This window comes from Fusarium tjaetaba (genome assembly GCF_013396195.1).
Source record: "Fusarium tjaetaba strain NRRL 66243 chromosome Unknown NRRL66243_c0000014, whole genome shotgun sequence".
NCBI classification, from domain to species: Eukaryota; Fungi; Ascomycota; class Sordariomycetes; order Hypocreales; family Nectriaceae; genus Fusarium; species Fusarium tjaetaba.
In genome coordinates, this window is record NW_023501210.1 from 70,524 (window position 1) to 190,818 (window position 120,295).

General features: G+C 48.8%; 34 protein-coding genes across 34 annotated transcripts; 17 read left to right on the forward strand and 17 right to left on the reverse strand.

Annotated features, from left to right (window-relative positions):
* Positions 1-4,049: 4,049 nt before the first annotated feature.
* On the forward strand, positions 4,050-6,037 carry FTJAE_535 (uncharacterized protein; the record flags this gene model as incomplete). Its single annotated transcript, XM_037351847.1, has 2 exons — positions 4,050-4,334; positions 4,394-6,037. The coding sequence occupies 2 exons, from the start codon at positions 4,050-4,052 to the stop codon at positions 6,035-6,037; spliced, it is 1,929 nt and encodes a 642-aa protein (XP_037212329.1).
* A 703-nt stretch (positions 6,038-6,740) lies between these two features.
* FTJAE_536 (importin-alpha export receptor) lies at positions 6,741-9,978 on the reverse strand (the record flags this gene model as incomplete). The annotated part of the gene is made up of 7 exons (XM_037351858.1): positions 6,741-7,368; positions 7,421-7,724; positions 7,773-9,168; positions 9,229-9,399; positions 9,459-9,626; positions 9,689-9,831; positions 9,909-9,978. The coding sequence occupies 7 exons, from the start codon at positions 9,976-9,978 to the stop codon at positions 6,741-6,743; spliced, it is 2,880 nt and encodes a 959-aa protein (XP_037212330.1).
* A 1,778-nt stretch (positions 9,979-11,756) lies between these two features.
* FTJAE_537 (tuberin) lies at positions 11,757-16,655 on the forward strand (the record flags this gene model as incomplete). Its single annotated transcript, XM_037351869.1, has 1 exon — positions 11,757-16,655. The coding sequence occupies one exon, from the start codon at positions 11,757-11,759 to the stop codon at positions 16,653-16,655; it is 4,899 nt and encodes a 1,632-aa protein (XP_037212331.1).
* Positions 16,656-18,512: 1,857 nt separating this feature from the next.
* On the reverse strand, positions 18,513-19,738 carry FTJAE_538 (beta-n-acetylglucosaminidase; the record flags this gene model as incomplete). The annotated part of the gene is made up of 2 exons (XM_037351880.1): positions 18,513-18,522; positions 18,576-19,738. The coding sequence occupies 2 exons, from the start codon at positions 19,736-19,738 to the stop codon at positions 18,513-18,515; spliced, it is 1,173 nt and encodes a 390-aa protein (XP_037212332.1).
* A 2,912-nt stretch (positions 19,739-22,650) lies between these two features.
* FTJAE_539 (Centromere I protein) lies at positions 22,651-25,163 on the forward strand (the record flags this gene model as incomplete). The annotated part of the gene is made up of 8 exons (XM_037351891.1): positions 22,651-22,723; positions 22,774-23,149; positions 23,197-23,268; positions 23,317-23,401; positions 23,491-23,661; positions 23,713-23,976; positions 24,024-24,141; positions 24,190-25,163. 8 exons carry the CDS (start codon positions 22,651-22,653, stop codon positions 25,161-25,163), a joined length of 2,133 nt encoding a protein of 710 aa, XP_037212333.1.
* A 369-nt stretch (positions 25,164-25,532) lies between these two features.
* FTJAE_540 (ATP-binding protein cassette (ABC) transporter) lies at positions 25,533-26,396 on the reverse strand (the record flags this gene model as incomplete). Its single annotated transcript, XM_037351903.1, has 1 exon — positions 25,533-26,396. One exon carries the CDS (start codon positions 26,394-26,396, stop codon positions 25,533-25,535), a length of 864 nt encoding a protein of 287 aa, XP_037212334.1.
* Positions 26,397-27,065: 669 nt separating this feature from the next.
* On the forward strand, positions 27,066-28,739 carry FTJAE_541 (DNA polymerase delta subunit 2; the record flags this gene model as incomplete). The annotated part of the gene is made up of 4 exons (XM_037351914.1): positions 27,066-27,112; positions 27,168-27,477; positions 27,532-28,465; positions 28,519-28,739. The coding sequence occupies 4 exons, from the start codon at positions 27,066-27,068 to the stop codon at positions 28,737-28,739; spliced, it is 1,512 nt and encodes a 503-aa protein (XP_037212335.1).
* Positions 28,740-28,921: 182 nt separating this feature from the next.
* Positions 28,922-30,598, reverse strand: FTJAE_542 (uncharacterized protein; the record flags this gene model as incomplete). The annotated part of the gene is made up of 1 exon (XM_037351925.1): positions 28,922-30,598. The coding sequence occupies one exon, from the start codon at positions 30,596-30,598 to the stop codon at positions 28,922-28,924; it is 1,677 nt and encodes a 558-aa protein (XP_037212336.1).
* Positions 30,599-32,413: 1,815 nt separating this feature from the next.
* On the forward strand, positions 32,414-33,488 carry FTJAE_543 (L-serine dehydratase; the record flags this gene model as incomplete). Its single annotated transcript, XM_037351936.1, has 2 exons — positions 32,414-32,499; positions 32,549-33,488. The coding sequence occupies 2 exons, from the start codon at positions 32,414-32,416 to the stop codon at positions 33,486-33,488; spliced, it is 1,026 nt and encodes a 341-aa protein (XP_037212337.1).
* Positions 33,489-33,675: 187 nt separating this feature from the next.
* On the reverse strand, positions 33,676-34,137 carry FTJAE_544 (apoptosis-inducing TAF9-like domain protein; the record flags this gene model as incomplete). Its single annotated transcript, XM_037351947.1, has 3 exons — positions 33,676-33,860; positions 33,920-34,043; positions 34,105-34,137. The coding sequence occupies 3 exons, from the start codon at positions 34,135-34,137 to the stop codon at positions 33,676-33,678; spliced, it is 342 nt and encodes a 113-aa protein (XP_037212338.1).
* A 1,327-nt stretch (positions 34,138-35,464) lies between these two features.
* FTJAE_545 (membrane-associating domain protein) lies at positions 35,465-36,427 on the forward strand (the record flags this gene model as incomplete). The annotated part of the gene is made up of 2 exons (XM_037351958.1): positions 35,465-35,895; positions 35,983-36,427. The coding sequence occupies 2 exons, from the start codon at positions 35,465-35,467 to the stop codon at positions 36,425-36,427; spliced, it is 876 nt and encodes a 291-aa protein (XP_037212339.1).
* Positions 36,428-36,970: 543 nt separating this feature from the next.
* Positions 36,971-40,340, reverse strand: FTJAE_546 (uncharacterized protein; the record flags this gene model as incomplete). Its single annotated transcript, XM_037351969.1, has 7 exons — positions 36,971-37,757; positions 37,807-37,936; positions 37,986-38,295; positions 38,348-39,220; positions 39,269-39,357; positions 39,405-39,544; positions 39,598-40,340. 7 exons carry the CDS (start codon positions 40,338-40,340, stop codon positions 36,971-36,973), a joined length of 3,072 nt encoding a protein of 1,023 aa, XP_037212340.1.
* Positions 40,341-41,017: 677 nt separating this feature from the next.
* Positions 41,018-41,905, reverse strand: FTJAE_547 (uncharacterized protein; the record flags this gene model as incomplete). Its single annotated transcript, XM_037351980.1, has 3 exons — positions 41,018-41,347; positions 41,402-41,819; positions 41,880-41,905. The coding sequence occupies 3 exons, from the start codon at positions 41,903-41,905 to the stop codon at positions 41,018-41,020; spliced, it is 774 nt and encodes a 257-aa protein (XP_037212341.1).
* Positions 41,906-43,599: 1,694 nt separating this feature from the next.
* On the reverse strand, positions 43,600-45,527 carry FTJAE_548 (acid phosphatase; the record flags this gene model as incomplete). Its single annotated transcript, XM_037351991.1, has 3 exons — positions 43,600-44,359; positions 44,424-44,789; positions 44,839-45,527. 3 exons carry the CDS (start codon positions 45,525-45,527, stop codon positions 43,600-43,602), a joined length of 1,815 nt encoding a protein of 604 aa, XP_037212342.1.
* Positions 45,528-54,408: 8,881 nt separating this feature from the next.
* FTJAE_549 (HFB30-like protein) lies at positions 54,409-56,475 on the reverse strand (the record flags this gene model as incomplete). Its single annotated transcript, XM_037352002.1, has 2 exons — positions 54,409-55,844; positions 55,893-56,475. 2 exons carry the CDS (start codon positions 56,473-56,475, stop codon positions 54,409-54,411), a joined length of 2,019 nt encoding a protein of 672 aa, XP_037212343.1.
* Positions 56,476-57,427: 952 nt separating this feature from the next.
* FTJAE_550 (CAX4) lies at positions 57,428-58,191 on the forward strand (the record flags this gene model as incomplete). Its single annotated transcript, XM_037352014.1, has 2 exons — positions 57,428-57,481; positions 57,532-58,191. 2 exons carry the CDS (start codon positions 57,428-57,430, stop codon positions 58,189-58,191), a joined length of 714 nt encoding a protein of 237 aa, XP_037212344.1.
* A 429-nt stretch (positions 58,192-58,620) lies between these two features.
* On the reverse strand, positions 58,621-60,643 carry FTJAE_551 (uncharacterized protein; the record flags this gene model as incomplete). The annotated part of the gene is made up of 5 exons (XM_037352025.1): positions 58,621-58,673; positions 58,802-59,735; positions 59,781-60,157; positions 60,209-60,369; positions 60,423-60,643. The coding sequence occupies 5 exons, from the start codon at positions 60,641-60,643 to the stop codon at positions 58,621-58,623; spliced, it is 1,746 nt and encodes a 581-aa protein (XP_037212345.1).
* Positions 60,644-64,339: 3,696 nt separating this feature from the next.
* Positions 64,340-66,230, forward strand: FTJAE_552 (serine threonine kinase; the record flags this gene model as incomplete). The annotated part of the gene is made up of 2 exons (XM_037352036.1): positions 64,340-64,432; positions 64,506-66,230. The coding sequence occupies 2 exons, from the start codon at positions 64,340-64,342 to the stop codon at positions 66,228-66,230; spliced, it is 1,818 nt and encodes a 605-aa protein (XP_037212346.1).
* A 613-nt stretch (positions 66,231-66,843) lies between these two features.
* On the reverse strand, positions 66,844-67,622 carry FTJAE_553 (C-8 7 sterol isomerase emopamil-binding protein; the record flags this gene model as incomplete). Its single annotated transcript, XM_037352047.1, has 2 exons — positions 66,844-67,034; positions 67,091-67,622. 2 exons carry the CDS (start codon positions 67,620-67,622, stop codon positions 66,844-66,846), a joined length of 723 nt encoding a protein of 240 aa, XP_037212347.1.
* A 3,675-nt stretch (positions 67,623-71,297) lies between these two features.
* Positions 71,298-71,690, forward strand: FTJAE_554 (glucose repressible grg1; the record flags this gene model as incomplete). Its single annotated transcript, XM_037352058.1, has 4 exons — positions 71,298-71,339; positions 71,398-71,442; positions 71,500-71,534; positions 71,603-71,690. 4 exons carry the CDS (start codon positions 71,298-71,300, stop codon positions 71,688-71,690), a joined length of 210 nt encoding a protein of 69 aa, XP_037212348.1.
* Positions 71,691-75,683: 3,993 nt separating this feature from the next.
* FTJAE_555 (uncharacterized protein) lies at positions 75,684-76,976 on the forward strand (the record flags this gene model as incomplete). The annotated part of the gene is made up of 6 exons (XM_037352069.1): positions 75,684-75,751; positions 75,828-76,179; positions 76,238-76,396; positions 76,457-76,512; positions 76,583-76,699; positions 76,793-76,976. The coding sequence occupies 6 exons, from the start codon at positions 75,684-75,686 to the stop codon at positions 76,974-76,976; spliced, it is 936 nt and encodes a 311-aa protein (XP_037212349.1).
* A 10,471-nt stretch (positions 76,977-87,447) lies between these two features.
* Positions 87,448-88,494, forward strand: FTJAE_556 (uncharacterized protein; the record flags this gene model as incomplete). Its single annotated transcript, XM_037352080.1, has 1 exon — positions 87,448-88,494. The coding sequence occupies one exon, from the start codon at positions 87,448-87,450 to the stop codon at positions 88,492-88,494; it is 1,047 nt and encodes a 348-aa protein (XP_037212350.1).
* Positions 88,495-90,325: 1,831 nt separating this feature from the next.
* Positions 90,326-92,978, forward strand: FTJAE_557 (Las1; the record flags this gene model as incomplete). Its single annotated transcript, XM_037352091.1, has 13 exons — positions 90,326-90,684; positions 90,740-91,258; positions 91,574-91,628; positions 91,679-91,721; positions 91,783-91,870; positions 91,924-91,995; positions 92,065-92,081; positions 92,160-92,345; positions 92,409-92,500; positions 92,550-92,684; positions 92,736-92,762; positions 92,812-92,894; positions 92,957-92,978. 13 exons carry the CDS (start codon positions 90,326-90,328, stop codon positions 92,976-92,978), a joined length of 1,698 nt encoding a protein of 565 aa, XP_037212351.1.
* Positions 92,979-93,296: 318 nt separating this feature from the next.
* FTJAE_558 (hydroxyacylglutathione hydrolase) lies at positions 93,297-94,361 on the forward strand (the record flags this gene model as incomplete). The annotated part of the gene is made up of 3 exons (XM_037352102.1): positions 93,297-93,329; positions 93,735-93,928; positions 93,989-94,361. The coding sequence occupies 3 exons, from the start codon at positions 93,297-93,299 to the stop codon at positions 94,359-94,361; spliced, it is 600 nt and encodes a 199-aa protein (XP_037212352.1).
* Positions 94,362-94,951: 590 nt separating this feature from the next.
* On the reverse strand, positions 94,952-95,776 carry FTJAE_559 (translation initiation factor 4e; the record flags this gene model as incomplete). The annotated part of the gene is made up of 2 exons (XM_037352113.1): positions 94,952-95,265; positions 95,314-95,776. 2 exons carry the CDS (start codon positions 95,774-95,776, stop codon positions 94,952-94,954), a joined length of 777 nt encoding a protein of 258 aa, XP_037212353.1.
* Positions 95,777-97,154: 1,378 nt separating this feature from the next.
* FTJAE_560 (kinesin) lies at positions 97,155-99,202 on the reverse strand (the record flags this gene model as incomplete). The annotated part of the gene is made up of 2 exons (XM_037352125.1): positions 97,155-98,746; positions 98,809-99,202. 2 exons carry the CDS (start codon positions 99,200-99,202, stop codon positions 97,155-97,157), a joined length of 1,986 nt encoding a protein of 661 aa, XP_037212354.1.
* Positions 99,203-99,656: 454 nt separating this feature from the next.
* On the forward strand, positions 99,657-100,241 carry FTJAE_561 (AT hook protein; the record flags this gene model as incomplete). The annotated part of the gene is made up of 3 exons (XM_037352135.1): positions 99,657-100,056; positions 100,108-100,151; positions 100,209-100,241. 3 exons carry the CDS (start codon positions 99,657-99,659, stop codon positions 100,239-100,241), a joined length of 477 nt encoding a protein of 158 aa, XP_037212355.1.
* Positions 100,242-100,486: 245 nt separating this feature from the next.
* FTJAE_562 (aprataxin) lies at positions 100,487-101,224 on the reverse strand (the record flags this gene model as incomplete). Its single annotated transcript, XM_037352146.1, has 1 exon — positions 100,487-101,224. One exon carries the CDS (start codon positions 101,222-101,224, stop codon positions 100,487-100,489), a length of 738 nt encoding a protein of 245 aa, XP_037212356.1.
* Positions 101,225-101,736: 512 nt separating this feature from the next.
* Positions 101,737-105,845, reverse strand: FTJAE_563 (helicase; the record flags this gene model as incomplete). Its single annotated transcript, XM_037352157.1, has 2 exons — positions 101,737-101,987; positions 102,047-105,845. 2 exons carry the CDS (start codon positions 105,843-105,845, stop codon positions 101,737-101,739), a joined length of 4,050 nt encoding a protein of 1,349 aa, XP_037212357.1.
* Positions 105,846-107,052: 1,207 nt separating this feature from the next.
* On the reverse strand, positions 107,053-109,066 carry FTJAE_564 (importin alpha SRP1; the record flags this gene model as incomplete). The annotated part of the gene is made up of 3 exons (XM_037352168.1): positions 107,053-107,967; positions 108,019-108,528; positions 108,833-109,066. The coding sequence occupies 3 exons, from the start codon at positions 109,064-109,066 to the stop codon at positions 107,053-107,055; spliced, it is 1,659 nt and encodes a 552-aa protein (XP_037212358.1).
* A 1,132-nt stretch (positions 109,067-110,198) lies between these two features.
* FTJAE_565 (protection of telomeres 1) lies at positions 110,199-112,375 on the forward strand (the record flags this gene model as incomplete). The annotated part of the gene is made up of 4 exons (XM_037352179.1): positions 110,199-110,340; positions 110,391-110,524; positions 110,569-111,562; positions 111,618-112,375. The coding sequence occupies 4 exons, from the start codon at positions 110,199-110,201 to the stop codon at positions 112,373-112,375; spliced, it is 2,028 nt and encodes a 675-aa protein (XP_037212359.1).
* A 435-nt stretch (positions 112,376-112,810) lies between these two features.
* FTJAE_566 (cohesin complex subunit SA-1 2) lies at positions 112,811-116,412 on the reverse strand (the record flags this gene model as incomplete). The annotated part of the gene is made up of 3 exons (XM_037352190.1): positions 112,811-115,657; positions 115,715-115,923; positions 115,977-116,412. 3 exons carry the CDS (start codon positions 116,410-116,412, stop codon positions 112,811-112,813), a joined length of 3,492 nt encoding a protein of 1,163 aa, XP_037212360.1.
* A 764-nt stretch (positions 116,413-117,176) lies between these two features.
* On the forward strand, positions 117,177-118,166 carry FTJAE_567 (urease accessory protein; the record flags this gene model as incomplete). Its single annotated transcript, XM_037352201.1, has 1 exon — positions 117,177-118,166. The coding sequence occupies one exon, from the start codon at positions 117,177-117,179 to the stop codon at positions 118,164-118,166; it is 990 nt and encodes a 329-aa protein (XP_037212361.1).
* A 1,572-nt stretch (positions 118,167-119,738) lies between these two features.
* On the forward strand, positions 119,739-120,249 carry FTJAE_568 (rna polymerase iii rpc4; the record flags this gene model as incomplete). The annotated part of the gene is made up of 2 exons (XM_037352212.1): positions 119,739-120,162; positions 120,218-120,249. 2 exons carry the CDS (start codon positions 119,739-119,741, stop codon positions 120,247-120,249), a joined length of 456 nt encoding a protein of 151 aa, XP_037212362.1.
* Positions 120,250-120,295: the final 46 nt, after the last annotated feature.

Here is a 120,295-nt window from a genome sequence, read left to right on the forward strand (position 1 = left end):
CATATACAAAGTCATACAGTACCTAATCCCGATATGTGGACCTGTATTGACTTATCTTTTCGGTGCCATCGATGCTTCTCCTCCTTGGCTTCCTTTGAGCCCCTGTCGACACATGGTGAACCGTGCATTATAGAGCCATGCACGCACTCCGTGGAGACGCTAAGACCCTGACGGCTGTTCCCCCTGACGTTGAGGCATCCATGGTTCACGGACAACGTGGGCACCAAGACGGATGAAGAGCAAGACCGAGGTAGAAAGCAAGGGCCGAAGTGGAGGCAGAGTTGATTTTGTTGAGAGGCATCTGGACATCCTAGGAGAGGAAAGAATACTTTTTAGGACCTTAATCCTAAATGATAGAAAGACTTGGGTAAACTTGTGATGAGTTACGGTCAGCTTAGGATGAGTTTAGGACGAGTTTAGGATACCCTTTGCCGAGTTTATTTTGTTACCTTATTTCAAGGTCTGATGTTTTCTTGCTGAGGACATCGTAGCATCTGAATAGGTAAGGTAAGGAAGCTGAGCAAGTGTCAATCAAAGATGTTGTTGAGGCGGCAGCCTGTCTTTCAGCAGTAAGAAAGGGGTCATGGGGAGAAATCTTCTCGATTTTTTTACGTTCTGAACACTATCGCTAGGCACCGTGTCATCTAACGATGATACATGGAGGAATTGTCTCCTTCAAGAGGATGAAGAGAAAAAGCCCAGAGTGATGTCGATGCCACCTTGAGACCCCTGGAAATATCCCGACTGGATTTGATGTTTCCATAACCCATGTTTCCATAACCCCTGCTTAGTGGACCAGGAACGGCCGCCAGAGGGCTGGGCATTCGATTTTCACTGTATGTAATTGTGTTTACTGCTCCATGTCTGCTTACCTGGTATTGTACTATGCAACCTGATGCTCAGCCTGAAGGAACAGTCAGCACTATCAAAGAGTGAGGGCTATATTATTTCTATGTTAATGACTTTCACTACATTGTTGATCCTCCAACATTGAAGCTGAGTAGTGGACATGAACGCCAGTCTACCGTCGGAAATATTCCGTGTTGAGGATGCTTTGGTTCACCATACTACATCAGTGCAAATGCCTTGATGTTACCTTGGTAAAAGATTTGGAAATCGTGGCGGGATGGGCCGGCGCCGCGTGTAAAATGGGCGACGGACTCTGCCAGTATGTCCATCAGGTAGATACCACAACAGACTACGGATACGGAGTTCAGAGTCCCGGATCAAACAATAGTTAGGGTAGTCTCTTGAGTATCTTTGATGGAGCCCCTAGAGCCCGTGTTGGTAGCACGGTGTTAAAGCAACCAGAAGTGCTGACCTTGGCCACGTGCTGGCTCTTTAGGTACCGGCGAAGCACTTGAGATCGATCGTGATTGAGCCTGTGGTGTTCCGAAGATCTTCAATCGAGGGCAAAGGTCTTTCGATGAGGTTCGAAGCTCTTGCTTCTTTCCTTTTACTTCAAAGACCAGAAGGTAGCGGCTACAACTCGGCACACTGATATAAGGCAGGTCTTTGCTTTTTCGATCTTGGGGCATCCCTGTAGATGACATACCGCACTCCGTGCATTACCGTGCGATGAGAAACATCCAGACGATCCAGGCATGGGTTAGTTATGATTAATGGCTCAAGCGTCAGTATGGGCACGGCTACTTGGGCACGGAACCCATGAGCGAGGGAGTTTGGTCTTCCATTTTCGGTTTACGACCCTCATCATATCGTTTGTTTCTCAGATATAGTGTGCACAGACATGGTTGCCAATTCTCCTAGGACCGATGAATGTCGGGAATATCTGAAAACATGATTGAGCGGCCACGCGAGTCTGGAATTGACATCCGTCTCCCATGGCGGTTTAGAGGGAATAACCGGCAACCAGACGGCGCAAGGTCAAAATGTAGCTGGGATAATTAAGGGTGTTGAAGGTGCTGGAACAGAAAGCATCCAGCGGCGACATCGGCTCATCAAGTCGTCACTTCGTGGCTTGCAAAGGTGAGGTGAGCATTCAGAGAATAGGTAGGGTAGGCAGAATAATGAATGTGGCCGCAATCTTGCCAGAAGCGCTAAGGTATCCCGAGTCGTGCTCCCTGCAGGCAAACAGGTTGGTACGATATCTTAGGTACCCTACCAAGCTTAGGTACATGAGGGAAAGTCTGCTCTGCAACTTCCAGTTCTACCTTAGTATAGTTATCTACCTGAATTTGCTTGCGGATTTTGCCCATCGAGACTCTATTTTCCTACAACTTACTCCGTACTCCGTAAGAACTGAGGGAAAGGAGAATTTGATTGTCCCCACGTCTAACAATGCCCCTCCTCCAACCTAAGTTAGGTAGTAAGGAAGTCAGCACAGGGGTACATACCTGGCTACCTGGTAATAACTAGTTGTCAAATTCTCCTGGCCTAGAGTAACATGGTCGATCCACCAGGCTTACCCGAGTCAGTTTCATCTGGGATGAACTGTTTGTTGACCGACTAAACGCCTGGTTTCTCAGAAGTTATCCGTAATTGGGAAATTTCCTGACATAAATGTGTTCGGTTCTTATTTTCTTGTTCCCCGAACATTGTTATTGCCAGATCTCAGGTAATACGGTCAGACAACACTTAACTTTTCTTCAAACTTTGTCAGATCTCAATATGATATCTGCGCTCAGTCCTCCCACCACAGACAGAAAAGAGTTAGAACCAGCATTGTGCCTTAAAAGTTTCAGGTAGCTACGTACCTAAGGTATCTGGGTACCTACCTAAGTTGGGTACTGTGGTCAGCGGGTAGGGGACTTACTGCTATAAGTTGCCTAGGTCTTGAGATAGGTAGGGACCTAGTAGTAATCAAGGTGGTCAAAGATTGTGTTAATCACGTCTTCCTTTCTTCCACCGATGCTGTCGACTTCCATTCAGACAAGATTGTATGGACCTGCCCGGAGCCGGGCAAGTTGTGTTCGCTGAACTGTAAGGTAGGCACGTAAGGTATCTGGAGAAACCACTCTAGGTACCGGTGCAGCGGTGTTGAGGCTGTTCCTTCCATTTCTGTTCGAGACTTTTAGTTCATTTCGCCTGACTCCTGGCTGTAACGCATCCTCCTCCGTACCTGCCTTAGCACCAGTCCACCCGCATCGACCCTCGCGCCCCCCGGTCTTCTCAAAGGTGGATCCTGTCCACTGTAAAGGCGAACATCGTGCTAACCATGCCTCGTCCACGGGCTGTCCAGGATGGATTAGGTCAAGAAGCTGAGGCCATCTCATCATGGCCCCCCTCTTCCCGCATCCATCCCATCTCCAACAGGGGCTGGTGGAGGTCGGTTAAGAGAAATCCAATCCGATGGAGGAAAGAGGACCTCATCAGACGGCCAGCCAACGAGCTGAACTAGGTAACCAATGTTTGTGTCTCTCTACCTTAGTAGTAGGTACAGTTAAGTAGGTAGGTAGTAGGTTAGGAGGGAAGTAAGCCGCCAACGAAAACTCCTTCTTCTTCAAACAGCCATCCCTTTTAGGCTTCCTCTTGTATCCTCATTCGACTTTCTGAGCAGGACAAGACGAGACACGGGACGGTTGTTACCTTCCTTTTTACCTACTAACCTCCTTTACTGTTTGCACCTACCTAAGCCTACGACTAACTTAATTTTGTCCTGAGTACCTCTTAGTAGGGTACCTTAATTGGCTACTCCGATCTGCCCGTCCCGTCTCCGAGCAGCTGCCGAACCTTCCATTATCCGGCCGAGTCCCCTTTAGTTTGCTTCTGTCCGGTTGCCACAAACATCATTGGATCTTGCGACTCTTCTAATTTTCTTCTCTGCATTCCAACTTAACGGTTTCCCAGTCTCGTCTTTCTGCGCTCAACTTGTTTTCGATTAGCCATATTTCTGAGAGCTTTTTTGTTTTCTGCTAGTCTAGGCTTGTCGGGATACTCTATCCCTCTATTGGCTTCCGTTGATGATTCAGTTCTCATGATGCGATTGTGATCCCACTTGCTGGCTTCTTTTGGCATCAATCAATCCATCCGACTTGACATTGTTTCCATGGTTTGCGTTGCGCACATTCTTATCGTACTCACTCGCCATGGATAACTTGGAAGGGATGCTCCTGGTCCCTCCGGATCGAGGCCAGATACTTGGAAGAGCTGTTTGGAAGGTCAGTCTCTTTTATCCCGCTACTCTATTTGTCACCCGAACTCACAATCATCTGAAAAAGCTGCGATATGTTGTCGTTGGTAGACGTAACACCAGAGGTGGCCCTAGTCAGTCACAGTTTATCCCCAACGGTCGCAACAACAGTCTTGGGGGCGGTAGATCTTTCCCCAAACTACCAATAGAAGAATCCTGCATACTCATCTATAAACACAAGGTATGAAGCCCCTGAGTATCTTGCCCGATGTCTTCCAGCTGACCCTATTGCAATTTCAGGACGACAATGAGCCAATCCAGCAATGGCCAGTGAACTCTATCACCGATTGTCAGGTCCAGCAGATCAATCATCGCAAACAGGGTCCCGTTCTTCCTACTCTCGTCATCTCCGTTGCCGACAAAGAAAAGAAACGACGTTCGAGCCGGGCTGCCGGTCTCATATCATCGAGCAAAGAAGCTAGCGCAACGACCCTGTGGTTTCGCACGCCTCCAGACGATCATCATGTCAGTTTACATGAGTGGGCACGCAACATTCTTGCTCGAAAATCTCCGATGAGTCCAGAGAGCCCAATGTCACCCCAGTTCTCCAATCCCTTTGCCTCGATGTCTCGCGATGCCTCCGATTATTTCTCCCGGCCGACTAGTGGTAACAAGTCTGGCCGCTCTGATCCACGGAGTCTTCAACATAAGAGCTCTATCAACACCCAGTCAACAACTACTACAAACACCACCACAAGAGAGCGGCCCCTCACATTCAGTTCCGAATCCCCAAGTTTACGATCAAAACGCAGTGATGTCTCGTCTCCTTCAAGCAACAACTATCCAATTCAGCAGATGAATTTCCCGATTCCTGGGCAGCACTACACTACGGTCCTTCCAACTGATTTGCCATCCCCTGTCAACACTACAGGAGATTATCAGGGGGAATTCATCGAGGGGTGGACCTCTGCGCAAGGAAGATCATCCACAATGAGCTCGCCAATCCGCGGTCGCAGCAGTATTGGTTCTCAACCGCCACATCCATCTATCGCTGCGATAGAGTCAAGCTCTCCGCCTGGGCCACGTGAGACCATCTTGGACAGAGCGTTTCAGATGCGATGCATTCCTGGCTCAGAGCGAGAGGTGCCTGGCGAGGAGAAGTTGAGCTCGCTAGCTCGATTTGATGCATTGATGCGAGAAGCTGACGACAAAATGAAACAGAGGGCAGAGGCCGAACGAGCCCAACAATTAGCAATGCGCAGTGCTTTCGAAGCCTCTGACAGTTCTAGCCAGGATGATGATAGCGATTCGGACGATTTAGATGAGGATGCGTATGGAGGGGTCCCTGATCGACGAGGTCCGGCCTTGATACCTTCGACAACACAGAGGGCATTGCAGTTCATTGCTGATCGTCGTGACCCAGCACCGTTATCGCCATCTAGCCGTTCTTCAGTATCGAGGACTCCGATAATACCCCAGTCACCTCCTATACGACCGCACACTGCACATGCTAAAACGAGGCCGAACCCCACACAGAGGACCAACAGCACCCCTCAAATGATTGCCAACATGGCCAGGCTGGAATTGACTGCACCCCCAAGCAAGGTGTCTGATGATTCCTCACTGAGGTCGAACGGAGACAAGCGTCTCTCTACTTCAAGCACCGCTACTAAAAGGTTGAGTTTCACCGAATTTACCAAAAGACTATCGAGCACCAGCAGCTTACTGTTCGTCCAGACGAACGCTAGTGGGAGGAGTTCCCGGAGAAGCAGCGAGATCGACCTCCAGCCCTCGCCCCTACCATGTGGGACACTAAATCCAGAAAGACTTGCAGTGCCCATGCGAGATCGAGATCGAGATCGAGACCAAGACTCTGGTGATGTTATCACCAGATGTGGGTGGCGCAATAGTGTTGGCGTTGTCAGCAGAGATGGCACCTTCTGAGATCGCCATTTCCAAGAAACAACGAGACCATATACTGAGACGATCCCACAATACTGGATCCCATGGCTGAAGTCCTTGGCGATTCCGGAGCGATATCTAGTTCTGAATTTTGCTGTTATGCAACTGCACATGATAAGGATATGGGCAGTTTTTGGTGCAGCCTAGCTGCTTGTATGATTTTGATACCAAACGATGGCATCGTCACGACTCTTATGACGGAGATAAGGGGCCATTAGGTACGTGGCCCCAGGCGTTTACTTTTAACGGATGACTTTCTGTCTCCACAAGCATTGCTCGGTGTCTTTGGATTCTGATGGACATTGGCATACATTCCCATAGACATCATACCAGGGTCATTCAACGGCCAAAGCATCAGCCATCTAATACATTTTTTAACTACTTTTGACGTGATAGCATTGTGATAAACATAAAATCACTGGGAAATGGTTCTCAGGGGCTGGAGCTCAGAATTCGTCCTCACTTGATGTGGGTTCTTCGCAGCCCTCTATTCCTATAGCTGGCTTGGGTGCTCAGCTGTCATGCTTTTGTCTCGCGTGTCATCCATCAATTGTATTCGCGAACCCCCCTTTGGGTCCTGGTATTCTTCGTAAAGCCCTGTCGATATCATTCAACATCCATAAAAGGATGTCTTTGGCCCCCTTTTCATCTTCCACATGCATCGTATCACGTCCCTCTAGTCTGTCTATTGGATATATTTGGCGATGGCTTCTTGCTCCTCAGGGCTCAATCGCTCACTGACAAAGCGCTCAATTGCGCCGCCATGTCGCTGATTGGCGCTGGCCATGTACTCCTTTACCCATTTGGTGACGTCGAGAATCTCGGGGAAATCATCCTTAGCCAATCCTCTGCAAGTGTTGAGTGCAGTAAAAGACATGCCGAAGCCAATGTCATCAACATCTGCTTCCGCAACGACCTCATCACCAGCGCCAGCAGCGACAGTAGGGGGGTTAACAAGTAGTGAAAGAAGCTTGCGACAACTGTTGGCCCAGCCCTTCGCGAACTGTTGAGCAAACGCTGACGAGTCACACAGAGTCTTGGTAAGAGAGACAACTGCAACCTTTCGATCAACTGGACGTGCAATTTTGTCTGTTTCACCAAGGACAAAAGTAGGGTAGACCTTGGTGAAAACGCCGTCTTCTACTGAGTTTGACTGCTGGATGAAGTAGTCGGCTCCATAGCCAGCCTCAAGACGAGCAGATACAAGATGGTAGAAGCGGACAAAGCGGAGTTTTAGAGACTCGGCAGGTGTTCCTTGAAGCTTCGTGTACACTAGCCTGAGAATTGTGCCAAAGTAATCATTGAGGACAGCTCTACAACCAAAAATTAGATCTCAATACAAGCGTGTGAAGATGAAAGACTTACGGCTCAAAGCTCTTCACAATGGAATCCAAGATGTCAAAGGCAAGTACCTCAGACTTTTTGCCACTGAGCAGCTTCTGGAAAATTCCAAGAACGGGCGCAATTTGTCCCTCAGCCTGAATAGCCTGGGATGCCCGAGGAATGACAGCCGATAAGAGACGTGTGCACGCAGGAACGTTTCCTCGAGTCTCCCACAGTGTGGGGTTTAGGAGAGGAACTAACAGTGCCTTGTAATTCTCCGAGATGGTCTCAGAGGGGCTAGATTCGAGAAGCTGCGCAAGAATCTGGAAGACATATTGCATGAATTCTGATGGGATGTTAGCAGTGTTCACAAACTTGGAACTGCGTGACCTACCCGTGACATCCTCGACCAAGATTTGATGGAAGGGTCCCCACAGCTTCTCGTTGAAAAGAGCAGCATTGCTAGGGGCACAGTATCGGACAAGAGCACCAATAGCCTCGAAATGGTAATAATAGAAGCGGGGGTTGCTGGGGTTTTGCTTCATCACATTGGTGATGAGGATGAGATGGGTCAACACATTGTCCAGTAGAGGGATAGCTCCGTCTTTGATAACGATCAAAATTCTCATAACACAACGCATTAAAAACTCATTCTCCTGTAGCTTGGCGGGGCTTGATTCCTTTTCAATGAGCTTGAAGAGATGGCCGAGAAGATCCTTGGCGAAGGGCTCAATGTCTGCACGGGGAAACATGGGGTTGCCCAAATCGTCGGTGAGAAACAACACCCTCTCCACTGCGATAGCAGCATAAGAGTAAACGACGTAGTTGTCTGAGTTCAGGTTTTGGATCAGTGGGCCCAGAGCCACCTTCCACTGCTCTTTGGACAGCTGACTTCGGAAAGTGTAGAGGTACTTAATGGCGTCAACCTTCGAGATTGGTTCAATACCTTGTGTGCTAATAAGATCTTGGGCAATGTGTTGCTCAAAAAATTCAACGACGTTGACAAGGGGGTTAACAGTCTTTACACCTTGAGCAGCAGTTACCGCACCCTTGGCAGCAATAGACAGGAAGAGATAGATAGCAGTATCCTTGGACTTCCAATCACTGCTTCCTTGAGACAAGTAGTGAGTAATATATTTGGACACCACCGTTGTCACAGGCGCTTCAAATCGTTCCTGAAGCTTTCGAAGAAAGTCGGTAGCAGATCGACGACGGGAGTCTGTATCAGACCCCTCCAGATCCCTGCGAATGAATTCAATAGGCTCGTCCTCAAAGAGCTCAATATCCGATTCGCGGAGCGCCACGTTCGGTAGAATAACCTTCTCGACAATCTGTGTCAAAACATCCTCGCTATTGAAGATTCCTGAATGTTGTGCAGACGACGCAATAGCGGTAAGGAAATGCAGGGCTTTGCTGACAATGAGGTCGTATTTGGTCTCGGGGCCTGTTGAAGACAAAAGGTTCCACGCTTTCTCAATGAAGGGCTGACAGTACTTGGAGAAATCCTCATCGTATTTGACGGTGAAGAGTTCAAGGATCTCGCAAATATCAGCCTTTACGGTATCAACTATGCTCGTCTCGGTGTCGTCATCAGTCTCCAACAGGGGGTTGGAGTAGGTAAGGTACTTGTGAAGAAGTTCGGAGATGCTGCCGAGATTCTCCTCAAAGATAGGAGGTAGATCATGACAAGACATGTCATGGAGAATTTTGATTTGAAGGTCCAAGGCCTCGAACCAGCCATGCAGCACTTCCTTCTTGTCGTTGTTCTCGGCAATCTTCTTATCGGTTGTCTAATGCGCCAGAAACCATGAGCACGAAGCAGACAAGAGTATTCACTCGCCATGACTTACCACGAGAAGCTGAACGAAAGCTTGTCCAAAGGTCTCAATCACATGATTGATCTCCATATAAAGTTCGTCTGTTCGAAAGAGAGGTCGCCATCTAGCAAAGATAGAATGTGCAACCTCGAGAACACCGACGTTGACCTTGGGGTCAGTAGCGGAAAACCGGCTGACGAGTTCCTACACCAAAAACCGTCAGTACATTATATAGTAAATGGCCGTCAATATCGCGAGCTCACCTGGGTGAGGGTATCCCATCGTCGCCAGAAGTCAGAGTCTGCAATAACGCTGATAGCGTCACCAAGCTGGGCCTGGATATTGGGGGGGGATGAGATCATGAGGCCAATGAGGCGCTCCTTGATGACTTGAACTTCATCTTGAGGTAGCTTATAGTTGCCTTCCTCGTCCTACACGGAGTTCGCGGTTTAGTATTCTGGGTAGGTTCGGTCGAGAAAAAGGCAAGACGGACCACATAGTTTGTTCGAATAAAATTCTTGAAGGCCAATGCAGCAGCGAGTCGAGTCTTCGGCGGTAGGGTGCCGGAGTTGACAATGTTGAGAAGGCTGAGAGAGTACTGAGGTTTGGTAGCCTCTTGCTTGAGGGCAGTCTCAGCTGTTGGTGATGATTGTTTATTAGTTTCCAAACCCGCGGGGCAACGAAGTAGTGGGACAGGGCAACGGATCAAGTACCTTTACGATGCTCTGTGGGATCAAGAGTTGCGTCAAGAAGTTGAGCGATCTGGCCAATATCGGCAGCCATGGTGAGGATGTATTAATAGGGGGACTCCTAAGAGGGAAGCGTAAAGGACGAAGAGAAGAAAGAAATGAGCGGTGGTGATGGGGAAGGACAAGTTTGGAGGTAGGTAGGACTGGTAACAAGAGCTGAGAGGTTACAAGTTCAGGTTGACAAGCAAATCAAAGCTCGGGCGGCTCTAATTTTTTCTGGGTCTCCATTGGCGAGATGCTATTGGCAGTAAATGGCTTCGAAGCCTTCAGCGGCGAGCTAGCCCAGGCAGTCGAGCTACAGTTAATGGGCTTTGAAGCTAGTCACGCTAAGAGCTCCAGGTCAATACTCAAGTTACAAGGGCCAAAGGGCTTCTGTTTTTGTCTTAGACGACAAAAAGACTAATGTAAGCCTAGTATAGATCAGGGAAATCTCAGTCTCATTATTTTTGTCGCCTGGCTTTGCAGTCAAGGAGTTTCTTTCCAAGGACTAGGTAGGCTATCGTTCGCATTACTCTACACCAGTGTGGCCTGGTAATAGAACTAGAAGCTAGGTAAGACTGACCTTTCGTTGCATCCGTGAATAACAACTCTGACTCTGTCCCAAAACGATAGAAAGACAGTATATCTCATTGACTATTCGCTCGACTCAATGACGAAATCAAGCCATCGAGATCAGCGTCATGATCTGTCACCCAACTCGGCGACGGAACCCACACCAATACAATCGTAGCAAAGAATACTGCAGGTACGCTGTAGCTAATAAACAAAATATTATTCTCTACAGACTCAGGGTCCATTCACAGTTCCAGATTGGCGCGATGGGCATGCGGTACCTTACCGCCTACAGCTTGGTGCCATGGCGTCCATAGGAAACCCTGAGCTGTTCGTGTGCTCCAGGAAACAATGGAACCCATTCAATTGTCACCAGGGGGGTCATCTGCTAAGCTTAGTAAGGAAATGTTGCGTTTCCATTAGCTACCCGGTACCTTGGGTGGGCAAACGATCAGTATTATACCTTACGGGAAGTACCCTACTGTATTGATCTACCTTGTCATTGCATCTTCCCAGAGTTAGGTGGGTGGTATTCACCAAGCACAAACTTTACCAACTTATTAATGGTAATCTGCCAACATCGTCTCCCATTCTTCAATATTCTCTCATCCCTTCAGCCTCATAAAATCAAATCGCTTCATACATCCATCATAGCAACTTGGTCAGTGATCAAGCACCTCGCGCACTAGCCAGTGTGTCCTTCTGCGAGTCCTGGCCTCTTTTTCTCACCTTTGCATCCCGCCGATCTGCCCGCCGTGTGGTGCCATCCCGGATCCACGTCCACCTCCGCGTTATTGGATCACATTTGTCGTTATCATCATTCCTTCTGATCCCTGACTGAATCTGCACGATACACATTCTCGCAGTCGAAGCCCGATCATCTATAACCTTCATTGACCATTTAATGAACACGCCTTATCCCGTGTATACACACAACTTCTTACAGGCCCATTTCAGGCCTAGGTAGCACATGTTTCGCCGGTGAGACTCGCTTGCGCCGTCTGTCCATTTTGAATTTGCTCTGCACACTGCATCCGAGACGCCGTTCCGTTTGTCGTACTTGCGACACAAGACAATTCAGCTCATTTATCTTGTCTAAACGCCTCGTCGAGCTCTTGAACTTGCCCGATATCTTGCGTGCCCATCACCTTATCGTTGCGACTCTTTTGACGCCCCATATTGCTATTTTGTGTCGATTGATTCGTTCTGCCTTGCCGATGACAAAGTTTCCAATGCACAAGTTTCCGTATCTTTGCTAACATGTTGCGCCGATTAGCCTCACTTAGTCACCAAGACTCCAACGAGACTTCACACGAGCACATGTCACCGCAGCCAGGAGATGGTCCATCATCCCCAGATACGTCCCGTCAGGGTGGCCTTGCCCATGTCCTTCGGGGTCTGACAAGTTCTAAGCTCTCCAAATCTTCGCCGTCTATAGCATCACCCTCTTCAGCAAACGCCCAGCCGACCGCCGAGTTCGTCCATGCTCCAGCACCAGCCGTCTCCACAAACCCACCTCATGGGCTGTCCTCTGGTCACATGGAGTCCTTTGAGCTTCTCAAGAATGGCTCACCCAACGACCGCATTGCTGCCGCCAACTCGTTGAAATACGCAATTGCCGAGTACCCTCTCAATCCTGTCTTGGATATTTGGTATGCTGCGAAAGACCTTATCGATCCCGCAAAACCTGCAGCAGCACGGGCAGCTGGCTGGGAGCTCCTTACGGAATGTGTGAAGCATGAGGCCTCTTCTGACCTCGAACGGCAAGAATATTTCACAACCCTATCAGCTCCTGCAAACTCGGAAGATTTTCACCTACAGTTGGCTGCTCTTGTTGACCTAACCCGACGCGGCCGAATTTTGACAGGCTTCGATTATGAGCTTCTTCCTCTTTTGACTGATTGGCTATGGGAATCCTATAACGTGGTGCGTGCAGCTAGAAGGAAAGCGTCTCGGAGTTCAAAGGGCGCTGCTCGAAATCGTGCTGTCGCTTCTGGCGAAGAAAAAAACCTCGCTCAGCTATTCAACTTTCTCATCGACGTCATAAAGTTCAGCTTCAACAATGCAGATGAATCTGCTGTGACAGGACTGATCGATCGACTACTGTCAATTTGCATGAGCACAAGCGTGGAAGAGGATCTCAGATCGAGCATAGCGGTCATTGATGCAATTGTAACATTTGGATCTATACCAGAAGATAAGCTCAAAGGCTGTGTTCAAGTGCTTAGCTCTATCTATTGTATGGTGGGAAGCCTTCAAAAAGACTCCTGGAACACGCTCTCAAATCTGCTCAAAAGCCATAATGGACAGGCGACCATCCGCATCTTATTGGATATTCTACGAAATAATCCTACAGATGGGGCCAAGGAGAAGGATGTTAACCGAGAGATACGCGGCGCCCTTGCTGTACTGCAAAAGGTCCTGTCCAAAAGCCCGGAGAACGGCTATCCGGGGATACCTTTCGCATTGCTGGCGGACGGTCTTGCCATAGTTGCGAAAACCGGGACTTCCATCAAAACTTCGACAGCTATTCTTCAGTTGCTTAATGCTCTATTTGACGATGGCAATGGTCGTATACATCGCTTAATCCTCGACGAGGACTGGTCCGTAATACTCGAGGCTGCCGCGACATGCTCCAAACGAGCAATACCTGGGCCGCGCGACTCTGATGGATACCGCAGCCCTGTCAGAGACGAGAAGCTGGAGGAAGCTCTGAGCCGAGAACTTATAATCCTCATCAAGCAGCTTGATGTGCTCATTAACCAAAAATCGGATGTGTTTATTCCTCGGGCAACCATTATTTCGTTTCTAACCGAAGTCCATCAATTTCTCCCTGATGAAACTGCATCGTCTGTCTTGAATTACTTCCAGCAGTTCAGATGCTGTTCACCTTCAGATCTCCAATGGGAAGAAAATCTAACCTTGGTTCTAAAAGGATTCTTTGGCAACAGAGATCGGTCCTCACAGATTAGACTTCGAGCCTTGGAAACCATTATGGACGCCTACGAAGTCGTGGATCTAGTGGGCGATGATCCCGAAGAGAGCTTCATCCCACAACTGGCTAAGAGCATCCTTCAAGATGTTTCTGAAGAGACGGATGTGCTGGTTCTTGAAGGAATCATGTCGCTCATGGTTTCAGTTGTAGTATCGTGTGACATGGAGTTATTCGACTATATCGTCGATGCCCTCCGAGGCATCGTTATTGGCGACAAGCTCAAATCACCGATTTCATCGTCAGCATCTCATAGTCCGTTCGCTCAAGGATCTTCCGAAGAACATCTGCCACAAGGACAGTCGCCATCAAACGTGGTTGCCAAGGGCTACGTAAAGATATTTGTGCACACTATGGATTATGACAGTGCGAAATCCTTGAGACTATATCATGCGCTGATAAACATTGTGAAGTCGAGTCATTGCGAGGTCGATGCTCGGTTGACCGCTATGAAGCTCTTGTTCAGGCTGCGTGCCGATTGGGCCAACCGAATTTTCATCGCAAAGACACTTGAGACTAATTTTGTTGCCGCCTCCTTGTGTCGAACTCCTGAAACATACGCCAAGAAGCAGGCTGAGGAGGCCGTACAGTCTATACGCTTATTAAGAAATGAACATGGTGGGTCGTCCAGGTCTGCTCGCGGCATTTCGTTCAGCCAGGGGCAAAGCCATGAAAGAGGCATGCCAGTTCGCTCTGCAAGTGTCGCTGCTGGAAGTGGCCTGCTTGGCAGTAGTGGTAGTGCAGCTCGCTATCACCAGCTTTGGAACCTTCCGGACCCAGAGGCTCTACCTGACACTGTGACCGGCGTGTTTAGTCCAGTTCTAGTTTCTCACAGCCCTGGCTCCGCTGAACTCGTGATGGATGAAGAAGTCCAAGAGACCAAAACGAATATTGAGACTACTGCCCTCGATATTGCCGCTTGGCTCGAGGCTGTCCTCGGTTTGTTGCACGGTTGCGACTGGGAGGTGTACAGTTTTGCACTGGTTCACCTTCCATCACAACTCAGCAACCATGCCATTTTTAGAGACGCAATTCCCCAGATTCAGGAGCTGCGAAGACTCATTTGCGAGCAAATCCGAACCAACTCCTTCCAAGAACCTCCAAATGCCTCGGGGTTGAGGCGAGCTGATGTGGCGATTTGTCTCTTCCACAGTTTAACGATGATTCTCAGTTACCATGATCACTTTCAAAAGGGCGATGAGGATGAAATAGTCAAAACATTTGTACATGGCATCGCCACTTGGGAGCGGAGTGCAAAATGCTGCATCCATGCCTTGTCCATATGCTGTCATGAATTGCCACTCTCAACAAGCAAGTCACTGGTTCAGCTATTGACCAAAATGTCTACTATCATCACCCAGCCGCATGTCTCCATCCATATCCTCGAGTTCCTGGCTTGTCTGAGCCGTTTACACAACGTGTATGTCAACTTCAGAGAAGAGGAATACAAGATTGTGTTTGGGATTTGCATTCGCTATCTGCAATCTGTGAGGGACAAAAAGGCTTCCAACAGGAACAGTCATGCCAGCGAACCATCTACCCCAGCAACCGCAACGGGTAACCTTTCGGATGCCATACACCCGAGCGCAACAGACGATTTACCACAGTACGTGTATGCATTAGCATACCATGTGATACTTTTCTGGTTCCTTGCGTTGAAACTGCCAGACCGTGCCACCTTGGTTGGTTGGCTTGTCAGAAACATATACAACGAGATTGAAGATGCGCACACAGATAACGAACAAGCACTTACTTCGATCGACTTCATGCAAAGGTATACATACGCTGACGTGGAGGAATCATCCCAAGATCCTCTCTTTACATCGGATCGATTCGGAGAGATCATCAAGAAGAGATGGTTGGTTGGTTACAGCATCGTCACCGTAAATCAGGCCACAACCACTGGCTGGGCTCAAATTGTCAAGAGACAGCCTTCAGGCACCTCGGCCTTCACGATTCGAGAAACGTTTGATCCACCACCTCCGCATCAGACACCCAATTACGTGGACATTAGCAGGGAGGGACAAGTCTCAACGAATACTATCTTACCCAGTCACATCATGGTACAACTGATGTCGTCCATCCCTCAAGGTCATGATCTAGCGCGACCTATTCCGCTCCCCGAGGATGATGCTGTTGAAAGGGCCATTCGAGTCTTTGATCGAAGCTCTACTGTTGATGGGCACAAAGTTGGTGTCATCTACATCGGAGAGGGACAGACTGATGAAGTGGAGATTCTTGGGAATGTGTCTGGTAGCAGCGATTACATGGAGTTCCTCAATAATCTTGGCACATTGACCAAGCTCAAGGGGGCGACGTTCAACACTCATGGACTAGATCGCGAATTTGACTCTGATGGCCAGTATACCTTTTGCTGGCGAGATCGTGTCACAGAAATCGTGTTTCACGTCACCACACAGATGCCTACGAACCTGGAACATGACCCACGTTGCACAATGAAGAAACGCCATATTGGCAATGATTTTGTCAACATTGTGTTCAACGATTCCGGTCTGCCTTTCAAATTTGATACTTTTCCGGGCGACTTCAATTTTGTCCATATTGTCATTACACCAGCATCAAGGGCTTCGTTTATTGCTGCTAGAGACGCTTCCAAACATAGTCAGCCCTTTTATCGCGTTCAGGTCTTGAGCAAGCCTGGATTCCCAGAGATCTCGCCCGCTTCAGAGATGAAGATTGTGTCACTTAAGGCTCTCCCAGGTCTGATCCGTTTGTTGGCTCTTAATGCTTCGGTGTTCTCTCACGTCTGGGCCAACCGTGAGGGCGGTGAGCATGTCAGCTCGTGGAGAAGTCGCCTCCGTGCTATCAAAAGGCTTCGGGAGAAATACACACCTTCAAAATCCGGGCAAATAACACCATCGGCCTCACAGAATTCATCTCTTGGAGGCGCGCCTACGTTACACCAACAGCAGCAGCTCCTGCCACAGGGAGATATGTCGTCGTCGCGACCAGCCAGCACCGTCCGCGATAGCTTCACGAGTCTACGTCGCACAAGTGTAGCCACCTTTTTCACAAGCACAAGTGAGCAGACCTCACATCGATCCTCAATGTTGTCATCATCTACAACAACAAACGACACTGAGATTGGTCCGTTTCACGGGCAGGATTCCCAGACTGACACCGTCGACTTTTCCAAATGGGCCTAGAAATGTGCTATTAAATGGGGTGCAGGAAACGTGAAGCAAGGAGTCCTTCTAGTAAAGTCATTCTGTTTTTCAAAAAAGGGTGGAGGCGTCTGTCTATATATAAGGTGTCATGGGGGGGGAGGGGTTCAAAAGTTTTTGCTCTAGGTCACACTTGATGTTTGTCTGTTCTATCCTATTTCCAATCTGTTTTCTGTCTATTTCTGCTTACAGCCCACCTCGATATACCCTGGAGCTGTGTCTCGCTCGAAGTAGAACATTATTAGACTGCTAGAAGACATTTAATGGTCTTGCCAGTATTACTTGATAGTCCTCGCCTTAAGAAGGTGGTTGGTTGATGGAGCAAATCGCTTTTCTGAAAGCCTGCAGGCTTATGCATACACGTACAGAGCTCATCCGACCTGATCAGCCGACAGAAAATATTCCGTCGTACAACGCTGCGTAGTTGAGAGGCTGCTGTGTAACCAACGCTCAGACTGCTTAAACCCGCCTATCAAAACCCCATATCATTTGGTAGACTTCGGTGTCTCGTTGTCACAATCCGCCTACTTGCATGACTGCCCGGGGTGTTTGTAAGCCCAAATGGGCTGGCTCATGTTGATCCACTAGCAGCAAGTTAGGTCACCGTTACACAAGTGCGGCGCGTGTAGTAGTTGCGGCCAAAACCTCATCCAAAAGCAGTAGGTAATTCATAAGCTTTGGCTATTGTTTGACACAAGAAGCTAGGTGGTAGGGCGGTATACGAGATGTGACACAGGATCAGAGGTTGGGCTCATTTGTAAGCAAATGAGAGCTCAAGGATAGTGAATGAGTGAAAGAGCCAATAGGGTTTATAAGATGCATGCATTAAGGGGTTGTTCTGCGTTGGCAACGTAGGGACAGTAGGAGCACTGCAGGCAGATCACACCTGGTGGTTCGCTATGGCAGGGCTCCGAAGTTGGATGGCAAAATCCATCGTAGTTTGTCGCACGTCAGCCGCTGATAGAAACGCACAATCCAGAATCGGTACATTCTGCTAGATACCCGGTAATGTCCTAGGCGTGAAAATAGGTTGTGGATTAAAACGAGACTTGTTGGCAAACAGTTGCTCTTGCATAGTGGACTTGCGCCATGGTATACCTTAGGTAGTCAAACAGTATGCTGCTGTTCATGGTAACCTGTTGGATCGTATCGTATCGTGATGTCTTTGGATGATGTAGAAAGGCAGTATATAAGTTGTAACTCTACGCCAAGTGTCGCAAAAGCCAGATAAAAAAGATTGGTACCCAAGATAGAGTTGCGAGAGGCGCGTCCTCGGGAGCTCTATTTTGGATTTCCGTTCATAACAAATTCGTTGAAGCACACGTCTTCCTTTTGCCGGCTGTTTTTGGCAGAATTGTTGACCATGTTCATGTTGTGTGGCCCCTGGTTTTATAGAGATTCATTCCTACCTTAGACTTTGCGCCAAAGCTCTTTGTATTCTGCCCATTTGCAAAAGCCTGCCAAGTCTCATTGTCAGCTTGTAGTAGCTGCGAAAGTCCTGGGAATCCTACTGACCTAAAGACTGCAGCACATTTTCGTCAGATCTGCTGCCATCAATAAACATCCCAACCATTCCTCTTTCACTCAGAGTCTGCCGACAAGCCAGGAGCAATCTCGTGGCCACAGAGTCACGGCGATTGACCATATCTGGGTCTTCATCTAATCTAAGAGTCAGTCAATGTCAGATAACACGGCTTGGATCATGGCCGACCTTTGATGCAGATGCATGAAACTCCTCCGATGCTCTGTCCGATTGAGGCGGGCCATGGAATATCTGCGCCGCAAGGGCTGCCATTATTTGGAAAATATGTTATTGCCGCAGCAACCAGATTTTCCCCTTCAAGCCCGACTACAATGTCATTCATATAGCAACTATCCATAGTTTTGGCGTATTGGTCGTACCACCCAAACCCGTATCTCTTCTGTGACTCCTTATTTGCCATCTCGACAACCTTCTGGTAATCTGTTAGCTGGCATGGCCTGAACGTCAAGCCAGCGGAGGCCAGATCAGGAACTGGATGGTCGGCAAATCTCAAGAGCCAGTCGAGCACACGCCGCCCGTTTCCAGGTGTGGACTCCTTCATGTTCCACCCTCGTTTTTCGAACCACTCCGTATCGGTTTCTGGTGCGGGAAGACCGTAAAGCAATCTTGGAAATGTGCTTCCAAGTTGAATGATTCCGACACCTCGAATCTTGTTAAGTTTGCTCACAACTTCGTCGTGGAGGAAGCGCCCAACACCTTGACCCCGAAAGTCTTTGTGAACGATGATAGCAGCTACTGATCCAATCAGTCGGTCGCCACTGCTATCCGTAAACGTTGTGAATGTTGCACAAAATCCAATGGCCTGCCCTTGATTGGGTTCTCTGACCATGTAATGCATGGCATATCCATCGCGTTTCAAGAGAGAACCAAGAGTTGAGCGATCTAGATGGAATTTGGAAGGTAAACATGCTTCCCATAAAGCGTGAGTTTCTGGGAGATCTCTGTCGTAGTCCCATTTCAGGAGCGACCAAGTGGGAGGAGGAGGAGAGTTCCCGGCCGTTGGCGTGGCCTCTGTTGTCGGTCGTTCACTTGTCAAAAGAACGGCGACGGCTTGTAAGTCTGCCGCAAAGTACCCCGGACACTGAATGATGGTTGGGAAACCATACTCGCAGGCCCCCTTTTCCGAAACTTCACAACAGGCTACAAGCACTAAGGGGCGTTCTTCACACACCTCACGAGCAACCTCGGCGAGTTCAAGCTGAAATAAACCCTCCTCTGTCGAGAAGCCAGTAAGCACGAAGATAACGACTCGTGCTCTCTTGATGAATGCCACATGAATGCCGGTAATGCCACGCTCCTTTGTATAGGGAACATGCCGGATCCATGGATGTGTGCGCGCAAGTGCTTTACCGAGAGGCTCGAAAGGGTCACTTGCATTGGCAAGACTCTGGTCTATAGGGACGACAGCAGGTGTTAATAACAAGACCAAATCCTCATCACCTAGGTTCTTTTGGAGAGGAATCAAGTCTTGGTGATCCCATAGCAAAGTAGCCGGTGAACTCTGGCTTTGTATAGTTGACATGATTTTCAACTGCGTGTAGTATCGAAACTGACGATACAGTTACATGGCTGATTTGGAACAGTCGATGAAGCTACTCGTCTCGGTTAAGTGCGTAGTCTCCACAAGAACCCAACCCCCTTGGGCATAAATCAAGCTTCCAAATAGTGAGTATGAAACAATATTGGATGACGGTTTGACAGGCGTGGAGAAGAAAGATGCGTCGAATTGTTGAATTTGTCGTGAGCGGCTCCGCAGATAGGGAGGCCGGCGAGGTTGGACTAACTTAGTAACTAGAATGGCTCAATGATGGAAATTCAGAATCGAGGCCATCTGGCTGGATAATAAGCTCACGATGGAGGAGAAGAGGATAGATATGCTTTGATAATTCGAACCTGGAAGGGTAGGATGATAAGCAATAGCAAAGCAACAGCAACAGCAATAGCAATGAGTGAGTGAGTGATCTATAAATGCGGGTTTTGTGACGACGATGGTCTTAGGGCGCCAGGTTTGCTGGGGTCCTGCGACAGTCCACCATCCAGACTGCTGGGACTGGGAGGAGGGTTTAAATGAGTGTGGGGTTAGATGGGACGAAGGCTGCGACACCAATTGGTACAGACAGTCAAGTACTGTACTATGTACAAGCAATCAGCCGCCTCGAAGCGCCAGGGCTACACAAAGTTGTCGAATTGCCAGGATGTGAAGGGCATCGGTCAGGATTACCTGATCAAAAACATGAGCCTCGGCCAAGGCCGGTAGGAGGTCAAGGCGGAGAGAACATCCAATCCGCGTCGATGAGCTCCAGAAAGTCGACGAAATGGGATTGCCGATGGCGAGGATCCGTCAAGACGGCGGAAGACGCCCATGAGAGGCTGTCTGTCTGATGGTAACACAAAGACGCACGTCGGCAGAACCGGGTGAGCTACTTGCAGCAAAGTGGCATGGATAGATGATAACGCCCCGGCACGAAGTCCAAAAACATGTTTGCCTGCCATGACTCACGGCAACCGGTTTTGAGAAGAGGAAGGAGAATAAGATAAAAGGAGACCTGGGTGCAGTGCAGCAAAGACGTAAAAAGGCGTGTAAGAGGTGTGTGTACATAGAGATTGCTCTGTCAGTCCTTGGTATACGGCTTGACACAACCATTCCAGCCTGGCTGACCCTTGTCTTTGTTGACTCTGGAAAAGAGGCAGCAAACTATAGGGTGAAGCCCCTCTATTCTCATTCGGGCTTATTAGGGACATTCCTGAGCGATGTGGTTTGCTAGGATAGGTAGTCGACATGTCGGGTCCGTTGACTAGATCGGGGAATAACGAGACCACGATGATATGCGGGCGGTTGCACAAGACTGTCGCACTAGATAATGTGGGAGTTATCGTATAGGCCGGGGCTGTAGCCTGACCGCCATGGCCGCCATGGAAATGTTGTTTTCTGGTGTCAGCAATCGTTTGGCTGGCCTATTGACAGCCAGCCAGGTTAGAGATGTAGGCTATTGGAGCATGCCGTAGTGGTTGTCGAGGCAAGGATGAGGAGAGACTGGTAGGAGATCGAAAGGAGTTGCATGACAACAAGTCAATAAATGAGTAAATAGATAAGACCAAATGAACCCTGATCTTTTGTGCCAAGCATCTAGCAATAACCTCAAATGATGAGTTGAGGTCGTAACTTCAATGTCAACAGAGTACTAAGGAATTAGAAATATAAGGTAGGTAGGTACCTAGATAGTGGCTAGAGTGGTTAAGGGCAATCAATGTCAATGAAAGTTACAGCAGGGACGGGCCGTTTCTACCTTGTAAGGGTGTAGGCAAGCTTCAAAAATCAGGTAAATCTGCCACACGCAGTGTAAACTCAATTTACCACACCTTGATAGATCCAATGACGGTTGTCTGCCACCTCAACCTACGGCCCAAGGTTGGTGTAACCGTGTTACTGATGCCGCGGCAAATGGGGGCCAGGCAAGTTTCTACATACCTACATGTACTCCGTACCTTGGGATAGAAACGTGGATATGTCATAGCACTGCGCGCCTGAATGATTAAAATGCATAGCGAGATATGCTCAGTAAATATGAAATGAGAGAACAGGAAAATAAAACATCGAGCTATTATACTGAAGTATATGTGGATCTGCCATAATAAATTTCGGGGTACACGTCTATATCAACATCGTACCTGGGTGCTAGCGCAGAATGAATACCAGTAGAACCTACGGATATCAAGGCGTTGCATCAAGGCCTGACGTCGAGAAACGTCATGTTAAACACAATATACACCCCGTCTTAGGAAGACAAGGTCCTGAAAAACGTTGAACACATTGTTCAGAATTGAGGTTGAAATAAGCTTCGTTCATATGTCTCCATTTGCCTAACGTTCAACGACTTTGAGGAAGTACCTGGGTTTTAAATAGATTCTAAGTCAACATGTCAGCAACCTCAATATTTAACAACTAGCCAATATCTCTTCATATCTACTCAATCCTCCGCGTTGTATTGTATATCTACCTAGGTACTCCTCGAGACCAAGAAAATATCAGACCTCCACATAGGGTATCAAAACAGCCTTACCAAAAGTATCCTAAACTTAGCAAAGATATCCTAAATTTAGCCAAGATAGCCTAAGCTTATCCTAAACTTATACTAAGTTACCCACGTCTTTTCATCCTTTAGGATAGGTCCTAAGTTTTCTTTCCTCCATTAGGTACTCCGTACTATACATGGACCGCGGACCTCCACTACAACTTGATGCCCCGCTCCGAACGAAACCCACTCCAACCCCGAAAACCGTAAACGCGTCTTGGCCGACGCGTCTTCCGTTTTCCGGGGGCGTCCCACTCATTCACTCTCAACCCAAGGCTGCCGCTCGGCCCCGGAGGACCGCATGTATGTCTCTTTGCCTGACATCTACTGAGTACCGTAAACTCAGAAAGTTCGCCAGCATATGGAGACGGATATAGATCCTGCCTCGGCGGGTCACCAGGAGATTCGTCTTCTCGTGGATGAGGTTATTGAATGTGAGGCTGCCCGAGCAATGTACAAAGGCTTTGACTTATATTCCGTGTAGCATCCAAAATACCCGCCAAAACACGCGCGACCAATGTCAAGCCTACTATTGCTAGCCTTACCTCACTCTCATATGAATGGGGCCTTTTACCTGAGACCCTTGACGATCTCATCATTCTCGTCACAACTCCAAATCACCTTGACCAAGCAAGCCAAGCTGCTATCATCCGAAACCTGTATCCCGTGGCACCTATCTCTCGAAAGTCTGTTCTTCAAGTCATCTCGTGCCTTGGACACGGAGCCCTCAAGCCATCTCTTACTCTACAGGCTGCTCTTCTCAAGTGGCTCATTACAGTGCACCACACTTTGGAGTCACCACAAACGCTTTCTCAAACCTACGCGGTTCTGTTTAATCTTCTCGATACCGCAGCCATTCGGTAAGTTTCCCTTTCTTTGTCGTGAGTAGTTCACTAACTCTCACCAGACCTAACCTTAGCCACCTCCTGGCTCTCATTACCAGACGCAAACATGTTCAGCCTTTTAGAATACAGGCCTTGTAAGTATTGTAGATGAAGACCCCTGGTCAGTCGTTTACAAATCGCAGGCTCAGCCTTTCCCGGCAAACTGGACATGATCCGTCCTTGATCGGCCTTCTAAGAGTTTTCAAAGACTATTACCCCGAGGTTATTGTAGGAGACGCGGTTCGGGGCAAAGCATCCTCCTTCAAGGCTCGTTTTCACATGTCTTTTCACTACTGCTCTTACTGATTATCTAGTAGCACCCCGATCCACAATGGCGAGCAAGGCTGGACGAAATCCAGGATGCACATTTTCATCAAACAGAAAAAGGCACATTACGGCCTCGAGATGGCTTCCGTGTCCACCGTCCTATAGGGCGGAGTACTAAAAACAGAATGATCCCTGTAGTCCACACGTCTTATGTGTCAGAGGTTCGTCTGCAACAACGTGCAGTGCTGAGTGAGCAGAACTAACGCTGCTAGAATGCGGTTACATTAGAGGAAATCGAGAATGTTGCTGGGTTTGTCAAGAATCTTGACAAGCTCGAACTCCCCAATCAACTAGTGGCTGTTCTGGCAGATCCTTTGTTGCAAAAGCTTATGCTTCTGAGGCCAGACAGCGAATCTGAACAGAGACGGGCCAACTGGCTCAATGGGGTTCTGCAAGATGTTCGTGACGGCGATGCAGATGAAGACACCTTATTCGACATGCTGGACATCCTGCGGGAATATGTTGTATCTATCAAGGTATGTTTCTTGTTGGCTTGGCCAAGGATAAATCTGACCAGGCCCAGAATCTTCCTCCTCTCCTACTCGACTTCTTTGTACGCTTTCTTCCACTTTGGGATGGCTCTGGACGTCGCGATGCCATGTTTGAGATCTTATCTTACTCCCCATTACTGGACTTTAAAGGTCAGTATAAGCCGCTCCAGCCTACCTCGCTACGCTAACACTCTCCAGAGCTGTACAAACACATCTTCCAACCCCTTGAAGCTGCAACCCTTGATAATACCCCGGAGTCTCTGCTAGCGCTTCTCGCCCTGTATAAGAACCTTCTTCACCACTGGACAGTCCTGCTTGAATCTAGTGACACGGTACCAGACCATGCCAGTGTTACTATCACGGCCTTGGTGCGACACGTTAATCCACTGGCCCTCACACTCTGCCAAACATGTCCTTCTGTCTCATCACGTTCTGCAATTCTTGACTTCTATGAGCAAAACGCCAGACTCGTTAGCCACCAGGTCCTCAAGCACTACATTTGCATCGAACTACCCCCTTCATCCCTCATCTACATACTCTTCTTCAGCAGTTCTGCGGCCATTGTCTCACGTATGTGTGCTATTCTTGCCTCTTATAAGAAAGGCTTCGAGATGGCCATGCTCACCAGGCCGGATCGTGAGAAAAGCAACCGCATTGACTCCTCATCATATAACAGGACTTTTGTCGGCCTTTTCAATGGCTACCTTATGGACATGTGCAATTGCTTTTGGCGTGGCAGGGCTTTTACTAACAGTGACCCCAACGCACTTGGATGTATGATTCCGAGGAGCCTCGTGCCTGTTCTGTCGTCGTATGTGACTTCTTTGGACGAAGCTCAAACTCTAGCATCTCTCTTCTCATTGTCACACTCCCCACTCCTGAGCCTACAAAGCAGACTATGTATTAGAAGTCTAGAGGATGCCGAAGTCGAACGCGATTCTTTGCGCATCAGGCATGAAGGACCGCCGACGCAGAGTAGCCTTGGGCAATTGGCAAGTTCCGGGGGTTTACGCATCTCGTGGCAGGATTATAGGGTCAAGGTGCTCGAGGCGCTGACTGCTAGAGAACTCGGCGGCATTACAGATCTTTTGAAGAACACGATGACCGTTCTGAGAAAAGCAATAGACGGCGAGGGCAGCTCCAGGCCAACCACATCGCAGTCATTTCAATGAATCATGATAAGAAATTTACTATCTTGTGCTTTGTGCCATATGTTAAATTATGATCAGCCTGGCCTAGTTTGGCCAAAAAAAAAAAGTCCGCGCTCTTGGTTGAAATTCACCGTGCCGTATAGTTCCGTCGTCATGCATCAAGTGTTGAAAAGAACAAGCGCACAGAATACAGGGTTGAGAACTGTTTCCCTTTTGAGTTGAACGCCATGCATGAGTGACCAATGCCACCGAATTCTCCCCCTATTGCGACCCTACGCCGAGCAGTGCAGTTGAGTGCTATCCGTCTTTCCGAACTCCAACCCGAAAACAAATGAAACTCGGGGCGATTGTTAAGAATGCTCCGAAGTAAGAACCTCCATATGGAACAGTCTAGGCTTCACGCTGCTTCGACTCGTCGCCATAACCACCGATCTGGATGCCTCCAAACCCGTAGGTCTTGCCTTCAGGGCCACGTTTCATGTTGCTCCGTGGCCCTCGCTCCTTCAAGTCCTCTCGAAGCCAGCTCAGGACGAGCTCTCCGAGACGGCTATTGCCAGAGGCACCCACAGTACCATCGATGGTGGCGAGCATCTTGTCAGCCTCGTCCCACTCCTTGACAGTACCAAGGTGCATATGGGCAAGATGAGTCGGCCAACCGGCAAGGTTATCCAGAATATGAGTGGCGTAGACGATGGTGCATTCTCGAATCTCCGTCTCACGCTTGAGCCAGGCTAGAAACTCGGCACGGCTCAGAACGTCGAGGTCGACAGTGATCTCATCGAGGAGTAGAACCGTCCACGGCCTCAGTAGACCCATGGCAAGCTGGACTCGGCGGCGCTCACCATCTGAAACAGCATGCATACGCCAATTAGTGTCGACGTCAAGCATCGCGACGAGCTCGTCTCGTCGATCAGGGTATGCATCGCCACCAACAGAGCGGAGCAACTCATTGACGCCGATGTCGGTTCGAACAATGGGGTTGAGAACCCATTCCAGACCAAGATAAGTGACACCCTCAAGACCCTCTTTGAAAGGATCTACACCGCAAATAGAGATGGTGTCACTGGGCGCAAGACGTTTGCCGGCAAGAAGACGAAGCAGAGTTGTCTTACCAGCTCCATTAGCACCGATCAGAAGGGTACGAGACCGCGGAGGGAGATCCAAAGTGATGTTGTTGACACCAGTCGAGTAGTCGGGAAAAGTGTATGAGAGGTTGTTGACTTCAACACGGGGAGGCTTAGGTGGAGGTGTCATGATGAGTCCAAGATGTGGTGACGCCTTGAAGGAGAGGACGGGAGGCAGAAGGATAGCCAAATTGAGAGGTTGGGATAATGGGAGGAGGATTGAAAGAATCTCTGGAACATAAATCTGAGAGGATATGATATTTATATAATCAGATAGTACGTGTCATGAGAATTGCTAGTCAGAGATTTCTGTTTCCCCTCCAAATTAGGTACAATACGAAGAAGATTGGTTACCTCAGCCGGTGACAGGCGGGATCCGTTGGACATGAGGATTCCTGCCTGCCGTCTTGAACCCCGCTATCCATCGTTTATGGGCGCACTCCACTACCTATCGTTATCGTTTCCAGTTAGTGAACCCTCCGCCTGAGATCCAGCACGTCATGACACCTGAGATACATCGAGTCCCTTATTAGTGGAACTCTTACCCACTAACGGGCCCTATCAGTCCCCTCATCCGTTGCCTAGCCACTTTACGCCAATTCGCGTCTAATCGTGGACCAAAGCTTCTTCACGCGTTTTCAACCTGTAGCTGGAAGCTTCAGTTTGACTCTTTGTCAAGCCAATTGCACGACGACGATACAAGACAAACCTTGTCACTACCTGAAACGTCCAGGACTTCCTTCAGACGCTTCATTTGCACCGTCGACCTGCAAATACCCCCATTTCTGGGCCACTCAACATGGTGACCCTCAAGGATGTCGAAGGAAGCCTCTTGCGAAAGCCTTCGTAAGCTGTGTTGAGACTCATTCAAGCAAGCATTGGACTAATTCGAATTCCTCAGCGAAACTTCCCACCAATTCCCTACCCGGAGTGCCTCCGTTTACAAGCCCCTACAATCCTTTGTCCTCGACAAGCAACGCTCTTACCAGCAGCAATATGGCGATATGTACTTTTTGCGCCTCACCAAGATAAAACCAGCTGTCGATAAGGTAGCCGCAGAAGCCTGGAAAGGCACAACGATTGGAGAAGAGGAGGCACAGAGAGTCGAACGGGTGCTTGATGTCCGGCAGGGAGAGCTGTGCTGGGTAACTGGCACCGTATACATGGAGATGCCACTGAAGCCGAATATTCTGGAGGACGTGTCTAAGGATGTATGCCATATTAGTCGCCGATCGACTATGAAATGGATGCTAATATGTCTGTAGCGTTGGATCTCCGCCCCTATTCTGACACCGAAATATTTCTCCCAAGACGACCAGGTCATGCTGGAGGATGAGTCGGGCCGCATCAGGCTGGTTGGTGATGTGCTGAAGACCGTAAACTTGGTCACTGGATGTATTATTGGGGTTATGGGCACCGAAAATGCCAACGGCGAATTAGAGGTCATTGACATCAAGTTCCCTGACCTTCCTCCGCAACCTGACCGTTGGAACCTTTCGAAGCCCAATTCAGAAAAGGCCAAGACAAAGGACGAGGATGAGCATATGGCCGATGCCTCTGAAGCCAAGAAGGGCAACAGCAAGATTGCTATTGTTTCTGGCTTATCTTTCTCAGGTACTGATGCTTCTCACGTCCTTGAGCTTGAACTCCTTTCCGAGTACTTGCTTGGTGAAGCTATGACCCCTTTAAGCCAGGTCAATGTCTCTCATATTAGCCGTCTTATCATAGCAGGAAACTCTATCTCGACAACAGACCGCAAACCTCCTGCTGCAGACGAGGCGCTCCCGGAAAAGAAAGCCCAGAAGAAGTACGGCTACGACGCCAGCGCCTACAACCCACTCCCCTCCCAACTCTTCGACGCGTTCATTGCCGAACTTCTCCCTTCCATTCCTATCACGATGCTCCCTGGTGCCCAGGATCCCGCGAACGCTAGTTACCCGCAGCAACCTGTGCATCCAGCAATGTTCCCTTCGGCACGAGCGTATGCCCGTGACCCAACAACTCCAGCCACCCTACCCGGCTGGTTTGACACTGTCACAAATCCGTGGGAAGCGGAGCTCGAAGGATGGAGGTTTCTTGGTACTGGTGGCCAAAATGTTGACGATGTTTTCAAGTACGTTGGCAGTGATGACCGTCTTGGCATGATGGAAGCTATGTGTCGATGGCGTTGCTGTGCCCCGACTGCACCCGATACGCTATGTGAGTAGACGATGACCCGAATTTTCATGTCTCCAAGCTAAAACATCTCGTAGGGAGCTACCCCTTCCAGGACGATGACCCTTTTGTGATGCAGACTTGCCCTCACCTCTATTTCGTCGGCAACCAGCCACACTTCTCTACCAAGGTTATCCACGGACCTGAGGGTCAGTCTGTGAGACTTGTGACCGTACCGAGTTTTGCAGAAACAAAAGAGCTGGTCTTGATCGATACAGAAACACTTGAGGTGGAGAGGGTCAAGATATCTACAACATAAGGGGATCAAAGGACGGACATGGTTAATAGAATAGGTATGGCGAGATACCCCGGACCGTAGTTGATCAAGTAAGCTAAGCTATCTGTGAGCAAGTTGATCTATCATCCATCTGTCCATTTCTTAGCAAAAGTATTCTCCTCGATTCCCCCCTCCCTCGCTGCCTCCACCAATAGAAATCCGTCTTAAGGCTCATAGTCCGACTCCTGGTCTTCCTCTTCTCCCTCTTCTCCCTCACTCTCCTCCAACTCATCATGGTCCTGGATGTGCAAATCGTCTTCATCGTCGTCAGTCGCTCCAGGTGGAGCACCGTCAGCGCTTCTCTGCTTGCCACCGTCGTCTTCGGCGCACTTCTCGCAAACCCGGCGAATGAATTTGCTGAGCTGAGCCATTCTCTGGTGGATCAGGCATAGCTTGTTGTAGCGAAATTTTCTCATCTTAGCATCCGTGTGGAAAAGGTCACTACTCTGACCTTTGACGTCTTTGTTATTGCTTTCACCCTTTCTTTCGTCCTCACGCGCCTGCAACACGAGTTGCCTCTGAAATCGCAGTTGGTGGGTACGAAGAATGAGATCAGTTGAGGAGGGCCAAGCACCATTGTTGAGAAGCTTATTCACGATCTGAACATGTATTCTCTCACAAGGTAGTGCCCTCAATGCGATCATCAGCTCCGAGGTTGGCTCAAAAAAGTCGACAAAGGTAAACTTGCCATGCTCGCGCCTGGGGCTGATGACGATCTTGAGCGTGTGGATGTTGGCATTATAAGGGGCCTTGGCAAACATCTTGATGGCATCGGCCATGAATTCCTTCGTGACTGCATTGGAGCGACTGGGGTCAGCCTTGACCGTGATGAAGCGAAAATACTGAGCGTATTTGACAGTGTCGATAGTCCCAGGCTCGTGGACTGGTAGTGCCAAAGGATTGATGTCTCTGTTGGCGATGTTTTCCTGGTCTCTCATGCCAGGCTCAGGGACATATACGTCGTCATTGACTAGGTCCTGGATATTGGCCATCCCGTGATATTGAGTAGGCGCATCCCGAAGAAGGTAGAGAAAGATATTTTCGCCATACATGACGCCTCTCGCTTCGACAAAGACTTTCTTGCACACCATGAGGATGCTGATGTCCAGGCCAGGATTCTTTCGCTGGTACACGCGCCTCCAGCTATCGTAAACAAGAATAGGGTTGTCCGACAAAAGAAGACCTCGATAGATTTGTTCACGAACCTCGGCGGGAAGGCCCATGAAGCTGAGACGTCTGGGGTTCTTGACCTTGATCCTGATAGGGAGTCTAGGTCGAGGCTCTGGAGCCGGGGAATTGCGGATAGCCCTGCGGCGACCTCGCTGAGCACGGGCTTGATAACGGGCAGCAATGGGAGTGATGTTCTTGGGCAGCAGCAGCAGAGCCCTACCTCGACGCGAACCTGGATCCCGTTGGTAGGCGTTGGGGATAGCGGGAGGGGGTGCCGTCTCATCTTCGTCAAACGACTCTTCTTCAGGAGTTGCCTCGCGCGGTCCCCAGACGAATTGACTTATGGGAATTCCATACTCCTTGGTGAAATCTTTCAAGAGCGGCGCTTCGATGATCACCTTGTTGTTGTTGGACGCCTTGACTGGCTGTGAGTCTCTGTTGGGCTGAGGCTTAAAACGCTTCTTAGGGGGTTCGTTTCTGGCGGCCATTGGGCTTCTCTTGTTTCCGATCGAGACAGCTGAGTCGCTTGAGGAAGATGGGCTACCTGGTGCCGATGAGCTACTCGAAGAAGATGAACTGCTTGGGGAGGATGAGCGGGTCTTAGATCGAATGATCTGGCCAACTTGAGCCCTGGCCATCGTTTTCTGCTTGACATTGCACGTGGGCGCCATGGTGTGCAATGTAGGTGCAGAATCTTGAGAGAGGTGGATAGCTTTGAGTGAAGCTGAGGGGGGAAATGAAACGAGTAGTGTTGAGCAGAGAAGATGTGGTGTTGTGGGGAAGATGTGAAGAGATGAATGTGGAAGAAAGGAAGAGGACTCTTTTATATTGAGATAAGGGGGCTAGTGATTCACTGCTGAGTTCCAACGAACACCAGATGAAGAGGCATTGGCTTTGATAAGTTAAGCAACCCCTATCATAATTCCAGTCATTTTTCGGCACTCTGTTTTTCGGTTGTTCCAATTTAGCTGATCGGCCCCCTTCTATGTTGAAGATGTACGAAGAGCACAGACAGGGCTTGACGTTGCTATATCGCTAGGCTGAGGCATGAAGTCGACTTCAGAACCAGGCTTTGGCGAACGTTCAGTGGCGGCAACGGGATTAAAGCAACTGACACCAAGAAGAGATTGGGCGCAATATAGTCGCGGCTGGGTGTCAGTCTTACCACTACCAAACGTTGAGAGCATAACAGGCGAATCTTGACAGAAGGCTAGATACAAGATAAGCACGATACCTTAGGTTAGAATAGACGAATAACATATTGTGAGTTTGGCATCTCAAAGACATGACACCGCACCAACTGGTGATTACAGACATAATCAAGTGATTTACCATGCCAGGGAGAACTGACAGAATCATCAAATGAGTTACAGAAGTCCAAGAGACGACACCGAGGCCACTATGGAGTGTATCAAGGCTGTAGACGACACAATCACCGACAGAGAGCTTTAGCAAGTGTTGTGAGACCAGAGCGTTGGTCTCTAGCTCATGCCCATGAAGCAGGGCCTCATGAACGCTTGAAGAGCCTGGTTCGATGATCCCTACCACTGGATGTCTTCCAACGATTGCTTCAGTGCGAAGTTCTCACTGCACTATCATAACAAACGCAGGTTTCAAAGTCGTAACGCTTCTATTTCCATATTGCGTTGGGTGAAATACGTCTGAATCAATCTTTCTAAAAGGAACCAACGATTCGAAGTTAATGGGGTCAACGGCTTTTGAACTCTTTGCATTTCTCTATAGACTATGTATTTAGTGTGAGGCGACAGCATCTCCTTTGGAATGACCGTCGCTCATCGTATGAACAAATGTGTTAATCCAGTTCGATGGTTTTAAGCTGAATTCATCCTTGTAGATATTCTAGGGTCATATTACATACCTAGGTAGGTTGAAGGGGAAGTAAACTCCCAAGGGAAGGAAAGAAAACTCAGGACCTTGATCCTAAGCGGTAAAAAGGCTTAGGTAACTTAGTATAAGTTTAGGGCCAGCTTAGGATGAGTTTAGAAGACCTTTTGCTGAGTTTATTTTGATGCCTTATATTAAGATGTGATGTTTTCTTGCTCCCTGAGGACTCACTCCTTCATCTGACTCAGACAGTCCAAGGCTAGAACCATTTCGAAGGCTTGAGATGCACTTATCACTGTGTTTGCGCCTTTCGTTTGGCAAGTGGATACAATCTAGGAAATATTTGGGGGTTCAAGCCAAACTCCGCAGTGCGCTAAAAACAGAAATTCAGTAAGACCCTCGACAGCGTCTACGGAGTCTGTCTATGTGGTTCTGACTTGACACCTATGCATCTATAAAAATAAATACGGCCTTTCTCTATTAACTCTCTATCTCTTCACATTCAAGAAACTCCGACCATAGCACGCTGTTCCCCCGAGCCACCTTTACTTCAATCCAACCTTGATTGATCATTGGAGTCAAAGTGGCAACAGGATAGCACCTCAAACTGTTAGCAAAGGCGATTCAAGCCAATCTTCACCATGGGCTCCCTTGGCTCCGATGCAAAGCTACCATGGATCCGAACACCATGTCTCTTGAATCCTCAATTGTCCCGCGTGGCAGGCTGGTGAGCTTCACCGTCACGACTTAGGTCAAACCAACTAACAGCATCTGAGCAATGTATACCTTAAGCTTGAGAATCTTCAACCCTCAGGCTCTTTCAAGTCTCGCGGCATTGGCAACCTTATGACCCAAGCGGCTGCTGCTGCCACAGGCCCGGTCCACTTCTACTGCTCATCTGGAGGCAACGCTGGTCTGGCATGTGCAACTTCTGCCCTCTCTCTGGGCCAAAAGGCGACTATCGTAATTCCTACCATCATTACTGAGCTAATGAAGGGCAAGCTTCTCGACCTTGGGGTGAAAGTACACCAAAAAGGCAGGAATTGGGCCGAGTGTGACAAGTATATGTGCGAGGAGCTATTGGCAAACGATCCCATGGGCATATATGTCCCGCCCTTCGACGATCCTCGGGTTTGGGATGGTGCAGCAACTATGGTTGATGAGATCCGAGATCAACTTGAAGAGCCCATCGAAGGGATCGTCTGTAGCGTCGGAGGCGGCGGTTTGATCAATGGCCTGATGCAAGGCGTTGAGGGCCGTCCCTGGCAAGATAAGAAACCAGCTGTCGTGGCCGTCGAAACGAAGGGAGCAGACAGTCTCAACGCAAGTGTCCTTGCCAAAGAACACGTAACTCTCCCTGAGATGACCTCGATCGCAACGTCTCTGGGCGCCACCAGAGTGTCAGAGCAGACTTGGAAATGGAGCCAGCATTCTTCGGGTACTATGAAGAGCCTCGTTGTATCTGATGCGGATGCTGCCATTAGTGCCGTGCGCTTCGCTGACGATGGGCTGCATTTGGTTGAAGTCGCTTGCGGTGCTGCCCTGGCTCCCGCTTACCGAGGGGATCTGAGAAGAGTGCTTGGACAGGGCATGTCCGACGAGGAATGGGGTAAGAAGAACGTGGTGATTGTGCTTTGTGGTGGCTCGAATGTTACTCTGGGCATGCTCAATGAATATCGGGATAAGTATCGAGGGGAATCCTCAATCAAGATTTGAGTGAGTCCATAGAACATACACATACACATACACATACGAATAGAGACATAGAGACGGGAGTAGATAAATAGACGGTTAATTATCAGAACTTCGTCGCAAGCTGCGTATCGCTGGCCATAATCTCTGACTCCTGTCGCCAGTCAGGTCCCTTTTGTTGCGCCAAACTCCCAGATGCCCTTCGGCAAATCTAACGTTTGCTTGCACCCCCTCTACCCTTTGCAGTTCCCTTTTCTGCCTTTGCCTGGTCAACAAACTCTTTCATGATCTGGTGTAAATCGGGATTCTTTCTGGCAAGAAGTAACACATCATCTGTTGTCACTGTGGACCGTCCAGCGTGATTACTGAAGCTCTCCAGATCTGTGGCAACGTTTTCTGTTTTCCAGTCAGCACCCTCCCCCGATACTAAAGTGAGAGCGGTTATTGTTGTTTACCGATTTGTGTCCAGACTAGCTCTGTGAGTGCACCGATGAACTGTGGTGTTGCATTTCGGCTACGGCGTAGAGACTCCTCATCGACAATTTGACCAACTGCGTACCACAAGGCAGCCTTGAGGCGCTACATTTGATTGATTAGCTATCCGTGGAACATTGCCAGAAATGAAGGAAGAGTTTCCTACCTCTCGATCTTCGTCACTAGTTGTGTCTGCCATTTCGATAGTTTGCTCGATGAAAGATAACGTACTACTACCTAGGCACAGAACGTGTTTAGACGCGTTGTGGGGTAGTAGCATGCTGCACCAAGCTGATGGCGGGGTACGCAACTGAACGACGACAGACATCACTGATAATTCGGCGGAAGGTATAAGTTATGAAGGAAACTCTCTGCCTGATACAACGAATACGCATTGAGAGATGAGACAAGTAGTCTCTTAGTATGGAGCTGATAGTGATGTGTTCGGGATGACCACAGATGTTGTGCATTTGTCTTCTGTATACGATTTGCCAGATAAAGCATATAGTTAGTAGACAATAATTGGTGGTGCTTCTCGAATGTCAATGTCAGGAAAAGGAAATAATTCCGGCTTGCTTGTAAAGATGTCTCTCCGCCTCCTAACGGCAAGTCTTCCTAGTTAACCAGGGACCTGACCTAGTAGGGGTGCCAGGCTCTCATGGCAACGAAGCTATAACATAAATCAAGGTTGTTGAAGAAAGAGCATGGCTAATGCAGGGACATCCAGATTCTTTAGAACCTTTAGCTAGGTAGCTAGATGGCATACCCCTGTCGTGAAGTTCGGGACCTGAGCAGTTCTTCATCAACTTTTCGGCAGTTCTTGAACCCCCCTGTCCATCTCTTCTTGTTCAGTTCTGGTTTAATTGGTAAAGCTTTCAGTAGAGTTGATCTCCCGGTTTCAGTCGTCATTGGCGTTCAAGTTTTTTCAAGGTTGACATCATCAGAAACCTGAGACTAATGATCGACAATGGGTATTCTGCTCCACCGAATATGAGCGACTATACCGGCATATTCAATTTTCCCATATTCAAGCCATAATTGAGGAAGATATCTATTAACTTGTAAGTTCCAATCCTATTCTTCCTCCTGCTTAAGAATGGTTTCCATTGGACAATGAGTAGGTAGGTAGATGAAGAAGAAGCTCTCCCCAATTCCATCTCATCCAAGCCACAACACGCCAGCGTCTCCACTAACGAAACAAAGGCTGTGCACGTGTTGCATCCAATCATACGCATGCAAGCCACACACCCAAAGTCGTCATCACCAGATTCGGCCGCCTTAGCATCGCCACTCTTAATGCGATGAACAGAAACTCGGCCACTTCCACACAATCAGATGCTTTGCAATGGCGCTGGGAGGGATCCCAGCTACGTAATAATGGATGTCTTGCGCAAGCTTAGTCTCCATACGCAAGAAACCACTTAAACCCCGAATTCCTCACCCAGTCTACCTATCCCCCTCCACGAACCTTAATCCTCACATCTTCCGTTATTTTCTTGACAATATTCGTATAATCCTAAGCAACCATGGGTGCCAAGTCAGGAACCGCTCTCAAGTTCCTTCAATGGTTCATTCGTGGCATTCAATTTGCCTGTGCAGCCCTCATCCTTGCCATTTACTCCTACTTCTTAGCCACGCTCCACAACCACAACCTTCACATCAGCGATACCATCCGCGCCGTGGAGGGTATCTCTGGTGTAGCTGTTCTCTACACTGCTGCAGCTTTGGTACTTGTCTGCTGTCTCGCTGGTCGTACACTTTCTTCTCTCTTGGCCATCATCCTGGATGTCGCTTTCATCGGTGCATTTATCTATGTTGCTGTTGCCAACAAGGGTGGTGCTAGCAGCTGCACTGGCTATCTAGACACTCCATTTGGTAAAGGAAAGGCTGGAAACACTGCCGAGGGCAGTGATGGATTCACTGCTTTGCCGAGTTACCGCACGGCCTGCAAGCTCCAGTCTGCTTGTCTAGCTGTTTCTATCATTGCCATGCAAGTCACAAATCTAGACACGACCGTACCGCAACCCAACTGACCTTTCAACAGTATTTTCTTCATATTATCCATTGTGTTGGAGGTTGCCCTTGCTCGCCACCACCGTAAGGAGAAGCGTTTCGGCCCCAGTCCTGCTAACGATTACACCTCGGGCTATGGTGCCAAGGGTGGATTCCTGGGCCGTATATCCCGTCGTCGCAAGGCTGCTGCCGCCGAAGAAGGTCATGATTTGCCGGAGCATACTCACCCTGATCAGCTCGATGCATATCGCCAGAGCCACACCACAGATCGCACCGCCGTCAACAACTACCCTGACAATACCTACAACAAGTACGATAACACCGGCTTCAGTTATCAAGACCCCAAGTATGCGCGCCAGGACGGTTATGGTCAGATTCACTACCCTGAGCCTGAGTATGGTGTCACTCAACCGCCCGCTCGTCAGACTGAGAATCCAAACTATCGCTATGAAGACGGTGTTTACGATCGCACTTAAGTTGGAACGAAAGAAACTAGAAATCCCAATTGGAAAATTGCACAGAATGATACCCGGAATGTAGCTCCCGGCAGAAATAATATGTCGCTCGCAAACGATTACATAGGGTTTGGCTAGCCCGCCTAATGATTAATTATATGCTTTTTGATCCTTTCAAAGCCGGGATAATAGTGATGAGCCATTTTCCCACTGGTGGGCGTGCAATTCAAGGCTGGGCTGCTCACATTTTCTTCTTGCCTTGAACTCAAATCTCTTAGTTTATTTTGTCTCCAGGGTCTTTCGCCGCTTGAACTACTTTATACTCATCTGACAGGCTGGTGGTGCCTTCGCTTTAATCTCTTCCATGTCCATATCATCGCAGAACCAAGCCTCAATATCAATCAGAGAGGTTGAACTGTTACATCCCAGACCAAAAAGCTGATGTAACGGGAAACTCACAAACTACGAGTCTTAACGGAAACTAAACAAACAACTCGCTGTTTGTCAATCGCCATACCAACCAAAAGCGCCCGAGCAAGAACCCCTTGGTGTAACAGTGGAGGCTTACCAGACCTCACCCGGCTCTAGTTCGCTCATGCCATCGTCGCCTCCCCCATCCGTCCAATTCAGCTCCAGCTTCTCAAGTTCTCTAGAGAAAAAGTCCTGCTCGTCTCGCATAGCAGCTCTGATATCTGGTGCGATCTTATCTGGGTACCGGCGAAGGTTAAGCCAGTGCGTTAGGCTGCGCAATGCTTGTTCTAGGGGGAGCGCTGCATCGACTTCGGCATCCACGTCACTTCCCGCAAGCCATTCGTCCTTCAGCTCCGGTCGACAGTGTAGATATATCGCCGTGATCACCCGCATGTTGCTCTGTCGCCACTTACGGCCGCAGTAGGGAACTTGGTTCTTGAACAATTTAAGTGTGTAAAGGCGTAATTCTGGTTGAGGTACTTTGAGAGACTTCCTAAGGATTGTTGACGACTTATATTGGACAAGCAGCAAGTTTCGGTGTGCTTTGTTTTTGCAAATCTTTTGCATCACTCTCAAGTAATTAATGAGGGAGAAGAAGTTGCGGCGCGAGAAGTCCGTGATAGGCTCTGTCGGCTGTTGATTAAGGGGATAGCCAAGCTCGTCTACTTCGGGTCTCGTTGAAGAAGCGTGGTCATCGCTGTTGGAATCTGTGTCATCGTAGTTTTGCGCAGTTGGTGATCGTCTTCTCCTAATTGGCGGGGGTGCAGCCTCGTCTTCACTCTCTTCTATCTCTTCGTCATCCCCTTCATCTTCTTCCTGCACCGAGTCTGCAGTTGCCTTATCTCTAGATTGCGACAACAGGTTACAGAAATGGAAGAAACTAGGAATATTAATAGACTGGTTCTCAACTCCTAAGCATTACATCATACCTATTTTCAGCGCGGTCCATTTTGCTATCGACCACTTGCTGAACATCTTGATGAGCAAAGAGCTTGAGGACGAGAGGGACGTAGTTAGAGTCCAGTAGAAGTTGCGTCATATACTCAAATTTGAGGACATCTATTTGATATCAGTAAAGCAGACAATCGAATAGACTTTGTCAACATACGAGAAACTCTCAGCCATTTCAACAGGAGTATGAGAATACCAGTCATGGCTTTGGATGTGATTTCCCGAGTCCTGGCGGCGTCGACTTCTTCTAGCGATAATTCAGGTGTCGGTGGTTTGGGGAGGCCTTGTCCGGGCAACTCCTGCTGCTGTCTGTTCGCCGAAGGACCGCCGTTCATGCCAGGATTGTTACCTCTACCCATTCCTGGCGGTGCTTGTTGAGGCTGCTGCGCGACGATTGCTGTCACGTTAAGAAGAATCGGCCGCAGCAGCACTATCACAAGCGATTGGAGGTGAGGCAGAGCATCACGCTAAACGTCGTTAGCATCTTCCCCATTTTAATGGTTCGTTTTTACCACCCACATAGAACTTTTCAACAGCAGCAAGCCGTTGCTTGTCTCGTTCAGACAACAGCTCTGGTCGAGGACCATAGTCAATCTCCGGTTCAGGAGCGACGGGATGCTTTCTCTTCTCCTCTGCTTTTGTCTGCGCTTTTACCGCCTTCAGGATCTCTTGCTCTTCTGCCGAAAGCTCATTAAGGTCTAGACCCTCGATCTCATCGTCATCATCATTGTGGTCACTGTTATAACCACGCTCGAACTTGAGAAATCGCTCGCGCTCTTCCCAAAGCTGGCGAGTCGCTCGCGTCATCCTGACTCGTTTAGAGAATAACTCTCCGGCTTCTAGGATGGAAGCGGGAATATCGCTTCCTTCCCATTTTCGGCCGACCAGAGCATGTTGAAGGCCGGAAGGGCCTTTCCCACCAGCAAAGTTGCTCGACGCATCTAAGGGAGGGTACATGAATGGGAAATTCTGGTTTGTTTGATAGTTCTGTTTCTTGCCTCCCTTTCCGTTAACAGCTGGAGAAGGGGGTGGTGACGGCGCCGGGGTTGCAATGTGTACTGGTTGGTCAAGAATTGAGGTTCCTCCACTGTGAACCTGGGGTGGCGCGGGGATGATACCGTTAGCACCGTTGTTCCTGGAAACTTGACTCGAGAGAGCGGGTAATAAAGAGGTGTTATCTGCTTCAAGTGGAATGGCTGGTCGCGGAGGTACATATGCTGGGTATTTTGAGGTAATCTCTTGCCGGAAAACGTGATAATCTAGGGGCGAAGCAGTGATGGTCTTCTTATCAGCTGCTTTGTCTCCCATCTCATTAGTAGCGTCTTTGATAGCTTCGAGCTCTTTGGTTCCACCAAAAACAAGTAGAATCGATTTCCAAAACAGTAGAAGTATCTGTTGAAGAATGAGCATCACGGTGTGAAACACGACTGCTCAACATACCTGAGTTTGGGGCATGGCATTTTGCTCATCCCATCGTAATTTCGAAGTTGCTGTAAACATGTAATCGACCATCGAGGGGTTGAGTTCCACTATTCATATCAGTCAAGGCCAGACGGAAGACGAAGAAAAAGCTTACACAGTTTTCCGTGCGTAGAGGACATGTCTTCTGGGTCGTTGAGAGTTTCCTGCACTGCAACGTACATGATGGTCATAAGATTCATCAGCTCATCCTGAGCTTCTTGGGCGCTGTTATGCTGCCCTAAGGGGTCCCCTGACCTGGAGTCTATATTCAGTTTCATGCTGCAGAAGGTACGTCATGCTATGCTCACCACTGTACTTCGAAGTTACTCCGCAGGGCTTCCCATATCACGGGCAGCCCTTCCAAAGAGCTAAGACACTCGACTCCAGCCTTGATAGCCTGCAGCTGCGGAATACTCGCAACAGATCGGCTATCCCCTGGTGTCGCATTCGGCATGGCGGTATCATTCCAACGGCCCAAAACCAGATACACCAGCTTCCCAATAGAAGCTGACCGTAGTGCAGCATCATTGGATTGCACGCCCGCTATAGCGGTTTGGACAAACCGTGCCCGAGTATCATTATCTGCATCATCCCATGAGTCCTGAGATCTCGACTCATGCTGCCAGTGCCACTTAAAAGCTCTCTGTGCAGCACTGAGCCTAACCCACTGTGGTACCTGATAGTTGAACCACTCGTCTATCTCTTCGGCATGCGGACCCATGTCGGTGTACTCAAAATCATAGGCGACAGGATCGGCGCGATTGAACTCCGCTACTATATGGCGCAATTGCTGGAGAGAGAGCGAGTCAGTCCCCGAAGGCTGGTCATTTGAAGGAAGAGGCGCCATAGGCGCGGCTGGAGGGGCGCCTTGTAGAGAGTTTCGCTCGAGGGGAGGCCGTGCTGCTGTGGGCGGCGCAGGAACCGGTGGAAGATCGGGCTGTTCGGCCTCGCCGGCGAGGTCAGCGATTTCGCCTGTATCAGTTACATCTTCTACCGGAGTAACAGGTTGCGCATCGTCCTGAGAGGCCCTCGGAGGCCAGACGTTGCTCATGGTGTTGGTCGGTTGCTCGTGAGGTTGATCTAAACAAATGCCCCGCCAAATTTGATGTTTTTCGTTTCGGTGCTTAAGCCATACTGGAAATACTGCTTGATTGAGTATTGGTGACAAGGAAAACAAGCATGCGGCTTTTGTCTCAACCGATACTTTGGGGAGACCGAAATGTATGACTATGTTGAGTGATAATGGTTGTAGACGTGGCCTGGTTGAGTTGATGGAGGAGGAGGGCACCCGACACCTCAGTCTTGAGAATTGGTAAGTAACGCCTGCCGAATATAATTGGCGGATGCTCTAAGGTACGAATGCAGGTCCTGGAAGCCCAGGCGCAACTAGGTAAAGGCCCCCCCATCCTCCTCCACCATTCATCATAATTGCGGTGGTCATTAATAAAAAGGTTAGTACTTACTACCTTACCTACTACCTATGACAGCAACTACATATAGGTATGGAGGTAAGACAAATAATTTAAGAAGAGCTCAAGTTTAACTCCGTTTTTATATTTTAAGTTTACGAAGGTATAAAACTATATCTCATAGACGTTTTAACTTAAAGGAATATTCTATATATACTTAGTCATAAATATAATTTAGAATAAGTAATATTCATGATTTGAAGCTTGTATAGTTTACTAAATAATACTTCTCTTTATCTATAGCTTCTCTGGAATTCGTTCACTTGGAACCTGACGAATCTGCATTAGAGTCATGATCCGCATCTCCCTCTTTCAATGCTTGTTTCTGTCCTTTTTTTGCTTTTGCCCTTTTTCGTAGCTTCTTCAGACGATTCATCCTCTTCTTCTTGTCTTTTACATGCTCCTCTTTCTCGGCCAGTTTTTTGACCTCGGCTGCTTTCCTCTCTTCCATTTCCTTTGCTCGTTTTCTTAAGGATATCCGTTGTTTCTTCCCTGGTCGCCGTTTTGTTTGTGCCACTTCACCCTGTGCCCGTTTTTCATTCGCCCTGGCTTTTCGAGTAATAGCGAGTTTCGTAACCTTCCAAGGAACCTGGAGGCCCCAAGCCCTGACGTGTGATCTTGCCAACACTTGATCCCCACTCACTGCTGCTACAGTATACTCATGCTTTCGTTCTGCAGAGACGTTTTTAACCACATAGTAACTGAGTGGTCGACCGCTCACAAAAGTTCCATCGCCTGTTGGTCCATGATCTTCCTCCAGAACAACCTTTTGGCTTGGTGGGGCTTTGCTGAAAAGTCGAAAAACAAATTCTTCTTCCTCATCATCCTTCGCGGCGGGAATAGCCTCTGATTCTCCAATACCGTTATCACGAGACTCTTTGCTTCCTCTTAGAGAACAGTCCTTGATCGCGACGTCAGGCGTCGGTTCTGCCAATACTTCCAGTCCCAATGCTCTTGCGATCTGTTCATTCAGTTTTGCGCGCAACTCGGCATCACAAATGCCGTCGACACTCCAATTCTCTGCGCCATCATCTGATTTGTCCAGATCTTCTCTTCGAACCCTGAAAAGCGAGTTAATGAATGGGAAAAAAAAGAGCCAGGGTAAGCAGGTCATCAATTACCTCTTTGCTTCAGGCACTTCAAACATGCTGCTCTCTCTGTGTGCCAATGGTGGATGGCCGTAGGGCAGGTTTGTCTTGATGTGAGAATAGAAACAAAGACTACGATGTTGTTGTCAAGAGAATGCCGCAAGATAAGTCAGGGAAGCAGATTAGCGGGGATCTTTCGAGGCTGGGCAACTTCCATCAAAAGCCAAGGTGCTTTAAGCGGCAAAATCTCCGTATATCAAAATTCCGCGACGCAGCGTGTTATCTTATCGCCTCTTTACGGTGCCTGGGTACCTTAAACTGTATTGGATGCGGATCGTGCCTAGTTACCTTACCTAAGGAGGTTAGTGCCTAAGGTTAATACTTTGGAGGCAGTACTCTCCCGAGAGCTTCCATTGCCTCCAATCAAAGTATTGAATATTTGTCAAAAGGGTTAGTGTTCACTGCTACAGATAAAATTCGTGATATCGTCTGATCGCCCGTTGATTGAAAGACAATCATCTCTAGTACCTTAGTTTAAGGACAAACAGAAGGCGAGCATCAATCAGTGATATTCTGTTACACTTGATCTAACATTGCCTCTTAACACTAGTCAACCTGAACTTCAGCTCTTCAGGTGAACCAATCAGATTACCTTCTGCACTTACAGAACAGATCTATTAACAAAGCCATCCCCCACGATAGCCCTTCTTAGAGGCTCAAATACGACCAGGCTATTGAGACATCGACTTGGCACAGCGCAAGCATGAGGGGGGCATGGCATTAGATGGCCCGGGCCTCGGAGGACCATTCGATGGTGCGACGTTCGTGTGACCTCAGCTATTCATCACTTATAACTATTAAAGAGCTCAAGGCCCCGAGTTTGCAATGTAGTTCTCAGCACAAGCGTTTCGTTGAAAGGACCAACCAGGGGTAGGATTATGACTACTACCTCGTACCTATATTCATTTTGCAACCCTACCCAACTATCGATTCAGACCTGCACTTCCTTCACACAAGCGATCGGTCAAACCAGTCACTTAAAAGCCCCAGGGAATTCCTTCATCACATTCCGATTGTTTTTTTTTTACTACTTCATTGATACATAAGGGACTCGAGCTCAGCGGCAACTTTTTGGACATGCCACTTGACAAAATAAACACCGCCCTATGACGGAGCTGGTACAATCCGCAGATTCATACCCGCAGGAGAAAATAAACAAGAATATTTCAACAAACAAAATCATCAGAGAAGAAGATACGCCCTTGTTTCGCCTGAATCGTCCTTTAGCCCCAGACATGCAACGGCGTCTCGAATCGTTGCAGAACCAGCCGCGCTGCATTAATGAGAGGTTTCGAATTGACCAGTTCTCATCGTTCCCCAGCGTCATTAGCCTCTAGTCATCCGTTATCAATCCTCGTGTATCAAACCCTCTTCCTTCTTTCTCCTTCGGCCAATCCTTTTCACCTCCATTAACTCTTCATCATTCTCGCCTCTGCCTCCGGCTCCGTCTACTTTCTGGTATCCATGTTTCAAATCAGTGCAAGCCGCCCAATTCAGATTGCCAACACCATCCGTCATAAAAAATAGAAAAACTCCAGTAGGTATTGTTACAAGCTCACTGACAAACGAACCAAGCGCTCCACAAGTCCAGTGGTTGTCATGCTTCTCGTTAGGCCAACATCTTTTGATGGCAACTTTTTGTATATCGTCAAACGCGAGCTTCTTAACTGTGGATAAAATAAGACATAGGAGTCTAGTTCCCATTCCAGGAATATTGATGCATGGCATCAAAAGAGCCTCTCGCGGCTCCGTTATAGACCGACGAACCCTGCGGCTGGCTCGATTCGGTCTTCGATGGCGACGATCCCGCAGGCGTACTCTTGTACTCGTCTTGAGGGAAAGGGTATGGTCGAGACTCGGCAGTGCTAGCATATGCCAGATTCGTACTATGCTCCCCAGACGCTGATGTCCAGGTGTGTGCAGGCGCGTAGTAGTCTCTTGCAGGCACTGAAGGTGGCCCAGACGTTTCTGGGTTGTAGCTGGGCTGCGTAACCTCGCTAGAACTCGAGTTCACGGGGGCATACGGGGCGTATCGATATTCTGGAGAGGCGTCGGTGTTCGCTACTGAGCCCGCACTCCTTATCGATGGGTGACTCATGTGTCGTGGGCTTTTCAACGGCCTTGGGTTATCGACGTAACGAGGGATGTTCATGGCCTGGTCATGGCTTCCGAGCGGAGTGGTGTGTATCGATAACTGCGGGGGGCCAGTCGTTGTCTGCATATTATAAGTATACTGGGATCGGACTGGTGGGTGCTCCGAATCATTCGTTACCATGGATATGGGCACAGGGGGTTCCATCGATGATTGGATGGGCATTCCTTGTGATTCGGCAGGGAAACTGGCCGTACCAGCCAGAGGGCCCATTGACGCCGCAGGGTAACTCTCTGCGCCAGAGGTTGGGATATGACCCAAGGGAACCTGGGCTGGCGGTGTCCCCCAAGTTGGATATGAGCTACAAATCAGTCAGTACGGCTCAAGTCGAGATACAACCAAAGTTGATCCAGGCGCAAACTCACTTAGATCGTATTGGGCCTAATTGTGTGCCCGGGATCTTTGGCGCGTTGAAGGTAAAGGCTGTCCGTGGGAGTTGGGCGTCAATGCCTCTTGGTTTCGCTTCCTGGTGCTTTGCGCTCAAGGGGCCCGCAACAACTCCCACTCCAGTTTCCACAAGGGCTTGTCCTCGGGATCCTGCACTGGATCCTAACAAAGGGATCTCCTTTCGAGCTTGAAAGTTACGAGGGCTTCGCCCCCTGACGACGATGGGCGCCGTGGTGGATTCCGTGAGCACAGTCTTGTTACCATTGGCCAATGTTCCAACAACTTTTAGATGGAGGACGAAATGTTGCTGAAGCTCCTTTCGACGACCATTGTTTGCAGTTGCGCTGTGATCGTATTAGCAAGCGAATGCTGCCAGTGCAGCCAATGACTTACATCCTGAATTGAAGGCGTCGCCACCCGATGGGATAAACGGCATATTCACCATCGGATTCTGTCCCGTCGTCCTGGAAAGGAATTAGAGGCAGAGACTGCGGTTCTTGATCAGGGGTTTGGTTTGTGTCTGGTGAGTTTGGTGGAGGGGTTTTCCACGGAATCACGATTAATCGGACCGGGTTGCCATCAACAGACTCAATGGCAGAAATAGTAACCTCCATGTTACTGACTGCAACAGTCTCGCCAGATTCGGTGATCACAGACAGTTGACCTCGTGGAGTAACAAGGGTGCCGCTGATTTGAAAAAGATTTCTTCGGTAACAGGTCAACTCAGGCTGTCTGAGCGAGCCATCCGATGTGTTCGCAGGCATTTCGGAAAGGAAGAACATCCCGTGGAGTTGAGCGGACAACTCTAGTTGTTGCATGCGGCCTTGCTGGTCGACAATGGTGTGTTTATCCTGTGTTCTCTTGAAGGCCAAGAGCTTGTGCTCGTGGCTGGCTGTCATCTTGGAGCTGTCATCACGGAGATCCTGGACAATTTCCTGGTAAGCAGGTGGTTCTGCTTCAGAGAAAGATCTCTTCAGGTTTGGGTAGCCATGATGTGAGACAATTTCTGGGTGCGCAGGTCTGTCGTATGCTTCTTGGTCGTCTTGGGGATATCGGCTGTAGGGGTAAGAGGGCTGATCCATCTCGGTATGATTACTACTAGTCCGTCCTGAGAGCGGCGAAGAAGTTGATGGCATGGGATCTGCCACTCGACCTGGTATGTGTACTGAGCCTCCGTAACTTGACCACATGCTTGAATGCCCTGGGTGTCCTCTCAAATCTGCCATAGTGGCCGGGTATGCCGTTGCGGTTGTCATGGGAGCATAAACTATTCAACTTTGCCGCTTCCTCAACCAGACCAAGTTGCCTGGACTTTGACCCGTCTCTAGTAACGTGGTCCTGAGAACATCAATGTCGATACAGATCAGGCCAAACAAGATAGTCGAGATAAAAGAATCTCGCGAGACGTGTTTGGCGCAAGGTGTGGTGGAAGCGAAGGAACAACACGATACTCAAGACACCGGGGAAGTGATGTTTGAGGTTGATGGTGCAAGTGTGTACTTGTATATGGAAATGGATGGCGGCCAGAGGAACGGCAGATGATGGAGGGGAGTGTTTAGTACAACACCCGGCACTGTCCCCAGGGTGGAGACCGAGTTTGACGGGGGGCTGTTTCGAGGTCCAGGCACAGGGACTTGGGTCAGTGCTGTCGACAATACCTAGTAGTATCGAGTCCAGAGAGAGTTCTTAGTATAAACTCTCACAGACAGTCATGAATGTCTGCGGGCTGGGAGACCACTTCAGCGCATGCGGCCGTTCTTGGAAGGAGGACGGGGAGTGGAGGGGCGGATCTGAGAAACAAAGCAGCCTGTTGTGATATTGGAGGCTGATTTCATGCAAATTCTTTGGCAATGCTGGGTTCTTAAGAGAAGGCAATAATCTGCTCGACAGCAGTGATGGTAGACACCAACGAAGCCTACAGCATAAAGAGTCTACGTAGTAGAAGATGAGTTTATTAAACGCTGTTTCTCTAGGAGACAAGCAATCCTGATAAGGTGGATGTATCAATGGAACTTGTAATGGAGCTCGGACAAAGCTATGCCCCAGAGACTTTCTGATAGAGAGGGTCAGGTCCAGAGAGGACCGCAAACTGCCGGATACAGGCAGGATAGCAGAAGCAAAGGACATGACCGCCGACAACGCCGGGGCTTTTGGGAGCCAGGACCTTCACACGAGGTAAGAGAAGACATCCCATCCCAGACACGCCCCAGCACGTAGCGTAGTCCCTTGCCATGCCATCCCCTCGTCAGCGTCTACCGAGGGGTTCGAGAAACACCCCTGCTCGTCAAGCCCAGCACGAAAGAGAAAGCCCATGTACTGTTGACAAGTCATGCCGCTAAAGTTTGGATAAGAGCATGGCCTGCCCAACGCAAGGTTCACGTACTGGCTACCCCCATCCATGCTGGTTGGGATGAGATGGATAGAGCAAATGGGTCGAGCGGGGACACGGGGACTATCTCTTGAGGGCCCGGCAGCCCCCCTCCCTCCTCAATCAAGCCGCCCTGCCCATAGCCAATCCTGAACCCTGACACTTGACCGGGGTTCGTTGATTCTGAGAGAAGAATCCTCCGAGGCCTAGTAGAGGTTGCTGGCCCGCAAATTTCTAGAAAACCGTTGGACAGAGCTGCTAATAATGGGGCAACCTCAGAAAGCAGGGAGGTAAGAAAACAGAGGAAAACTCAGGTTTGAAGAGTTTTGCTATTGACCAGGGTTTGCTTGTGTGCGGTTGACATTCGCCCATTGGCATCACGATCTGGCTGTGACAGTAATGCGCTATGCGGTGCTGTGCTGTGCTGTGCTGAGATGCCCTAATAGAGCATTAACACAGGGCGATATCACGCAAAAGGGTACTGACTGCAGCTTATGATCTTGCCCGGTGAACTAAGGAATGGAGGCCCGGTTACAAGCCGGAGCAAGTACTTGAGTGTGATCCGTTTTGGGATCGACCCGGGAGATGAGAATATGGAGTACCTTCTTCGTCTGGCAGAAGAGACGGCTTAGCTTATGCTTACTCAAACCCTTTGAGCGGAGAGGAGGTGGAGTGAACGGCACGGCCCCATCACCAGCATATCGGTGCTCCATCATAATTATCATCGACCAATTCGCAGCAGTGGCAGCAACAGCAACGGGCGCGCCGCTTGTATGCTATGGGATTGCAGCAAGCAGTACTGTAATATTATATGCATGTCCTCCGTATGTTCAGGTAATATCGAAAGCCCTGCAGTAATGACAGCAGCCTAGAGAAGAGCACGAACCATATGCCCATGATCTGTCTAGGATATCCATGCTAACTAGGCCTGAGTCGTGGAAAAGTGTTTGTTGATTGTGTTGTTGTCCACGAGCAAGGTGGCTAATTATTGTCAAAAGTTAGATTGGGGATGCTTGCGCCGCATGATGGAATTGAATTTGACCGAACGTGCGGAGAAGCTTGCTCCGGCATGCAGCCTTGTGTTTGATGGAGATTCAGGGCCGGGCATGGCTGGTACAGTCGATGGCTTTGGTACTTGCAAACGGTTAATAGTGTGGCTATTTTCTAAGCCATGTGGCGTTTGCTTGGACCAACACTATCCCATTTTCCTGGAATTCAAGATCCTTGTCCGTGAGACAGAGAAAACGTGCGTGCTGTGGACGATGATGCTAACTAAGAATGATGACGATGGGAGACTGTTTCGGTAGGGCTCGACAAAACGTGGGCGGGCGGAGAAACGAAACAAGGCCGGCCGTCACGTCACGACTCAGTGACTGTTGTCATAGGTGCTCCATTGCCTTCACTCTGGACTCGTGGCCACAGACGTGTGAGGGGGAAACATGCGCTTGGTTTGAGATGGGCGCCCAGTTTGGAGATGGCTTCAAAGTTAAGGATGATGTTGAATCAATGTATGGCCCTGTCTTTGGTTGGTTCGTTGGTGGAGAAAAGGGAGCGGTACGTACCTAGGTACGCAAGACCAGCAAGGTCCAGGGCATGAGAAAGGTGAGACAAGGGCACGAGGGGGAAATGCTCTGAACGAAGCAAGGAGCGAGACGTGCGAGGGGAAACTCAACCAGGTTGATAATGGCCATTCAGAAGCAATTGTGATGCACTAGAGACACAAAATAGCAGAAGCGAGCCAGGAAAAGACAAGAGCGGCCGGGGCCGTGCCCCTTCTCAACGGCCGCCCTCCTCAACGGCTTCCCCCCACAGCTTTCATGCACAGTATATCCTCTCATCTAGCACTGATCAGACTGTGATTTGTTACTTACATCACTCGGTCAAGGCCCAGGCTGCCAGGCCTCTCACCCGACAAGGCCAAAACTTCCGCCTCCTCCAGGTTTTGTATGCATACAGAGCATAGTGAGAAACCTAATCAGTCGTGGGTGTGGCATCCCCATCGCGTGTTATTGTCGTCACGATGCCACAGGGGCCGCTCCATATCAGAAAACCCCAATTTTTCTGGTGTCGAGCAGTTTCACTAATTGCTCAATCCCAAGCATATCGGAGCATTCCAGTTGAGTTAGCAAATCGTTAAAGCGCCCAGGCTCGGCCGTAGCGAGGGGCTCGCCATCAAGCTATCACTATTGCTATCACTAGGTGATCAGGGATTGTTGTCAAAGGCGCGAAGGCGCGAAATGTCCGCCTTGCTTAAACAACTTCGATGTTCCCTGACCGGGGAAGTCAAGGCCAAAACCGAGAGTCGAGACCAAACGAAGCACCAAGCTAAAAAGGGCCAATATGTTCAAGTTAAAACATCTATGACCCAGGGTTCAAGACCACACGCAGGATGAGGCCCGCTTCTTTGCTGGTTGGGGTTCCTTTGATTGTTGACTTCACGACTCTTCGACATGACCAGGATGAGGAGCATATCTCAAGAACATTAGTCGCGTCCAGGCACTTTCACTATATGCCCGCATCTCCAACCTCTAAATCCGCACAGACTGGAGCTCATGAGTCCCCACATCCACATACATACTTACATACATACGGATAGGATATTGAGCATTCAATACCGCGTCCTCCTGCGCGCAGTTCACCATACTCACATGCCTTGCGCAGTCTTGTACTGTATCACGTCCTTGTTCGGGGGAGGGTGGTCAACTATCCTCCCCATTCGTTCCCGTATCAACAGCAATACATACCACTATCTGACACTTCTAACCACCCATGAAGAATGTGTGTGTATAGCATTATCTATCGATCGAGGCTTGCAGGCAAACGAGGCTGCCAAGCCCGCGCCATGTCCTAGAACTACTGTATCCTAAAAGGCATACATACAGCTTCAAACCCCAACTCGAACAAGGAATTGAATTTCGCCGGTGAACTGTTCCTCCTGAGACACGCGCCCAGACACCCTTTGAGTGGTAGCTCCCTTATCCACAAGTGCCCTGTCCCGCCGCCAATCACTCGATGTAACCATCCCAGGTGGCCACGGCGATTTTTTGAGATCTGGCAGGCCATTGCGTCTCCTACCTTCAAAGCAACGTTGGAGTAAATGCAGATAGCTTCATTGGGATGGCTCAGCCTTTCACTGTGAAGCAGCCACCATTTTTGAGATTTTCCCTCTCGTTTCTTTCCTTCGCTGTTCTGTTTGTTGACTATACGAGCAGTTAGTTTACTCACTGTTGGCTTTTGCGACAAGTAGTCTGTTCAATCTGGCGACCTGACGTTGCCAGAGCTCAAGAATCCTTTGAGAGGCGATTCTCGTGCTAGACATGACAAATGATGAGTGAGCACTGCAAGAAACGTTGCGCAGCCTGGCATGTACACGGGATCCTCCAACAAAGGGGCCGAGGCTGCGAACTGGGCGACTATTCTGGCAATGTGGACTCCGAAATTGTGTTTCGCACATCCATGATCTTAATACACGGGTATTAAGATAGTTATCAGCAGGCTTTTGCAGCACTTGAATTGACGGGCAATATAACCGACACTTGATTGGTCCACCCGGAAAAGTCGCTAAAACGGTCCTGCAGGTGCATACTCAAAGGTGTAGGTAGGACAACCTGGTGCATCCATGCACAAATGTCAGAACCATCGTTAGGAAATCCGCCCATCGTTTGTGTCACTACGTCAGGGTCGGGTTCTGCCTCTGACTTACACTGCTGCTCAGCAGCGAGAGAGAAACATTATCGGAATGTTTCATAAACGTGGCCGTTGGAGGGGGCGGGATAAAGCTGAGACGGCAATGGTTACTGGTTCCTCAACCGCAGCGTAACCACAGACGTTGCAACGCGCCAGCAGATCGCGGCAGTTGAACGCCCACAGTGCCATGAGCTCAGGGAAGCTGACTCGATTGGCTTCCCTGCTGGCATTCAGTTTTAGCGTTGTCCTTGATGGTTGCCGATGGGTCCCGCCCCCTGCTGTCTCAAGCACAAAGGTCCACATGTCTCCGGGTTTAGGTCGAGTAAGCTGGAACTGGCGTGCCTTGGACTGCCTTGGGCCTTGTCCCTCCGGCCGGTAGTCCCTTTCGGGATGCTGATCGTCCCTCCTCGACCTTGACTGGGAGACACTTGACTTACTTTGGGCAATAGCTCATTATCCCTTGTTGGCCAGGCTCCGTCGTGAACTGAACATTAAACGCCGATCGAAGACCCGGCTCTTGATCACCTTTGTTTGAATCAGGAAAGCGATTCATCTCGGAACCATGCAAACGATGCATATGGACCGATTCAGAATCGCTCCCTGGGTGGACGAAATTATACGAATTAATGCGCATGAAGTCAATAGAATTCAGCGAGATGAGTTTGTGGCCCTGCTCCCAATTCTTCAGTCCTTGGTGCACGATCAGAAGTGCTTGGTGGCCTCGGTTCATGCTAATCCCTGGTCTGTGGCTACAACAGGCTTGAAGCGATCTCAATACCTACATACCTATTTGACGCGTTGTCGGTTATAGATAGCCAGGTAAAGTGTTGAATTGGCTCCAGTTGAGCTCCACCGGCTGTAACAGAGGCTAAGAGGCTTGCTACATGGAACTTGCGATTGACAACCGTCTTGCTGTGGTACCTCATCCTTTCATGCGCGACCCGGGGTTCGAGTGGCAGAGGGAGCAAGAAACAATTAGGCAATGAAACGAAACATTGCGTATGTACATACATATCCGTAGGTAAAGTTTACTCCCCAGCTACCGATCGGCACCTTTGTTGAGCTAACAAACCCAGACTAGCAGAGACCCTTGAAGAAATATCAATGTAGGTCTGCGTTCTCCTTGCATACTGTGACTGACCATGCAAGTACCCTAGGAAAGATACCTATCAACTTTGACTGCACAAGTTGAATTTGTGCAACTAATTATGCGGCCTTGCCGCGGGAATGAACAGTCCCGAGACTTTTCAAACATCAGGCCATTTACGGCAATAGTTTGAAATGTCGCTTCTACCTGCATCCAGAGTACAAACTCACGCTAGTTAATCGTCATTTCCCAGATGCTTTAATCAACTTTGTGAGAAGAGACATCCTTGTTATTCTATTTTGTTGGCCCACTAACTCACTGACCAGTTACTTCCGAGTTTCCATGTGCTAGAAAATCCTTGTGATATTTGTTACAGTGCATTCTGTCCAAGTACGAAAATGCCTCTAAAGGAATAGGTTCGCTTTGAAGGCCTCGCTTGATCCGTGTACCTGCATCAGCCAGTCTGCTCGACGTTGACGTGGTATCGCGAACTCAGCCCTACCGCACTTATGTCGAGACACTTTTGTTTCGTGAGCACGCTTGCGGCTCCTGGCTGGCAAGATCCGGTAGCATTGGGGCAGTGGGTGATCGACGCAACGCCCACAGGGAAGCTTTAAAGAGATCCCACGTCAGTCCGAGTCGATGAAATGCGGATGAGCTGATTTCAGTTCAGCATGTATTATGCGCTGGTCCACTACAGAAATGGGCATCTGGGCGAGAAACTAAGGGCGTATGTGAGAGCACAAAAAGGTACCTTTTAATTGCGACGAGGACAAAGAGTGACAGCCACGCATGCAGCATGTGTGCATGGGAAAGGGTCCGATCCCAGAGCAAGAACAAGGGTCTGTAGAGCTCCCGAGCCAGCCTATCCTGGGTACTAGAGGTCTCTAAACTTCATTGATGATTTCTTACCACGTCATTGGGGACAGTGATCTTGAGGCTGGATAAGGATCAGCTCTTCCTAAGGGAGACTGCCGCATGATCCAGCAGCGAGATTGCTGGCTACTGCCATTGTTACTCTCTGCTCCTTGGATACTATTTCCTGACAAGGAGAGCCAGCCGGCAAACAAATTCGATACGTTTCTTGTCATGTCTGAAACTAAGCTAAGCTGCCCGGTAGCAACAAACTATAGTAAAGCCATGGGTCTCACTAATGACTCCCATGTTCTGCGACTGTCAGCCCAGAACCCCAGGCCCGTCAACAATCACAATCATGTTATCATTGTTGGCTAAAGGTTGAGTCTACCTGCGCGCGGACTTGTGCGCACATATGCAATAGCTGTGAGCAGGGCGGCATCTGCAAGCTGCTGCACCTAAATCCCTGTTTGGTCATAGAGTTTCGACATAGTGAGCTTCATGGTCGGCAGCGACATTGCCGGCAGTTTAGAGACGAGGTCTCAAGGCAAGTTCAAGGCTAACACGGCATGTCACGGCTTATTATCCAGGCATTAACCCTTGATGCCAGCAGGTCTGGATAGGCATGTACAGTATACCAGCAGCGTTGTCTTATCAAGCAACAAAGATGGTGATCCCGTGCGACACCACGTGAACAAAAGCTCGAGCACGCTTGCGCCTTACCCTCGCGTTAGCTGCTGGACCTTCTATCGGCCGGAGCAGTGTCCGCTTGGAGAGGGTGTCTTTGTACTTGGCATCGACCGACAGGTCATCATGTGGCTAGCGGTAGGGCCTTTTACATATCCTGATCTTAATATCTAGATCTCGTTTAGTTTGTGCTATGACCTCTGGAGTCAAGCAGTGGACAGTTTATCTCCCATCTTTTATCTTTCATTGCAAATGTTCTTTTACGCGCTGGACCGTCCCGCCGTCTTGTGAAAGAAGAAGTACGTGGTTGACTTTATGGTTGTCGTCCTCGACCACCTATAGTACACGAGCGTCTACATTTTCAAGGGTCACAGTGTCGATCGGCAAGCCAGCTCACTATAGCACCAGAGGATACGGTATCAAGGCAAACATTGGTCAGCTGTCTCAAGCGAGCAAAGGGCTCTCCATTTTGGATCAAGAGCAGCCTTAAAGCGAAACAGAACAAAACAAATCAATATTTCTATGGCTGGTCGAGCTGTCTGGGATCAGGGTCGTCTGCCGAGTGAAAATCCCGACTGGCGGTCTACTTGACGTTACCTTACAATCTCCATACATGTGGAGGAGCCCACGTTTACCTTCGGTAATTGACGAAACATCATGCTTTGTCTTTCAGAATCGGAGCATTTTCCACAAGTCTAGATGAGTTCTTGTAATTTGGAATGCTAGGCATACGGCCATGTTTGAGTAATCGGCAGGTCACCCTACCAGAACAGTCTCAAGTACATGCATACATACACACTCCATACATCCAACGGTTGTCAAGGACGAATTTGGGTTGCTGCAGCGGAGCCTATCTTTGATACCGAAGATTCTCGATTGCAGCAGACACAAATCGAGAACCCGACGTGCGCTGAATGGGTTGGGGGGTATGGGTTTAGGACTAACGTGCCGATTCAGGTTGGCGTCGTCCTTTGGCGAGGAGAACTTGATTCTCGTAGAAGGATACTTGCTGTGAGTGAGGCAGCCATAGAGCCACATATGTATTGCCGTAGCAAAGCCCGGTTGACACCATCTTAGGTAGGATCTTGGTCTTGGTGGAGATGGTAGATCATGCATGCATTTGCTACAGGACACATATAGTGATTTCCTAAATGTACAGTATCTAGAGAATTCACAGTATCATTAGACCACCTTGAGTCGTGACTGCGGAGCCGCGCATTGCCATCCATACCATACATACAGCGCTTGGCGTGATCGGGAACCTGTCTGAGGACAGCTGTCACCGAATGACCCAATTACCATCATCTTCATCAGAATCACCATCAACGAGGTCCTCTTCATCGTTGAGCGCCATCTGCACAAATCGACGGACCCAGGCCTCCTGTGCCGGGTCCAGACCATCCTGGTTGTTCTCATCCTGGCCCTGTGCTTGCTGAAGTAGTTGAGGTTGTCGCTGGTTCACTCGTTGACGATTAGCAACAGCTCCCCCGCCACGAGCCCCTCCTCCTCTTCCTCGGGCTCCCGCGCCTCCTATTCTCCCAGCCCCTCTTGCGCCGCGTCCTCGCCCCGCTGGACCTCGAGGGGGGCCATTATGGCCGCGGCCCGCGAGTTGTTGCGGTGCGTCGGGTGCAGCGGGAGGAATAGCCCTTCGACCATCGCGAGCTTGATTATCGACGAGTCGTATAACGAGGGGTCCTTCACGCGCAATCTCGATACCTTGGCCCTGGCCTCCAAGCGGTCTGTTGTTGCCCTGGGCATTAGCTCCGTCCTCGCCGTCACTGTCATCAGACTCGATAACTTCCGGCAGAGGCATAAGTTCAATATCATCGAGTGCCGCGGGAGCATCTGCAACGGGACCGCGGCCACCAACGAACCCTAAGCCCACGTCGTCGCCATCGCCACCCTCGAGTTCCCACAGCCGCATGTAACAGGAAGTGACCTTGCCGCCCGCCAGCTGGTTGTAGTGCTGGTATGGATTCACCGGGTCAAGCCAGGAAGAGCATAGATAGCAGAAATGAGTGTCGCATCGCGAGCAGATCATGTGGTTGCAGCCGTGTGTCTTCTGCGCAGGGGCGTTGCATGTAGGGCATGGACTTGTGTGAAGCTGTAGGTACTCGAGTGATGCTTTTTCCTCTTCGCTGAGTTCTCCCTTATCACGTCGTGGTGCACATCGGACAAACTCTCCGTGCCATGACTGGTAGCATTGGCCACAGAAGGCGAAGCCACAGTCTTCGCAGATGGCCAAGAGATCCGCTTTGCTAAACGTTTCCTTATTCTTCCTTTTCCCAGACTTGACACTATTCCCTTCTTGTTCTTGTTCTTTCTGTTCTTCTTCAGCATCAGGCGTCTCGGCAAACTCTAAACCTTCCGGCTTCTTGTGACGTTTCGATCGGGCCGCTCCATTACACCACTGTCGTGGACAGTATATTGTGTTTTTGTCAGACTCGAGTTCTGTCTTGTACTTGAGTGTGACGTATCGCTTCACCATTTCCTCGGAGAGCCCAATCTGGAGAAGCTCGCTAGGGCTGATGGCAACCTTGTGCTTCTTTGTGTCTCTCGATGCTGCACGCTTCTTGGCGCAGTTAGGGCTCAGACAACGAACGGTAGAAAGATTGCCCTCGTTGATTGCGTCGTTGTAGAAATCCTGTAAGCATTGAATACAGAAAATATGTCCGCAGTCAAGCATTCTGTGACACTTGGAGCCCTTTTTGGGATCTATGTAATGTCAGTAGGTGAATGAGGATCCGTGATGAATATGCATACCGAGACAGACACCACAATCAAATGTCTCCTTTTCAAAAGCCGCCTTTTTGGCTTTTATATCGTGGTCCAGCACGGCTAGTTTATGTTCTGGATCAACCTGAAGTGTTCCCTCAGGACTGATGGTTCCAAACACGTCTTCAGCGGCGCGCTGAATATGGTCGATGTAAGTAAATGCAACCATATCGCGACCAATCTCGTCCCATAAGCGCGGCCCATCATCCTCAAGCCGTTTGATCGTTTCCCTCGACAACCACTGCGGTATGGTAGATACCACAATGTCTGGTGGCGCATCTGTAGGGTAACCCTCTGGGAGACAGACTCTCAACCGTAGAGGGGGCAGGTACGAGACTTCAAGAGAATCAACCTCAGGCTGGGCATTCTCAGTAGCTTGGCCAAGTGTGGTGAGTCCTGGGTGGGCGGGTGCTGACGCTGCTGGGAAATTGACGGTAACAGAAGCGGCCGGCTCAACGGGGAGATCTATCTCGAAGGTGAAGGGGTCCTTTGCGTCAGGGCGGCGGATCTCTGGGTATATGGCCTCAATAGAGCCAAGCTCTATGAGACGTGGGTCGTCGTTGTAGTCCATGGCTGTTGGGGACATAGGAAAACCTCACAGCTCCGTCAGGACACCAGAAATTCGGACTAGGCCTGAGATGATTCAGAACGCACTTGGCAGGCTCCTTGGCCAGTGTTTTCTTCTGGGCCCCCTTTTTAATAACCTTGATTCTTTTGACACTTCGAGACTGCTATGAGTTGTTATACCTTGGGAGGAGTGTATATTGTGGGCGATGAACTTCAGCAAAGACTTTGTCCAGAGTGGCGAGGCTGAGTAAGTATGTCAAATACCAAGGGCCCTCAAATTTACCAGCCCTTCTTAGTGAATTTTTGTTAGGCCTCCATCATTTTAGTCTCCTTCTCGTTCTTCCTTGTCAAGACTTGAACATGAGGTACTTTACGTAGAGAGAGGGGCGAGGAGAGGGTTTTTAAGATAGTGCCCAAGATAGATAGGGCTACTTCGGAATGGCCTGCAAGTGACTAACGCCGGATTGTGAAGAGTAAGATGCAATATTGGGCTATGAAGGAAATGGGACGATATTATTCACGCCTGATATAACATTGTAAAGTAACGTAGATGACTCTTTGGCCGTGGTTGAACGTGGTAACGCCTTGTTTCGGTATCCGGTATTCACAGCGTTGACAAATAAGAGACTCCGAAATCCGAGACGCCACGTTTATTTTTCTCCTGCTTGCGCCACATATGCAGCCACAGCCAGCGGCCTACATCGTCATCTACTGGCTAAGGCACTAACTAGAGGCTACAACACAAGCTTAAACTTGGATTTTACCTTTCGTTTGTGTTTTACTTGTACTCGTGATCGCCTCGGGCTTCTCCTGTGTTTTTTGTTTCTTCTCCTTTTCATATATACAGACTGTGCCAACCAGAGACCACGGTGGTGCCCTACTAGGAGAATGCAGCCTCTGTCTATATCCTGAATCTCTCGGATACCGCACATACCTACCTACCTAGCCAGCTCATCATGGATGACAGTTCAACTCCCCTCGCTTCTCTCTCCGTCACCCACGTCTACTACGTAAGTTTCACACCTACAACAAAAAGACCTGCAATAATGATCGCAAATAGGACCCTGACGATCATGTCTCCCTCGCCTGCGCCTACCTCGCCCTCCTCCCCCAAGCCCTATGCGTCGTTTACGCCACGCTCGTCCTTTTTACCCGCGAGGTCGAAGTCGCCTTGATGTTTCTCGGTCAACTTGCCTGTGAGGTGCTCAACTTTGCCTTGAAACGGCTGATTAAAGAAGAACGTCCGCGTCGCATACACGGCAAGGGCTACGGCATGCCTAGTTCCCACGCACAATTCGTTGCCTTCTGGAGTGTCTCCCTGGCTCTGTTCCTGCTTGTCCGCCACAAACCTCCTCGTGTACATTGTATTCGTTCAGAAAGTAGCTTGCACCGACCGTGGAGCGTTCTTGAGAGAGTTGCTGTTAGTGTAGCTGGGGCGGCGATTGCGGCTGCGACGGCATGGAGCAGAGTATACTTGAACTACCACACCCCTAAACAGGTCGTTGTGGGTAGTGTTGCAGGTGTCATAAGCGCTCTCGGTTGGTTCATTATTGTTGCTGCCGTGAGGCAAACCGGCTGGCTAAAATGGGCTCTAGAGACGCCTTTGGCGAGAGCTTTCAGAGTTAGGGACCTTGTCATTGAAGAGGACATGTGTCAGGCTGGTTGGGAGAAGTGGGAGAAGAGGAGAGCTGCTTCTCAAATGATAAAGAAAGACAGATAGCCATCACTGAATTGACAACAATCACCACACAAGAGACTGAATACTAATATAAATTACCGGTATCCTGAATCAGCGATACCGTCCTGACTGAAGTCGACCTTCTGGCATTGGGAATGTTATTGAGGATGTCCACCTAATCTTCTGGTATTATCTATATATAAAGGGGACCAAATCTCGACGCTAGTTAAAGACGGCCTAAATATGAAAGAAAAAAAACACGCAAGGGAATCGTTACAGTTGCCAAACCGTTCATGAAATCGTCATCCTCCCCAGTTGCCAAGCCGTTTTGTCCTCTATCAAATCCATGGTCCTTTTCCTTTTGTTGCCTCCAAGTCAATTCTTGACCCTTGGCGACTATGTACTCTACCCGTCTCTGGCCCAGCCCTTGAGCCTTGTCGGCTATGCATTCTGCCAACCTCTGGTACAGCCCTAGAGCTCTGACGGCTGGCAAGTCTGCTTGGCTCTCCCATACTTCTTGAGCCCTGTCGGCTATGAGCTCTTACAGAACTGACTGATCCAGCCATGGGGTTATGCGAGGCTGAGACGGGCGTTTTCTCCTGAGGGCTATATACAGCGGAACTGAGAGTTGTCTCCGGCGGAGTATTCATACCCGCGCTGAGAGGAACTGGTGGAAGTTCCTTCTCGGATAGTCTCTCATCAAAGTTGTCCTGAATCTTATACCTAGTGCCCTCGCCTGGGACATCGACGATGGCAATGGCAAGTGGACTCGTTTTTCTTGGGAAGAACCTCACTGTACTGTTGGGACAGTCCAGGTTGTGCACTTGGTTTGTATTTGTGTCTAGCTTGAGCTCCGGTTTGGCGGGGCGCATATCGCCGATGTTGGAAAGGCGCAGTCCAATCTGCACAGTTGCAGTTGAGAGCATAGAAGCACCACTTGACCGAAATCTTTTATCTGGTAGACGGAGGGCAGGAGGTGCAAGAAGTTCGTCAGCTAAATTTTGAAGCGCCGGTGTTTTCTTGGGCGTAGACTCTTTGTAGGTTGTTGTCGGCAAAAGGATGGGCGACTTGGGTGGCTCGGCTTTGGGGAAAATGCTGTACATGCTCCTCTTGAAGTTTTTTATGGACTCCTTTGATGATGTCCGTACAGGTTTCGGTGCGGATGGAAGACCGCCTGAGTTACGCATACTTCCCAATCGCAGGGGCTTCAGGCCACGGTTGAGGAAGTCCTTGCGTGCACCAAACACTTTGTCTTCCACTCTGTCGTCCAGCGTCAGATCTTCTTTGCTTTCAGCTTTGTGAACCAGCTTGGGAAGATCAAGAGGCTGTAGCATCGCAGACCCAGGGGTTGGGGGCTCTTGATCCTGGTCATCACCCCATTTTCTGAAACCCTGAGACGCTTCAATGTCGTCATCAGAACAGCCGGTTGGGGATCTGCTTGATCGCAAGAAGAGATACAGGCAGCCAAGCAATAGTCCTGACATGTTCATTACAACTGTTCCGATCATGTTCAGTGTCATTGACGTGTCATCTGCTGCTCCTGTATCTCGGAACGCCGTATTGTAGAAGAATGTTATCTGCAAAGTCTGTTCAAAATTAGTACAAGCTATCACTTTCAGATTCGTACTTACATATGATATCACAGCAATTATCATATGGTAAACCATGCGAGATGCCTCGTCCCTCTCAATCATGCGCATTCTGGCACCAGTATGAAGTTTGAAGCATATAACTCCGCACTCGATCAGAACTATCAGGATGACAGTGAGTAGAACCCCAAAACACCCGGCATCGTATCGATGTAGGAAAGAGATCAAACTGGCAAAGCAAAACTCCGATGGCAGAACAGCAAAGGTTATGGAGAACACGATGATCAACAAGATACCAATGGTTACTAGACAGGCAAGGGTGTTGAATTTGCCACGGAAGGGGAATATGCTCGGCCTCGTAATACGGATTGTCAACTCCAGCCCGAACAACATCTGAATGAAGGGTACAATGAAGAAAGCTAAATTGGATTAGTATCTTCAAGTGAAAGCTTGGTAATCTTTGAACATACCAAGCAGCATCATTCGCGATACCGTGGCACAACCAAGGATCATAAGTGACTCAAGTCCCTTGGCTTGAGCAGTAGCATACACAATTCCCTGAACTACAATGCCCAAGGAAAGTACGAAGGGGTAAATATCTCGTCCTTTGACTAGCCGAAGCCACGACGACCTAAGAGTGACTGTGAGGACAAAATCTTGCGGATCGGGAAATGCAGTACATACTTGAAGTCCCATATCGGTTCGACTTGTTTCAGTGTTCTCCATGAGCGCAGAAGAATACTGATAGTAACTGCGAACGCTACTATCACGTTGAAAACCGATAGGACGATGATCGAGGTGCGGACGGAGCCAGCTGCAGCAAACTTGAGTTCGTTGTCCCATTTTGATGTAGAATTTGCCTGGAACTGAAAGCCGGTCGAGTCCATCGTCGGGTCGTTGTCCATGTTGTTGTCGTGTTCTGGTCAAATTCGAGGTGATTATAAGGAGAGGGCAGGCGTTAAGCCTTCACAGTGCCGGCACCGCGTTATCCTTCTTGGTAGACCTAGTTTCCCATGTCGAGGTCGAGGTCGTATGAAAGTAATGAAAGAGGGCTAGGATGCCAAAGGACAGGGAAAGATGATGAATGAAATGGAAAAGCACCGAGATATGATAGCAGGAACCAGAATGACCTCTAGGCGTATATTTGGTCAATTGAAGAAGCAGAGCAAAGTTTGAGAAGCAGTAGACAGATGATCAAACACTCGAGATGTACTGTAAAAATGAAATACAATGAAATGGAAATGGCACCTGGCCTGTGGCAAACGAATGTAAGATTGAAAAACAAGAAAAGAAACGAAGATCAGACAAGCACCAGCTAGGTGGGAGGAGACTGAGGCAATGGAGGCGATATAGGACTTGATATCTCGAATTGAGGGCAAATCACATCGAGCGGGAACGCAGATTGCTCTAGATCCGGTGAGCTTGGTGACCCCTGCGCGACTCAGAAATCTCCAAAGAGCAAGGATCAAGCTGCTTCATGACGGAGCTTGGTAGCATTGAAGCTGTCGCCCCTGAGAGATGGTGGTGAAGAATGGTAGCCAAGCGAGCCAGGCCAGGCCCTTGGTGTGGGCTAGAGGCATTTCCCGCATTAGAGCGAGAAGGGTATTGTTTCACCCGTGTAGATTGGGTTTCTGGGATGCTGATTCTCGAATACGCTGACGAAATCCGTGTAAGAGAATGCAACTCCACCACGAGATTGAGTTCCCTGGGCTCGATCATCTGTGCCATTCTCACTTGAGCTTTGACGATGATCGACCTCGAATGGAAGCCACAACTGAACTGCTTCTCAAGGCCCTCCTGACAGTGATACTTCACCACTGAGTGAGCTTCTTGAACGAGTGCCCTGAGGGCGGCGAAAAACGCCGGTTCGAAGAGGCTGAAGCATTGTTGTTACAGAGTCAAGTTTCGTCGGGTTGTAAGAGGCAGGAGTTCAAGGGAAGCAAACGGTGGGGTTAATCCGCATCTGGGCTAGCGTCCACGTTTGTCCGTTTTGTGCAACTACGCCGTGGATTTAAAACAAGAAGGAAACATGGATTAGGGAGGGATCCCTTTTAGCATGAGAGCTAACGAGACAATGACTAAAGGGCCAAGAGCTTAGACGAGTGCCATTCCCTCTTTTGGAACAGAGGGTTTGAGATTACAATGGCAGGTCACACGGATCCTGCTGGTGCCGAAGGCGGGGAGCACGGCTAGCCACGAGACGATGGATACAGGGACGTTTCGCAAGGTTCAGAGCTTGCACCCGGTAACAGATCTGTCAACGGAGCCATGCGAACGCCTAAAAACTTCCTGCACAGTGAGAGAGGGCACTAGCTTGCTAGCTTGCAGCTGGAAGCGAGTGAATTCCATTGAGAGCCCAGCCCCAGCCTTGTCTGTCTGTCTGTATCTGCGGACCTGGTGGTTGGTTCTCCATTTCGTTGTTTCAAGCCTTTCCACTTTATCTTTGAAACCCACTGCTCTGTAAGCGAGGTCAGCCAGACAAGGTCAAGGTTCAAGTGCCGAACTCTTGGCAGTTCGTGTGCACAGCTATCGACTCGTAAATTGACAAGTCTTGTGCGTTGGTTCTTGTTTAGAATACCGAGTCGTCCGTCCGGGAGCATGTTAGACTGGGGAAGAGCACGCATGTAAGTGGATGGATGGAGGATGTGCTGTGTTTAATATAACTGTGAAAACCCCATAGATCTCTGGAATGGGGAGAAGTTTCATCAGCATCTAGCTCTAGACTAGTACAGTATTAGAAATCGACTTGATAGCGAGTTTGTTATGGCTAGTCACATTCATTGAGTCTCTGTCTGATAGTTTGCCCGGTCTATTAACCTTTACTTGTGTGACTTTCACTCTCCATGCCTGTTGATGGAGAGTTAGGGAACGTCAAGGCTTTGATCCCAAGGGTTAGAAAATGCTTGGATAAGCTTAGGACAGCTGGAGCATACTCAGTAAGCATTTTGATCATTTTATTCTGGCATCCTGATTATATGCCATACTGTGTAAGTCTTTGCTATTTTCTAGGCATTAGTCTAACATGGATTGCCCACTCTTTACTGTTTCCTCACACGTCCAGGCTAGAAGGATAATGAAGTGAGAGATGTTTACTCCTCAAACAAGTGCTCCCGGAAAGGGTCTGGATTATAGCTATGGGTGCTATAGCAGACAGTCAGTGGCTTGCGAAGCGTTTGATTAGAGAGACTTCATGGTTGGTATCAGTTACAAGAAGCACCTCGATATTTATATGTAATCTCGTGTCAATAGTACCTTCTCTTCATCCTATCTTCTTGTAATGGATGCTTAAAACGAAGGTGTTACTGAGTGTTAAGCGTGGGGTACGGATGACAGGTCTCTTATTATAGCTTTACTGCAGTAGCTTCACTTCCGTCTTCGACTTGGCACCCCTATCTATATTTGTGTAATGCAAGATGAAAATTTGTCCTTCTTCTTTATGATACGTACTAAATAAACACATTTCTCGTTGTTTTCTTTTTGTATTATAACTCGATCAAAAATGGTCTGACGGTTTGTTCTTGCTTATGCTGTCCCATCGGCATTTATAGCCAAAGGAGATACCTCAAGCTGTTTCGATGTTTTGAATTCTCTGCTTCGAGTTAAAAGATATCTTCGATCGTTTTACTAACATATTAGACTTCACACAGTTTCACCTTGCATTGACGGGCTCAAGTTGATCGAGGCCTTCGTGAGAACTTTGAGGGGGCTGTTCACACCACCACAAGTTATTAGAACACCATCCATGTTCGCATGTTGAATGGGGAGATTGTTTATGCTGAACAGACGCTAACGAAGGTATTCATTCCTGAGAGGCGATGTCGCACAGTTTACCGCCTTCGATCAATGGTCCAGAAGCTTATGTTATATTGGTCATATCCACCAGCACGTCAAGTAAGCCTCAGTAAGCCTCAGTAAGCCATGCTCCAAGTGACGTTAAATATTATCAATGATCACGCCAGCTCTACATCTGCCGGCCTTACATGAACAGATTTATCGTGGTCAAGCAATATGTACTAATGTGTTCTGTCTGTTGGCTTGAGACTATCACGATGATGCTTTGGCCCCTGATTACCCTAAACTGGCTAAGTTTACTAACATGCGAGTTCAATGCTTACTCAACAAGGCTAACAAGCATGTGAACTCGTAGCCAATGGCTAGGAGTTCATTTTCCAATGCAATCAAGAATATCATGTGCGAGACCCAGCCCAAAGGGATCCACCGTTATTAAATCAGCACACTGCAGATGGGCAATAGCTAGGTCAAGTCTTTGAAGCTGCTATCATGGTCTAAGGTCCCTACCTACCTATATAAAGCCTTATCGTATTCACAAGTACCTTGGTTGATACATAGATGGTAGAGTCACGGCGGGGAAAGTAAGAGAACTCAGCGATCAGGACGATTTTGATATCAACTCTCTTCAAAAAGGGTCAAGATCGTTAAAGTCCTGGCTTTCTTAGAAGCGGTTCAGTGGATCCATCTCCCAGCTGCCCCGCTATTGAAGCCGGGCTAACAACGTCATCCAACCATACGAGCAACACTTTGAAGACAAAAGGTACAGCAATTGAAAGGAACAATCGTGCGTTATCCTTTCAACTGCAGAAATGGGAGACAACACGGAGAAACACATTCACTTTGATGATGGTCGCAATCGTGAATACGATGGGAGTTCTGACGAGGACTGCAAGGCAGTAGAGGTTCGTCCATACTGTCGCCAACACCAGAGGACAACCAAGAATGGTGCGACTGATCTAATAATCGCCAAAACAGGTCGTCTTCGATCCCGGAAACCCATATCGTCGCAAAAGCTCAATGGTTGCCTCAGAGATCAAGGCGCCTGTCATGCGCCATCCTTCGCGGCGTGATGAGTGCCTAGTCCACCAGTTTCTCGACAGTCAGCGACGCGCAAAAGACGCTGCCAGCTCAGCCAGCGAGCCAGAGTCGGAACCTTCAATAGGAAATAACCCTTCATCATACTTGAGCAACAATCCAGATCCTAGCCATGCCACCTTTCACAAGGCTCTCAATGGCGATCACATCGAAGCTGTTCGCGACGACAGCCTCGACTCGATTGTGGACCCCAAATATCAGAAGAAGTGTCGCGCTGTTGTCGAGCCTGGCAGTATGGAACACTCAGGCCAAGCTGATCAGCAGGCCTGGACTCAACAGATGACCAAAAGCATGTCCGACATTGATCTTTCGGGTTATCAGGACGACGTGCGAAGTCGCCTTCTAACCAAGCAGCAGCTTAGCGATATGGCCTGGGGTGTACGTGAGCTAAGTCGCCGACTGAGTAGCATGCGCCTTCGGTTCAAGGTCAAGAGCATATTCATCCTCACAAAGATATACGATATAGATCTAATCCCAAAAACACGAGAATTGGTCAAGTGGCTCCTACAGCATAATCACGAGGTCGCCTACACCGTCTATGTTCAAGACAAGCTCAAAGCAAACAAGAAGTTCGATGTCAGTGGCCTCATTGACGAGGTGAGCAAGGAATATCTTGATAAAGGGGACGTGAACGAGCAGGCTGTCAAAGAAACGCTGAACAGGCGACTCCGATATTGGGACGAGAACATGTGCAGAACACGACCTCATACTTTTGACTTTGTCATCTCACTTGGCGGTGATGGTACAGTGTTATATGCCAGCTGGCTCTTCCAGCGCATTGTACCACCTGTATTGAGTTTTGCACTAGGCAGCCTGGGTTTCTTGACCAAATTTGACTTCGAGGACTATCAGCAGACACTCTTAACGGCCTTCACCAAGGGGGTTACAGTTAGCCTGAGGCTTCGTTTCGAAGGCACTGTCATGAGGAGCCAGCCACGCAAGAGAGCACAGATTATTAAGGGCTCTGAGGAGGACGAGGAGCAGTCCCGAGACTTGGTGGAGGAGCTTATAGGTGAGGAGAGGGAAGATGAGCACACGCATCGGCCGGATGGGACGTTTGAGATTCTGAATGAGGTGGTAGTGGACAGAGGGCCAAACCCAAGTGAGAATCCCAGAGTAAACGTTACCCCTGCAGGATATGTTCTAATGTATATTCTAGCAATGTCAACTACCGAGATTTTTGGTGATGATGAGCACTTCACCTCAGTCTTAGCCGACGGTATCTGCGTTTCGACACCCACAGGCTCAACGGCATATAATCTCGCCGCCGGGGGCTCCTTGTGCCACCCCGAGAACCCCGTGATGCTGGTTACGTCTATATGCGCGCACACCCTGTCATTCAGGCCTATTATCCTTCCTGACACGATTGTGCTGCGGGTCGGTGTTCCATATAGCGCAAGAACAGCTTCATGGGCGAGCTTCGATGGCCGAGAACGTGTCGAGCTCAAGCCAGGAGATTACGTGACCATCAGCGCCAGTAGATTTCCATTTGCCTCGGTGCAAGCCGAGGGACGGAGGAGTGAAGACTGGGTGAACAGTATCAGTGGAAAGTTGGGATGGAATACTAGACAAAAGCAGAAGAGTTACAAGGAGTGGGAGAAATGAGACGATGTGTACCGATTTAGTATGGACTGAAATCATATATGTGAAGGGTGGCGTTTTGATGGCAGATTTTGAGGATTGGCGTTCTCATTGTACTATTTGAGCTGAGGAAACACATCCTGTCGTCCCTGCAAAGGGTGCTATGCTCGTGTGAATATGCACTTTTCCAGAAAGGTTTCGGGTCGTTTGTTTGGGCGTGACGCAGGGGCTTGGCTACCGGTAAATCTATATAGTAACGAGTTCAATGAGATGCATCACCAATACTGAGTGAAAACCAGTCACGTAATTATTACTCAGGCGAAGAGAGGACGAATACTGTTGAGAAACTTACGATGGCCTGACCGTAAGCTTTACGGTTCTTGTGACGATATGATCTTGTGACGATATGCTCCTAACCTTCAAGATACATGATAAGATCTAGATCTAAGCTTCGGGTATCTAGGCTTGAAAGAAAAGAAATTCTTCAGAAGAGGCTCTGCATGACTGCCGTGTGCCAGCATCCATTATCTCAATGCCACAGCTGGGCTTTGCATTCTGCACCCATATCACTGCAGTTCAACAACAAACACTACATATATACTATAAAATGACTTCATGGCTTGAGGTCTCCTGGTATCTAGAGAGTCTTCTTACCTTGACGCAGATTCAAGGCATTTGAGATGTCCTTGACTGAGTACCAAATAATCCAAAGTGGGATCCAGACCCAGAGAGTGTTGAAGAAGAACAAGTAAACCCAAAGGTACATGAAGTTGCTCGTATCGAGATTAGCACTTCCAATGAGCCATTCAGGACAGAAAGTCATGAATCCTGAGCGTTGTTTAGTTTGGCGAATTCATATAGATTGAGGTGCTGTCGAGACTTACCACCGTACAGCTCACAAGTAGCCAGGACAATCATCCAGATGCTGACCTTGGGGTCCTTCTTAGCGAGGCAGTAGCACACATAAACAGCTAAAGGCCCGTCAAAGAACACAGTCAACAACTCCAGACTTACAACCCCCAAGTCGACACCAGCCCATCTCTTGTCAGCCCTCGCATATACCATCCATAGCTGGGCAAACGGGTTGTCTCCACCTGACTGCGCACCATATACTCGATCGCTATAGCCTAGGAATCCAGGAGGTGTTGGGAACAGGTCCGTCTTCACGTCATCGACAAGGGGTTGGTGCGAGAAGAAGCAGTGGTACAAAAAGCTGCCTTCGAGGAGAAAATGACACAGGGCATCGGCGAGATGCCATATGAAGAGAAACCGGAGAACCCCCGAGGAAGAGGATGGTAAGAAACGCAAAGAGGCAGCATAGGCGACGAAGACGATTGCGAGCGTTGAGAGGAGGGAGATGATTGTTGTTTGGTCGAAAAGGTCGGGCGGGAGGGACGATGAGGGTTCTGTGGCCATTGCGTCGAACCTCAGTAATAAATCTCTTGTGATGGAATTAGATCGAGGAGTGAAAAGTCCAGTTATTGAGTTACAGTTGCAATTATGTTGTCGAGGAAATCTGAGCTTCGGGAGAGGAGCGGTGTCGGAAATGAGACGCGATTGCGGCTCGTTTTCGGTGGTAGCTTTACGCGATAGCTTCAAGCTGTGGAGTATCAGTAAGTTACCACCACCATATCTCACGTCGCTATGTTAAAAAAGAAGAACAAGCTCAAAAATAGAACTATAAAACTATGGCAGCGAATTTTCCAGAAAGGACCTTCTGATATACAGTCGTATGTATCATTCTATGCGAAGCTTGATTGAAACTATTCACGTGCTCTAGCACGTGGTAACAACAATCAGAGACTTCGGATGGTATGAGGATATGAGGACACTAACTTCAAAGACTTGGTGAAATGCACGAGGATTTCTCACCTTGATAGAGAAACTGATCATTCGAAGCATTGTTAAATGTACATCTTCCAGCACATGTCGATCTAAATGGGGTAAGTTGTGATAAGCAGACACGGTAATTGTCCATGGTTCAGGCGATCATATAACGAAAACAGGGAGGCCGAGGTGTATTCAATAAGTCGATTGAAGATATACTGGGCACTCGATATCTGAATGTTCAATATGGAGTGCACAGCAAGTCCCTGAGCGAGACATTAACCAAATTCTCCACAAGGTTGTACCTTGATCGTTTCTCAGGCAAGAAAATATCTGCAATGTTTACCAATTGAAACTGTCACGGACTGAGACTATCCGGAAAGCGGTGTACTCCATAAGAATTGCATTACAGTATGAATTGCCAGAGATTCTGACGCCAGAGTCATGTTTTAAAGGCCGTCTCACAGCTTTTATACTGCCTATCACTTCCTCTCTCTTCATGTCTTCTTCACATGCCACAATAGCATTTCGACTTCACTATCCAATCTGAGTGTGGAACAGGATCTCATGGTTTTCATCCCTACTATTTCTTCCTTTATTTCTGCTTCTTGAAAAGCACATATATTAGTTAAACTTCAGACTTTATTTACTCGTCATTTTGTTGTGAAATATTAACATCCTTCATCAGATAACATGTCTTCCTGCGGGACCCGCGTCTACGAACATATCGTCTTCTGCCGACGGAGCTACAAAATTTGATATTTTGCACTTCTGTGGTCCACGCTACGAAACATGATGTTTTTAATTGACTCCTGGTGATAATAATTACAGGAACTGTCATCTGACTGTCTATATAGGCTAGGGGAGGGAATAAAACTTAGGACCTTAAGCCTAACTAATATAAAGATTCAAGTAATTTAGTCTAAACTTAAGATCAATTTAGAATGCCTTTTACAGAGTTTATTTTATTACTTTAAACTTAAGTCTTATATTTTCTCGCTCCCTAAGGGTTGGTCACATGCTGTATCATCTGTATAACAAATACACACAAGCCCTCAGTAACGCGATATATTTATGTTGAACGCGGCGAACACCCTAAACCCGCTCTAGAATAATCTCTAGGTTAACAACAAGAGCAGATAAAACGCTATTTCACTCATGATGGCTATAGTACAAATTGGGTCTGAGCAGCGTGGCGCAGTATGAGTTGACTTAAAGATGAGACAATTTGTAAGGACTTTCAACCCCTGGTGTCAAGATTTGTGATGTGTGCAGCTTTCCTTACCATTATATTAGCCGTTCTTGACGTCAGAAGGAATAACAATTAGGTAGACAATTACTTTTTACTGTCTTTTCTCACTCAGGATGGCACGGCACAGATTTACGTGGATGTGTGATTAATCGTCGAGCACGAAAACCCAAGTGTTTCCTAACCATCAAGGTTCGAGTTCCCACCAGCATTAACTAGGGGAGCCTCAAAGAGCAGGAAAACATCGGACCTTGAGGTAAGGTGTCAAAATAAACTCAGCAAAGGGTAGCCTAAGTCTATACTAAACTTATCCTAAATTTATCCTAAACTTATATTAAGTTACCTAAGCTTTTTTATTACTTAGGATCAAGGTCCTAGGTTTTCTTTCCTCCTCTGAGGGAGTCAAGGCCATATTTCAGGTGTGGGGGACGAGGAATGAGTGATCCTAACAAGGAAATACAAAGTCTCGGCACAGCAGATTGTACAAGATTACAACACTTCTTACGGAGTACTACTACCCTGGAATGCGATTGACATGTCACAATCCATACCGACCTTATCTACTACTTTCTCACAAAGACTCAAGTGAAGAAAGGTACCATAATATCGTAACCTGTTTGCGATTCTACATAAATAAGTTCTCTCCTGCATCCCTCTGGGAGATGATAGATGTGGCTTGACACCATACTAAGACAAAAAGCCTCGAAAAACGAAAACATGAGACACCGAGTTGCTAGAGTAGTATCGAGAAAACGAACAGCCACCAAAAGGCTGTGGTGGCACATCAGAAAACCAGAATTTTTCAAGCATATGCATACAGAAGGTTGGTAGCGGAGACATTGCTCCGTCAAAAAAGGACCACGAGGGGAAAGATCTCGATGGAGAGCACAGCAGATAGTAAAGGACACCAATCAGCACCAGCAAGCGGGAATGCAGGCGTCGGGCGTAATTGTGTTTTACCCGCCTCGGGCGGAGTCGGTCACAAGCAAGCAAGTTGAAGAATCAAATGCCCGATTTGGGGAGGCACAAAATACTGTACGGTGTACCTAATGAGTGAAGTGTGAGGTAACTATCCGTAGCTTGCGGATAAGCGTGATTGAAATGCATATCCACATAACGTCATTGTTGGTAGGATAGCTCTGGCCACGTCACCGCCACACTCCATGCTACCCCGCTATGTGGCGGCGCCGTTAAGCCCGGAAGCGGGGCAGATCTGACCCATCGTGTTACACGATATCACGGGAAGTGGGTCCGCTGCTTAAAGAAGAAATACCTTCAAAGAGCTCTGAAATGACATCAAACTCTGGAGAGTCTTTGGAACAGAGGCGAATTTTAAGCCGCAAGGGACCGAGGTCGATCATGTGTCAGTATCTAGGTATCTCTTCTAGAATTACACCATACACAGGGTACAATCCTTGAATTATTCCCAGCCGGTACCCCGCGACGCGCATAATGCGTATACAGACCAGTCTCCTCTTCTACCCCCACCAAATAAAACAAGTCCCAGATCCTTTGATCGAGATGACGTTCCGGTGATGACCTGACGTCAGGAATGTCTCTGGAGCAACCATCACAAACCAAACGCGCGAGCTTGTTTGCTATCTTGTTTTCAAGTTGTCGAGTAAACCAGAGCATTACTGGGGTACGACCGATTGCTTCCCACTTATCAATAACAGTAACGTATCAAGCCGTCTAGGCAACGTAGGACTCCTATGCAGAAGCCAGTCAATGACGACACTTTTTCCCTTCACATGATAGCCCATGATAACTGGACAGGCGGGGAGCAATGGGGACAGGCATACCAAACCGTGAACGCCAAACAAGTGGTCAAACACTCGATGACGACGGCTTACTTACAAGTTGAAACAAGAATAGTGAATCAATCTATATAAACCCCCATTCCTCCTCAGTCCAGTCCCTTCCCTCTCCTCATAATCACACACAACCTCAACAAATCATCAACCTCAGCATTTACCAACTTAAGTTTTTTACGAGAATAATCAAATTAATACACAATGGACTCCATCAAGAACACTGTCAACCAAGCTACTGAGAAGGTAAGAATGCTCTGAGATCCCGCCATGCTTCTAAGTTTCACTGCTAACATCTATCAAGGTCCAGGAGGGTCTCTCTGGCACCAGCAAGGAGGCTAACAAGGAGGTAAGTCCAGCGAACACGCTGCCTTTTACTCAGAACGTATGGCTAATCGATTTCAAGGTGGCTAAGGATTCAAACGCTGGAGTTGGCACTCGGTAATACCGACCCCTCAAGCATACAGACTCTCAACTATTATGAATTATCTAACCTTTCTTTTCTCCAGTGCTTCTGCGGCCAAAGACGCAGCATCTGATAAACTTGACGAGACGAAACACTCTGCTAAGTCTGAGGGTTACTCTGCTCAGAAGTGAGCAATGTTGAGAGGATCGAAGGAAACAATGCCTCACGATATCAGCATATATGCAAGACTTAGTCATATTATAGCTTAAAGAGATATTATACTCACATCTACAATCGTTTCTACGGGTTAAAATTCATGTCCTGATATCCTATATCCGGGTGAAAGGACAAAGCCAAACTCGCAGATCTTGTTAAAGACTACACATGACCTGAAAAGCGATCTCAAACAGGTAACAAGATATTTGCAATCAATAACAGCAACAAGGCCAGGATATTTTATGCTTGAATCTCTTAGAAAAATATAAATATACATACTAATCAACGTTACTGTATCTAGGTTCCCAATATTAGTGATGAACTGTTTATTAACACTTGGTGTCCTAGTAACAAAGCATCACAAACAGTAACAGTGTAGAAAGATAACTTATCTAGTCTGATGGCATACGTATATACACATGTATATCACTAACTGCCCAAATAAGTGCAGGAAGATCTCAAAGTCTAGCACTAGGTGCAAGTCGATTGAACAACTTCAAGATACCATTGACAATCAATTGACCTTCGAATATGAATTTAAGCCTTAGTAATTCTTCTTGACTACCTGATCCGGCTCACAGGGCGCTCCAAAGACCACAGAGCACTGTGGTCTCGACCTTGAGAAGGCAAGGAAGAAGAGAAACGGACAAAGCGAAGCGGCTGTGACGAGACTAAGAGTCTTTAACTACAAGGAACTTAGAGATAGTTGAACGAAATCGGGTGATTTTACACACTCAACCACGAGTTGTAACGCATCCGGGGCCCCAAAATCGATCCTTGTGAACTCAGCGACAACTTAGTGCAGGCTAGGCTACACATAACAACGGTAACAACACCAGCGCCATCGCCATTCTAACAGAAAAATTCTGTCACTGTCGATTAGATGCAGGCCAACTATGGCCACCGCGTCACTAATTTATACAAACAGTCGACCTGGACTGACACTCCAGATATAACTGAAAACTTACCAAGACAAGATGACCGCACTAACTGCCAAATCTCGAGGAGCAAAACATCAAACGAATAAACGCAAGAAGATGGGTTACCTCTGAATTATTTCTGGCTTATAAGGAGCTTAATCCCACCATGCGAACGATGTCCTGGATTCTGCCAACATGGCAAACGAGACTCCGATTCCCTTCTTGGATCCGCAACAGCCGACCAGTCACTCACCAGTCCCTACAGGTAAGACTTCTCAGTTATGACCGACAAATCTTAACGCATTCGACATTCAGTTCATCCACGTAGATACTTTTTGTTTTCCGCATTAGATGCTTCATGTGCAGCCTGAAGAGGCGGTCGAGTGAATCACAACGATGGATTTATGCTAACAAGTGCATCAAGTACTTCATAATATTGACATTAAGGACTATACCATGTCAATGGGTATGTGAGCTTCTAGAGTCACTGCATATAGTAAAACTTGAGCACCACAATGATAGGAACGAATGTATGGAGGTGATCTCCATAACGATCAACATGAGAGAGCATCGTATGCGCCAGCCATGTTCAGAAGATTGGGTTCCCTTATCGCTTCCATTCGTGGTCATGGTTAACAACTAGCCGAACTACTGGGAGAGATGTACAATGCTGCTAGATAGCATGGCATATTACATAGGCACGTAAGTCAAGAATCACCACCGTGAGTGGCCTGAGGTGCTTAAGTATATACCATGAACATGCCGTCTGATTATCTTTGAGGTCCTACATGCATATCCGACGACGACAAAACAAATCAACCGACATTCAATCGATATTGACAGTATAACTGCTAGGTATCATTTATACTCCAAGGAAACCGGCTCGGATTTGACAGGACAACAGATAAATCACAACAATTGCAGCCACAAGCAACGAGCAACGGCCACCTATTTAAGTGTCTAGCAACCATGGCTCCTCGAAGTATGTGTTCGACTTGCCAGCTCGATTTTGCCTTCATCACATGCTCCGGACGCTCAATATTGCAAGCATCGCCACCTGGTTGGAGATCGCAGTCTCTCGGTTTACAAGGTCCTGCTACCCTCCCACCTATATATATATACATGTGCATGTGTACATATGTATATGTGCGTCTGTGTGTATATACATTTGAAATGAAAATGGCCGGTTCGTCCTCCTCCACCTCCCTCGTTTCTGCGATGGCAAGAACCGTACAAGTGCCACTTTATCGGCCCAGCTTATCATCCTTGTCCTTGGCACTCAGCCTCTCGTCACTCTCCTCCGTCTCCTTCCCCTTTGCGAGGACAGTAACAGCAATTATAATGAAGTACCTATTCAAGATGCGGCCTAGAAGCTTGTGCTATGCCATATGGTTGATCATCTAAGCGACATGAGGTAGTCTTGTGATAACGAGGGCCGTGGCTAGTGAAGGCCAGAGACCAGGTGCTATCCAGATTGGCTCCCTGGATACCATATTATATCGGGATCCGGGCCTGTGAAGTACGACGTCAATGTCTTGGGCGGGGTCAATGCATCATGGAAAACATTATCTTACGAAGAGTCCCCTGGTTTTGGCTTGGTGTAACAGTATCATCCCCCTTGCGTACGCCTTCAGCTGCTATTCTACATACGCCCAACGGATGAGGTTCGACAAGTACATGAGTTCCATGGGCTACTATTAACTCAACGCTGCGTATTGTGTGGCCAAACGTATACCTTCTTTGGTCACGAACTAGAATCATGTCCATATTCATGATATCTGGATCATATCTTCCAACTTGATTTTCTCAACTCCTCTCAACAAGCAACTCAACTATTAATACTTTGAGTTTAAGATATAGGGTTCAGTTTATATACTGTAGCTATAAAATATGATTGAGCCAAGTAATACAGAGAAAATAGAAAAGGGATTCTACATGAAGTAATCTAGTAAACCTAAACTGCGAATAATGCCATAATGATGACTATCGTCCTACGGAGCTTCATGGATGCTCCGTGGCTTGATCCCCTCGAAGTCCTTCCATCAATTTGGGAGCGAGACCGGTTGCCTGCACTCTTGTCTTGTGCCTTTTGTTCGACTTCTGGCCTCTTTACCTGGTGTCACCCCCTTGCTCTCTCCAACAGCAGGTCTCAACTTGATCGTCTATGAGCAGACGATAGCCGACGGGTTTGACGGCACTGCTCAAACTAGGAACACCGGAGATTCTACAGCCAACTTTCCGGACGTGAATACGACTGCCGCCACTGTCAACGCAATCTCCGTGCATGCCTTCTTATGGTGTTCATCTGGGGTAATGCAAGCCTCATAGGAGACCAGCCACGGAAGAAGCATAGACTATCCCCTGTAGAAATATTGGAGGTACAATCATCACGCGGCAAAGTGCCTGTTTCAACGGTCAAGATGTGCAATCAAAAGGCCAAACCGGTCAGCGCCCTAAAGGAATCAGGAGGACGACAAATGGTACAGGTAGAGAGAAAGGTGTCATACTGGTGGCCCACAACGATGTAAATCACAACCACATACGCATGCGCAAGACGATGTTACTGTTGAAATACAGTTTCACAAGTTGAGCCTCTCGGACATTTCGCCCATATCTAAGCGGATGGTAGTGCTAGGCCATACCACAAAAAGGTTTAGGGTAGGCAAGACACGCAAGACCTCTACCCTAAGTAAGGAAAAACATTGAGGCAAGTTTAATCCCAGGAGGTCTTTAGATCAGTGTTTTAGTATATGGTCTTAAGTGCTAGGGGTTTATAATTCTCGACGGGTATCTCTTCTACTAGAGACAAGACGCATACTATGTACGAGTGACGAAATATATGTGGAACTCCCAACCTGAAGCGGACCCCTCCCTACGGACGTACGTTGGAACTGTTGGAACTACTCACATCATCGGCAATAACAAAGGGATATACAACATAACGCCACCGTCAAGTGACATAGTTCGTCTCACGCGTAAGTTGACGCAAGTTAGGTGGTCGGCATTGCTTTCCCAGTTTATGTTGCAACAAGCACGGCACTGGACATCATGAAGCATCTCATTGCTGTGGGGGCTTGTTACCTGGATACGATCCTCACGAACGTCACCTCTACTGCGTACGCATGGCATTTACTAACCCACCTCCAGTGTTCCTTTCTTTCCATCCGAAGACTCCAAGTTACGTGCCACCAGTCTCAATATCCGACGTGGAGGCAACTGTCCCAACTCTCTTCAGGTCTTAGAACAATTACTCTCCGAGCACGACACCCTCCAGCTACATCTAGTATCACCCCTTCCCGCTGCAACGTCGTCCGCAACACAGCGTGTTATATCGTCGTTCGGTGTACAGTCGAACATTGACTTCAGCCACTGCGTTTATCGCGAGGAGAGCACGGAGGCGGCGAGCAGTTACATCATGCGTAGCGAGGCATCGGGTAGTCGCACGCTTGTCAACTACAATGGCTTATTAGAGATGACCGAAGACGAGTTTGGCAACATCGCGCGAGGCTTCAACCCGGACCAGGAGACATGGTGGCACTTTGAGGTTGGATGCAGACTGGTATCCTCTGCCCAGTAATTCTAGGCTGATGATGGAACAACAGGGCCGAATCCCGGATACCATACAGAGCTGTATCCGTCTCCTGCGTAACGTACTACCAAAAGCGACAATCAGTGTCGAAATTGAGAAGCCTGGTAGAGAGGGCCTCTCTGAGCTGGCAGCAGAAGTGGATGTTGTCTTCTATTCGCGAAGTTGGGCTGAGGTGAGAATGGACTCATGGATATCGGCCGTTACAATTGTAGTGACCTAACAAGGGGGACAGAGTCGAGGATACAAGACTCCGGAACAATGCTTGAGAGCTGAAGGGCATCAAAAGGCGTACGTTTCATGGAAGGATATCAGGGTTCTGCTTTGACTGTATTGCCCTTGCTGACAAGAAGCTGCATAGGTCACTGGCACTGTGTACGTGGGGTGAAGATGGAGCAGCTGGGCTGTCTCGATCGACAGGCGAGAGTATTCACTGCCCTGCCCTGGATAAATCAGGGCGAGACATTTCCGTGCTCGAGTGAGTTGTCCCGCCCTGACAATGCCTAACACAGCAACAAACCTAGTACAAGCCGCGTAAAACTGCAGGACCTGACCACTGTTCGAGATATAGTGCCGTGGGAGCGGGGGACACTTTCATAGCCGGAATGCTGTACGGACTGATCTGTCACCCTGACGACTGGAGCATGGGGCAGAAGCTCGGTTTCGCCGTTCGACTGGCTACGCTCAAAGTGCAGCGGGAGGGGTTCGACGGACTCGGAAGAGACATGCTTGGAACGGAGATTGGAGGCGTCTGAATGAATACCTGATTACGGGTAGCCATGGGCATGACTGCCTGACGGTCTTATCCCGATAATACTATGGTTGCTTGACGACAATCCACACATTTAGCTCTTTAGGTAGACTTTCGGTGCAAGGGTCAGATGCCGGAATATCAAGGGGAGAAAGAGGGGGAAAATACTAAACCGCTCATGAGCGGAGAAAGAAATGGCAAACACAGCAAAGCAGCTCGGCGAACCATGAGTCGCCTATGGCTTACACCAGCTGATGATACTCTCAATTCGGGTGATGAGAGATTAAGTGGGAAGAAAAGAGACGGTTGAGCCTAGAACTGGGAGGGACAGATAGTGGAGGAGAGAAGTGGAAGGGGGACAATTAGAAACAGGGGAGAAAGGCGGTGAAAACGGGGAATAGAGAAACATTGGGTTGCTTTGATCTTCAACCGCCGTAGTGCATTGGTGAGTGCACGGATTGGTTAGTCAGGCATGGAGGCGTATGTACGGAGAGTAAGTAGTAGGTATCAACTTGGACCTGACCAGTCTCTCTCCTGCGTGTTGATGTGATGCAAGTGGATGGATGAGCGAGCAGGTGTCTTGTTGTCCTTGGCTAGGTGGTCAAGGAAGGGCAAGGATGATGCTACTCTGCCTGCAAGACACAACCTCTGAACCACGCGGATGCGCCGGGGCTACTGCATGGAGACCACGATTAGTCTAGAAGCACGTTGTTAGTCTTGGTGCTCGTGTGAAGAAACTGTCTAGATAGTGTGCAAGAACGAGATGGAAGTGAACATCCTTGAGTTATCCATCTACCAGCTGATCTACTCCGTATCAAGAGAGGTTGTAGCTCTGAAGCTCGTCATAGAAAAACATAAAAGTGTTGTAATGATTGCTGCATGCTCAAGTATAATTTCAAGAGTCGGTTCTAGAGAATCATGTCACAAGGGATGTTCAAATTCCCAAGCTTTGTTGAGTCGGTTGAGCGAAACCGATGGCTAGTAGCTAATGTAGGTGGCTAGTGGTGGGATACCGGAAAACCTTAGAGCTTAATCGTATGTGACATAAATACTCACACAGGCTTAGAATGATCCAGGACTAATTTAGCAGATCCTTCGACTGCTTATTTTTGCTCCCTCGCTGAATGAGGGGCCTGGAGAATTTGCACGCCCCAAGGGAGGCATGGTTGCAGCACAGACTATGTACGGTACCAGAGCCAGGGCGGCGGCCAACCGTCCGTCTGCAGCTAATGCTTACATAGTATGCACTAGGGAGGATTCTAAAGGGCAAGCGAGCTGCGAGCCGCTCGACAGCATCGTCATGCGGTGCAGAGCCTAAGGACCCAAAAGCCCCGAGACGCAGGCCCAAGACGATTTGCCGTAGTTGTTAGCTAAGTTATCTGGGCAGCTGGCTTGTTTAGCAATGGCACCAGGGACAGGGACAAGGTGTGAGACGTGTCAGATGAGACGGGAGGACACGACAGAATAGGGTGAAAGGAAACAGGAGCAAGTCTAATGTGCCCACGGTCAACGCAGCTTTGAGAGTACATAGTTAGGACAACTATTCTAATTGCAGCAACAAACCCACAACAGTTCACACTCCAAGTACCACTGTTATTGGTGGGGCATGTTTTCGACAATGAGTGAGAGCTGAGGACAATGATACGGGTGTGAGGAGAACAAGAATACACGACTCTAAAGAGGGTACTGTGTATCTAAACCAGTTCCTTGATGACGATACCAGACATCAGAAACCACCGGACAATATCGGAGTATGCACCATTGATACCAGAAAGTGAAGTCAACACGGAGTATGTCGTCGATTATTATCACAACAAAACCTATGGAAGGTGGAGGCACGTTCAAGTATACAGCTGGCATGTTGCTTGTTGGCTGGCTCTCATCAAAGTTTAAGGGGATATGATCCAAGGGCTGCACTATCAAATAGGATACGCGGCATGACAAAAAGCTTCAGATCCATCAAACCTCATCGAGACAAACGAGTGCGTGACCGTGACTGTGAGTGCGAGTGCTTGCTTTGCTTTGCGAATGACGCCGGCCCGCTTTGAGCATGTCTCAAAACCCCTGCACATTGATGAAAGCCAGAAACCCTCTCTGCCACAGCACTAGACAAGGGGTGAGCTGTGGATGTGAGTCTTCTCGCGCTGGAGGGTATATCCAATCTCATAGGCCCCCACACATGCCCATTCGCAGCCATAATGGGCAATTGAGTGGTGTTGTATTAGTTCTAGGGGGTGTCGCCCGAATAAGCCCGAGTGGTGCGGACTTGACGGTCAGAGAGGGCTTTGCAACTTTCCGTTGGCCTGGCTGAACTCTGCTCTGACCCGCCATGAGCATCCCCGATCGGTATGGAGCTCTCGGACGGAGGAGCGGGCGGCAGCTGGAGACGCCCCCGGCTTCCGGGCTCTATAGTTAGATGCTACAGACATACTGGTAGCACTACGCCGCAGGCGTTATAGACAAGCATGTACAAGTACGTACATGTTTGGGAGAATGCCATGCCGTGTTGGGGACTGGAGATCTTTTTGAGTCTCGGGTGGACAGTAAGTAATGTTGGGTTGAATAACCATTGAATTACTTTTCATCTATGATCGGCAATGAAGTAGAGTGCCTCTTGTCTGTTCTCAAGCATCTAAGGGATCATTCTGACAAGCTTCCTGCACAAACTGGTGAGTCTCGCCTTACTCGCTTACAGAACTGAGAGGCTGAGAAGCATGTATTCAAGAGAAAGTGGTGGTACTCTGCTCCGTATTGGTGACATGATTACGTGGTGGTGGTGGTCACGTCGATACATACAGTATTGAAACCGGTCTGGTAGTCAGGATTGAAGGAAACTGATGAAGGCTGCCTGATGCTGGTCTCTTTGAGTATCCAATGAAGACACCCAAATTCTAGTAGTAAAATACACCGAAATAAGTACATAACGGGCTTCTTCATGCATTCTCGGTACCATGGCTAGCATGGCTATCCAAGGTTGCGCCGCCAAGCTACCCACAAGACCCAAGACCAGGTCCGGCCAACTCGAGACTGATTGCCGTATCTTATGGCGTACCGCGAGCCATATCCCTTCCGCTCGACGGGTCGACCTCCGCAGGGCTCCACCACATGTGCATTTGGACTGTTGTAAGTGACTGGATGGCGGTTGTCGTACGTATATTGCTTGCTTCCTCATTACGGCCTGCATCAAATGTTCACTTAGGATCGCAGATGGGCGTCACAGCGTTCCAAACAATTCGTTGCAAACGTTTATACAGCAACGATACAACATTGGAGTAACGAGTCATAAACAGGCAATCAAGGTGATCAAGGTAATCAATCATTCTGCCCCCCTCTTAACAAAGACACCTGCATGATCACAAACTCGCATGCATGCCGCCGCCGGGGACTAATGCTGTGTGAGATGTTGCTCAGTCAAGGCGACCGAGGCGGGCTGTCAATGGCTCACTCTCAAGCGAATCCTTCTGGCAGCTGACTTACATGGCATGCATGCATGGATGGGAAAGTTGAACGATGGGTGTCCAGGAGGCCAAGGTACAGCGGTATGTTGCAGGTTCCTCATTGAATGCAAGGGCTCTTATTTAATCCTCTTGAGTCAATCAAGCCCGGGCCCTTCATTGGCTCGAAGCACACGAGATTGGACCTTGGAAGCGCAGTATTTATCCCCGGCACCAAACTGTACCAGTACGGATACGTACATAATTACAGATGATACCAAACAGGTCAGACTTTTGTGCAGGGGCTGGTCGTTTCTAGCCTCAGACTCTCCGTTCTCCTCCATTGAAGTTGTTTGTGGTAGTAGACCCATGGCAGCGGTTTTTAAAAGTGGCCCAAGGGCATGTTTATAGTCTAGCGTAAGGGCGGCGCACCCCAGTGTAAGGGTCTGATCTTAATATTGGAACCATCCTTCTTCAATGACTGTTGACGGTGGATTGATGCCAGTCCTGTCCAACATGTTGAGGGTTGTTGAAGCGTGGAACGCTCTGATGGATTGCGTGGTCTTATGAGCACATGCTCAAATACTGGATTATCGTTTCGGAAATGTACAGTAGGTCTTCAGTCCACGAGGACTGTACTGTACTGTACCTGTACTGTAAGCATGCAAACATCCAGTTGAATGTTACTCTGTACATATGTACACACATGCATACAGAGCAAGCAGAGAGTGTAAGGTCAGGCCAAGCATGTTGATCTTCGGCAACTGGACTGGCGAATTATTCTTTTTCGCTTCCTTGGCGATACCCAGGTGTCGTGCTAAGGAATCCCTGATGAACGGGCTTGAATCCTCCACTTGCACACCCTTGCTTTTTCCTTTTTTTTTTTTTTTTCCTTTTAAGCATCCACACTCTGTTTTGAGTTGGCATAGTGTGGCGGGCGTGGGTTGCCAGCTCTCAATGACAGGACGTCCTGTAAACGAGATCGCGTGGATCCGAAAGCCACAGGCAACTTTGATCAAATCTGAGAGTTTTGGTGATGAAAGCCAATCGTTACCCGTATATGTATATTCGATGGCTTGTTTTGGGGCTTGCCTCCCGCGACAATAGCCCACTCACTGTATGAAGAGTTGGGCAAGTGATATAAAGCTTGCGCTTTTTATACAGCTACCTATATAGTGCTGAAGAAGACTCAAAGTATTCTTGTTGCAATAAAGGTCTTCGGATCGAACGACATCTGACCCGAATACGTTACTGTATGTAGATGCATTGTGTCGAGGGGACCAGTGAGTCTTCTTGTCTGACATTGAATCCATTGTTGATCGTAGGAACAGTTAGCGTTCGGGCTACCGAATTAGCGACTCGGCTATGAAAGGGGATCCACTGGTGCAGATTTGCTGAGAGGTGTGAATTCGGCTATGGGGATGTATGTCTAGTACTATGGTAGCAAGAAAGTCAAACAAAGAAAAACAAAAATTCAGCCTCTCTCGTAGTACATTATTGGGTTAGTATGCAGGATCTTTGATTTGAGGCCGAACAGGGCAGATTGGTTTGGGCCCCATCCATCTGAGAAGCACATCTGGTGATTGATTGGACGGTCACAAGCAGATCTCTAGGGTGAGTATGATTCCAGTTATTCTTCACAATGACTGGATGAATGAATAAAAAGATTGAACCGGGGATGACATGAAAGCAATCATGACCTAATAACATTGTGTTGAGGATATTGAATCACTTGTGTAATGCTGACAAGTTACCTTTGGAACTTCCAGTTGCAATCCCGTTTCTAGTCTGTAAGAAAGGGTCGCGAATCTAGGGCTATGGTGTAGCGGTCGGCCGCCATTCGTGAAGGGCATTTGGATGACGCATACCAGTATGTTGAAATTGTCCTCGTCAGCCGCGATAGCAAATGTGATCCCAGGCGGCCAGGATACATCCGCCGATGAGGCATGCTGGCATGGTTTTGAGAAGAATGGTGTGGTGTGGTGCTTTGCCAGGGGCTAGACCATCCAAGGCCAGTGATACTGCGCTGTGCTGAGATGGGATAGTTTATGCAAAAAGTATGTATGTACTGCACCGTATTAGAAGACTCTCACATGGTGGTGGCTGCGCTTCCGTGACTCAGGTAGGTAACGCACGAACCGTAAGGAGAAGTTCGATGAGTGCTATAGCCTGTGGGTTGATGATCAGCACCAATGTCTTGTGGGACAGCGTTCCGCGTCGAAAGCTAATGGCTATCCTGCTGTTCCGAGTGAGATAAAACTCCTGGGCAGGACAATCAATGCGTGATCCGGCCCAAAGAGTGTGATTCGCGGGGACAAGACACGGACATCCTCCAAATCCTTTCTTCTCCCTGTACATGTGACCCACAAGAGAACTTCGGATGCATGTACAACCCATGGAACCCAGCTGCCATCCAGCTTGAAACCTCCAAGCCTCGATAAGACCATGAAGTCGAAGAACGGCAATTACCTGAATTCCCTAGCCCAGGGCGGGCAGTAAAGTCAACGCTTACTCTTAACGCCATGGACAGACCCGCCAATCCCCTAGGTATCGATCGAGGGCATCTGAACCAGAAAGAAAGAAAAAGAAGGCCTAATCCAAAACATTGTAAATCTTCATGTTTGGGCAAGCGCTGTCTTGATAAAAATTCCCGAACTAGCATCGAGATTCACTGCAAAGATGTTACAGCAACTGACCTCTAGCAAATGCCGGTAAGAGTATCTTTTGAAGTTCACAACATCCGGATCTGTTGACCAATTTCGGTATCTTTTGTGTAAAGTATGGATATATCTGACCGCAATTGTTTGCCAAGATGCCGACGCGCTCTCCTGCTATGGAGAATAGTTGTAATTTACACGCAAGATGGATCGACTCGTACACTACCTTAAAGAGCGCATTCAGAGGCACCGGTGATAGACACGTTGGCTGTTCTGGCCACACACCCGACTCTCGTATGTACGGTCAATTCACCAGGACATTGAGCCAGGCAAGCCAGGGTTACATGAGGTTTAAAGAAAAGGATGTTGAAAGATCCATCGAGGCGGCACGCTTTCATCTTGGACCAGGACACTTTCGGGGTGGCGCACAGTTCCAGCCCTCGTTTGGTGACTGAATCAGTGGCCGATCAGGGCAATTCAGAAACAACAAGGCCCAACTCACCAGGCAGCCAGGCTCACCAACTGATGGCCCCAGGCTGCTGATCCCTCTACTGCACAATTGGATCCTTCCAGAGGGGGCTAGTCAACTTACAAGTATGCCAAGATCTTTCAAGGGAGAGAGATGCAAGCTTCAGAAGGCGAACAGGCGAGGACTAAAGGAGAGAGGGGCGTCAGTATGCTGTGCTCCACAGACACTCAATTTGGTGGTTATGGTCAGCGCAATGGAACTCTGAGGGTGGGGATAATCTCGTAAACAAAGAATCCCTAGCTACCAAGCGCCAGCAAAACTCTGGTTGACTGCGGTGTGAGCTTGATGAGCCGTCCCATAGATAGAGGGGCGATGAGATGAGACAATGGAAGTGACAGAGAAGGAGTAAAAGCCGAGACCGTCAGTGTGTAGCCATTGTTGCATCCTTCATTGGACTACGGAGTAGGAACATAATATAATTAATTACCTTTATTATGAACGAGGGGCGTTGGTAGATTTGCTCCAGGTCGGATCATCGTAAGAGGCTGCTGTTCACTCTCCTCTGTCTGTTGTCAGGCCGTCTTTTTGGCCAACTCAGATAAATTTAGGAAGACATCTGATGGTTTCCTTCTAGGCCCTGTAATCTTGAGTCTTTTTGTTCACTGAGATGGATACTTGATATATCAGATCAGACCTTCAGTATTGCTCGTGTTTCGTGTTTTGAGATGAAATCACTTGTACATTTTGTAGACGGCGTGGCAGGCAGATCCACTGGTCTAGGAAGAGAAACTAAACCGCTTGCTTAAAAAGCCGCCAGAATTCAAATCATGCTGGCGTTGGCATTGCCTCTGGCGTACTCCGTAGTACAGGGAGCCATGAAGTGGTACTGCAGGCAGACTGGATTCTGGAGCACGGTCTGGCATCCCAATGTTTACCAATGTTGGAAAGAAAGTGTCGTTGTTCCCACAGCCCCTGGGTAAAGGAAAGCATGTACATTTGTGTTAAATCGAACTTGATTCAGCGCTTGGATGATATGTACTGTCTGAACTGTCAGGATGAGCGAGTCACCAACTGAACAACCTTTGGGGCTTGCAGGTGGATAGATGACTGGTTAGACTGGTTACCGCACTTGCCATTAATAACTTCAAACAGGGAGGGAAGAGTTCAAGCGTCCTCTACCTGCGGTAGGTACATACCTTAGGTATTCAGGCGGAGCAGAACGACTTGTGCTTTCAGTCTAGCCTAGGGTGAAAGAAAACAAGAGACTAGCGGTTGGTGGTAGATCGATGGATTTTGGTGTAAGCCAGTCTCGTGTATTTTTACCGCCCAAGGGCCCTCCACATCTGTGACTGGACAATTGACCAGAGCAGGTAAAGCAGGATGGATTGGATGTCAGCGCTCAGGCCATCGGGCGTTGCTGGAACGTGCCTACCCTAGCTGCCTTACCTGAGATACCGATGCAAGAAGGTAATTACCTCAGGCTTTGGGTGTTGGGCGGTACGTACATGCCTGGAGAGTCAGGCGGCCCTGCGCCGCCATTCGTTCAAGCTTTGAGTCAATGCCTCATTGATCTGGGCTGACTACTGCCCGGCGCTCCCTCTCCATCAAATACCTCTCTATGACGACCTAAGGGAGATTGATATTACTGCTAACGCATTAGTCTTTGTCCGAGGTCTCGCTCCATGGAGGCCAAACTGCATTGCCGCTCCCTGTGCCTGGTCTTACTGCACGGAGCAAAATTGCAAGACGGTAACTGTCCGCGTCCACTGAGATAGGGATTCTTGCCACCAAGGATTCCCGTCAACGGCAACAGTACAGGCACGTCGCTCATCATAGCATGTCTAGCTTCCTCACCTACAGTCGTCTATCACACGCCCAGAAAAGCACTCACAGTGGTGACTTACCTGGCTCTCCTGCACAGTCGGAGTACCATGTGCATAATGCAACGCCGGGTACCCGCCCACAGGTTTTGCTACCAGGAGAAGCACCATGCCGACTCTTGTTAGGGTACTAGATTGCGGATGCGGTCCCACATCCTAGTATCTGAAATGGTACGTTTGAATTTCTCATCGACATTGGAGCTATCATACAGCCCAGACAGCGCAACACCAACCGTCTGTGATGGGGCTTTGATGGGGTTATGCTGTGCCATCAAGCCCTTGCCAATACATCGTCTCGTGATTTAAACTTTCACGGTGATAGCCATTCCAGGCCTCAGGGAAACTCGGTGCCAGTCCATCAAGCTACCTATCCACCCATTTATCGAAGTCTTGCACAAAGCATTTATCACTTGCCAGCACATTATTCCGTCCATCCTCAGGAAGTCGCCAATGATGCTGTTCCTCACCAGACAAGCGTTCAATAGTCCCAAGAATAAACGGATCATGATACGCAAGAGCATGTACAGAGAAGCGGGTACAACAAACCGTTATTACCGGTGTCCTCCCTCGGCGGTGACGATAGACGGATCTCAAACCAATTGCAAACATCATCAAGCACCTGTCGATCAGATATGATTGTTTCTCCTAGGAGAACGCCCTTCTCGCATCTCACCCTCTTTGCGAGTTGCAATACCTCAGCGTAGAGCCGAGAAATGGGAATTACATGTGCTACAGCAGGGGTGTCTGCAGTACACTGAGCGAAGCATGCCAAACCATGAAAGCAGTGATGAGTATTCCGCTTGGATGAGATTCAAGACCCTTCCGGAGTGGTACTTTCACCCAGTAGGGAAATGTTCCATCCTTTGGCCTGGGCGCGGCGCTTCCTACAGTAGTGGTCCCCCAGCCCATCTCAGGCCCAACAAATGCATGCATTGTGGCGCCGGCTAGTGCAGCGCTTGGTGCACCCCTTCAGCAATACCCTAACCCCCTACTCTCGCTGAGTCCTAAGCGGATGCTGCGGCCAGACTGGCTGACGACCTTGCTCCTTGTGCTTTATTACGACTCCAGCCCGTGGACCAAATTCTTCTCCATCCCTTCTTTCCCCACTACTCCATGTGAGCTGCATCCTTAGCGGCAGGGGTGACTTGCCTAGCTTGCCTTGAGACCAGACGACCCGAGGATGTCCACTTCTTCTAGAGACGCCGCTCTGGTGGGTCTGCAACGCAATCATAGCGGCGGGAGGCCCCATCACCATCACTACCTGTTTCCTCCTTGTTCGCCCTGTCGGTACGACGGTACCACGCCAAACTTAGCGTATGCCTACCAAATCGGCGTGAACCGCACTGATCCTACTCTGTACCAGTCGACACGCCCTCACACAGGAAAACCCTTGACTCCATGCCGCAGACGTCGTCTCAATCCCCAGACCAGCAGCCTGATTCTCGCTCCGGCACTACTTCCCGCCCGCCTTTTCTCACTGATTGCTGGCTCCGCCCGTTGGCACACCCCCTGCCGGCCCGTATGACGCAGCCCACCACCCCAGCTGCCATGCTAGAATGATAATCCCAGCACAGGAACGTGAAGTGAGGGTCAAATGTGATGAGAAACCTAGCCAAGTACCCCATGGGCCAGATTCTGATTTGACGGCTGTTCTAAATTCTACGGTTTACAGCCATCTTGTCGCTACTAAATCGGCCATGCTTCTTTATTGCTTGGTCCCTCATGATCCACACCCAGATCCTTGGAGAGTTGATCTTGTTCAAAGCTGCTAGGCTCGATTTATCTTTCAAGCCATCGATTGCCCCATGTTTCGTTAACAGGGCCCCCTCGAACCCCTTTGGAACCGGTACCACCATTTCACGATACATATTCAAGCTGAGGCCTTCTCAGTTCTTTGGATCTACCATCATTACTTTCACCTTCAAAGTTAATTTGTATTGGGAACGATAACTACTCTAATATCAGCTGTCGTTTTGGCAACTTGTCTCGATATATCTCAACTTTCAATCACATTACTTCCTCGATACAGTTCAAGATGATGCACCCACTCTTCGGTGTGCAGCCAGCAGGCTCCTTGCCCATCACATATCCTTACGACACAATGCTGGACGACCACACACAACAAATGGCATGCTCGCAAGCTTCAAGAAGGTTCTCACGAGGGTCCAGTGGACAACGATCTGGTGGTGCTATGAGGGTGACCAAGCCTTCAAGCGCCAACAACAGCCCTCGCTCGTCTGGTATCATGGCTCGCCGAAAGACTCTCATGAATGACGGCAACTTGCAACGCCGACAACAGCAAGTCATGGAACAGCTATCAACATTTTGTGACGTTGAGTCCCAGCAACCCGCCCCACGGTCATCACGTCCCGTGAGTTGGCATCCGAGCTCATATGGCCAACAACCCTATGTCCAGGCGCAACAACCCGCGTATGCCTTGACTACAAGCCACTTGCCTTCCGACCACCAAGACTTGCACGGCAACTATGCTCATTATTCCCCAATGATGGATTCAACTTCATGCGGTACATCCCCGCTGGCTTTCTCCCATCTGCCTCTCCCATATCAATCTACCGACAACATGACCTACAATCCTTACCACGGAACGAACATGTCGCACCACTCCCCCGCTGCTTCTATGGTCTTGCCGGGTCGTCAACTGCCTGTCATTGCTGCGCCCGCCGAGACCACTGATAGCAATGGATGGGACTGGAATACCTTTATCATGCACGGTATTGGCTCCACCACACCCCCCACCCCTGAGACTCTCCCACAAACCCAACTGTCTCAACCAGCAGTATCAGAGGATCCTCACTATCAGGCTCTTGAAGATGCCGCGGAAGAAGACGGCGAGATCCTGGTTGGAATGGGGCTGTACGACACTCCGGAGAAGTACAACGAGGATCCTCAGCTCAACAACTATCGATCTACTGTATCATCTTTACTTGGGTCATCATTCAGGGCCCAGGAGCCTCAAGGCAAGGGTCTTAAGCTTGAAGAGACATGGGAGCCTCCCAAATCTGACGACGAAGAGGATGAAGATGAAGGCGACGAAGAGGAGGAGGATGACGACGAGCAGTGATCCCGCTGCATCTCGAAATTTGTAACGGCATACATGAATAATGACATGATTTTTTGTAACACTATGGTGTACACTGGTAGGCAGGAAAAGCCGGCTTTTGCTTCTCTGGGACATGGGAAACTACAAGGTGGTTAGGTCGGTGCACCTGGATCTCAGGATAAGGAACATGGATGCAAGCGTTTGAATTTACTACATATATAGAGTTCGGCTGGCTATGGATACCCCGTGCAAAAGCACAAAACTAAGAGATACAAGTAAGGCTCAGGCAGCCGCCCAATAGTTATCCAACGAAGAAATATATAACCAATATATTGAGAGAGAGAATAAAGCGACTTGACAATGTGTCACGCATTGTGGCTGACAATAGTAACTTGGGCCATGGCCTATCATGCAACAGCAAAATCCATCAGTCACCACAGCATCGTTGGAGATAGCTAAGGTATAGTAGGTAGGTAGGTAGGTAGGTAGGTAGCTTAGGCAAAAAGAGGCGGTATGAATGAGGTGGACCCAAAAAGAGCCGCGTCTCTTGCCAACGTTGATTAGCTGTGCTGAACCCTGTACAGCATGTGGCATATTGAAGGTCCGTGCTTCCGCACTTTGACTCGGCATATTCAATTGGTCAAGTTCCAGATTTGACGCCCCCCTCCCCACTCTGAGCCAGCCCTGCGTGGCATGTGCACGACCCCCTCTTTCCGATTTTCTTTTTTTACGGCATTACGTATTTGCTCAGGGACGGTTGTGGCTGAAGAATAAAAAGTGGCTAGCGCCACCGTAAGATTGATCGGTCTTTGGGGGAAATATACTGGTAAAACCTCTGAGATTAAACGAGGTGCCAGAATAAACTGGTCTAAAGCTCCACAACAAGTATAGTAAACTTACCCAAGTCTTCTTATCACTTGAGATAAAAAGTCCTAGGTATTCTTGCGCCCTATTGATCAGTAACTCAATCTAATTCAGCAACTTCTTAGAACTCTGTGTGGCTCGGAAGCTCCGTAGATAGAACTGGGAGTCATACGAACTCATGCATTCTGGGGAGACATGACTAGCCTACTAAGCTAGCATGCTCCGAATGAGACTTGACCAGGAGCTCTGCTCCACCTCATGACCTGAAAAATTGCTCAACCTGCTTAAGGCGCAGGGAGGCCCTTATTCGAGGTGGGATGGTAATAGTTATAGCCGCTAGATTTATACCGTGCTGATTGATTGGCAAGGCGCTATTATACCCTCTCGCCGAACTTCCATTCTCGACCTCTGCCATCCGAAATCATAATCACATCGTTAAAGAATCTAAAATCTACAGTACCTACCTAGTAGACATAATTTTCAAGACACTATCTGTTTAAATACCCACTACAGGGAAAGCGTTTTTTTCTTAAGTTGATGCGCTTTGATTTGTCTCATTTTACTTAGATGTCTTACCCTGTACCAGCCTCGGACTTTAGTATTATGGTTTACTCGTTGACATTTATCTACGACACTGGGCGCTGAAATACGTAAGTGTTGGGGGGGTAAGAAATTAAAAGAAAATCACGATTATAATTTTGAAACCCCGTGAGATATAATAGGTTACAGAATAAACTCACAGGGCATTAAAACGTGATGCTGTTAGCAAGAATCACACATGCTGTTGAGGCGATAGATACCTATCCATCATTTGTTACAGAAAAATTATCCGAACAAAAATCCTGCAATCAGTGCACGACAAACGAAAAAAACAGAACAGAAATAAATACACGCGCCGCTGTTTCCTCCGGACAGGCGACTACTAACTTGGATGCTGCTAAGTATCAAATACTCCGGAGAAAAATATATTATCATAGAGACCCAAAAAATGGTACAATACGTCTTTACACCATGGCGCGACCGTTACGAGCTCTTGCTCGTTCGCGAGCAGATGTACACAGGCATCGACACCAACGATATAGAGGCCAAGGGGCATTCAAGCCATGCTGAAGGCAGTGTAAACATACAAAACCAACGGATCTTGGACGACCAGGAAACACAAAAGAGGCAGCACAAAGCGGTTGCGCGCGTGTCGATGTGGATGCAGCGAGGAAACTGCCCTCACATGGTCGAGTCAACAGCCCTGTTGATGGCGGCGATGCTAAGTGATAAAGAGGCAGCCGCTGGAGAAAATGCAGCTTCGTCGGCGTACGCAATTAGAGCAGCATATTCAGCAGCCTTTAGCAGGTAAGTTCTGCCAGCCGAGACCCATTGCTGTACGATGGAGCTGATGAAACACAAGGTTCGTTACTGGTCTTCTTGATGGCCATCAGGACAAACAGCGCAAACAGAGTATGTACTCTATTGCAAAGACCATTGGGTTGCCCGCTACATTTGTTGAGCTTCGCCATCAGTCAACGCACGAACAGCTGCCTTCATTAGCAAAGTTGCGCACAGCAGCTAAGAAGGCCTTGCTGTGGATTTGGGAGTATTACTGGAAGCAGCTGGGCGAGGACAATAGCGATGCGTGTCGCAAGACAGTACTACGGTATCTCAGCGAGGGAGATGAATCGAAGCTGGCAGCTCTGTTCCAGGAGTTCGAGCGATGGCCTCCTGAGCGCGTTCTCAAGACAGTTCAAGAGGTCAAGGGCAGTTTGCCAGGCAACCAAGCATTTTTGAAGTGCGCAGAATTGATGCAGAGGCTACGAGAGTCTGAGGAAGATAGGAAGTCGTCAAAATCTGGTACCGCCGATACGACGATGAAAGACACAGAGCCTGACACCGGTGAAGCTGATGAGGAAGATGACTTTGGGTGGTCACAGTTCAAAGGCACATGGAAGCCTAAACCTATTGGCATTGTTTAGAACGAGCGTCCAATCTTTCTATTAGATACCCCTTTTTGACTGGATGTACTTGCATAAATCATCATTCTGCAGAGGCAAAATACCCATGGGTGAATGTTGGAATTGGACCCAGATATATCACGTGCAGTCGCCCGCATCGGCAAACGTCATGATGCTGGAGCCATGATGCCTTGCTTGGATGACAAAGCCTCACGTCTCATTCGATCTTGTTCTGTTACAGCGCATCCGCCTTCAACTGGCCTTGACATTTACAGAGACCTACTTATGTATAGAATCGCTACAAGTCGGCGATTTCTCAGACAGAAAATTGGATTTCTATCTAGTGCTGTGAGTCAATTGTTCAACTCCAAAAAGTGTGCTCAGCTGAGATGATGTAGCTTGTTGCTACCCGCGCCATGCATATTCAGTCAATTCCCATGTGTATGTCATGTGTCCAAAGAATCCCTTTTGAAGTCGAGGACCTTGAAACTGATTTCAATAGGGGAGGGAAGCTCCAACAACTACGCTTACCTGGTAGTTGACGATAAGTCCAAGGACGCCGTCATCGTTGATCCCGCAAACCCTCCCGAGTACATAGTAACCACCCTGAGAATATCTGAGAAGCTGCTGATGTATAGTGCAGGGTTGCGCCTATCCTAAAGGAGGCTATCAAGGCGGGGAAGATCAACTTGACAGCCATTGTCAACACCCACCAGTGAGTATCATTAACTGCCAATTTCTCCCGACCTAGACTGATCTCCTTGCTGTCATTGGGATCATGCAGGAGGCAACAAGAAGCTGGTAAGACCCCCCAGAATGAGGCCCCATGAAAACTTGTTGACATCCACGAGCTTGCTGAGCTGGACAACCCCAAGATAGATATTATTGGCGGCAAAGACTGTGATGGTGTTACGAAGACACCAGGTCACGGCGAGACCTTCAAGCTCGGCGACATCACCTTCAAGGGTGTGCATACACCTTGCCACACTCAGGACAGCATCTGCTTCTTTGTGGAAGACGGAAAGGACAAAGCTGTTTTCACGGGTGATACCCTTTTCATTGGCGGTAAGTTTGAGCAAGCCTCAAATGTGCACAAGGATGTCTTGAGCCTGTGCTGATAATGAACAGGATGTGGAAGATTCTTCGAGGGCAATGCGGAGGAGATGCACGAGGCCCTGAACAAGCGTCTTGCGGCGTTGCCTGATGACACTGTGATTTACGTAAGTTCGAAGCCTACACAAAAGTACGTCGACGCTCATATTATGATAGCCAGGACATGAGTATACCAAGGCCAATGTCAAGTTTGCCGCATCTGTTTCTCAGCGCGATGCTGTACAGAAGCTCCACTCCTTCGCCGAGAACAATAAGGTCACCACTGGCAAATTTACCATCGGAGACGAAAAGGTAGCTGGAATCCACGACTTGTCTCGATACGAAATGGCTGACTTTGCATAGCAACACAACGTCTTTATGAGGGTCGAGGTTCGTCAAAGTTCTTGAACATGTTAGGATACCAAGCTAACCATCACAGGATCCCGAGATTCAGAAGCAGACGGGCGAGACGGAGCCTGTGGCAGTTATGGCCAAGTTACGCGAAATGAAGAACAACTTCAAGTGAGTAAGTAGTAGCACTTCCTCACGATCCTCTATCCCTTCACGGCTGACCAGTTCTAAAGAGAGCCAGAGGCCAAGATATAGATGGCAGATAACAGATTGGCCAGGGCCCAGGAGAAAGGAAGCATTGGGTGAAGATGAGTTGCATAGGGCGAGCGAGTATTCTGAGTGTAATTGACTTTATTGAAAACCAAGTACTACAAATTGTGTGTCTCCATGGATCGCTAGGTGCCTGTCTTCAAAGACATGGCATCGCTTGCTACCCGCTGGAACCAGGTCGGTTTGAAGTTGTCCGACGAGGCTTATTTGAATTTTGCTTCACTGTCCACACTTGCTCGCTGTAGTGATTTCAAAGCGGCAAGCTCTAGCATTTTTAGAAGCGAATATTGAGGGAACATCACGATGTCGAGAAGAGCTGTCGGCGTCGAGATCCGAGTATGTATGGTAGCGGTGTAGCAGGCACAAGTAAACAAACCGTAGAGTACTTCGCGGTGATTATTCTCCAAGAGAGCGCGAGTGCATTGTGAAACCGGTCCAGAAAGACTGTGGAAATGTTGAGATAGATTGTTAAAGGGAAAAGGTTTGGGTCTGTAAGGAAAATTTTATTAAAACTCACGGGGAGAAGGGCCCGTACAGTCTGAATAGAGACTCAAGACGGTGCTGGTGCACTGTTCGTCGCGGGCGCCAAATCCACTACCTATCGTCACCACAAAGCACCTATCGTGACATCGATCATCGCGACTACGTATAAGTGCTTGTTGTCCCTTCTTCGCAAGCGCAAATGGTAATGCATAATCTGACCTTATATCAGTCAAGACAAGGCCTAACAGAATCCTTTAGCCTCCAAAGCGCAAGGCTCCCGCGACCAGCGCAACCGCCGCACCCAAGACGCGACAATCCAAACTTGCAAAGGAGCATAATGTGACTGCGCAAGAAGAGGGCGAGATCCGCGAGGCGTTCAGTCTCTTTGCAGAGCCAATGGACGGTGAGAAGCATGGAGTCTTGCCTATTGACGATGTTAAGTCTGCACTCATGTAAGTAACCCATGTGAGGACGCCTTTGCGTCCTTGGCTGACATATGCTTGCTTAATTAGAGCCCTCGGTGTTCCACCCTCTTCTCACGCAGAGCTCAAAGAATTTATATCAATCCTGGATCCAGAAAACGACGGATACGCGACATTTGAACCTTTCTTCGCAATCTGCGCCCTCAAATTCCATACAAGAGAGCACGACTCGGACGCCCATCGTGCAGAAGTCGAGGAAGCTTTTCGACTATTCACAAATGGTCAGGATGGACCCATTACCCTTGCACACCTGCGGCGTGTTGCTGCTGTGCTCAAAGAGGATGTCGATGAGGAACTACTCAAGGATATGATTCTCGAGGCGAACGGCGGCGTAGGTGTTGCTAGGGGAGTGGGCGTTGAGGAATTTGATGGAGTCATGAAGAGTGCTGGTGTCTGGAGGTGATTCTCCAGCTTCCAGGAGGAGCCACCATGTTACGATCTACGAACAAACGAAACTTGCCTTGTACGACTTGGGGGAGTTAATACCATGAGATGAAGCGGAATCGATCCAAGAGTTGCAATGCTGCATTGAAAGAGAGGTAAGAATCTCAACATGAGGGATGAGACGCTGACTGCTAATCACCCATTTTCGCTTGCAGACCAAGGTCCATGATAATTATTATAGTATAGTGCGCATCACTGAGTCGAGGCTTGTTTGGAGGGACCTTGATGAGTTCATAAACGGAGGCATCAGACATTCAGTGTCTATATCAGCAGTTGAGGGGCAGCTCTACGCAATCACTGTTTCCAAATCTAATTACACAATCTTAAAAGCGCTAGGTTCTTCAGGATCAACGGTCCTGGCCAATACATATGTATAATCACATCTAATTCTGAAACGCCTTATCAGATGCATGCATGCCCCATAGGTGACAGCGACGGGACGGGATAGGATACGTGAGCTAACAAGCACGCACTATGTCAACCCAACTACCTGAAATGAACCTGAACTATATAGCAGCGCAAAACCAAACATCGTAACTTTCGTGAAAATCATTGCGGAGACTCGACCGTCACCGATGGCTTGGCGTCACCACCCTTGGCCGCAGCGGCAGCGAGCTTCTCCTCTTCCTGTCGGCGGGAGTCGAGTACGACCTTGAGCTCCGGGGGAGGGTTGAAGCCAGCGTGGTCTGAGTGGCGTTTATAGTAGTATGCGTCAGGCTTGGGTTGCATCTCGGGAGGGAGCTCCTCCATGATGCACTTGACGATGTTGTCGATCGAGTTCTTCTTGGAGGCGTCGCGGTGCCATACGGTGATGAGGTGGGAGTTGAAGCGGACGGAGAGACCAACACCGCAAAGCTGGTCGTCTAAATAGAAGTTAGCACAAGTGCGTCCATTGTGGTCAGAGTTCGTACCGTCGTCAAGAACACTCTGGAGTTTCTCGCCAATAGCGAGGAGCTGAACACGAGTCCACACATCGGGTCCTATGCTCTTAGGGAAGCGGAATGTCCAACTTCCACCCAGAATATTGCGTCGGTCCTCCCAGACAGGGCGGAAGCCTGACTTGAAAAGATACAAAGACTCTCGAACACCAATATTTCCGACAGGAGTATTGTTGGCATAGCGCCAAAAGTCCTGCACCGACTCGATCTGGGTACCGAGCTGCTCCAGCCCAGAGTGATACTGATCACCGCTTTCCCCTTCCTTGGCCTGTCGGTCGAAGTAGACGTTCCAATAATGCTGAGTGGGCAGTGCTCGCATCGTCTTTAGGAAGTTTCGCTTGGCATCGTCGCGCTGTTCGGCGGGAGAGCTGGGATCGCTCTCCTGAGATTGCGACTCTGCGATGCCGCGCGTGAAGAGAGGAAGACGGGAAGACATGTTGGTAAGATGCGAGACGAAGAAGGAGGGAAAACGAATGTAAGAATGCTGAGTAGTTATGGAGGTGATGAAAGCCAAAGGTCGGAGATGAGCACGGAGACTGGAGTTGAAACTACAGAGGTAACCCTGTCACGTAGGTAAGGTATGGAGGTAGCTTAGCTGGTGAGGGGCACGTCAGACAGAAAGAGGAATAGACAACTTGGTACAGGTAAACTATTAACAGCCCCTATTTCGTCGTTTAGTTCTTAGCAACAAGCGAATAATGGCAGGCATATAAGGAGAAGGCCAGTGTGTAGTAGTCAGAAAAGGGGACGCAGATAATTACGTACTGTCTAACGATCAGGTCTAGTGCTTTGTTGCTACTATAGATGCCCAAAATGCCGAGCTATGGTGGGGATATTGGATGCCTACCTAGTACCTACCTACCTTAGTAGTATGGATGGAGGAATATAGTACTAGAGTATGTAGGTCGGTGTGCCTAGAGGTGTCCAGACTTTTATAAGACTCTGAATAACCTAGGGGTGAAGACAAACTACTATGTAGTGAAATAGTCTACTAGTATGACTCTAAGCATGCATATTGGTGTTTTTTTATCCAAGGCAAATGCCAAGTCTTCTGCCATAGCAGAGATACATAAGGTAGCTGATATCCATGGCATGATACGACATGACTGCGGGGTCTTTGAGGCGGCGAATGAGCTACTACAGGCTTCGCAATCCCCATTGATTGGTGACGAAACATCGTCAGTTGCTCATCTATTGACCTCTGTTACTGCGTTCAAGGCATGTTCTATTTTCTCAGCTGACATTCCGACGAATCATGGGGACAGTTTCAGATATCCCTGGTCCGACTGAAACTGAAGTTGACGAACCGGCTCAGCCAATCAGGTCAAACACATTACTTAGTGAAACTACCTGTTTGACAATGATCATATCGACAGTTCATCCTGTAACGTTAACCGACGGATCCCAAGAGTGCTTGTCAAAACACAATTCGGGGGATTTATAGGAGATAGAATTACTTATATGTGTATAAGGTAACGAGCTTTTTAGTGCACAAGAAACCCGCCGCTAATCATCATATTTATGTAAGTAGTTGCCCAACGCTGATGTTATCATCAAGGTACTCAATGCGTACACACAAACAAAGCTTTATGGTCCATTTTATCATACCATTGACTCTGATGGACTCGTGTGTGGTAAAATTCTTCATATTTAAATCATTTGTAGTAACGTAAAGTAACGTAGCCTATTGTCCAGCAAACTCAAAGAGACATCCAGTGAATCTAATCCGACCCGGTCATTCAAACAACGCTTCCAAAACACCATGCTCCTGTCATGCTAGTAAATCTTCCTTCAATCGCCGTTGGCCGTTCGTTTCAGAGGTTTTCCTTTGCGCCCAGTGGCATTCTCGCGCTGTTCTCATTCTTAAACCTGGTCAAGTCCCCTTGCATCAACTTCCTCAAGTTACCCATATCCTGGAGGTATTGCTGCATTTCTTCTTGCAACTCATCTTCGCCATATGCTGTGCTCTCCGAATCATACTGATCGTCATCGTACTCACTATATTCGGAGGCATTCTCCTTGTCCTGCTCGTCGACTTCTCGCTCTGGCTTTACGGCGACAGGAGGAATAGGGTTCTTGAGGCTTTCGATGGCGAGCTTGAGGTGCAGTTTCAAGGCCTCATTCTCCGTCTGAAGCTTCTTGATCTTGCTCTCAGCTACCATGCTGCGCTCCTCCATCATGCGCTGCATAGAGTTGACATGAGTCTGGTACTCCTCCAGTTTGTCCTCGGCTTCCTTGGCGTTCTTCTCACGCTGTCTCGAGTCTGATACGGAAAGCTGCAGAATGCGAATTTCCTCCGCCATGGCAGCAATCTGCGCGTCTCGCTCGGCTGTTGATATGTGATCCTGGTTGACAACAGCCCTGGTCCGGATTCGTTTGGCTTGGTCGGCATATCGCAGCGTGGAAAGGGTTTCATCGTAGTCTGAGGGTGCGATGCAGGCAATCATGGCCGTCTTGCTGTTTCCGCCTAGTGAGTCTTTGAGAAGCCAGGTGAGGATTGAGTCTCGGTATGGGACAACCTCTTTTCGCTTTCCACCCCTTCCGGCCTTGGGGTCTGCTAGAGCGGCAATTACACGTCCCAGCGTGGTCAGTGATTTGTTGATGTTGCTACCTTCGCGTAATCGCGCACCAGTAGCCTCGGTGGCCTTCGCCCTCTCGCTACCGGCCAGATCCACCAGTCGAATGCGGGAGCTTCGCTCTGTCGTCTCGTCGGTTTCCATATCGTGGTGAATTTGTTTCAGCATGATTGTGAAAACGGCGTGACTTCGACTACTTGTATCGTTCATCTTTGTGCTCGCTACCGTACGAGATGTATCGCCCAATTTCATGTAGCGTAGAATCTCATTGATGTTTCGCACGGGCACCTCGGTAAGATCCTTGACGTATGGGCCCTCGGTGGGAGATTCGCGAATCTTGAGATAATTGGGCGCCTTGTGCGTTTGAGGAGGAACGAGGAGGTCACGGACGTGCTCATTGTAGACTTCAAAGTACGAGACGCGAACATTATAGGCGACATTTGAGTTCTCGCAGTGAGCGGCGTCGATACGCTCAAAGAGATCCTCGCAAGTCCGAGGAATCAGGCCAGGCTGGTCTGGGGTGCCCATCATGGTGTAACTCTTTCCAGATCCAGTCTGTCCGTAGGCAAAGATACACGTGTGGTAGCCTTCGAAGTTGTGATCGAGAAAGTCCTCGCCAAGGCTGTTGTAAACATCTTCCTGAGTGGCGTAGTGCTTGTCGTTAGTGTCATGACTCCAGAAGGAGTTATCGAAAGTGAATTTCTTCTCCTCGATGACCTTCTTGGCCTTTAGCTTTGCAGCCTCTGGATCAGGGTCATCGGGTGCGGAGAGTGTTGTGAGTTGAGTGATGGGGTCCATTTGGATCAGACATTTTGCCTGGCGTTCAAGTTCTGTAGACTAGTCAGATACAGAGGTTCTACGAAAAGGAGACCGGGTGCCTAAGTGTATTCACCTCTCTTGAGAAACGCTCTCACTCGGACTACGACCTTGACATTTCCTCCCCCTTCCATTCTGGCGGGCATGGATAAAGCCGCATCTCGAGATCTCAGCGATGGCGTTGAGGCCGAAGAGTGAACCCTGCCCTCATAAAAGGACGCCGAGGGCGATGAGGGAGAAGGCATCAATCTCGAGTCCAGAGCCATCGTCATAAGGATGCTGTTGGCGTTGTCGATGCTGTCGTGAAGTCGATGTCGAAGAATAACCCACATCTCACCGTCTTCCCTTGTAGGTATTTTTTGTTTACCAGCGTCATTCACGTTGCTAGGGGCAGTTGCAGGGGGCCCTTGTATGCGTAGTACAGGTTTTGACTGGTTTAACAGAAGGGAGCTTGGGCCAAGCGGCCCCATCGAGACTCGGAAGCTCTAGTCTGAATCAGGTCTAGACTCTGGTCAGTCTCTGAAAGAAATATCACTCTTTTTGTCTACTGTTCTGTACTCGAGTTATTCTGTCACACGCAATAGCCCAAATTCTTTGTCGCGGGGACCAAGTGACGCGAATTAAACTCCAGCCACCCTTGATCAATTTTACTGCTAATTAGGGCGCTGCACCTTAGCTGAGCTTAGCTTCCAGTGCCTACCTAAATAGGTACCTAGGTTCAGATACCTTTGCAGACGAAACGCGACATCCAACGTTCGCCTTCCCTCTCTTCTTCTACCTCCCACAACAATCTTTTGTCGCGTTTTCAACTACAACGATCAAGCCGAAGAAACTAGTATCGGACTTTGCTGCGCGATTTTTCGGGAAATTTTATCACGTTTTTCACCAACTCAATTTCTCTCGCTATTTTCTCTCTGCCGCACCATGGCGCGTACCAAGGAAGATGTCGCGTCCAAGGGCGATGCCTCGCCTCGCATCCCCAAATCCTCCGCCGGAGTGACCAAGAATTCCGCTGAAGCTCCCGTCAAGCGCGGCCGTGGACGGCCTCCCAAGGGTGCTGCTCCCATGCCCAAGAAGGTCTATGTTCCAACAGGACGCCCCCGCGGCCGACCCCCAGGTACTGGCAAGAAGGCCGCCGCTGGACCCAAGAAGGTCGCTGCAGTAAATGATGATGGTACGCCAAAGCAGGGACGTGGTCGACCTCCTCGAGCTGCTCGCGGCACAGAGTCTGCTGCTACAACGCCCAAGGATGGCAAGAAGCGTGGCAGAAAGCCAAAGGCTGCTGATGTATCAGAGGATGAGGAGACCAAGCACGATGAACCTGGTAAGGAATTTCTACGAAGCTCCAAGTTGATTATGTGCTAATATCTTCCAGCCGACGAGGATGATGCCGCCAATGAGTCGCCCGCTAAGGACGAGGTAGAGTTCCATTCTCCTACCCTTCGACCTAGAACATTATTTACTGACATGTTCCAGGCAAATGACGAGGATGGCGAAGACTCCGAGTAGGATTTCCATTATGACCAACATAGAAATCCTAACATGAATAATCGGCGGAGGCGGAATTTTCCTACTTTCATTATAGGGTCTGGGTTTGGTTGATTTGCTTTAGGGTGCTTGGGAACACGAGGGGTGAAGGTCAGGAAGAATTCATGGAACTGTTATACTGGGATTGTGCTCTTCAGGAGTTGTACAAATATCATGCTAATTTACAGACGGGTAAAGCAGGCCCTTTTATCCCAACCTTCTCTTATCTAAAGTTTCTTCCATGTCTCATACTCCTCTTCAAGATGTCGTTTTAGCTTTTGGAACTGGTTCCCAAAGTTGAGCCCACATCTCCAGCACTTCATATCCCAGCGCAAATATGCCTCCTCCTTTGTGTTCCTGCGCGGATCATCAGCTGCAAGCGGAAAGTCGTCCAGATCAACCAGAAACGGCGTATTGAACGAATTGTAGTGCTTGCGATGTCTCAAGGCTTCAGAGATCATATCCCTTGAGAAAACGTGTACGTGAAGGTGTCTCATGCTTGGTACCGCATGCACGCCGGCCTTGACTTCTGCAGCCCAGTCCCGGCCCTCCGGGAGTTGACCACCCTGGTCCGGCTCGGCATCTCCATCGAGTACGGCTTGTCGATGAGCATCACTCTCGCTGTGCGTGCCAAGACGACGTTGGAGTTCCTTTGCGACCAGAACCTTGAGGCGCCGAGTCTCCGTCCGCACCTTGGCAAGGACCTCTGGGTCATCTAGGGCATCAAATGGATGGAGAAGATTGTACTGTGACGACCGAGGGAGAAGAAGAGTGTGTATTGTGGCCTTTGGATAACGGTCGTTTATAGCGACAAAGTCCTCGTTGTGATAGATGACGCGCGAAGATGGGTATGAGGCTGGATCTTCAAGATATGCACCCAAACCCATGCGGTCTTTGAACGGGTTCCCACTACGCGATGGCCGAGCTGTATTTGTCTCCGGTGGTGTTTTCCTCTTTGGAGCCATGAGTTCTGCGACTGCCATATGTAAGAATGGGTGCTTCGAGTGAGTTGAGTGTGTGACTTGCATGCATTGCGGGTCGATTTCTTTGTAGGCTCTTCACTACGGATCTCTTCCTTGGTAATGGCCTCCTCTGGCTCTGAATCTTGATGAGACATGTCTTTAGGTGCGAATATTGGAAACGCTTGTAGGATGCCACTTGTTGGCGTTGGCGTTGGCGTTACTGTTAGTGTTCTATACTGTGCTGGGAGCGTGCAGTATCTAGAGCATTCATGATAGAGAGTGCCCCGCGGTGGAGTCACCTTTTCGTAAGGTACACAAGTCTCTGATACGCAGGCATGAACAGATAGGTATCTACCTATTTTGAGTTGTGTGTTGCGAAAGAGTACATCGAAATTCAGCATTTGATTGTAAATAACTAGGTATTCAAGTTTCTAACTATTGAGTCATGCTCGAGATCTTCATATTCAAATCTAATGTACCTCTATCTGCATTTATAATGACCTTGGACTTTTTACTCAAGCATCCATACCATCGAGCTCAATCATCTTCCTAACCAATATGATGACCTCGTCGTCCTTAACATTCATCTCTGGGCTCTCAACCTTCTTTGCGATCAACTCATCAACCATTCCTCTGAGTCTAGCCAGTAAAACACCGATACGCGCCCATCCTCGAAGTCTGAGCCAGCCGTCAACAAGTAGACCTCGACCAAGAGTGTCGAGTTCGATAGGTCCCGAGAATAGTAGGAGTGTGTATGCATTGAAGGCTGTTAGATATGTTAGCGAAACCGAACAAGACTTGCAACATGAGAGGTGATATACGTACGTGTCAGGTCCCGAATGAAGATCTTGCTGGTTGAGATCAGACTGAAATAAGCCATATACGCAGCATTTCCCGAGAAACCCTGGCTTCCGAATAACGTACTGCTGGGGTGAACAAACACGCGTCCGTTTTCTTGGTTAAAGTACTTGATCGACCTGGCCTCGGGGTCTAACTCCACGGCACCAGACATTGAACTTGCAAACTTCTTGTCGGGGTACTGGATGCGAGCGATCTGTGGCGTGAAAGCCGCAGCAACCAGCGCTCTCAGGAGCTGGGATCCATCAGAGCTAGCACCATGTGCATGAGCCTCGATTGTCGCTTCTGAGGGTGCCACGATACCAATCTCTCCCAGGGCTGTATAGTACTGTGCCCGAGTATTGGAGATGTCTGACAAGGTCTGGAAATTGAGAAAGTTCTCTTCACACCAAGATCGTATCTGACGATGGGGTATGTGGTCCTGCATCATGAAATCCCACTCCTGGAAGGCCTGAAGATCAGTCAAGAGATCCCCATCACCTCTGTAGAAGCTCATACGAGCCTCCTTCGCTTCATATCTCTTCTCCTGTGGAGAAACAAAGGGACTTCTTGTGCTCAGAATCGCTGCAATGGTTACGCAATCATCTAGACAACCAAAGATGGCACCAAACACCATCAGCTTGCCGCACCGAAGGTCAGCGGGGAGCATGGCAAGCTGCTGACCCATGGCTGTAAGCTCATCACCATCGAGTGCTCCCATGCGTCGCAGGAGCTTCATAGCTCCATCGATAGCAGTCGCGTCAGGAGGTGTTGGAGACCTGCCTAGGAACCCGGCAACATCCTTCATTCCCATAGCACGGACTGAGAGACACAGTTGTTCCAGTGGAACACGGCGAATCTCTGGTTCAGGTCGTTCGGGCATTTGCTGTTCGAGGTTTTGCGTAAAGAGTTTGTAGCATCTGCCCTCTTGTACTCGGCCAGCTCGACCACGTCGTTGCTTACAGGCGGCGCGTGATGCCCACGTTTCCTCGAGCTTGCGCATGTTGTTTTGCACATCGAAGCTGGTCTCCTTTACCTTTCCGCTGTCAATTACCACAACAATGTCGTCTATTGTGATTGAAGTCTCTGCGACATTAGTTGCGACCACGACCTTTCGCTTTCCTGGAGGAGCACCAGAGAACAGTCTTTTCTGCTCGCGTGTCTCAAGCGAAGCATGAAGGGGCAAAACATGAAGCGAATTGATAGCTTTCAGTGCGCGACAAGCTTGGTTGATCTCACCAACTCCAGGGAGGAAAATCAGAATGCCACCAGGTTTCTTTTCGTAGGATAGCTCGAAATCAATGGCCTTGACCGTCTCAACCAGCAGGTTGTAATTTATGCGATGACCCAATTTTTGGATGACTTTGCCCAGAGCCTCTCCGCTGATGAACTCTGTATCAGAGCTTTCGACTCCGTATGCTGTCATACGGATCACATCGTCCAGATAGTACTCGTCTACAGGGAATGTCCGGCCTGCAATTTCGACTGTGCCCACGCTAAGTCCCTCTGAGGCAAAATAATTCTCAAAAGTTGCGGCATCAAGTGTCGCGGACATCAGAATCAGCTTGAGCATATCCTTCTTGGCCTTCATGACATCGCGGATAAGGTTGAGTAGGAAGTCAGTATCGAGACTGCGCTCGTGTACTTCATCGATCACAACGTGGCTGACATCCGCCAAAGACGCCACGACATCTTCAACTCGGCCCCCTGAGGTTTGCAATCGCCTGAGTAAAACACCCGTCGTCACAAATGTTATCCTTGTATCTTTCGATCTCCGGGATTCACCTCGAATAGCATATCCCACCTCTTCGCCCACACGTGTACATCTTTCTTCTGCTACACGATCGGCAAGGCCAAGAGCTGAGATTCGTCGCGGCTGGGTGACAATCATGTTTGCACAACCACCAAGACCTTGGGCATACAGATCATCCAGGATAAATTGCATAGACTGTGTTGATTTACCCGATCCTGTTTCTCCGCTGATGATAGTGACATGGTTGCTTCTGACGGTGCCGATTATGGCTTCTCGCATCTGCCAGGCAGGGAGACCCTGACGCTTGGATACCATGTTCTTCAAAGATGATGACTCTTGTCGTTGAAGCCATTGCTCCCGGCTTTTCTCATCCTTGATCCATTTGATCATTTTTGGGGCGCGTGGACTTCGCTTGTTTTGTGCGATAGCCGCCACAGGTTTGTACTCGGCTGCGGCTGAGGAGACGGCCGAAATATCCACCAGCTTTCCAGGCTCCTCAATGATGCCGTTGATGTTCTGCTGGACCCAGTCCATTGCCAGGTAGATCTTCATTGGCTCATCACGCAAAGACTCATCGATATACTCGAGAGCTTTTCGAATGATGCTAAGCTTGATATAAGAAGGAATGTTGGCCACAATCGATAGAATCAAGTTGGCAGGATAGGTAGCTGGACGTCGAACCTGAAAAGAGGCATCGACGGTCTGTTGCCCATTTTTGACAGAATCGAGCTTGATGCGAATGACTTTATCGCCTTCACGTTCGAAACCCTCCCCATAGATTGCTTCAAGACTCCCAAGTTCTTCTTCCCACTGTTCTTCGGGTGAGCCTAAATCTAAGAAGTCAGCATCGGCGGAATCCTGAGATTCTCGAGGGAAGAGCAAATTTTGTAAAGTCTCCGCGGCTTTGTCCTCATCAACCCCTTGCTCATCCAGCACCCTTGTGGCCAGCTCAAGTGAGTAACCTGCTTGAGCTAGTCGTTTGATGATGCCCTCTCGTCTCAGATTCGTAGCTCCGACCGACACTCCAGCCGCATAGCTCTCTGGCAAGGCCCAACGAGGAAGATCATCCTCGGGGACGTGAATGAGAAGCCACTCGAGCGTCTCTTCTCGATCTTTGCAATATTCGACTGCCTCTTCAACATGGCTTTTACGGAAGCTGAGCTTGCTGAGTTCGGAAATGATAGCGTCTTTTTGAGGTTTCGACATCTGGACACCATTTGGATTCCACTTGACGCCGCTTCGTAGCAACGTCTCTAACTGTGCTCTTGTCTTCTTCCCCATCTCAACCTTGGGCGCATTACTCCACCCCTTCATGATGCTGGATGACCGACTGTCTCCTTTACCTGCATTACTCATAAGGACCAGTCCAGAAGCACCAGGCATGGCAGCGGCCTTAGCCTTGGCGGCCTCAATTTCTTTCCTCTTCTTTTCTGCGGCAGCCTTTGCCTCTTGACGCTCTTGAAGTGCTTTAAACGGGTCCGGTTCATACATCCAGGCCTTGCCTTCTTTCACATCTTGGGTCTTCAGGGCCTGGAAGTCTTTCCATAATGACTTGTGCTCTGGTGGGAGAACCGTGTGTTTGTTCTGCATGCTACACACTCTGAAGAGGGCATATGTTGCTGCGGCATGCTTGGCCTCTATTGCCGTAGGACGCATGATCAGATGCTTATGAGTTGCTGGAATTTTGAAGGGTTCTAGTTTGGTGATCTGCTGGGTTTTAGGATCCTTGGCGCTCATAGTAACCCATACAGAGAAACCATCAGGAGTCTTCTTGGTATCATAATCGGGCCTTTCCCATTTCTGTTTCTGACAGTACTCGCTAAGCAGGTTTACTGGTAGCTTCCCTGTCCATGAAGAGCCGCCAATGAGTTGCTTGACCGTAGGTTTTGGGGGGCCTGAAGGAGCTGCTTCAGGAGTAGACGTGCCACCTTTTTGGCCTTTTTTTCCTTTTCCTTGGTCCTTAGACGGCGCAGATGGCATGGGGTCAGAGAGGTCTATACCGCCGCTGGACTTTCCTTTGCCCTTTTTGACCATTTTGAAAGGATGTGGTTTGTCGGTCGTGTTGTTGTAGAATTGATATGGGAAATGCTGGGTTGGTGATCGATTACTTAGTGGAGCTCACTCGATACACAGTAATAATTGTCAGCCGCGGGATGTTCTCTGATTATGAGAAGGCGATGTGACAAAGATGGCTTGAAATATACTGCCAAGTGTCAGTACTCATGTCTCATCACAGCTACCCTCTCTTCTTTAGAAACTGTTCGCAAGAGCTGCAACATCGAAAGAAAGAGATTGGTAGCAGCATGGCCTGGTAAAAGCGCCTGGGGACGGGAAATATATCTTGTTTCACACTGTGAGTCATGTGCAATAGTGCTAGTAAATTACAGTACGTGTTCTGTTATATGTACGGCCCTCGTGGCCCCGCTATTTACGCTCAAACCCTTTCAAGGGAAGACTCTGGTTATACCTAATGTATACCTAACTGTAGGAAGCTTAACGAAAAATACTTGGAGTATATTCAAACGCGAATAGTTTATCTTCTCTTCTCTTCTCATTCAAGTGCGAGTAAATAAGTCGTCTTCATTCGACACCAATTTACAGTCAGAAAATCATTACATGTCATGCCCGGTAATCATGAATGAGGGGCAAACACCCATCGTATTCTTTTGGATTAACTACGGTCTCTGGCTACCACTGAACCAGATTCACCACCACTTGGCAGCGAATTTCGTAATTTCGAGCTTCATCGTCTCAGAAGTCCTGGTGCACTAGCATAGGCCTCTCCAAGGCATCCGTCCTCGATTGACGCTGCCTCTCACCTCACCTCAGCGGTCGTCCTGCGAAGTCCCATGTGCATAAACACCAACCATCATGATGTCTTCAGCGTATACACGTAAACTCGTCGGTGTCTGTAGGAGCTTCTCATGAGTATTCATGACCGAGAAGCCAAACGCCACCGCCGACTCCGCTCTCGTCTTACTTCATCACTCTCAGGCTGGAGCTTTCAAGCTACCATAGGGCCTGTAATCTGAGGGGTGAGATTTCCCCTCGTATAAACCTTCCAGATACATTAAAAAGACGCGGTATGGGGTGTGATATCATGGGGATGGGGGTAAACGACAGTCACATAAAACTGTTCTGGGGGAAGGGGTGTCGTGATGGTGCTATGTTTTGGGGGGGTTGGGATTGCTCCACATTCTGGATTTCCTATCGAAATTCTCAATCCGAACCAGCGAGCCTTTTACATGTCCATGGCGTCGCTACCCTTGGCAAAGTCGAAGCCGCCTGAGGGAGCAGCACCATTGGTACCGAAGCCGAATGTGCCGTTGGGGCCAGCAGGTTGTTGGGCCATACCCTCGTCGGCGTTCTCCTCATCATCCGAGAAGTACTTCTCGATGATGTTGTAGGCTTTCATGTAAATCTCCTCGTTGGCATTGTTCTGGCAGTCGTGGATCTTCTCCATGCCTCCACACTCCTCAATGAACAGAGCATACCGGTTGATGGAGTCGCCAGACTCACCAGCGGCCTGCTTGTCAAGGTCACCGATCTTGAGGATGTTCTCAAGGCCGTCCAGGGCAACCTGGATGATCTTGTTGTCGGGGCAGCCAAGTAGATCGCACAGGGGCTTGATGCACCCCTGAGAAACCAGATAGCGGATTTGCTCTGGCTTCTGCAGACCACCGGAAGTGGCGTTGCTGATAGCCCAGCAAGCCTCCTTGCGGGTTTTGAGGTCTCCGTTCTGCAGAAGGTGGATCAGAGGAGGAACAATGTTGGCATCAATGACGGCCTGGATCTGTGAAGAGTTGCCGGCAGTGATGTTGGAAATTGTCCAGCAAGCCTCCTTTCGGATGCCATCCTTGGTAGAGCTCAGAAGAGACAGGAGGCAGGGCAGGGCGCCGCAGTTGATAATAACCTGTGTTTGAACGTCGTCGCCGGTAACGATGTTGCCAACGGAGCGCAGGGCGGGAGTCTGGACCGACGTAGAAGCGTGCATGAGAAGCTCAACCAGTCGGCGAGGAATGCCAGCCTCAATAACGGCCTGAATCTTGTCGTTGGATCCATCGGAGAGGTAAGAGATGGCCCAGCAGGCATCGATGAGCACCTCGTCATCAAGGGAGTAGACGAGCTTGGACAAGACAGGAAGAGCGGGGGCAATCTGGTGATATGTTAATTCGCGATCGTTTTCTTTTTCCAAATGAGAACTTACGGTAGTCCAGTCAGGCTGGGGGGTCTTGCCACGGCAGAAGTTGCTAAGTGTCCAGGTAGCATTGCGGAGCATGCTAAGCTTACGGCTATCGCCGAGTAGGTTAAGGAGAGGCTTAAGAGCACCACAGCTGAGGACATAGTCACGGCAGTGAGGGCTATCACCAGCGATGTTGCCGAGGGCCCAGACGGCCTGTTCCCTGACATCGGGTTCGGGGCTAGCAAGAAGCTCGACGAAAATCGGGACAGCGCCAGCCTCAATGACAACCTGTGTCTGAGTGGCGGAGCCAGATGCAATATTGGTCAGAGCCCAGGCAGCCTCGAACTGGACCAGGGTGTGAGGGGATCGCAAGAACTCGACAAAACGACTAACGACGCCGGTCTTGATGACCTCCTCGATCGGGGGGTTGCGCTCCTTAGAAAGAAGCTTTCGGAACTTGGTTGTGGCCTGAATCTGCGAATCGATTTGGTCCGAGAAGACACCCTGCACCATCTGAGGAAGGTCCTCATTCAACTAGAGACAGGGGTTAGCAAATGCTTACAGGAGATGTACAGCCAGGGCCATGCTATTCGCAGCGATGTATGACAGCAATAAGACGGAAGGGTAGACGTGAACATAGCCGCACCTGTGGCCTGCCTTTTCTCAAACCTGCTAGAACTAGGATGTGGGGTTATTTGAAGTGTATATTTTCCCCCACATCAGAGGCAGACGGGAGGGACGGGGCGAAGCGAAAGCGACAAGAGATTTTGCGCAAGCAGCAGGCGAAGCCAGCGCTTGAAAAGATAACCTCACGGTCGAGAAATAGAAAGGCACATACCTGGGACTCGGTAGGAGCGGACTCATCATCGCTATCAGGGGCGGCACCGAGAGAAGCACCAGGGCGGTTCTCACCGGTACCAATACCTCGACGCTTGGCCAAGTTCTCCTCACGCTTGGCCTTTCGAATCTCGACTTGCTGCTCCTCACGACGACGACGGAGCTCCTCAGGCTTGAAGGTATTCTTAGCCTTGAACTGAGTTCGGCGATGCTCGGGAATGTATCGCTCAGCCATGATGACTGCGATTGTTTTGGTACGAGGGGGCGTTGGTAGGTGAACAGTAGCAAATTGATGTGCGGGGTGAAAGATGCACAAAGGGTTCGCAGAGAAGAAGATGGAAAGAGCTCAGCGTCTAGGGAGAGAAGACTTGCTCTGCAGCGTAGAGTAGAGAATCCAGTGAGGAGAAGAGGATGAGGGGAGGGGGGAAGGAGAAAGTTTTGTTGTTGATGTTGATGGAGAAGAGAAGTCTTGGGTCTGGGTCTGGGTCTGGTCGGCCGGGGACTAGGAGGGCGTCGAAATGATTGACCCAGGCAGTGGGCGAGTCTTTCTCTGGGCTTTGGGCCACTGATTGCCTGCTAAACCTAAAGAGAAACCGCTTCCACCGTAGGGGCCCCAGTCGGGTGATTTCAGCCTCAGGCAGAAACCACTCCGCCCGCCGGTTGTTAGTTCAGCACCGTGCAATCAAATCAAACTCAGCTCTGCAGAACCTAGCGAGCCTAGACATGAGAAGAGGGCTACTCTGTGAATGATGTGGGTAATGTTGATCTAAGGAGAACAGGTCATTGTTTTTATCCACTAGGACACCAGGTAATGTAAACAAAGTGACTACCAGCGAGCGAATATTTCACGGCAGTCCCTCCGTCATGGCTTGGTGCCTGAAACTCAATAGACCAAACCTCTGTGACCTGACTCGTCTCGCGTCCCTTTTGAATCTCGAATCGGGGCACATATCGAGAAATCTACAGTTAAAATTGCATGGTGTGTCTGTAGCGTCTAACTTAGCTCTCTATTCACAAATATCCCACTAGGTCGTCACTGTGCCGTTATTGTACTGTATAGATGGATCTTGGAAGTTGGATCAAATCACATGCATTGTCACGTGCTGTCGCGACTTACTGATGGAGGGGTAAGCTCCCCTGACGCGTCAAGGCCCAGGATGCTCTATCAATCGCGTCGTACAGATCCATTCATTATCCATACCTTACCTTGGTACTTTAGCTGACGATGCATTGAGCATCCATATACTGCCGCCAACGCCAACGCGATCGCGAAGCATCGTTTACTTATCGAAATACCGCCTACTTCCAGTCAATGACCATCTCTTCTTGCTGTTTAAGCCTTCATTCGTTGCTTCACCGCAGAAACAATGCCTCCCCAACCTTCAGCAACACTTCCAGGATATGTCGCCATCCGTGATATCCTGGATGGGAAATTTGCAGACAGGAGTTTAGTCAACGTCTACGGCCTTATTTCTGGTTTTCGTGACGCTATGAAAACGAAAGGGGCAGGTGAGAATATCTCCATTCCCACAGTAAATTATGTTATCCAACGCATCTAGACTACAAATGTCAGGTTCGGCTCTTCGACTCATCTGTAGATGATGATGGCTGTATTGCCTTCGACATCTTTCGTCCGGAAGAAGAACTGCCGAGTCCCGGCTGTGGTGATGTAATGCTAATCCGTCAAGCAAAAGTGAGCTAGGTACCTAAAACATTCAAAAATGCTGATATTGACAGTCACAAAAGGTTCAATCATATGGGTCTAGTGGCCCATCTCTTTTGAGTACTTATAACACGAAGATCTCTCAATATAAAGCCTCCAAAATTCCGAGAAGCCCTAGCGAAGCTTCATGCGCTCTTTGTCCACCAAGTGGCCCCAAAGATACACCGCCAGGAAAGAAGGAGAATGCTTTCGTCTCTGCAATATATCATAGCATTGACAAGAGTCGGTTACCTAATGAAGAAATGTTTGAGACCATGGTTGTTGCATCACGGAACGTCAAAGACAAGTTCAAACTACTTCAAGATGTCCAAGAGGGATGCTTCTGTGACATCGTCGCCCAGGTCGTTCGGCCACCCCACGATGGCGGGGACAAGATGACTTTATGGGTTTCCGATTATACAGAGAACCCATTTTTTCATAACTTTTCTATCGGCTTCGACGAATCCTCTATCGGTCGAGATGGTGATCCATTTGGCTATACCGACAAGTATATTATGGCTGCTAACCCATCGGGCTGGCCGGGCCCTTTTGGGAAGAGATGCATCCAGATCACATGCTGGGAACCCCATGTGACTGCACTCCGTGACAGAGATATGGGAACTCTCCCATGGGTTTTGATCAAAAATTTGCAAATCAAATTAGGCCACAGTGGTGCCAACTTGGAGGGATTCTTGAGAGAAGATCGTGATCCGCATGGACCAAAGATTGGTATTCGTATGGTAAACTCGAATCCCGATTCAGAGAATTTTGATCTACGTGCAAAGGAGGCCTTGCAGAGAAAAAGACAATACGAGCGCCTAAGAAAAGGGCAGGCCAGAGAAATCAAGGAAGCTTTGAGGGTCGGGCAAAAGCGCAAGCATGGCGGAGAGTCGAAAACCGAGCAAAAAAAAGGCAACGCTAAATCGAGGCGCAATGAAAAACGATCAAAAACCAAAACCAACAAACAAGGTGAGGCCAGAGAGCCTACAGAACAGGATGTGGTCCCTTCCGTGGACCTAAATATTCGAGGTAAATTTGACTGAGCTCACAAGACTCCTCAATCCAGCAGCTGACGATCCTTTAGTGAAATGCGAAAATGAAGACAAGCCGGCTAGTTCGATTGACGAAATCACAAAAGTTGTCCAGCATGAAACTACTATTGATGATGCTCTTATAAAACTTCCTCTGCCCTTTGTGAACTTGAACTACAGAGCAAACGTTCGAGTTGTCGACTTTTCACCAGCGAACCTGGCAGATTTCGCCTATCCGAAGAAGGAATCAGAGTATGAGGACCTTTCCGATGACGGTGAAGAGTCGCTGTCCAACAGCGAAACTGAAGCTGAAGACGAACAGCCAATCCAGAGAACGCTAGACGATTTCACCAAAGCGCGAAACTGGGAGTGGCGTTTCTTTTTGGAGCTCGAGGACGCTGCAGTCGCTGAGAAACATAAGAAGCAAAGACTTTGGGTGGCAGTCGACAACCAATCTGCTCAATTACTTACTGGGCTCGATGCGTGTAACCTGAGACGAGATAAGCAGGTGCTGGTAAACCTCCGCGACAAGATGTTTACGCTCTGGGGAAATCTGGAGGAGAAAAAGGCCGCTGCTCAGGAAGCGGCAAGAAAGGGAAACCCTCCAGCTGATAGCGACGATGAGGATCAACAGCAGCCCGAGCCAAAGAAGTCGGACAAAACGCAACTCACAAACCGGGCGTTTCCATGCTGCATAAAGCAATATGGTATCAAAGTTGCCGAGCCAGAACCGTCACAGGCCAACGCAGGGGATGGCAAACGCTGGCAGAGAATGTTCCAACTCTTTGGCGCCAGGATTGTTGGAGAATAGTTTGTAAGAGACAGTTAAGTTTGGCTGTGCTATTTAAGACGAGCTCAGTGACAATGCATCGTGTTTATCAGGCGTATGGGGAGGGAAAAGTCATGTTCAGGTCTTGATCTTACAGTGTTCACTGGCAAGTTTTGTCCCAAATAGGGGTTAAAAAAAGCGATTAGACCGAGGCGAAGTTGTTCTTATTTTGCAATGACTATAGATGTTTTGTACACGCAGTCTTTTGACGCCCTAAATTCAGGTCCTCTGCCGCATACCCAGACTCCAGCATGTAAGTCCAAACTGGCAAGAGGCTACATACAGAAACTAAGAAAACAAAGGAACCATCCGAAACTATACCGCCTTATTCACAAAATGGAAAGAAACCGCACATCATTTCCGCCGAAGGTCGCAATAGCTATGTGTCCACCATGTGAGAGGTCAAACTCGTGGTGTCTAATCCCCTATAACATCATCGTCTGATTCGTGAGCTGGTCGTTCCGCTTCTTCATCTTCATTTTCGTCATCGTCTTCGATTGGATCATCCTCAAGAAGACCCTTTGCGCGGAGATCTTCTCTAGAGCCCTCCTCTGGTGGCGGCGTGTCAAAGATGTCATCCTCGTCATCCTCTCCAATTACAACGGCTTCGCTAAGCTGGGCCTTTTGAGGCTTGGTGCTTGTTGAAGCCTGTGTATGGGCGGCCTTTTTTCTTGTCCGCTCGGCCAACTTCTCTTCGTCAAGGTAGGTAACGACTTCTTTGAAATTGTTGCCAAGTTTGTTTTGGTTGCGAAGAAGACGCCGCCTTAGCTTGCCTGCGTGTGAGCCCTTATGATCCACCAGGCGAGCAGTAATCACGAGGACGTATTTTGCGGTGAGTTCGCACAAAGCTTTTTCGGCCTTGAGTTCGGCAGTGAAACGCTCTTCCTCGGAAAGACCCTCATCCTCATCCTCGTCCTCTTCGTCTTCATCATCAGCCATAGGATCTTCATCTTCAGCTGGCTCATTTAGGGTTTTGTCCTTCTTTATCTTCTTGGCATACTGTTTTTCGGTGCCGTCAAAGATAGCAATCAGCTCAGGAATGAGGCCGGATTCGATATCTTGAATCAATGTCTTGTATTTCTCGCGGTTCGAGGGTTGTGACTCAGAACTGGACGAAGGCCGGAGTTGATCAATAGTTGGGCGAAGGGTGGCGAAGGTAAGGTGAAGGTCACACAGGCTGCCGGTGGCGAATAATCTCAGCTGGTCAATGGCAGCGCGTGATGACAGGGTTTCGATAAGATGCCGGCGGAAAGTTTGGCGAAGTGCCGATAGTCGGTCAAGCTCATCATCTGCGATACTGCCAGTCGTTGACAAGAGTTTGGAATAAGCTAGCGTCTTCCACATGAAGTAGAATTGGCAGGTCTTGATCGCAAATGAGACCACCTCATCCTCGAGATCGTCAATGTCTTGGTCGTCGAGAGGCTCATACTTGCCGCGATGAACAATATTGGCTAGTATTTGAATGGGAGGGTTTGTTGTTGATTCAGATGAGTCTTCGTCAGCCTCTAGGACATCGATACAGTCTGCAATGCTCGCCAGCTTGCTGATTTTGAGAAGAACTGTTGACAATTCCCTGAGAGGTGCCTCGCCTAGATTACCTCGCGATGAAAGCTCATAGGTTTTGTCAAAGTTGTGTAGAGAAGTGATGGCAGTTTCCCACAAGTATGATAGCTTATTGTCTGCGATTTCCTCCAACTCTCCATACTGTCGCGAATGCAATAACGCCGCAGTTGCTTCTGACAAAACTCTCTTATCGTCGTGTCGGTTAAACTGTGTGACAATTTCGTCGAGCAGCTTTTCGTATCTGTTTGTATTTTGACGTAGTGGCTTGAAAAGCTCAAGATCGAGAAAATGCGCCAGGCGAAGAACAATCGCGGCTGTTTCTGGCTCTGCTCCAAACTTGCTTAGAAGAGGGGGGATTACAATGACCAGCTCGGCTGCTGTATCTTCAGGGCTTATTCGTACATCCTCGGCTTCTTTGCCTGTCTGTGGCTTCTTTCTTGATCTGTCGTGTTCAGGCGCATGTGTCAGGCTGGATTTTACTGCTGAGCTCAACACATCCAGAAGGATCGATTCTTCCTCGGTAGTAGGTGCGACAGCCTTCTTGAACGCAAGATCCGGGTTGCTTCCCTTGGATCGCGATTTTGAACTGGTTGTGTGATCAAAGAGCAAATATCCTGCCAAGAGTGTCCACTGCTTAATCGCATTGACCTTCTCAAATAGAACTTGGGCAGCCAGCGAGATCCTGGTCTCTGGAACAGCAGACTCCAAAAGATCAACCGCAACATCCAAACCCAATATCTGACCACTTTGGTGCTCCTCCTCGATCTGATTGTCATAGATAGCAAGGGTTTCAGCAAGGCACTTTAGGTCAATCCATTCCAAACGGGGGGCGTCAACAGAGGCCTTCTTCCCCCGGGGTATGTCCTCTGTAGCTTCAGAATCACGCAGTTCTTTGGTCTTTTCACTGATAGCATCCCTAGTGCATGCGACGAAGAACCCAACAACTGCCTTCCGAATTCTGAGTTCATTGTCAAATATGAGCTTCCCAATGGCGTCTACCTCTTCGCCTTCTAAGAGATCTTGGTCGCGGAGGACGTCAATAACGCCAATTGCTGCGACGCGAACAGCGACATCGGAATCTTTGCAGGCCATTTCAACCAATCGCGGGCGAAATCTGTCAATAAAGTGGCCCAGCTGCCCGGCGTCTCTTCGAAAGACTTTGGTAAGCTGCTTCAAGACCTCGAGACGAGTGGGTGCATTGGTATCTGACAGCATCCAGCCAAGATACCGGAGGTAGCCCGGCTCAAGGAAGATGACAGGCAGGGAAATGATCCAGTTCCCGAGTGCTTCCACACACTCAGTTCGAATCTTTGGGTCGACATCTCGGTAACGATGCACAAAAACAGTGTCGAAAAAAGACTGGATGGCATCCGCGCAAGCTTTGCGATCTTTGTTGGTCTGTTCCTTGTCACGCTTTTCAATGCTCTTCTTGAGTCTATAGTCCAGATCGTTAGCTACAGTGACCAGCGCACTCTGGACTGCCAAAGATATAGTAGTTGCGGTATGGCGGAAGGGTCGTAGTGATGATGAGGACATGCTGGCAAGCCATGTATGTAGGTTGTCAAGAAATGTTTCGTCTCTGTACATAAGACGGCCTTGGTGCATATCAACAATGAGGCATTCGAAGAATGAGATGAGCACGTCTCGGAAGGATCGTGAATGTTTGGTTCTGGAGATGAGAGGATAGTCGGTAATTTGTTGCTATAATAATGTCAGCAAAATCTGCATGGCTGGAGGCACGATCGAGAGTTGTAATACCTCTTGGTAAATGCTCTGAAGATCTGCCAGTCGTCCTGCAACGTTGTCTAAGTCTAAAACGTCGTCTTCTGTGATGAGCTGATCACAGCCAGCGCATTGAAGGATGCAGTTCACCAGGTCAGCAGTGGCTGCGACTGCGTTTATCTTATAACTAGCCAGCCATTCTTCTGCCACCGATTTGCTAGAATCACCCGATCCGAATAGATGGGCTTCGTAGTGTCAGCATGTAGGAAAGCCCGCAGGAAGAGAGAAGTTAGCCTACAGTAGAGCCCATGCCCTTTCACAGCAGCGTCTTCAATGCGAACACTCTTCTTAGGTCTGCTCGGGAGACTTTTGGCTGCGTGGGTCACTCGCGCAGGCCGCAAAGGCTTGGAACCATTGATCTTGGGCTTTTTGGCGGAAGGCTTCTTTGCGCGACTTGTTTGCGACGACTTCTTTCGAGAGCGCGGTGCAAAATGGTCTTCATCGCTGTCATTGTCGGGCTCGTTGCTCATCTCCTCGTCTGAATCGGGGGCTTCATTTTCTGCATCTTCCTCTTCGTCCTCTTCTTCGTCATCCTGATCGTCTCGCTTGCGCTTTGGATTTGTCGATTGAGTTGTAGTATCAGGAGTAAATTTGGTGGGTGCCCTCACGACGCGTCCCGATCGGCGACGCGTTGTCGCATCAGGATCCGGAGACGGACTCGCGTTATTGTCCATAGTGTCTCTTGGGGGTGGGCGTGATATCGGCATCTGAAATATCAGTGTCTGGTGGTTAAGCCCTCGGTGCGAGGGTGACAATGGTTTTTTAGCCACTTGGCGCGTCGAATGTCGCGTGGAATAAGTACTAAGGTAGAGTGCAATAGGGATGGAGATGGGGATGATGGCGGCGCAAGCTGTTCTGGAAAGTGGGTGGGTGGTGCCAGTTTTCTTTCCCACGGGTGAACATCGGAGAAGTACCTAAGGTACCTGACCTGACCTCACCTAAGGTAGCAGTCTGGGTGCTCTTCTTCATGAGTACCTGAGAGAGTCCTTAGATCTTTACGACCAGCTTATGCCTCTAACATCCGTCTGGCTTGGATACGTGTAGATGCTTCCCTAGCTACATGATATCACAATAGAATTGTTCTTTTCACAAATGCCAATTAGCCCGACTTCATGTAGTGTCTTTGGTGCTTCCGTCTCTGCCTCTCACAAGCCACGCTCAAGCTTGATTGATGTACGGTAGACGGTATAACTAACCCCACGATCCCAGCTGGTGTGGGGCCACAGCCACTGTATCGACCAACGATCTCTTATCTCTTATCTAATAGTCGAGAACCTTTGACTCGTGCCTCAGTTTCAACCAAGGTAAGGTATTTATTTGTTAGTCAAGGTGTGTCAAGATGGAGACGCAGTCTGTCGTTACTATTGCCTGTGCCCAATCAACCTTTCGCTGATTCTTGGACTTCTACCTTTCACTATCATCGCAACATGGTTCCAAAATGGACTCGCCCTTTCCTCCCTCATCCTCTTCTCCTGGCGATGGCCGCATCGTTGTTGGCCTGCTCCCTGCCGGCGGGAGCGGTCTTGAGACCATGACTTATCAGTATCCTTTGAAATTAATATCTCCGGCTCCTTCGTCTAACCAGCCAAGCACTCTCGTTTTCCTATTATCTTATGGAGGGGGGCTTGTTGCTGGAGACGGTGTTAATCTGACAATACACGTCAAGCCGCAGGCGAAGCTCAGCATCACTACCCAAGGTCACACAAAGATCTTCAAATCGCCTACAGCCGATGTCATCACAACTCAAAACTTGGACGTTACCATAGACGATGGTGCTTCCATGTGTCTCCTTCCGGATCCTGTCCAGCCGTTTGAGGATAGTGTATACGCCCAGAAGCAAATATTCAAGCTCAGAAGCCAAGCGTCGCTCTGTCTCTTGGATTGGGTCACTCAAGGGCGTGTGGCTCGTGGGGAGAACTGGAGCTTCAGGAAATGGACCGGGCGGAACGAGATATGGCTACAAGATCCTCAAACAACTACGACTGATAGACTCTTGGTACGAGACTCAATCATCCTATCGAGAGGTGCGAGTAAGTCCGTGGGTCGCACACTACCAGAAATGATGCAGCATATGGCAATATCAGGAACTCTTATATTGCGCGGATCCAAGACCAAATCGTTGGGGGAGTTCTTTCAGAATGAGTTTGCTGCACTTCCTCGCATTGGAGCCCGGGACTTCCGCTCTCCAGAAGCGATGGCGCGAAGCATCACAGATGTTTCTGACTTCGAGCGTTGGCGACTACAGAGACTCGAAGAGGAGAAAGAAGGCGGTGTCCTCTGGTCTGCAGCCAATGTTCGAGGATGCGTGGTTGTCAAGTTTGGGGCAAAAACAGTTGAAGCCGGAAGAGAATGGATTGGATCAATGATTATTCAAGAAGGGAGCATTGCTTCTGAATTCGGTGATAAAGCACTGATGTGTCTTCGATGATACCAAGCTTTGGCTGCCACCACATGGGAATAGGACGTGTTTTTTCCGGCACTTTTGAGAAGTATGCCGATTGGATATGCACAATCAATCAACGACACCATGTTTCCAGATTTAGAAGGCCCATCGGTACATTCTTTGTCTAATTGTTCCAGATGCGAGAGCAGTGCGGCTGTTGTATAATTGTATTTTTCATTTTGAGATCGCCTTGGTTTACCAAATCTTGAGTACCGCTTGAACAGCAACTGGGATGTCCATTGTCTCCAGCCAATACGAAGAGACCGCGGCTGGTAGGATCTCATATCAAGCTTGCGCAAATCACTGAGCAAGCAAATATTTATCTTACGCCAGCTTTGTATATCATACACCATTTCCTGCATCACCGCCCATAACACTATGAAGTCCCTGCTCCTCGTCACCGACTAATCGAAAGGTATCACCATTTACATTAAGATGAGGAAGCCTTTTCATTCCTTTCAGCCCATTGAATCGTCTATCTTTCTACTAATAAACACGCCTATCACACTGTCTACCAATCATTCGTCGGCCAATACCATTTTCATGAAGGAACCCAAACTCAAAATAAGAGGAAAGTTCAACGCTAGCTGAGATACATCATCGTTTGGTTGCATATTACCATGGATACTGCATGGTCTCTGAGAAAGAGTTGTATATAATGACTGACCACAGAAGAACTCGTTTGAGGCATACGGGATAAGTTGTAGTCATGGCCCTGACCGTACCGCCCATTAGACGCTGGCCAATAGGAGCTCGACAGGATTTCCATATTGGGAAACGACGAGTTAACGGATGAAGGAAACGAGATTGACTTGGACTAGAGATCCTGAACCAGGATAGTTAAGCATAAACTTGGGAATATTTAATTATAGTTCAGGGTGAGATCATTACAATCTCTGCTAAAGATAGACTAGTTTATGCTTTGTAGTTTAAGAAAGTATAAAGGAAAATTAATAGTTACTACAAATAACAAACAGATGTTGCAGTAGAGTACTGTGTTACCTGATTTTCTCTTATAAAATAGACATGAGGTTAAGCTGGGATCTCTGGCTTTTTAAATAATTGACAGGAGTAATATGATTTATCTATATAAATGGAAAACTCAAAGCTTGGAGCAAGACAGTACATTACTTGAATTAAGGCATTGTTAGTAACTGTTCTCTACATCAACCATTTTGCCTGTCTGTAGAATACCTACCTATATCTGTTGTGGAACACTTTTGCTAAATTAAACTTTACACAAGTAGTTTCCTCTCTTTTAGTTAATATCCGAGGTGGCCTTGATAAACTGACTACATCCTTACCTACCCAGTCTACAAGTTTATTCAACCTTGGAACAGTTGGGTGAGTAGGCGGTGAGTACATATGAGCAGTCTCACAAATGGCAGAATTCCATCGTCCCCCACCATTCCGGACCCCACTATTGAACTTTCACATTGCGACTCAGGCTAAATTTTTGAAAGCTTCATCTGCGACTACAGCCTTCGATACCGACAATTACTACTCGCCGCCTACATTGACTCTCAGCTTGTAATCAATAACCATAATACAATTAACATGAACCGTGGTAGGGCAGCGGCCCGGGGCAGTCGGAGAGGTGCGGCCGCTGCAAGTTCACGGGCAGCCGGTGAAAACAACGCCGCCTCTTCTACTCCAGACGTTACAGATACTCCGGGCAGTGCCACTCCAGTACCTCAGAGTATAGCGACCACATCAACCCGCGGGGGGACTACCACTCGGGCGACAAGAGCCCCTGCAGCTGGTCGCTTCCGACCCAAGAACATTCGCCGAGATGAAGCAGAACGAGACAGTCTTGCCCGACAGGAGGAGCAGAAAGCCAGCGAGAGAGCAGCAGATGAGCGCAAGGCGAGAGGGCGCTCACGTTTCAGGAGTAAAAGGAGCCGTGGTGATGCCATGGGTAGAGGCGGTTTTGGTCGAGTCATTTCGGGAGCCAGTGGTCCATTTTCCTCTGGTGCAGCAGGTAAGGCTTACCTCCGAGAAACCGTGACTCAATTACAGCTGTCTAACTCTTGCAGGTTCCGGTGGGCGTGGAAGCAGTGGTTGGTGAGGCGGGGGTGGCGGTGGTGGAGGGGGGTTGGGGGGGGGTGGTGGAA